The 144,179-nt window shown below is 45.2% G+C and overlaps 1 protein-coding gene and 1 long non-coding RNA gene across 3 annotated transcripts; one reads left to right on the top strand and one right to left on the bottom strand.

Annotated features, from left to right (window-relative positions):
- Positions 1-63,712: 63,712 nt before the first annotated feature.
- Positions 63,713-99,896, bottom strand: C2CD4C (C2 calcium dependent domain containing 4C). Of its 2 annotated transcripts, none has more exons than XM_058163553.1 (2): positions 99,730-99,896; positions 63,713-66,418 (listed from the first exon to the last, which is right to left on the bottom strand). In XM_058163553.1, exons 1-2 carry the CDS (start codon positions 99,819-99,821, stop codon positions 65,068-65,070), a joined length of 1,443 nt encoding a protein of 480 aa, XP_058019536.1. In that variant the 5' UTR covers positions 99,822-99,896; the 3' UTR covers positions 63,713-65,067. The 2 variants fall into 2 exon arrangements, with proteins under 2 accessions (XP_058019536.1, XP_058019537.1); XM_058163554.1 differs by having other exon boundaries at positions 99,704-99,819.
- Positions 99,897-99,959: 63 nt separating this feature from the next.
- On the top strand, positions 99,960-127,340 carry LOC131188339 (uncharacterized). The gene is made up of 3 exons (XR_009152768.1): positions 99,960-100,064; positions 117,869-118,021; positions 126,784-127,340. It is a non-coding gene; the product is annotated as an uncharacterized LOC131188339 (long non-coding RNA).
- The last annotated feature ends 16,839 nt before the right edge of the window (positions 127,341-144,179 follow it).

Raw genomic sequence — 144,179 nt, 5'->3', positions numbered from 1 at the left:
TCTATTGCCAACAGCTGCAGACTGGAGTGACCCTCGCTTCAGAAGAATTGATAGGCGGCGGCGACAGAAGGAAGGGAGGGGCAGGCCTGGATAAGTGCTGAGTCATGGAGCCACACCCCATGGCCTATATAAAGGATCTGCTTTCTGGCATTCTCTGAGTCAGGCAAAGTCTAACATATCTTGCTGAAGTCACTTTCTGGTCTCCTGCCTGCCTTGAGAACTTTGCTAGGACTTTGGCAGAGCTGCAGAGGCACGCCTGATTCGGATTTCCCTGACCCGGCCGTCAGCGGAGGAGTGGGACACGACAATTTTCCTAGGAGAGGGGTCGGTGCTAACTTCCTACAGATCCAGAGGTGAAATGCTCCCGGTTCGGACGGGATTGCCTGATCCAGTAGCAATGGCGGTGGGCGGTTCAGTGAACCAGTAGCAAAAATCTCTTCAATGAACCAGTAGCCTATGCCCAGCTGAGCCGCATGATCATCAGAGGTTTTTTTTTTTTTTTACTTTTAAAAGCATTGTTTCTTCGGCTGAAAAAAATTCTTTTAAAAGTGGAAAAAAAAAACCTCTGATGGTCACGCGGCTCAGCCGGGATTGTTGGAACCCTTTAAAAGCATTTTTTTCTACAACCTCTTCAGCCGAAGAGGTTGTAGAAAAAAATGCTTTTAAAAGGCTCCTCTGGCGATCCCAGCTGAGTTGCCTGAAGTCGGCCGAAGAGGTTGTAGAAAAAATGCTTTTAAAATTAAAAAAAAAAAAAGTTGGCCACGCCCACCCAGTCACATTACCCACCCACCCCAAGCCACGCCCACAGAACCAGTAGTAACAAATTTTACATTTCACCCCTGTACAGGTCCCTTCGGAGTCATTTGCTCTGGGCTCAGCTGCCTCTTATCTGACCATTGTTACCTCATCTGCAGCTCTTCTCCCAGCGGCGAAACTCACTTAACAACAGCCTCGCTTAGCAACAGCAATTTTGGGCTCAGTTGGGATCGTAAGTGAACGACAACCTGTATAAACCTGACTTGGCTGGCTGGAAGCCAGCAGTGAAAGTCACAAGTCACAATTGGTGCGGCATCGGCAAGTGTCGTGTCCCACTCCTCCGCTGACGGCCGGGTCAGGGAAATCCGAATCAGGCGTGCCTCTGCAGCTCTGCCAAAATCCTAGCAAAGTCCTCAAGGCAGGCAGGAGACCAGAAAGTGACTTCAGCAAGATATGTTTAGACTTTGCCTGACTCAGAGAATGCCAGAAAGCAGATCCTTTATATAGGCCATGGGGTGTGGCTCCATGACTCAGCACTTATCCAGGCCTGCCCCTCCCTTCCTTCTGTTGCCTCCGCCTATCAATTCTCCTGAAGCGAGGGTCACTCCAGTCGGCAGCTGTTGGTAATTGACCTCCCTCAGGCTCACATGCTGTGGGGGAGGGGGAGGGGTCTAGTTGCTCCGTTTGCCTGGGCATGGAGCCAGAGCTGGGGGCTGGAGGTACTTCTTCCTCCTCAGCCTGTCTGGGCATGGAGCCAGGGCTGGGGCCGGGAGGCATGCTAGGACATTCCTCAGCGTTCGGAAGCAGATAAGAAGGCCCCGGCTGCGGGAAAAGCGGACGAGGCACAACAGCAAGGTTGTAATTGTCAGTCTGTTGCCAAGTGCCTGAATTGTGTTCACGCAAGTGTGGGGACACCGCAGGGGCTGTGACTTTCAGGTTAGCCGTGAGTCTCCGTTGTTGTAATTTTGAATTGTCACTGAGTGGTCATTAACCAAGGACTACCTGTACACACATGAACAGAGTTGCAAATATTTGGCTAACAATAAATGTGAAACTCTCGTGAAAGCTTATTATAGGCCCCCTGGACAGGAAGAAGATAACAGTGTGGTGCAGGGGGGAAATGCTATTGGTTCAGGCCAGTTCGGCCGAACCGGTAGCAAGAAATGCTACCGGTTCGCCAAACCGGTAGTAAAAAAAAGTTCCAAAGATCAGCTGAGCGACACGCGATCATCAGAACATTTTTTTTTTTTACTTTTTAAAGCATTTTTAACTACCGATTCCAGAGAACCGGTAATAAAAAATGCTTTTAAAAAGTTTTTAAAAAGGTTCCCAAACTTGTGGGCCACAGATAATTCCCCCCCCGTCAACTTACCTTCCCAAGCCTTCTTTTGGCACGTACTGCACATGTGCTTGTGCACAGCACATGTTTGGTGAGCATTGGGTATGCGTGCAACAGCGTGCCCTTGGTGCACAGCATGCATATGTACAGCCAGCGAACCGGTAGCAAAGCGGTTCAGATTTTACCGCTGGTGTGGTCTTTCTGCATCAGTCCCCAAAGGTGCTTTTTCAAAAGGCAACTGGACTTCCTCGTTGTTCTTTGAAGATATTTCGCTTCTCATCCAAGAAGCTTCTCCAGTTCTCACTGAAGGATGGAGAATGGAAGGACTTATATTCCTTGCAGTCATCTGGTCGTTAGCGCTCTTTCTGAGAGTCGTTGAGGCCAGTTGGAGGTTTTTTTCTGTGCCCTCAGGGTCACCTGTATAGTATGAACTTCTAAGTCAGTGGTTCTCAACCTGTGGGTCGCGACCCCGTTGGGGGTCGAATGACAATTTGCCAGGGGTCGCCTAAGACCATCGGAAATATGGGAAGTATACTTGCGAGTTGACTCCACAAGCCAGCTGCAGGCTCTTCAAATCGCTAGCCGAATTCGGCTTCAGGCGCAATGAATTATTTATTTATTTTATTTATTTATTTATTTAAATTTTTATACCGCCCTTCTCCCGAAGGACTCAGGGCGGTGTACAGCCAAGGTTAAAACAAGTAAATATACAAAATTAAAATATCAATTAAAATACATATTCAATAATGGCCAAATTAAAACCGTCAAATTGACCCAGCCTAAAATACCCCATATAAAATTACTAAAAATTAAAAATTTAAAAAATTTAAAAATCAAGCCAGTCCTGCTTGGATAAATAAATAAGTTTTTAATTCACGGTGAAAGGTCCGAAGGTCAGATAGTTGGCGCAAACCGGGGGAAAGTTCGTTCCAGAGGGTAGGTGCTCCAACAGAGAAGGCCCTTCCCCTGGGGGCCACCAGCCGACATTGCTTGGCGGACGGCACCCTGAGAAGACCCTCTCTGTGATAGCGTACGAATTAAAAAAGAGAGAAATCTTTGCTCTGATGTCTCCCTCTCAAGCCAGCTGCAATCACTCCCAATCACTAGCCTAATCTGGCTTCAGGCGCCATAAACTTAATAGGGGAGGAGTCTCCGCTTTAATGCCTCCGTCCTCAAGGCAATCGCAAGCAGTTCAGATCGCTAGCCAAGACGGCTTCAGGCGCGATAAATTCAAAACGAAAATAATTTTACGGTTGGGGTCGCCACATAGTGGGGAATTGTATTAAAGGGGTCGCAGCACTATAAAGGTTGAGAACCACTGTTCTAAATGGCTTCAATGGCCCACAGAAAGAGCACTTGTATTTGCAAAGAACTGGAAAAATGAGGAATTGCCATTGCAAGATGAAATTATTAAGAAAATAATGGAATGTGCAAAAATGAGTAAACTGACATTTGAAATTAGAGAACAGGAAGAAAAGCAATATTATAAGACATGGGACTTATTTTATCAATGGTTAGAGGGGAAAATATGATGAAGATGATTGGAGTTTTTAATAAGGCAAGAACTATTGAATGACACAATGGTTTTAAAATGATGGAATAAGCAGGGTAATAAGATAAAATATTGTTCTAGAATGACTATTAAATTATAGAATTGTAGAACAAAATATTATAGCTGCTTCAAGGATTAATTGATTAAAATAGTTGATTATTAATTGGATGATAAAATGTATGATTAAATAAATCAATGATAACTAATTGTTGTTTGCAGAAAAGAATGGTAACCCACACACCGACACATTGTATTTGGTTGGAAGATGCTTTTATGTTTGTATGTCTTAAAAATAAAATAAAAACTTTTTCAAAAAAAGAAAAAAGAAAAAGAGCACTAACAACCAGATAACTTGCAAGGAATATAAACCCTTCCATCCCCCACCATTAAATCAGAACTGAAGAAGCTTTTGGGGTGAGAAGCTGCCCCTCAAAATAGCTCATCAAACAACCCTGTTTCCCCGAAAATAAGACAGCCCCTGATAATAAGCCCAATCGGGCTTTTGAGTGCACGCGCTAAAATAAGCCTCCCCCCCGAAAATAAGCCCTCCCCGAATATATTTAAACGCAGAGCTGGAAATCAGGTAAGACGGCGAGAGGAGCCTCATCTTGCTCCATGCGCCCCAAAATAATAAGACCTCCCTTAAAATAAGGCCAAGCGCTTATTTCAGGGTTAAAAAAAAAATAAGACAGGGTCTTATTTTCGGTGGGAAACGGTACTTGGAAGGAAGTATCGGGTTTGCACAAATTAACCAGTTTTGTAGGGCTGACTCCACAGCTGGCAATGAACCCCTGAATCCGGGGCTGGATTCAGTAGATATAAATGAATTTGGCTACTTGATGCTTCGGGGGGAGACATAACCAGATAAGAGCATTTTCCTTGCCTTCCAGAATGGCCTGAAATCAAATCCGAGTCGAAACCGTGAAAGGAGATCTGAAAAAGCAATTCATTTTTTTGGGTTAATACCACCTGCAGCCCCACCTGTATGATTAAATGTGGTGAGTCAACGGATATATAAATACGAATTTCTCTTCTGGCTTTGAAGGAAGCCAAATCTGTCTTCATTCTGTTTTCTGGGGGCTGAGCCAGCAACTACCGTAGCTTCTTTAAGCCAATATGAGGTAGAGATATGAATACCACCAGGTGCAGCTTTGGCAAATGCCCACAATCTAATTAGTCTTGCTCGTTAGCTCAAGTTTCTTTTCCTTTTCAGAAGCGGGAGTAGAGTGGAAGACATGTCTCATCTTCCTTGACGGTGAAGATTGGCGGAGAGAAACAGACAGGGGTGGGCCGCTAGGGGTTCGTCCGGGTTTGGGAGAACCTTAGCTAACATTGCGACCAATTCAGAGAACCTCCAAATTCCACTTGGCCCCACCCATCCCACTCCACCCCTCTGAGGAGTCTCCACGCGGCCTGTTTTGTATGCGAGGTAAGTGCAGGGCCCATGCGGAGGCTCAGGAAGGGGGAAAAGCAGGCCTCCTGGAAGTTTCTGGAAGGTCGAATACGGCCCATTTCCGGCCTCCAGAGGGCCTCCAGAGCCTGGGAGAGGCAGTTTTTGTACTCCCAGAGGCTCAAAGAAAGCCTTCGGAGTCTGGGGAAGGCGAAAACGAACCTTCCACTGTGGTGCAGGTTGACTAGGCCATGCCCACCATGGCCACGCCCACCAACAACCAGGCAGAGAACCCATGGCTGAAATTTTTGAAGCCCACCCCTGGAAACAGATGAAGGCAGAGGAACAGGTTACACCACCAGGGGCGTCAAACTTGATTTCATTGAGGGCCGCATCAGGGTTGTGTTTGACCAGAGGGATAGAATCAATAAACAGAGGGATAGAATCAAGATCACGTGAAGTGTTAGTGCCACTTTATAATGCCTTGGTAAGGCCACACTTGGAATATTGCATTCAGTTTTGGTCGCCACGATGTAAAAAAGATGTTGAGACTCTAGAAAGAGTGCAGAGAAGAGCAACAAATATGATTAGGGGACTGGAGGCTAAAACATATGAAGAACGGTTGCAGGAACTGGGTATGTCTAGTTTAATGAAAAGAAGGACTAGGGGAGACATGATAGCAGTGTTCCAATATCTCAGGGGTTGCCACAAAGAAGGAGTCGGGCTGTTCTCCAAAGCACCTGAGGGTAGAACAAGAAGCAATGGGTGGAAACTGATCAAAGAAAGAAGCAACTTAGAAATAAGGAGAAATTTCCTGACAGTTAGAACAATTAATCAGTGGAACGACTTGCCTGCAGAAGTTGTGAATGCTCCAACACTGGAAATTTTAAAGAAAATGTTGGATAACCATCTGACTGAGATGGTGTAGGGTTTCCTGCCTGGGCAGGGGGTTGGACTAGAAGGCCTCCAAGGTCCCTTCCAACTCTGTTGTTATATATATATACCTCGGGGGCTGAGGTGGGCATGGGCAAGGTGGGTGTGGCCAGCTTGACGTCACTCATGTCGGGGCCACCTGTAGTGGCCCAAGGGCTCTGCCAATGAAAAAGGGCTCCCAATCTCCGTGTTCAGCTGTAACAGCCTCTGCCCATGAAAACAGAGCTCAGGTGGGCTGCGTGTGTCACCCTGGGTTCCGTTTTCGGCCGCGACCTCCTCCCACAGCCTCTCTCAGCGAAAACGGAACTCCGTGTGGCCCCCCCCATGCTCCATTTTTGCTGGTAGAGGCACCATGGGCCAGTTCTTTGCTGTTTCCAGTGAGGCCCCACAGGCCAAATCTAAGCACCCTGCGGGCCGGATCCAACCCCTGGGCCTTGAGTTTGACACCCCTGGGTTACACAGTCAACCATTCATGGTTATTGTAGTAGGAACCTTGTTCCCTCTGTTGTTTATTTCGGAATGGGTAGTTCTGAATAGAGGTATCAGACAAGATGGTAAAATAAGGGGTATAAACATTAAGAAAGAAGTTTATAAATGGAGGACATTGACTAACGATTTGGTTATATTTTTACAGGACCAAAAAAAACAAAACCCACCAATATCAAATATTTGATGAGGGAATGGAATGAGTTTGGAGCCTTGGCAAGTTTCAAAATAAATAGAGAGAAAACAACAACAGTGATCAAGAATATGTCTTCTCAGGATAGTGATATGTTGAACAAAATGTCAGGTTTTAGAGTTGAGAAAAAGGTGAAATACTTAGGGGTTATATTGACAAATACAAATATAAAACTGTTTCAAAACAATTACGTTCCTCTTTTGGAGGGATATTAAACAGGACTTACAAAGATGCGATAAACTGCACTTATCATTATTGGGTAGAATCTCTGTAATCAAGATGAATATTTTACAGAGGATCACTTCGGCACTGATTAGGACAAAACCAGCTCTAGCTAATTCCCGAGCAAACCCACATAATTAAAGTATAGAATTCTCCCTTCCCCTATTAGTACAGGTCACATTGTCCAATTGAGTGTCATTGTATCGTTATGAGAAAAAGTATTTGGGTTTGGCAAAGATCTGCAGAAGTGTCCTTGGCTCTCACAGCTCATCTTCTTGATGTCTGGAGCCTGTACATAAACAATGAATACATTCGTGGTTGGAATTTAATAAAAAGGGGCCTACATCAGTGGCTGAAGTCTAGATCACTTTTGAAATTGAGAGTATGTTTTTATTTCATAGATTGCAATATTGTAGACTTAAATTCGCTGAGCTAATTAATATATATCATTGCAGTAGCTTTGCGCTACACTTTTATTATAGAGACTCAACACCCCAAATGTCTCGTACAATTTCCCCAAGTTCAATTGAAATGGAAATAATTTCTAAAAAAATAAGGAAAGTGCAAGCCCGAAGGATAACAGAGTTGGAAGGGACCTTGAAGGTCTTCTAGTCCAAACCTCCTGGCCCAAGCAGGAAACCCTATACCATTCAGGACAAATGGCTGTCCAATCACTTCTTAAAAACCTCCAATGTTGGAGCATTTAGAATAGAATAGAATAGAATTTTTTATTGGCCAAGTGTGATTGGACACACAAGGAAGTTGTCTTGGTGCCTATGCTCTCAATGTGCATAAAAGAAAAGATACGTTCATCAAGGTACAACATTTACAACACAATTGATGGTCAATATATCAATATAAATCATAAGGATTGCCAGCGACAAAGGTATAGTCATACAGTCATAAGTGGAAGGAGATTGGTGATGGGAACGATGAGAAGATTAATAGTAGTGCAGATTTAGTAAACAGTTTGACAGTGTTGAGGGAATTATTTGTTTAGCAGAGTGATGGTCTTCGGGAAAAAACTGTTCTTGTGTCTAGTTGTTCTGGTGTGCAGTGCTCTATAGTGTCGTTTTGAGGGTAGGAGTTGAAACAGTTTATGTCCTGGATGTGAGGGATCTGTAAATATTTTCACGGCCCTCTTCTTAATTCGTGCAGTATACAGGTCCTCAATGGAAGGTAGGTTGGAAGCAATTATTTTTTCTGCAGTTCTAATTATTCTCTGAAGTCTGTGTCTGTCTTGTTGGGTTGCAGAACCGAACCAGACAGTTATAGAGGTGCAAATGACAGACTCAATAATTCCTCTGTAGAACAACTTCTGGAGGCAAGTTGTTCCACTGATTAATTGTTCTCACTGTCAGGAAATTTCTCCTTAGTGCTAGGTTGCTTCTCTCCTTGATTAGTTTCCATCCGTTATTTAGGTGGGACAATGAGCTTGTCAATCAGAAAGGTTGGCAGTTCGGCGGTTCACATCCCTAGTACAGATCTCCCGCGTGAGCAGGGGTTGAACTAGATGAGCTCCAAGGTCCCTTCCAACTCGGTTACTGATAAATTCTTGTCCTGCCTTCAGGTGATTTGGAGAATAAGCCAAAACCACCCCCCTACTCTTCTTTGGGAGAGCCCTTCAAATATTGGAAAACTGTTATTGGATCATGTCCAGAGTCTGAACATATCTCGAAGTTCTGATGTTCGGGCGGAAAAACTTCATATAATGGTTGAAGAGGAGGAAGAAATGAAATCCTTGAGAACTGGAGACAAGGTTGTATCATGGGGGCGGGGACAACGACGGCAACACAGCGTAGTTTTGTGATCAGGATTGTGTATTTCAGAGATATCAACTAAGAGGGCACATTGCCACCTGGGATGCCTTCTTTGAAATGTGCAAAGATCCAAGCCACGTGCCACACACCTGCGTGCGCCAGCAGGCAATTAGAGTTCTATCAAACCCAGTGCACTTTTCGAAATATATTGCTTTATTGTTTTATACAGTCCCTTGTCCCTTCAATGCGGGCAACACAGACTCAAACAAGCAGCACAAATAGCCATTAAAGAAGGCAGCAAACAAGACAGCTCCGTTTTTTAAAGCTGAGTGAAAAATTGTCTTCTCCAAATCCTATTCGAGGTATTTGCAGGAGGAATTCAAAAAAATCAGGAAGGAAGGAAGGAAGGAAAGAAGGAAAAGAGGGAGGGGAAGGAGAGAAAGAAGGAAAGAAGGAATAGGAGGCAGGGAGGGAGAGGAAGGAACGAACGGAGAGGGAGGGAGGGGAAGGACAGAAGGAAGGAAGGAAATATAGGAGGGGGAAGAGGAAAGGAAGGAAGGATTAGGAGGGAGGGAAGGAAGGAAAAGAGGGAGGGGAGGGAGAGAAAGAATGAAGGAATGGGAGGAGGAGGAGGAGGAGGAGAGAAGGAAGGAACGAAGGGAGGAGGAAGGACAGAAGAAAGGAAGAAATAGGAGGAGGAGGAGGAAGGAAGGATTAGGAGGGAGGGAGGGAGAGAAGGAAGGAACGGAGGGGGAGGGAGGGAAGGACAGAAGAAAGGAAGGAATAGGAGGAGGAGGAGGAAAGAAAGGAAGGATTAGGAGGGAGGGAGGAGGAGAGAAGGAAGGGAGGAGGGAAGGGAGGAAGGAAGGAAGGAATAGGAGGAGGAGGAGGAAGGAAGGAAGGAAGGAAGGAAGGAAAAGAGGAGGAAGGAGAAAGAAGGAAAGAAGGAATAGGAGGCAGGAGGAGAGAAGGAAGGAAGGGAGAGGGAGGGGAAGGACAGAAGGAAGGAAGGAAGGAAGTATAGGAGGGGGAAGAGGAAAGGAAGGAAGGATTAGGAGGGAGGGAAGGAAGGAAAAGAGGGAGGGGAGGGAGAGAAAGAATGAAGGAATGGGAGGGAGGGAGGGAGGGAGAGAAGGAAGGAATGGAGGGGGAAGGGAGGGGAAGGAAGGAAGGAAGGAAGGAAGGAAGGAAGGAAGGAAGGAAGGAAGGAAGGAAGGAAGGAAGGAAGGAAATGGGAGGGAGGAATGACTCCAAAGAATAACAGCCAAACACAAATAATGTTTAACATTATTAGATCCACATCCGCATTAGATCCATATCCATGCCCTCAAATCTGAATAATTCAGTTTATCTGAACCTTCACTCATTTATTGATTCAGCAATCTAGATTGCAGAAAATATGACTTCTGTAACAGAATCATCAGTGCTTGGAACACATTACCTGACTCTGTGGTCTCTTCTCAAAATCCCAAAAACTTCAACCAAAAACTTTCCACTATTGACCTCACCCCATTCCTAAGAGGACTATAAGGGGCGTGCATAAGAGCACAAAAGTGCCTACCGTTCCTGTCCTATTGTTCCCTTTCATTATATCAAATTAATATAGTTGCTGCATACTTTTGCTTATATATACATTTATATGATGTGGTGTTGTTTTTGGTCAATGTTTGCGTATACTGTTGTGACAAAATAAAATAAAAAAAGTCACCCAGCCAGCTTTCATGCCACCAGGGGCCTCTGGTGGTTCAGACTGCTAAGACAGTCTGTTATTAACACAGCTGCTTGCAATTACTGCAAGTTCAAGTCCCACCAGGCCCAAGGTTGACTCAGCCTTCCATCCTTTATAAGGTAGGTAAAATGAGGACCCAGATTGTTGGGGGCAATAAGTTGACTTTGTATATAATATACAAATGGATGAAGACTATTGCTTAACATAGTGTAAGCCGCCCTGAGTCTTCGGAGAAGGGCAGGATATAAATGCAAATTTTAAAAAAATGGGACTAGAACTCACCTTCTCCTGATGATTGGCCCAAAGTCACCCAGCTGCAGCCTCCTGTTTTCTAGTCTGCCTTAACCAACTAGTTACTAAACTAAACCATTTAGTTTAGGTAATTCACAAACCTTTAATTTTAACTTTCCAGCTCTTCGGTCTTTTTTCTAATTTTAATATATAGTTTGTCCCCTCCCCTTTTTTTTGCCTTTGGGTTATGCAAGCAAAGCAACAAACCACAGTTTAATTTAATTTGCCATCTGTTTACATCGTCTGAGAGTTTAATATCCAGCTCTGTGGGTTTTTTTCCCCGCTTCAGTATTGCATTTCACGATGGTTTTCTTACACAATAGCATTGAAATGAATTTATATTTACATTTAAATGAAGCTAGAGCCCGTTAGGTCTAGTGGTGAAGGCACCAGGCTAGAAAGTGGGAGAAGATGAAGTACGAAAGCTGGCTGGGTGACTTTGGGCCAATCACCAGGAGACAGTGAGTTCTAGTTCTGCCTTAGGCATGGACGGCAGTTGGGTGACTTTGGGTCAATCACCAGGAGACAGTGAGTTCTAGTTCTACCTTAGGCATGGACGGCAGCTGGGTGACTTTAGACCAATCACCAGGAGACAGTGAGTTCTAGTTCTGCCTTAGGCATGGAAGGCAACTGGGTGACTTTGGACCAATCACCAGGAGACAGTGAGTTCTAGTCCCACTTTAGGCATGGAAGGCAGCTGGGTGACTTTGGACCAATCACCAGGAGACAGTGAGTTCTAGTTCTGCCTTAGGCATGGACGGCAGCTGGGTGACTTTGGGCCAATCACCAGGAGACAGTGAGTTCTAGTTCTGCCTTAGGCATGGATGGCTGCTGGGTGACTTTTGACCAATCATCAGGAGACAGGGAGTTCTAGTCCCACCTTAGGCATGGACGGCAGCTGGGTGACTTTGGGCCAATCACCAGGAGACAGTGAGTTCTAGTTCTGCCTTAGGCATGGACGGCAGCTGGGTGACTTTGGGCCAATCACCAGGAGACAGTGAGTTCTAGTTCTGCCTTAGGCATGGACGGCAGCTGGGTGACTTTGGGCCAATCACCAGGAGACAGTGAGTTCTAGTTCTGCCTTAGGCATGGACGGCAGCTGGGTGACTTTAGACCAATCACCAGGAGACAGTGAGTTCTAGTTCTGCCTTAGGCATGGAAGGCAACTGGGTGACTTTGGACCAATCACCAGGAGACAGTGAGTTCTAGTTCTGCCTTAGGCATGGATGGCAGCTGGGTGACTTTGGACCAATCACCAGGAGACAGGGAGTTCTAGTTCTGCCAGGCATGGATGGCAGCTGGGTGACTTTGGACCAATCACTAGGAGACAGGGAGTTCTGGTCCCACCTTAGGCATGGACAGCAGCTGGGTGACTTTGGACCAATCACCAGGAGACAGTGAGTTCTAGTTCTGCCTTAGGCATGGATGGCAGCTGGGTGACTTTGGACCAATCACTAGGAGACAGGGAGTTCTAGTCCCACCTTAGGCATGGACGGCAGCTGGGTGACTTTGGGCCAATCACCAGGAGACAGTGAGTTCTAGTTCTGCCTTAGGCATGGACGGCAGCTGGGTGACTTTGGGCCAATCACCAGGAGACAGTGAGTTCTAGTCCCCCTTAGGCATGAATGGCAGCTGGGTGACTTTGGACCAATCACTAGGAGACAGTGAGTTCTAGTTCTGCCTTAGGCATGAATGGCAGCTGGGTGACTTTGGACCAATCACTAGGAGACAGTGAGTTCTAGTTCTGCCTTAGGCATGGACGGCAGCTGGGTGACTTTGGACCAATCAGCAGGAGACAGTGAGTTCTAATCCCCCCTGCCTTGACTTATTTGTAAAAATAATAAAAGTGGGATACAAACAAAAGCAAATAAACAAATTGGGTGCTTCCACATCACTTTTAATCACTTGGAATTGACCGTTTCCCTCCCTTGCAAATCGACTCAATTTTTTTTAAAAAATGCATTCCTTTATGAATCAACAAATGAGATGAGGCTTTAACTGAGATAAACCGAATTGATCAATTCAGATTTGAGCACATAGATATGGATTTGAAGCTGTCAAGAATGATTTAAATCAGGAGTCTCCAACCTTGGCAACTTTTAATACTTGTGGAATTCAACTCCCAGAATTCCTCAGCCAGCAAAGCTCTTTCTCTTTCCTTCTCTTTCCCCTTCTCTTTCTCATCCCCCCTCTCCTTCTCTTCTTCTTCTCTTCTTCTCCTTCTCTTACTCCCTTCCTTCCCCTTTCCCTTCTATCCTCTTTCTCTTTCCCCTTCTTTCTCGTTCCCCTTCTCTTTCGCATTCCTCCTCTCCTTCTCCTTCCCCTTCTCCTTTTCCTCCTCCTCTTTCTTTCTCTTTCCTTCTTTCTCATTCCCCTCCTCTTTCTCATTCCCTCTCCTTCTCTTCTCCTTCTCCTATTCTTCTCCTTCTCTTACTCCCCTCCTTCCCTTTTCCTTTCTATCCTTCTCCTCCTTTCTCTTTCTTTCTCTTTCCCCTCCTCTTTCGCCTTCTCCTTCTCCTTCTCCTTCTCCCTCTCCTTCCCCTTCTTCTCTTCCCCTTCTTCTCTTCTCCTCCTTCTCTTATTCCCTTCCTTTCCCCTTCCCCTTCCATCCTCTTTCTCCTCCTCTTCCTCCTCCTTCCCTTCCTCCCTCTTTTCTTAATTTTCCTCTTCCTTTTCTTCCTTTTTGCCAAGCTCCAGTCCCCAAACGTGGGACATAAAATTTCACTGGAGGAGAAAATTGATGGCCTCTCTCTTGACTATTATGCAAGGTTTGAAATCTTGACACTTCCAGCCTCAGAAGTTACCCCGTCTCTTGCAGCCTCCCCTCTGCAAGACAGGGCCTCTCCTCTCTCCATTACAGCTGCACCTCAGTTCGCAATAAAAGTGTCACAACACAAAAGTGAAAGGGGTTATTAAAAATAACATCCTGTGGAGATGCATTAAGCATCAACTGTAGGCATGACAACAATAACTGCAGGGGGTCCTGGGTGTGTGTGTGTGTGGTGGGGGAGTCAGTGAAGTTATCACAGCTTCTTTTGAGAGTCTTCCTTATCTCTTGCCACTGTCTCCCCTCCCGAAATCTCAATGCCAATTTGCAACGATGAAAAATAAAAATAATAAATCTGCAGAATTGTAAGACGCCTGTTTCCATGTACTGTAAGGTAAAGGTAAAGGTTCCCCTCGCACGTATGTGCTAGTCGTTCCCGACTCTAGGGGGCGGTGCTCATCTCCGTTTCAAAGCCAAAGAGCCAGCGCTGTCCGAAGACGTCTCCGTGGTCATGTGGCCGGCATGACTCCACACCAAAGGCGCACGGAACGCTGTTACCTTCTTACCAAAAGGTGGTCCCTATTTTTTCTACTTGCATTTTTTACCTGCTTTCGAACTGCTAGGTTGGCAGAAGCTGGGACAAGTAACGGGAGCTCACCCGGTTACATGGCAGCACTAGGGATTTGAACCGCTGAACTGCCGACCTTTCGATCGACAAGCTCAGCGTCTTAGCCACTAAGCCACCGCGTAAGCTTAAGCTAATTTCCCATTTCATCATTGAATACAGGTAGCGGTCCTTGGTTTACGACCGCAATCGAGCCCAACATTTCTGTTGCCAAGTAAAACATTTGTTAAGTGAATGTTAAGCCTCCTTTTGCGAACTTTCTTGCCACGGTTGCTAAGTGAATCACTACAGTTCTTAAGTTAGCAACATGGTTGTTAAGCGAATCCGGCTTCCCCACTGACTTTGTGGTCAACTGCAACCATCGTAAATAGGAGTCATTTGCCAAGTGTCTGAATTTTGATCGTGTGACCCTGGGGATGCTGCAATGGTCGTAAGTGTGGGAAATGGTCATAAGTCACTTTTTTTCAGCGCTGTTGTAACTTTGAATGGTCACTAAACGAACTGTGGTAAGTCGTGGATTACCTGTATAGAATAACTGTCAGCCTCCGCTTTAATTTAGTGTATTTCTCCTACTAGATTATCTGACTATTTTATTACCTTGTTAAAAGTTTGCTCTACTGATTGTCTTACACACTTTATGGAGAAGGGGGGAGAGGTTTTCACTGTTCCCAGCGTCGGCTGACATTGTATGTGGGGGAGAGGGGAAATGCCATTTTCAAAACCAGAGGTTTGAATTGTGTTGGCGCGTGAATGTAACGGCAGCTGCTGATTCCACATTCCATTCGGAAGATTGACAGGGAGAATATCAAGTGAACCAACACGTGGCTGAGGAGAAAGAAGACATTGGACTATTATTGTATGACCTCTAGTAGGGGGAGGGTTCAGGAGAGAATATCACTCTGGGGATTTGATTTACTTCCAGTTCCAGCTTTGCTTCCACCGCATCCAGACTTGTATGATAAAGATTACCAAATTCTTCAACATGATGAAGTTGGGTTTTTATTTTCTCAAACACTGATCTGGGGCAGGCTGACAATAACAGAGTTGGAAGAGAACCTCAGAGGTGTTCTAGTCCAAACCAGTGTTGGGATTCAAGTAATTTAACAACCGGTTCTCTGCCCTAATGATTTCTTCCAACAACCAGTTTGCCAAACTGCTCAGAAAGTTAACAACCGGTTCTCCCGAAGTGGTGCGAACTGGCTGAATCCCACCACTGGTCCAAACCCCTCCTCAAGCTGGAAACCCTATGCTGTTTCAGCCAAATGGTTGTCCAATCTCTTCTTAGAAACCCCCACAACTTCTGGAGACAAACCATTCCACTGATTAATTGTTTTAACTGTCAGGAAAATTCTTCTTAGTTGCTTCTCTCCTTGATTTGTTTCCATCCGTTGCTTCTTGTCCTGCCTTCAGGTACTTTGAAGAATAGCTTGACTGCCTTTTCTCTGTGGCAGCCCCTGAGATATTGGAAAACTGCTATCATGTCTCCCCTAGTCCTTCTTTTCATTAAACTAGACATACCAAGTTCCTGCAACCGTTCTTCATATGTTTTAGCCTCCAGTCCCCTAATCATCTTGGTTGCTCTTCTCTGCACTCTTTCTAGAGTCTCAACATCTTTTTTACATCGTGGCGACCAAAACTGGATGCAATATTCCAAGTGTGGCCTTACCAAGGCATTATAAAGTGGTACTAACACTTCACGTGATCTTGATTCTATCCCTCTGTTTATGCAGCCCAGAACTGTGTTGGCTTTTTTGGCAGCTGCTGCACATGGCTGGCTCATATCTAAATGGTTGTCCACTAGGACTCCAAGATCCCTCTCACAGGTACTACTATTGAGCAAGGTACCACATATCCTATATCTGTGCAGGTGGTTTTCTTGCCTAAATGTAGAACCTTACTTTTTTCACCGTTGAATTTCATTCTGTTAGATAGCTCCCAATGATCAGGTCTGTCAAGATCCTTCTGTATCTTGAGCCTATTTCTGGTGTGTTGGTTATTCCTGCCAGCTTGGTGTCATCTGCAAATTTCATGAGTTCTCCATCTATCCCCTCGTCCAAGTCATTGATGAAGATGTTGAAGAGTACTGGGCCTAAAACAGAGCCTTGGGGTACTCCACTGCATACTTCCCTCCATGTGGATGTAGTTCCGTTGAGGACTACACGCTGAGTGCGGTTGGTCAGCCAGTTACGAATCCATCTGGTGGTGGTGCTGTCTAACCCACATTTTTCTACTTTATCAAGTAGTAGGTTATGCTCTACTTTATCAAATGCCTTATTGAAGTCCAAGTAAATTGTATTGACAGCGTTCCTCTGGTGGTTTTCCACTGTGTGAATGTTCCTGCAACATAACAATTTCTGAGAAAGAAGAGTCAATCTTGAATGGGGTCAGTCTTGTAAAATGGAAGGGAAAATCTAATTTGGTTGGTGGAAAATTACAGAAAAGGGATGGATGGGGGTAGGCAGGGCATGGAAGCAGTGTTAAAAAAGGGGACATGACCATGATTTTTTTATTATTTGCATTTATATCCCGCCCTTCTCCGAAGACTCAGGGCGGCTTACACTACGTTAGCAATAGTCTTCATCCTATTTGTATATTTATATACAAAGTCAACTTATTGCCCCCAACAATCTGGGTCCTCATTTTAACTACCTTATAAAGGATGGAAGGCTGAGTCAACCTTGGGCCTGGTGGGACTTGAACCTGCAGTAATTGCAAGCAGCTGTGTTAATAACAGACTGTCTTAGCAGTCTGAGCCACAGAGGCTTAAAAGACTATCCCCTTTTTAGCTGTATGGTAGAGACATAAAAAGCGGTGCAGCTTCAGTCAGACCATCAGAACTGCCATTATTATTCATAGTTATTTATTAAATTTTTATCCCTTCTCTATTTATAAATAACTCAAGGTGACAAACATACAAATAGTTGAATTCATCCTCCAATTTTTACCCACAACAACCGTTTGAGGTGGGCTGGGCTGAGAGGAACTGGGCTAAAGTCACCCAGCTGGCTAAGAGGGACTAGAACTCACTGTCTCCTGGTGATTGGGCCAAAGCTACCTAGTCAGCTTTCAGGCCTACGGCAGGACTAGAACTCACTGTCTCCTAGTAATTGGTCCAAAGTCACCTGGTCAGCTTTCAGGCCTACGGCAGGACTAGAACTCACCATCTCCTGGTGATTGGCCCAAAGTCACCCAATCACTTTGGTTTCTAGCCCATCTTGGCTCAAAACCACCTAGTCCAGTGGTAGTCAACCTGGTCCCTACCGTCCACCAGTGGGCGTTCCAGCTTTCATGGTGGGCAGTAGGGGTTTTGTCCAATAACAGTAGCCGGCACACACACCCCCAACCCAATCCACGATGCGCGAGAGGTATGTGCAGACAGCGATACACGGCGCATTACTGTGGAACCGGTGGGCGGTTAGAAAATTTTACTACTAACTGAGATACAAAAGTGGGCGGTAGGCATAAAAAGGTTGACTACCCCTGACCTAGTCTGAAGACACCCAGTCAGCTTTCATGCCTAAGGCAGTTCTAGAACTCACCATCTCCTGGTGACTGAGTCAAAGTCACCCACCTGGTTTGCATCTCTAAGGCAGTTTTACAACTCACCATCTCCTGGTGATTTGCCCAGAGTTCACCCAGACTGCTTTCGTGGCTTAAGGCAGAACTGGAACTCCCAGTCTCCTGGTGATTGAACAGCCACCCCTGGTTTCTAGACAAGCCCCTTAAATATTTTGACTCTTCGGTCCCTCCTGGTGTAAGATCTGGGAAGTCTGGGCCGGTAGTGAGTTTCAAATTTTTTTACTACCGGTTCTGTGGGTGTGGCATGGCTTGGTGGGCGTGGCAGGGGAAAGATACTGCAAAGTCTCCATTCCCACTCAACTCCAGGGGAAGGATACTGTAAAATCTCCATTCCCACCCCACTCCAGGGGAAGGATACTGTAAAATCTCCATTCCTACCCCATTCCAGGGGAAGGATACTGTAAAATGTCCATTCCCATCCCATTCCAAGGGAAGGATACTGCAAAGTCTCCATTCCCACTCCACTCCAGGGGAAGGATACTGTAAAATCTCCATTTCCATCCCACTCCAGGGGAAGGATACTGTAAAATCTCCATTCCCACCCCACTTCAGGGGAAGGATACTGTAAAATCTCCATTCCCACCCCACTCCAGGAGAAGGATACTGCAAAATCCCCATTTCCTCTCCATCAGCTGGGAATTGGGAGGCAGAGAATGGGGGGGCGGGAACACAGAATATTTACTACCGGTTCTCCGAACGACTCAAAATTTCCTCTACCGGTTCTCCAGAACTGGTCACAACCTGCTGAAACCCACCTCTGGTCTGGGCTGAGTTAGAGAAATGTTTGGTGAAAATAACCTCCTTAAAAAAAGAGAGAAAGAAACAGACCGTAACATTGGAAAGAGAGCAGAAATGAGTAGCCTGCCCACTCAGAGCTAGCACAGAGTTTAAAAGGAAGATCCAGTTTCCTCCTGGCTGCAGTTCAGCCAAGGACTCTCAGGGAGGAAGACGGAGGAATCTAAATTAAGGGAGGGGAGGGGGAAGAGGTGAGCTTATTGATTGGTAAAGAGACCCGGTCTCATCATCCTTGCCCACAGTTTGCCGAAAAGCCTTTTGCAAAGGAGCCAGAGCTACAGGAACGTCGGTGATGAACAGATCGAAACCACGAAGGCTCTGTAGACGGTTTAACAAAGTGGAAGAGCGAGGATGCTCAGAAAGTGGGCAGACAAATTAGGGAGATCAATGGGCCGGTATCTCCGGTGACCTTTATCGTCCACCTGATGGACCTTCCTGCAATCCATCATTCTCCAAGGTTGGGGGGGGGAGGGTAGTGGGTGGGAAGGGACCCCCCACACACATCTTCCCTTGGCCTCATCTAGCACATCTCATGGCTGTGATGGATGGCAAGGATCAGACTGTGGTCCCCCAGCTCTAAAGACAGGGAGGGGGAGATTACTGCTCTTCGTGGGGAGGGGGAGGGAGGGAGGAATAGGAGTGAGGAAGAAACTGAGGAAGGAAGGGGAAAAAAGAAGGGAGGGAGAAGAAGGAATGTATAGGAGAGCGGAAAGGAGGGAGGGGGAGGTAAGGAAGGAAGGGAGAGATAAATAGAAGAGAGGGAAGGAAGGAGGGAGGGAGAGATAGAAATAGGAGGGAGGATGGAATAGGAAGGAGAGAGGGAGGGAGGAAGTAAAGAAAGAATAGGAGGGAGGGAGGGAGGGAGGATGGAATAGGAGGAAGGAAGGAAGGAAGGAAGGGAAGGAAGGAATGTATAGGAGAGTGGGAAGGAGGAGGAGGTGAAGGAGGGATAAATAGGAGGAGGGAGGATGGAAAGGAGGAGGTGAGGGAGGAGGGATAATTAGGAGGGAGGAGGGAGGAGGAAAATAGGAGGAGGGTGGGAGGATGGAACGGGAGGGAGAGAGGGAGGAGGTGAGGAGGCATAATTAGGAGGGAGGAGGGAGGAAAATAGGAGGAAGGGAGGATGGAATGGGAGGAGGAGGGAAAAATAAGAGGGAGGGAGGATGGAATGAGAGGGAGAGAGGGAGGGAGGGAGGGAAAATAGGAGGGAGGATGGAATGGGAGGGAGAGAAGGAGGAGGAAAATAAGAGGAGGAGGATGGAATGGGAGGAGAGAGGAGGAGGAGGAAAAGGAGGAGGAGGATGAAATGGGAGGAGAGAGGAGGAAAATAGGAGGAGAGAGGAGGATGGAATAGGAGGGAGAGGGAGGAAAATAGGAGGAGGGTGGGAGGATGGAACGGGAGGGAGAGAAGGAGGAGGTGAGGAGGAGGAGGAGGTGAGGAGGAGGATGGAATGGGAGGGAGGAGGAGGGAGGAGAAATAATAGGAGGGAGGGTGGGAGGATGGAACGGGAGGAGGAGAGGAGGAGGTGAGGAGGCATAATTAGGAGGGAGGGAGGAGGAGGAGGGAAAATAGGAGGAGGAGGATGGAATGGGAGGAGGAGGAGGAAAATAAGAGGAGGAGGATGGAATGGGAGGAGAGAGAGGAGGAGGAGGGAAAAGGAGGAGGAGGATGAAATGGGAGGAGAGGAGGAAAATAGGAGGAGAGGAGGATGGAATAGGAGGAGAGGGAGGAAAATAGGAGGAGGAGGGAGGAGGAAGGAAGGAAGGAAGGAGGGAGGGAGGGAGAAATAATAGGAGGGATGAGGAAGGGAGAGAGGAAGGAAAGAATAGGAGGGAGGGAGGGAAATAGGATGGAATGGGAGGGAGGGAGGGAGGGAGGAAAGGAAGGAAGGAAGGAAGGAAGGAAGGAAGGAAGGAAGGAAGGAAGGAAGGAAGGAAGGAAGGAAGGAAGGAAGGAAGGGGAAATTTTATCACAAGCAAGGGGAAAATCCACTCTGAATCTAATTGTACATTCTCCTGAGCCGCAGTTTCCTTGAAATTCACTTGTCAAATGAGCAGTAGTATCCAGCTGAGATTTAACCTTAAGTCATAAATCAGTCGACAAAGCCCACTAAGCCCAGCCCGAGGGAATTCGACTCTCTTGCGATGCGCAGTCAGCGTGGAAAGCTGAGCCGGCGGCTTTTGGAAACCTGCGAGCCTCCAGGGCTTCCTGAACGGCAACTGCCAGCAGCCCCAGCCACCACGCTCGGGAATGCTGGGAGTTGTAGTCAAAGGCTAGATCTGTCCATCACATTTTTAAAAAGAAATGGACCAGGTCCCAAGGGGATAGTGAGGAATATCTGGAGACTAGCTTAAAGCATTTGAGGATTTTTAGTTTGTGAGCTTTTTTTTTTGTTGCTTTTTTCCCTGCCTCTGAAATTCCATTTCAGAAAAAACTTTTTTCTGCCTCTGAAAGCCTCCGAAACAGAGCTTCAGAAAAAAAGCCTCTGAAAGCTCCATTTGGGGCTTTTTTTTCTGAAGCTCTGTTTGGGGGCTTCTTTTCTGAAGCTTCATTTCTGATGCTTTTTTCAGCCTCTGAAACCTGTCGTGTCCCACTCCCCACTCCGACGAAAGAGTCAAGGAAGTCCATAACAAACTTGGCAACGAAGCCTCTGCAGCTTGCCAAGTGCCTTCGAGGTTTATCAGGGCAGTCAGGAGTTCAAGTTGTGACTTCAGCGATAGGGTCCGATATTAGCAAACTAGAGAAGACTTTGCTTGACTCAAGGTTGAAATGCCAAAAGCAGGTACTTTATGTAGGCTGTGGGGTGTGGCTCCATGACTCAGCATTTATCCAGGCCTGCCCCACCCTTCCTTCTGCTGGCGTCGCCTCTCAGATTCTCCGGAAGCGAGGGTCCACCCACTGTGAATTGTCTTCAGCTGGATCTGCTGTCTGTGTCTGGGAAAGGGAGGGGTCAGAGGGAGTAGGGCCGGGTGATTCCATCACGTGGCTGGCTTCCTGCTCTGAAGGCTGAGCCAAAGGAACACACGCTGTATGAGTGAGGTTTATCGGGCTTCTCCTTTCATTCCTTGAATCCTCTCCGGGCATGGGGCCAGGGCCGAGGGCTGGAGTCATGACAGGCCGTTCATCTTCATTATCAGACTCGGAGTCTGATAAAAGGCCCGGTTGGAGATGGCAGGGGCCCGGCTGAGGAGAGGAGGGAAGATGAGTCACAACAAAACCTCTGTTTGAGAAGCTGCGTGAGCTACATTCAGAGTATAAGACGCATCCAGATTTTCACCCTCTTTTTGGGGAGAAAAAGGTGCGTCTGAAAAATACGGTAGTTGGCCAATCATCTGAATTTTGATCATGTGACCATAGGGTTGCTACAACGGTCATACAGTATGTGTGAAAACCAGTCATAAATCACTTTTTTCAGTGCCATTGTAACTTTGAACGGACACTAAACAAATGTTTTAAGTTGAGGATTACCTATATTACAATATATATGCAATATCAGTAGTGGGTTTCAATTAAGTTTGCTACCGGTTCGCTCGTGTGCGTTCACGCGCCCGCGTGCAATGCTTCTGCGCAGAAGCGCCTGGGTGGGTGGGCGGAGCCTCCAGCCACTGCCGCTACTGGTTCGCCCGACCTGGGGAGAACCGGTAGCAACCCACCACTGTGCAATATATAGATGCACAATAAACTTCTTTTGGGCTTCCTGTTGCCTTGAATTGAGAAGAAATTGAACAAGGAATGAGTAGTTTAAATCAGGGGTCTCCAACCCTGGCAACTTTAAGACTTGTGGACTTCAACTCCCAGAGTCCTCAGCCAGCAAAGCTGGCTGAGGAACTCTGGGAGTTGAAGTCCACAAGTCTTAAAGTTGCCAAGGTTGGAGACCCCTGGTTTAAATGATCAAATTCTTTCTTCAACTAAAATTCTTGGCTGACTGAACACACACACACCACACACACACACACACACACACAAAACCCTGTGAGACTGCTAACTTTACCAGCTACAGCAGGGATGTTGTGACTCCAGCCCCCGAACCTGGCCCCATGTCCAAAAGTGACTCCGAGAGTGAGGGGGAAGGGCCAGTAAGGCTTACCTTGGGAGCACCGATTCCTTTGGCTCGGCTCCAGGAGCCAGAAGCAGACTAGTCTGAGGACGTAATGAGGCCATCATCCCCTGATTCCTCCCTTCCCCAGGCGACGCCTTCAGATCCAGCTGATAATAATAATAAACAAGCTTGGCTTGACCCACGATTCAGAAGATTAGAGAGGCGGCATCATCAAAAGGATTCTCTGCCTCCCAAGGAATTTTGCACTAACCTTCCCCTGGAGTGGGGTGGGAATGGAGATTTTACAGTATCCTTCCCCTGCCATGCCCACCAAGCCACACCCACAGAACTGGTAGTAAAAAATTTTTTGAATCCCACCACTGGGCAAGATTCTGACTCTGTAAACCGCTTAGTGGGGGGCTGTAAAGTACTGTAAAGTGGTATATAAATCTAAGCGCTATTGCTATTGCTATTGACACCCATGCGCTACAGTAATGATCCCAACCTTTGCAGCTTGGTGAGCTGGGTGGGGAGTGGGGGAGAGGGGAACAGGGTCATGTGAGAGGCAGGTTGGCATGCATGTGCGTGTATCACTCAACTTGCATGAGCGACGGGCTGGAGCTGGCCTGCCACTTGTGCAATTAAAGCTGTGTGTGTGCCAGTGTTGTGACCGAGGCCCAAGCGGTGATTACTAAACACAATTCAGTCCTCAACAAACTTATTTTATTAAAACAGCTGAGAATTAATTCACTCTCAGCTTTGTCCAAAACAGAATTCTTAATACGGCCTTATCATCAACCTTTGATGTCTTTGGCAACCTGCCAAAGGCTTTTCTTGGCAAAAAAACCCACAAAGTTCAAGAGACGCTGACAAGAAGCACGGAAATCAATGTTGCTTTCCTACAAAGAACCCAATGGCTCCTTGCTGCTCTTTTAAGCCTTATGGGAGGGGGCAATCATCTCCTGGCCTTACTCCTGAGTTGTCCCTTTTACTTTAGCTGCTCTTGCCTTCTGGCAGCTCTTCTCGTGCGTGCACTAGGAACAGGCTCTTCCTGTTGCTCTGCCTCTCTGCTGTCTGCCTCTGGAGGCTCCGGAGTCCGCGCATCACTCCCAGATGGCCCTGGCCCCATATCTGCCTCCAAAGCAAAACCCTCCTCCAGGCCTTCCCCTGACTCCAGGACTGGCCCATGGTCCTCCCCAGCCTCCTCACTGTCCGACTCTGCTGCTAGCTCTTCGGGCTGCTGGTGGACCACAACAGCCAGCCCGTCTCTCGTGCAGCCCGGTTCCGAATAGGCCACGACCAGGTAGTGGGCCACAGCCCAGGGATGGGGAATCCCTGAGCTACAGTATTTTATCAACCTTTGTTGTGCCTTGCTCACCCCCTCGCCGCAGCCGGGCCTTTCTCATCTCCTGCCAGACACTGCTAGTACAGAAGAATGTCCTGGCATGCCTCCAGCCCCCAGTCCTGGCACCATGCCTGGACAGTCCGAGCAGAACGGGTGGCCTGACATGCCTCCAGCCCCCAGTCCTGGCACTGTGCCCGGGCGGACGGAGCAACTAAAGCCCTCCCCCACAGCATGTGAACCTGAGGAATATGAAGCCAGTCATGAGCTGGAATTACCAACAGCTGGGCTGGAATTACCAACAGCTGGAGGCTGGAGAGATCCACGCTTCTGGAGAATGGAGAGGCGACGTCAGCAAAAGGAAGGGAGGGGCAGGCCTGAATAAGTGCTGAGTCATGGAGCCACACCCCATGGCCTATATAAAGGATCTGCTTTCTGGCATTCTCTGAGTCAGGCAAAGTCTAATCTGGATTGCTGAAGTCACACCTTGGATTCCTGCCTGCCCTGAGGACTCTGATAGGACTTTGGCAGAGCTGCAGAGGCATGCTTGATATGGACTTCCCCGACCCGGCCGTCAGAGGAGGAGTGGGACACGACAACCTTACTGGTGCTTCGTGCTCTGACAGCCAAATAATTATAAAGCTATAGAATAGATTATATAATTTTTTCCAGTTCCTCCATCACCTCTCTTCTTCTTGAGCTTCAAGAGCTGCTCCTTTGTATAAAATGAATTTCCCGTTGCAATTCTGTCAAAATACACCAAGGATTTCTAGAGACTGGATTCACTTGAAAGAACAACTTGTCCCAAATAGAAGGTGGTCCCCAAAGGAAGATACGAACACTCTCTCTCTCTCTCTCTCTCTCTCTCTCACACACACACACACACACACACACAAACATGAAACCTGCGTATTGCAGCTTATCAGTGACATTTGTCAACACCCACTGAAGTCAAGTCTGGAGATATTTTTTTCCTCCCAACAATTATGTGAAGTGATCATGGCAGGGAATTAATGGCTCTTGATTAGAATTACCGCCTTTAAGATAAGGACCCATTTGTAAAATCCACAAATCTTCTGCCATGTTTCCCCCCAAATAAGACCTAAACGAAAAATAAGCCCTAGCAAGCTTTTTCAGGATGCTCTTGGTATAATTGCCTAATATAAGCCCTCCCCCAAAAATAAGCCCCAGTTAAGATCGTCAGCCAGACAGACACATTTAGTGCTGTATTTCCCCAGAAATAAGATTTAACCAGAAAAGAAGCCCTCACATGTCTTTTGGAGCAAAAATTAATATAAGGTCCACATGCCACCAGTCCGTCTTGCTATGTGACTAGCCCGTTTCCATTTCAATTCTTTTACTCTCTTGATGGCTGCATATACTTTCGTTTGTTACTAGAGAGGAGGGGATGAAAAGGCACAAAGGGGAGGGGACGAAAGGGGAGGAAAAGGAAGGGAGGAGAGGAGATGAGAGGAGGGGAGGGGAGTGAAGAGAGGGGGAGGGGAAGGAGGGGGAGGGGAGGAAAGGGGATGTGAGGGAGAGGGGAGGAGACCTCTCATTGCCACCATAACTGTGAAATCCTGATTATTACACCCAGCCATAGATGCTAGGTTATTATAGGATTATCTCTCCAGTTGATGATGATTTCGTATTATAGTCTTGGTTCTAATGCCCATTTTTTAGATATAATTGCAATGTATGGTTTTGCTTTACAATTGGAACTTTTGACTGGCTGGCTTGGAATTCCAAATTGTGTATTGCTGTCCGTCCCTCATTGCTGGCTGATTGGAGCAGGCTGAAATTTATTTTTTTATTTTTTTATTTATGTAAATAAACTATACAGCCGTCCAATTCAAACATTGTGATTCTAGCGAGCGTGGGTTAAATCGGAACGAAAGAGACGGTTTCAACTGAAATCCAAAGCATGAACAAGCCATCAAGAAATCGCAACCATATCCCTCTCCAGATGAGCTATGGGTCCTAATGAAGAAGAGAGCCACGTTCATCTATGCTGGAAAAAACTCTGAAGAAATCTTAGTAGAACCTTTTTCCAACCTGGAAATTTAATTAAAAAGTACAGGCTTTTGGGAGTTTAATAAAATTCGTTAATCTAAAAAGGTGCTACCAGATCAAACCTTGATTTTTTGGTCTTTTAAGTGACCAACCGCACTCAACGTGTAGTCCTCAATGGAACTACATCCACATGGAGGGAAGTATGCAGTGGAGTACCCCAAGGCTCTGTTTTAGGCCCAGTACTTTTCAACATCTTCATCAATGACTTGGACGAGGGGATAGATGGGGAACTCATCAAATTTGCAGATGACACCAAGCTGGCAGGAATAGCCAACACTCCAGAAGATAGGCTCAAGATACAGAAAGATCTTGACAGACTTGAACATTGGGCGCTATCTAACAAAATGAAATTCAACAGTGAAAAAAGTAAGGTTCTACATTTAGGCCAAAAAAACAAAATGCACCAGTACCGTATATGTGGTACCTTGCTCAATACTAACCTGTGAGAGGGATCTTGGAGTCCTAGTGGATAACCATTTAGATATGAGCCAGCAGTGTGCAGCAGCTGTTAAAAAAGCCAACACAGTTCTGGGCTGCATAAACAGAGGGATAGAATCAAGATCACGTGAAGTGTTAGTACCACTTTATAATGCCTTGGTAAGGCCACACTTGGAATATTGCATCCAGTTTTGGTCACGATGTAAAAAGATGTTGAGACACTAGAAAGAGTGCAGAGAAGAGCAACAAAGATGATTAGGGACTGAAGGCTAAAACACATGAAGAACGGTTGCAGGAACTGGGTATGTCTAGTTTAATGAAAAGAAGGACTAGGGGAGACATGATAGCTGTGTTCCAATATCTCAGGGGTTGCCACAAAGAAGAGGGAGTCGGGCTGTTCTCCAAAGCACCTGAGAACAAGAAGCAATGGGTGGAAACTAATCAAGGAGAGAAGCAACTTAGAACTAAGAAGAAATTTCCTGACAGTTAGAATAATTAATAAGTGGAACGACTTGCCTTCAGAAGTTGTAAATGCTCCAACACTGGAAATTTTTAAGAAAATGTTGGATAACCATCTGACTGAGATGGTGTAGGGTTTCCTGCCTGGGCAGGGGGTTGGACTAGAAGGCCTCCAAGGTCCCTTCCAACTCTGTTGTTATGTTATGTTATGTTATGTTATGTTATGTTATGTTATGTTATGTTATGTTATGTTATGTTATGTTATGTTATGTTATGTTATGTTATGTTATGTTATGTTATGTTAAGTACTGATAGTCTAGAACAGGGGTCAGCAACCTGCGGCTCTGGAGCCGCATGTGGCTCTTTCACCCCTCTGCTACGGCTCCCTGCCGTCGGTCGGCTCCACAATTGATAGGGCTTTCGGTTAGGACAGGTAGAGGAAAAAGGACGCCGAGCTAGGAGGAGACTCTATGGTGGTGGTGGTGGTGAAACTGTACTTCTGGTCAGCAGAGGAAAAAAGGACGCCGCACTAGGAGGAGACTCTATGGTTGGGGGAACCAGACTTCCAGTTTGTAGAAGAAAAGGGATGCTGCGCTAGGAGGAGACTCTATGATAGTAGTGGTGAAACTGTGCTTCCGGTCAGAGGAAAAAAGGATGTCGCACTAGGAGGAGACTCTATGGTTGGGGAACCAGACTTCCGGTTGGCAGAAGAAAAGGGATGCTGCGCTTAGAGGAGACTCTATGGTGGTGGTAGTGGTGGTGGTGGTGAAACTGCACTTCCGGTTAGCAGAGGAAAAAAGGACACCGCACTAGGAGGAGACTCTATGGTTGGGGAACCAGACTTCCGGTCGGCTCCAGAATTGAACGTGGGGCTTCCGGTTAGGACCTTTATGGCTCTTTGAGTGCTTAAGGTTGCCGACACCTGGTGTAGGAGATGACCAGGCTGAACTGGATGGTGGGGTCAAACGTGTTATCAGTCTCGAGTCCCTTCACACCAGTGGTATAATCCTACTGGTTTGCACCTGTTCAGGCGAACCGATAGTGATAAATCTAAAAAAAAAGCTACCGGTTGATTCAAACCGGTATTTCCAACAATCAGCTGGTAATCCTGCTTTCTAGCTAATCTAAACAGCATGGCACAGCTGTTCCACCCCCTCGCTGGTCTACTTACTTTGGTAAGTGTCCTTTCTCTGCACAAAGTGCGTGTTTGGTGCACATTGTGCATGCACATGCACAGCGCGTTTGGCGCTCACCACGCATGCGCGGGCAACAAACCGGTGGCAAGCCGCAGAGGATTTCAACATTGCTTCGCGTCCACAAGAGATCAAAATCCAGCCCACGTTGAATTCCATTGACTGTCAAACCTGACTTGACTGCATAGTTGCCTGTACTTGCTTTTTCACTCACAGCTTTGCCAAACAATGACAGGAGGAAGGTTGCAAATTCCTAAGGATGGAGGGAAGCTGTGGAATGTAAGTGAGCCGTCTGTTGCCGGAAAAACATTATCCCACAAGGGCAAGTGATGAAGAATGTTTTGACCGAGGCAAACAGCTTTTCCCACAGCAAAAGAACTGAACTTGGTGAACTATGAACTGTGGGTGGCCAGGAGGGGGAAAGGAGAGTGGATTTTCCCTGGAAAATCCCAGAACTGGCTTTGCTTCTGCCGTGCCTAGGTGGCTTTTTCAATAAAGCGACACTCTTGGTTAATTTAAAGAATCCGGGGTTTCTTTTGCTGAATGTACGAAATGGGACAGTTGACTTTGACTCTTATCTACCATCAATTTGCTTTTACCATTAGTAGCTCAGATTCTTGTAGAGAGCTTAAGCTTGCAATAAATCCTTATATTCGTTTGAACTGGGTTTCCTGATTCCCACGCTTCACAAGTAATCCTTGACTTACAACAGAATTACAATTGTTAAGTTGTTCCGGTCATCAAGCGGGTCATCCCATGAGCGCCCCCGACCACATTTGAGCCCAAAATTCCTGTTGCTAAGCAAGACAGTTGTTGGCTTGAACCTGCAGTAATTGCAGGCTGCTGTGTTCTAATAACAGGCTTCTTACCAGCCTGAGCTACCACGGCCCATTTGTTACGTTAGTAACACGGGTGTTAAGTGAATCTGTCTCCCCCATACGGCAACCATCATAAATATAAACCAGTTGCCAAGTGTTTGGATTTCGATCACTTGACCATGGGGATGCTACAACGTTCATGTGAAAAATGGTCATAAGTCACTTTTTTCGTTCATGAACTTTCATGCATGAACTTTGTAACTTTGAATTTTCATGAAGCAAATGGTTGTAAGTCAAGGACGTCCTGTATTAAGGTAATTACCTCCAGCTCCAGTCCCATATTATTTCCAAATAGGTACAATAGGGCAGTTGACTAAGTAGACCAGCCTTTCTCATCCTCAACAACTTTAAGATGTGTGGACTTCAATTCCCAGAATTCCCTAGCCAGCACACTGACTGAGGAACTTTGACCAGCTGAGACCTCATTGGCTGCTTCGGTTAGCTGACCATTACAGGTCCACTGTCCAGCCAATGGCAGGCAGGGGCTAGAAACGGTGACCATAGAGCAGTGGTCTCCAACCTTGGCAACTTTAAGCCTGGAGGACTTCAACTCCCAGAATTCTTTGAAATTTGAAATTTGAAAAGAAAGCTTTGCTGGCCTGGGAATTCTGGGAGTTGAAGTCCTCCAGGCTTAAAGTTGCCAAGGTTGGAGACCCCTGCCATAGAGGAGACACGGTACACTGGCTGGCTGGGGAATTCTGGGAGTTGAAGTCCATGCATCTTAAAATTGCCGGAGTTTAAAAACACTGGTCCAAACTGTTTGGTCCAGTATATTATTTTCAAGACCAGCTGAGACCTCATTGGCTGCTTGGGTCAGCTGACCATTACAGGTCCACTATCCAACCAATGACAGGCAGGGGCTAGAAATGGTGACCCTAGAAGAGACACACCACCCTGGCTGGCTGGGGAATTCTGGGAGTTGAAGTCCATGCATCTTAAACTTCCCCATTTGAAAAGCACCGAGCTTCTTCCTCAGTTTTTCTTCCTCAGTTTTTTCTTCCTCAGTTTTTTCCTCTTAAAGCCACTGTGGTCACAGCGAAGGGCTGAGGCGTCAGCCGTTTTTGACATGTCTCTGTTAATTCTCTTTCAAAGCAGCTTTTGAGTTGTTGTTTTTAAAATCTGGGATGTTCAATGGAATTAAAAGGAAGAAAATGCCTGAAGAAAGCAAAAACTCTAATTCTTCCTCCCCGCCATCCCTCCTCCTCCTGCCCAGGCCATTTTTTCCCCCTCTCCTATTATCGGCTTTTTCCTGGATCCCCAAGGAGAAGCAATAAATAAAGTGGGGTTTTTTTCTTTCTTTGCCTGAGGGTTTGATAAATCTCCTTTCTGTTTGGAGTTTTCAGAACCTCTTTGAAAAGGTTGGATGGGAAATGCTGAAAAATCAGCAGCCCTCAAGCCATTGCTCAAAGAGACGGGAGGTTTCTCTCTCTCTCTCTCCCTCTTTTTTTTTTTACGGTAATTTGAAAGCAATATCTCAGCCAGAAAAACATTTTTTTTAAAAAAAAAATTCTCATTATATCAGGCTGTAGCAAAAGGGCATCACAATAAAACTGAAGCCGGAAGTCGTGGGGGGTAGTGGGTGGGGAACCAGACTCTGTTTTTAGGAAGAGAAAGTCATGAAGCTAGATCTCAAGGTGAGGATTCATTGCACGACAACATGCTTAGCTCTGATGGAATAATAGAGCTGGAAGGGACCTCCGAGGTCTTCTAGTCCAACCCCCTTGCCCAAGCAGGAGACCCTACACCCGTGATGGTGAATGTGCGCCAATAACCAGAAGACCAGGTGACCGGCACACATATGCACGCCAGAAACTGGAAGCTCAGTTGCTACTCTTCTGGTTTCTGGTGCTCCCTGGCGTGCGCACATGCGCTCCCGTTACAGTATTTGGTGCCGAAAAAGTTTGCCCAACATTTGGTATAGCATCTCCTGCTTGAGTAGGGGGTTGGACCAAGAGACCTGCAAGGCTTCTTCCAACTCTGTTGTTATGTTATAGCTGTGATGGCGAACCTATGGAACTCGTCCCACAGCTGTCACGCAGAGCCCTCTCTGCAGGCACACGAGCGGTGGTGGGATTCAGCCAGTTCGCCCCACTTCGGGAGAACCGGTTGTTAACTTTCTGAGCAGTTTATTTACTTACTTACTTACTTACTTATTTATTATTTTAATTTATATACCGCCCTTCTCCCGAAGGACTCAGGGCGGTTTACAGCCAGGTAAAACAAAGAATACAAAAAATTAAAAACATTTTTAAAAAACTAATTCAATTTGGCTAAGAGACTAAAATGTTTAATTAAAAAAACAACAACCATTAAAACTATATTAAGCCAGCCCTGCGCGATGAAATAAAAATGTCTTCAACTCGCGTCAGACGATCCGGAGGTCAGGAAGTTGACGTATCCCTGGAGGCAGCTCGTTCCAGAGGGCAGGAGCCCCCACAGAGAAGGCCCTCCCCCTGGGGGTCGCCAGTCGACATTGTCTGACCGACGGCACCCTGAGGAGACCCTCCCTATGGGAGCGCACAGGTCGATGGGAGGTAATCGGGTAGCAGCAGGCGGTCCCATAAATAACCCGGTCCTATGCCATGGAGCGCTTTAAAGTTTGGCACACTGGTTGCTGGAAGAAATCATTAGGGCAGAGAACCGGTTGTTAAATTATTTGAACCCCAACACTGGACGCGAGCCATCGCCCAGCTCAGCTCCACCACGCATGCGTGCGCACCTCCCGCTGGCCAGCAGACTTTTGGGATGCACAGGGGGCGGGGTGGGTGTGGGAGACACACGTGCATGTGCACGGGGGTCGTGCATGCATGTGTGGGGTGGGGGTCACATGTGGATGCACAGGGGGTGGGGGAGCATGGGGGGGATGTGCAACCCGTTTTTGAGCCCAGGAGGCTGCAAGGAGGCCTGCTAGGTCCAAAACAGGAGACAGAGCGCAGTGAGGTGCAGCATGCCCCACTCCGCAGCCCGTTTTTGGGCCCAGGAAGCTGCAGGGAGGCCTGCAAAACAGGAGGCAGGGTCACGCACGCATGCGCAGGGGGCGGGGGAGCATGGCAGAATCGTGCATGCATGCACAGGAGGTGTGGGGAGCGTGAGGGGGTCGTGCGCACATATGTAGGGGGACCCACATTGTATTATGGGTACCAGCTCATGCACATGCGTTTTCAGCACACGACGAGAAAGGGGTTAGCCATCACTGTGTTATAGCGATAGAGCGCCCATAATGTCAGGAGGTTGTTAAGTTAGTAACACGGTTGTTGAGTGAATCTGGCCTCCCCATTGACTTTGCTTGTCAGAAGGTTGCAAAAAGGGATCAGGTGACCCCCCCCCTCCCCCGGGGACACTGCAACTGTCATAAATATGAGTCAGTTTGCCGAACAGTCTGAATTTTGATTATGTGACCATGGGGGATGCTGCCACAGTCGTAAGTGTGAAAAAATGGTCATTAGTCGCTTTTTTTTCCAGCACCGCGGTAGCTTCAGTGTTGTAACTTCAGATGGTCACTGAATGAGTTACTGTAAGTCAAGGACTACCTGTAATCCTTGCTTCACACTCCTCATTCCAGATTTAGCAACGCGGTCATAAAGCAGAAAATCACTGCGACTGTGCTAACTTACAGCAGCAGCTTTTGGCAATGCTGGTTGCGGTCATTAAGGAAATCACTTCAGGTCAGTAAGTGAGACATCCCACGGCCACGGCTCCCGACTTCCTGGCAGCTTCCCTGTTGATTTTGCTTGTCAGAAGCCAGCAAGAAAATCCGTAAATGGTACACAGGAGGTGATAATTGTTGTAAGTAAAAGCTGGTTGATAAGTGCCCGAATTGTGATCATATGACTACAGTGAGCAAGCCTGCAATGGCTGCATTTTTGAGAATCAGTTATAGAATAGAATAGAATTTATTGGCCAAGTGTGATTGGACACACAAGGAATTTGTCTTGGTGCATATGCTCTCAGTGTACATAAAAGAAAAGATATGTTCATCAAGGTACAACATTTACAACACAATTGATGGTCAATATATCAATGTAAATCATAAGGATTGCCAGCAACAAGTTATAGTCATACAGTCATAAGTGGAAAGAGATTGGTGATGGGAACTATGAAACGATTAATAGTAGTGCAGATTCAGTAAATAGTCTGACAGTGTTGAGGGAATTATTTGTTTAGCAGAGTGATGGCCTTCGGGAAAAAACTGTTCTTGTGTCTAGTTGTTCTGGTGTGCAGTGCTCTATAGCGTTTTGAGGGTAGGAGTTGAAACAGTTTATGTCCAGGATGAGGATCTGCAAATATTTTCACGGCCCTCTTCTTGATTCGTGCAGTATACAGGTCCTCAATGGAAGGCAAGTTGGTAGCAATTATTTTTTCTGCAGTTCTAATTATCCTCTGAAGTCTGTGTCTTTCTTGTTGGGTTGCAGAACCGAACCAGACAGTTATAGAGGTTCAAATGACAGACTCAATAATTCCTCTGTAGAATTGGATCAGCAGCTCCTTGGGCAGTTTGAGCTTACTGAGTTGTAAATCTCCTTTTACCGCACCTTTGTTACTTCAGACACTGAATGAGCAGTCGGTCAGTGAGGACTACCAGTAGTTAGTTTAGAGTTGAACATGAAAGTAATTAATCTATTAATTTGCTAGTCATTGAATAGAATGAATGAATTGGAAGGGACCTTGGAGGTCGTCTAGTCTAGTCCCCTGCTCAAGCAGGAGTATCTATTTCAGATAAGTGACTGTCTAGACTCGTTGTCAGGGTTCCAAGTAACATCCCCTGACAATTGTGTTGAAGGGAACATATATACTAAAATACTAGAATTGTTTCCTGCAACATATATACTGATGTCTTTGTATACGTGCATTTCCTTTCTCATGAAGAACATACTTACTGCTGTAAAAGTACATCCTTCCTGCATTAACCTGCATTAAGATCTAAAAACCTCTATAAAATGCCACTCTGTTTCCCACAAGAAATTGTCTCTCAACTAGCAGAAGCAATCTACACACCTTTGTAGTGCTGATAGGGGACCAAGTGGCTATTTAGAAAGACAAAAAGAAGGAAAAGATAACACTACAGAGGTATGCAAATTTAGATTATATCAATGACCTTTACTATGGGATACACAAACCAGATTCCAGGATATGCAGATGCCAGTTGATGGTTTATGACATCCCTAAAAATACTTCAAAGACCTCCTTTTGGGTATAAGAGGACATTGCTTTCTCTCATAACTTTTGTAGTTCCTTCCTTGCATGTATGCACCATCTATATGTTTGGAACGACTAACCATTTTGAGCCTGATCAGGATTAAAATGCTATTTTACTCAAGCCTCTGTTTAAGTCTCTTGATTGGCAGTTATGAGCTTAGACATATTAATAAATGAACCTTACAGTGTTAAAAACATCCAGTGATGGAGCGCTCACGATTTCTGGAGACAAGCTCTAGAATTGAGCTCCTTTAAATAGGATATAATCAAATTTGCATTTATGATGATGTTAATAGGTGCTACCTTTCTCAGTAGAATAGAATAGGTGGTATCTGGCTCAACAGCAATAACTATGAGAGGGATCTTGGAGTCCTAGTGGACAATCACTTGAATGCAAGCCAGCAGTGTGTAGCAGCTGCCAAAAAAGCCAACACAGTTCTAGGCTGCATCCACAGAGGGATAGAATGAAGATCACGTGAAGTGTTAACACCACTTTATAAGGCCTTGGTAAGGCCACACTTGGAATATTGCATCCAGTTTTGGTCGCCACGATGTAAAAAAGATGTTGAGACTCTAGAAAGAGTGCAGAGAAGAGCAACAAAGATGATGAGGGGACTGGAGACTAAAACATATGAAGATCGGTTGCAGGAACGTGTGAGATTGGCAAAGGGAGGGCGGGGCGGCATGCAGGAGGCGGCCTTTGACAGTCAAAGCAAATATGTAGAATAGAAATTCATTTTTTTTCCTACCTGGTTCTGTGGGTGTGGCTTAGTGGGGGGGGGTCATGTGACTGAGTGGATGTGGGCGTGAGTGACATCAAGTTGGCTATGCCCACTCAGTCACATGACACCGCCCCCCCACCTAGCCATGGCCACAGAACCGGTAGGAAAAAAAATTTGAATCCCACCACTGGGTGACATGATAGCAGTCTTCCAATATTTGATGGGCTGCCACAAAGAAGGCAGGACAAGAAGCAGTGGATGGAAATTAATAAAGGAGAGAACCAACCTACAACTAAGGAGGAATTTGCTGACAGATAGAACAATTAACCAGTGGAACAACTCCCCTGCAGAAGTTGTGAATGCTCCAACACTGGAAGTTTTTAAGAAGAGATTGGATAACCATTTGTCTGAAGTGGTCTAAGGCGAAAAAAGTAAGGTTCTACATTTAGGCCAAAAAAACAAAATGCACAGGTACCGGATATGTGGTTCCTTGCTCAATAGTAGTAACTGTGAGAGGGATCTTGGAATCCTAGTGGACAACCATTTAGATATGAGCCAGCAGTGTGCAGCAGCTGCCAAAAAAGCCAACACAATTCTGGGCTGCATAAACAGAGGGATAGAACCAAGATCACGCGAAGTGTTAATACCACTTTATAATGCCTTGGTAAGGCCACACTTGGAATATTGCATCCAGTTTTGGTCGCCACGATGTAAAAAGGATGTTGAGACTCTAGAAAGAGTGCAGAGAAGAGCAACAAAGATGATTAGGGGACTGGAGGCTAAAACATATGAAGAACGGTTGCAGGAACTGGGTATGTCTAGTTTAATAAAAAGAAGGATTAGGGGAGACATGATAGCAGCCTTCCAATATTTCAGGGGTTGCCACAAAGAAGAGGGAGTCAAACTATTCTCCAAAGCACCTGAGGGTAGAACAAGAAGCAATGGGTGGAAACTGATCAAGGAGAGAAGCAATCTAGAATTAAAGAGAAATTTCCTGACAGTTAGAACAATTAATCAGTGGAACAACTTGCCTGCAGAAGTTGTGAATGCTCCAACACTGGAAATTTTTAAGAAAATGTTGGATAGCCATTTGTCTGAAATGGTGTAGGGTTTCCTGCCTGGGCAGGGGGTTGGGCTAGAAGATCTCCAAGGTCCCTTCCAACTCTGATATTATTATTATTATTATTATTATTATTATTATTATTATTATTATTATTATTATTATTATTATTATTATTATTATTATTATTATTATGGTTTCCTGCCTGACAGAGGTTGGACTAGAAGACCTCTAAGGTCTTGTCCAACTCTGTTCTTCCCCTCTCCTAGAAAAGCAAAGCTGCTTGGCAGAAAATTCTCCTTAAACCAGGACTTTCCCCAACCCCTGGTCTGCAGTTCACTACCAATCCACAACTTGTTCAAAACTGGGTCACGGGGGATAGAGACAAGTGGGTGTGCGTGTGAAGCTCCACTCGGTGAGCAGAGCGCACTTGTGCTCGCATGCAAAGCTCCACTCACGCACAAGGGGCTTCATGTGCAAGTGCAATTCCCCAACACTCCCACAAATAAAGCTGTGCGCAGGTGCACTTGTCACTCATATGGCCCCCTTCCCCCCCACCCCACCACCTGCATTGGGCCGGGCCACCAAACTGGAAAACTTTGGGACTGATGCCTTAAACGGAGTGCATATTTTTCTGGTTTTATTGCATTTCTTTTCCATCCTCAAAACCCAGAGCGAAGTACTGCAGTTTGGCACGTTCTGATTTATTGCTCTTCTCTAGGGATTCCATCCAATCTTCCCTCTTACCTGTTTCTCCGATTTTCCCCACTCGACGGTCAGAAGGGATAGAAACTTCTCCTCCGTGTTTGTATACAAGTCACTGCGGCGAGAGTATTGAATGCAAAAAGTTGGAAAAGCAATGAAATATCTGCAGGGGAATGTTGGATGATAAAAATGAAATGACTGTTGTGGCCCGCCAGCGACGATGGTGGAAGACTCAGACAGTGAGGAGATTGGGGGGGAACATGGGCCAGACCTGGAGTCTGAAGAAGGCTCTGACAAGGGCTCTGCATCTGAGGCAGAGATGGGGCCAGGGCCATCTGATGGTTGTCAGCTGCCATCGGGGTCGGACATCAGTGGGGCAGAAGAACAGCTGGAGCCCATTCCCAGTGTGCGCATGGGCAGAGCTGCCAGGAGAAGGGAACAGCTAAGGAACAAGGGTCGACTCAGGAGTAAAGCCACAGGTGGTCGGTGAATGGCCCCTCCCATAGGGAATAAAGAGCGAAAGGAGTGGGGAGTTTGCAGGAGACAATGAGTTTGCTGAATTGGTTCGTGACTCTTAGAGACTCCTTGCCAAGTTTTGAAGATATCGGCCTGGCAGCTCTCCAAGCCAGAGAAGGTCTGTGACTGTAAATTCTCCCTTGAAAGACTTTGCTGGATGTGAATGAGAAGAATTCACGGTAACATAATAAAAAGGGTTTTTTGTCGGGACAAGGAGTCTGATTCATGCTCTGGGGGAGCCTAGGTCAGAACAGTGATTTTTGCAGAAATCATGAAGCTGACCGGTACAAGTACAATTGAGCCTAACGTTTTCATTGCTGAAACATTTGTTAAGTGAGTTTTGCCCCATTGTATGGGGCAAACCACTTTCTTGCCACAGTGGTTAAGTGAATCACAGCAGTTGTTAATTAGTGACATGATTAGGGGCCTCTGGTGGCTCAGACTGCTAAGACAGTCTGTTATTAACACAGCTGCTTGCAATTACTGCAGGTTCAAGTCCCACCAGGCCCAAGGTTGACTCAGCCTTCCATCCTTCCATTCCATAGGGAAAATGAGGACCCAGATTGTTGGGGGGCAATTAAAAGTTGACTTTGTATATAATATACAAATGGATGAAGACTATTGCTTAACATAGTGTAAGCCGCCCTGAGTCTTCGGAGAAGGGCGGGATATAAATGCAAATAAAATAAAATTTAAAAAAAGTGAACCTGGCTTCCCATTGCTGGTCAGAAGGTTGCAAAACAGGATCGCATGACCGCGGGACACTGCAACCATCATAAATACGAGCCAGTTGCCAAGTGTTCAAATTTGTATCACATGACCATAGAGCTGTGCAGCCGTCGTGAGTGTGAAAAACAGTCCTCGATGATTTTTTTCCAGTGCCGCCGTAACTACAAGCAGTCACTAAATGAACTATTGTAAGCGGAGGACTTACCTGTACCTAAACAGGGAGCACACTCCACACTGCCCTGCACGGATGATGTTACCTAGCTGGGTCTTGAAACGTCCGCAAGAAAAAAACCCAGTTCAGAGAGCACTAAGGACCCCCACAGTTCAACCCTGAGCTCCAAATATTCTCTTCTATCGGTAAAGACTTTTTTTGAAAGACTAAAAAACCTGTATGAATTTTTTAATTACAGGGAGGAAAAGATTGGCGTGTTGATTTGGCGATTAAATAGAATAGAATTTTTTATTGGCCAAATGTGACAAGGAATTTGTCTTAGTGCATGTGCTCTCAGTGTACATAAAAGAAAAGATACCTTCATCAAGGTACAACATTTACAACACAAATGATGGTCAGTATATCAATATAAATCATAAGGATTGCCAGCAACAAAGTTACAGTCATACAGTCATAAGTGGGAAGAGATTGGTGATGGGAACTATGAGAAGATTAATAGTAGTGCAGATTTAGTAAATAGTCTGACAGTGTTGAGGGAATTATTTGTTTAGCAGAGTGATGGCCTTCAGGGAAAAACTGTTCTTGTGTCTATTACTATTCTATTACTCAATAGAAAAAAAAGGGGTGAAATGCTCCCGGTTCAGACCGTATCAGCTGATCTGGTAGCAATGGCAGCAGGTGGTTCAGAGAACCAGTAGCAAAAATCCCTGCCCCCCACCCCATACCCAGCTGAGCCACGTGATCAACAGAGGTTTGTTTGTTTTTTTTCTTTTGAATGCATTTTTTGAAAGGTAAAAAAACTGAAGCCTGTTAGGCAAAAAATGGGGGGGGGTAGGAGGATCGTTTGAGAGAGAGAGAGAGAGAGAGAGGGAGGGGGAGGGAGGGAGGGAGGGAGGAAGGAAGGAAGGAAGGAAAGAAAGAAAGAAAGAAAGAAAGAAAGAAAGAAAGAAAGAAAAAGAAAAAGAAAGAAGGAAGGAAGGAAGGAAGGAAGGAAAGAAAGAAAGAAAGAAAAAAGGAAGGAAGGAAGGAAGGAAGGAAAGAAAGAAAGAAAAAGAAAGAAGGAAGGAAGGAAGGAAGGAAGGAAGGAGGAGGGAGGGAGGGAGGGAGGGAGGAAAAAGGAGAGGAAGGAAGGACTACAAAGGACTAGATGCAGCTTCAGAGGATAATCCAGGGCTGGAAGGGACCTGAAGGTCATGTAGTCCAACCCTGCTTCAGCAGGACATTGTTAGTGAGTTTCTGTTTTTTGATCCCCTAGTCACATAGCCACGCCCACCCAGTCACATGACCCCACGCCCACCAAGCCACGCCCACAGAACCAGTAGGAAAGAAATTTCGATTTCACCTGTGGGTGGAAGGCAAAACTATATGTTTGCTATTTTTTATTTGCTTCTTGTTTCTCTTTTTCTAACTTTTCTATCTTTCTGGTTTGCCTGTTTTGCACTGTTTGTTTGTTTGTTTGTTTACATTTATACCCCGCCCTTCTCCGAAGACTCAGGGCGGCTTACAATGTAAGCTGAAAAATGCATGTAGATATAGACTATTAAAACTTGCAACTCAGACTAATCTGAGCACAACCAAGCCCCCACTCAAACAGTACACACCCCCAGCCAATCAGAGCACAAAAAAACCCCCATCCAATCAGAGCACAGCCAAGCTCCCACCCAATCAGTTCAAACCCCCACTAGCAGTTAAAAAGGAAGAAACAGCTACAATCACACATTGCTCACAGAAGCACGAAGCTGAAGCCTGAAGATGACGAATGAGACTTTGTCGAAACGTCGCCAAGACACTTCCAATTTTACGCGGGAGAAAATCCGAATAACCAAAGACCTACAGACTATTAAAACTCTCATGTCTGTCCGGGGTCGGATTATCATATGTGGTGGACATGTGTGGAAGCAAAAAGATATTGGGCAAAAATGTGTATGTGGCTGGAGAAGATGACGCAACAACATACTGATTTAAAACCGGAATTGGTCCTTTGGGGGATTTTCCCAGGAATTTATAGTAAAGAAACTGTATATTTGATTATTCATGTAATAATCGCAGCTAGAATTATATTTGCACAAAACTGGAAAAGTGAAGAGATCCCTATAGATGAAAAAGTGATTAAGAAAATATTGGAATGTGCAGAAATGAACAGATTAACACTTGCAATTCAAGAAAAGGAAGAATCAGATTATTATAATATATGGGAGTTATTTTATCAATGGTTAGAGAATAAATATGAAAACAATCTAGTGTAAAAATAGATAACAACCCTGCAACCCAACAAGAAAGACACAGACTTCAGAGGATAATTAGAACTGCAGAAAAAATAATTGCTAGCAACCTGCCTTCCATTGAGGACCTGTATACTGCACAAGTCAAAAAGAGGGCCGTGAAAATATTTACCGACCCCTCGCATCCTGGACATAAACTGTTTCAACTCCTACCCTCAAAACGACGCTATAGAGCATTGCACACCAGCACAACTAGACACAAGAACAGTTTTTCCCCGAAGGCCATCACTCTGCTAAACAAATAATTCCCTCAACACTGTCAGACTATTTACTGAATCTGCACTACTATTAATCGTTTCATAGTTCCCATCACCAATCTCTTTCCACTTATGACTGTATGACTATAACTTGTTGCTGGCAATCCTTATGATTTATATTGATATATTGATATATTGACCATCAATTGTGTTGTAAATGTTGTACCTTGATGAACGTATCTTTTCTTTTATGTACACTGAGAGCATATGCACCAAGACAAATTCCTTGTGTGTCCAATCACACTTGGCCAATAAAAATTCTATTCTTCTATTCTATTCTATCACCCATCTCTTCCCACTTATGAGTGTATGACTATAACTTTATTGCTTATGTCCTTACGATTTATATTGATATTGTTTCCTGATTGCTTATTTGTAGCCTATGACTATCATTAAGTGTTGTACCTTATGATTCTTGATGAAGGTATCTTTTTTTTTTTTATGTACACTGAGAGCATATGCACCAAGACAAATTCCTTATGTGTCCTATCGCACTTGGCCAATAAAAAATCTATTCTATTCTATTCTATTCTATTCTATTCTATTCTATTCTATTCTATTCTATTCTATTCTATTCTATTCTGTATCAATATAAGAATGAATGTAAGAAATGAAAATGAAGCTATTATGGGCTCAGGCTGTTAGAAGCCTGTTATTAGAACACAGCAGCCTGCAATTACTGCAGGTTCAAGCCTGGCCCGAGGTTGACTTAGCCTTCCATCCTTTATAAGGTAGGTAAAATGAGGACCCAGATTGTTGGGGGGCAATAAGTTGACTTTGTAAATATACAAATAGAATGAGACTATTGCCTTATACACTGTAAGCTGCCCTGAGTCTTCGGAGAAGGGCGGGATATAAATGTAAATAATAATAATAAAAAAAATATGGTGGTAAGCTTAATTGTTAAGACACAAAAAAATTTATACCCAGATGACACACAGTTTAATGAAAGGTGGAATGTTTGTATTAAAAGAAATTTTAAAGAAATAATAATAATAATAATAAATAATAATAAATAATAATAATAATAATAATAATAATAATAATAATAATAATAATAATAATAATAATAATAATAATAATAATAATAATAATAATAATAATAATAATAATAATAATAATAATAATAATAATAATAATAATAACCTCTCGTGTCTGTAACCTTTAGCTGGGTGAAATGGTGCTTTGCAGAGTAATATTTTTTTTCATCCAAGGTGCCTCAAATGGGCTGATTTACGGAACGCATCTGAAATCCTGGATCTATGATTCCTCTGGAACTGAAATTTGGTGAGTTTTATAAAGCATTTTAGGACACAGAAATGGTCATAAAGCATTTTACAGCATAATACAACATGTCCTAAAACGTTTCCTGTGCTCAACTTCTGACGTTCTGACAGGCTACTTTCAAGGCAGATGTCTTTCTGAATACAAGCAGTCCTCGACTTACGACCACCATGGAGTCCAACATTTCTGTTGCTAAGCGAGACCGTTGTTAAGTGAATTTTCTCACACTTTGCAACCTTTCTGGCCACAGTTGTGAATCGCTACCGTTGTCAAGCAACAGTCTTCATCGTGAAAAATGGTCACGTAACCCGTCCTTTCTTCAGTGCCATTGTAACATTGAACAGTCACTAAACGAACAGTTGTAAGTTGGGGGCTACCTGTATTTCCCCGAATTTTTAAGAACTTTTTAAGCAGATTGTTAGAAGCTCTGCCATTGTTGAAGATATTGAAGAAATACTGTTGTGACCCAGGCCCAAGTAGGTAGTAATAAACTGGGTCCGTGGACAAACAAACTTTATTTGAGCAGCTGGGAATTACTTCATTCCCAGCATCGTTCAACTCATAAAACAAATGCCTCCCAACACAAATTCCTCAGTTATCTCACAAACCTTAGTCCAATTAGGCAAACTGCCAAAGGCCCTTCCTGGCAAACGTCCAGAAGCCACAAAAACGAAGATGTATACGAAGCAGAAGATGAAGCTACAAAGTTGTTTTCCGGCAAAGCCCAAATGCCGTTGCTGGTCCTTTAAGCCTTATGGGAGTGGCCAATCATCTCTTGGCCCTACTCCCGAGTTGTCCTCTCTGCTTGAGCTACTCTTGCTTTCTGACAATTCTTCTCACGCGTGCATTAGGAACAGGGTCCTCCTGTTCCTTTGCCTCACTACTATCAGTCTCTGGAGGCTCTGGAGTCTGCACCTCACTTCCCGACGGCCCTGGACCCACCTCAGCTTCATCGCTGTCCGACTCCATTGCCAGCTCCGTAGGCTGCTGGCGGACCACAACAAATACCTGAGGCATGGTTATTTTCCTGGTGTGTGTGGGGGGGAATATCCATCTGGTTCAGTTGCAACCTGGGAGAAAGACACTGCAAACATGCAAGCTGATTGGAAAGATGGTTTATTGAACCAGAATGTGATAAGCCGGGGTGTGGCATGAAAGCAACATAGCCAGAGAAAAGGTCTAACTCCCCTTTATCGCTCCAGCTTCACCCCCAAACATCCTCACCAGTAAATGGGTTTCACTTACCTTTGCTACCGCTTCGGAAACGTGAGCATGCACACGATGCTTCTGTGCATGCGCAGAGTGTTTTTGATGATGCCAGGTGGGTGGGCGGAGCCTCTGTCCGCTGCTACCAGTTCACTCAAACCGGGTTGAACTGGTAGAAACCCACCATTGATCCCCACGTTTACTTCAAGTCCTGGAGCAAAGCTCTCACACGCACCTTCTGCAGCCTCTGACTGCGAGTAGTCCAGTAAGCCAGGTTAGCCAAACAGTAACCAGGGCCAGCAGTCCAGTAAGTCAGGTTAGCCAAGCAGTAACCAGAGCAAGGAGTTCGGCGAAGCAGGCAAACTGGGCAAGCCCCACAAAGACAGAGCACAGTAATCTCCAGGCGTTGGCAAGTACACACGAGACATCACAGATTCAACAAATGCCCCTCCCACCGGCACCTCCTTACGTCTCAGTCCCCAGGTGTGCCTTGTGAAGAGAGGTGGGGCACTATCGTCCCTCGTAGCTGGCTCAGTCTGTATTGATCTCACCTTCTCTTTTCTCTCCGTGCTTTAGGATCAGGAAGGGGTGGTCCTTGCTCTCTTCTCCTGAGCTCTGTCTCTCCTGCTCCTCCCTTTCTACAAGCCTTTCTAATCCTGACAAACTCTGCCCGGACTGGCTCTGCCCTTCCCCAGTTTCCTCCAAAGTCAACGGAGCCGCCCTCTTGATCTCGGTCGGCTCTTGTTCCAACTCATCTTCCCCCGCAGATTCAGACTCTGACATCTGTTTGTGGTTCTGGGCAGCTGACAAAACGGAGTTGAGAATGGGAGGGCGGGCGGTTTATACCTTCTTTGAGCTTTGCGCTTGAGCTTCCTGTTCCTGTGCAAGAGGTGGTATTCTATTGGTTTTTGCCAGATTCCGGTTCAGTTCCAAGCTGGGAGAAAGACACTGGAAAAATGGAGGCTGATTGGAAAGATGGTTTAATGAAGAAGCAGAACCACATGGATATTTCTTCTATAAACATGTGTTTATAGGTTAGTCTGTTCTACTCTACTAACTAGATTAATCTGGTCAGGTTTAACTTCTTTCCATTTCTGATCTACCAACCTGCCTTCCATTGAGGACCTGTATACTGCACGAATCTAGAAGGGGGCCGTGAAAATATTTACAGATCCCTCACATCCAGGACATAAACTGTTTCAACTCCTACCCTCAAAACGACGCTATAGAGCACTGCACAGCAGAACTAGACACAAGAACAGTTTTTTCCCAAAGGCCATCACTCTGCTAAACAAATAATTCCCTCAACACTGTCAAACTATTTACTAAATCTGCACTACTATTAATCTTCTCATCGTTCCCATCACCAATCTCTTTCCACTTATGACTGTATGACTGTAACTTTGTTGCTGGCAATCCTTATGATTTATATTGATATATTGACCATCAATTGTGTTGTAAATGTTGTACCTTGATGAACGTATCTTTTCTTTTATGTACACTGAGAGCATATGCACCAAAGACAAATTCCTTGTGTGTCCAATCACTCTTGGCCAATAAAAAATTCTATTCTATTCTATTCTATTCTATTCTATTCTATTCTATTCTATTCTATTCTATTCTATTCTATAACCGTTTGAGGAATGTCCCAACTTTGAAGCAGAGTGCAACCTCCTCCTACCCAACTACGTCCCCTCTGCGCAATTTGCAGACATATTTCCCCAATTTAATTCAGCCCTCTTTCATTTCCCCTGAGATAAAATCCATTTGTTTTGCAAAAAAAAAAAAGTTTCCTTTTCTTTTTTTTTTTAATTTGAAACCACACGTCAAAGCATTAGGAGGCCTAGAGATTTGGTCTGAAGAATTGGTTTGGTCTATTAAAAATGCAAAAGTTGGAAAGCGGGGATTAAAATGCAAATTGAGCCAATTTCTCTCCAATTAACCTTCCCCTCGCCATTAAACAGGTTCGTCTCACCCCCGCAGACTCTAGACAGTTGGCTCTTTAGTTATTTATGAATATACTTCTCGTATTTTCCAAATCTTGAGATTTTTCTGGTCATATTATTTTTTTCAACGGAATGGATATCGTCATTTCCACTGCCTGCTGTTAGCATTCTTTTGCTATAGCGAATGGAGCCGCCTTTCACATTTATGAGTTTTTGTTCTTAACTTTTTGCTTTGTAATTTCATCCAGGCAAAGGTAGACGAGAAATGTCATTAGCTGACTTGACCGCTAATGAAAAAGTGCCGATAATAAAATGAGTGACTAAATTTAGGTTTCCATTTTCCGTGGCATTTAATTCATAATGAGATGGCTAGGAGAGCTCAAAATCCCTGCAGGAAAATTTAAATCGCTGGATTGGAAGGAGCGTTTTTAGCCCTGCCACAGCAAAGACATGGGACGCTAACATGGGGCTCTCGGGATGGTTGAGACTACAAGTCCCAGAATACAACTCCCAGAATGCCAATGCCAGCCACCTACCATATTTTTCGGCGTATAAGATGCACCTTAGTTTTTGGGGAAGAAAATAAGAAAAAAGGTGATTGGAGGGTAGATCGGCCTCCCGGAATTTTAGCAACAGGTTTGTTGGTTGTGAGCTCTGTGCCTTGCTTTTTTTTTTTTTTTTGGCTTTTTTTTCCTGCCTCTGAAACTTATGAAACTCTGTTTCAGAAAAAAAAACTATTTTTTCTGCCTCTGAAAACCTCCGAAACAGAGCTTCAGAAAAAAAGCCTCTGAAGCTCTGTTTCTGAGGCTTTTTTTTCTGAAGCTCTGTTTGGGGGATTTTTTTCCTGAAGCTCTGTTTGGGGGCTTTTTTTCCTGAAGCTCTGTTTTCCTCTGTCTTCAGGAAAAAAAGCCCCCAAACAGAGCTTCAGGAAAAAACCTGAAGCTCTGTTTGGGGGCTTTTTTTCTGAAGCTTTGTTTGGAGGCTTTTTTCTGAAGCTCCGTTTGGGGGCTTTTTTTCCTGAAGCTCTGTTTGGGGGCTTTTTTCCTGAAGCTTTGTTTGGGGGCTTTTTTTTCTGAAGCTCTGTTTGGAGGCTTTTTCCCTGAAGCTTTGTTTTTGATGCTTTTTTCAGCCCTTTGAAACCTTCATTTGAGAAGCTGGGTGGGGCTACATTCAGAGTATAAAACACACCCATATTTTCATTGTCTTTTTTGGGGGGAAAGGTGTGTCTTATATTCCAAAAAATACTGTATTTGAAAGAGAGCAGGTATATCAGATTTGTTAGAAGACTTCTCTATCATTTAGGAGGAGGAAAAGGAAGGGGAAGAGGAAGGGGAAGGGGAAGGGAGGAGGAGGAGGAAGAAGAAGAAGAAGAAGAAGAAGAAGAAGAAGAAGAAGAAGAAGAAGAAGAAGAAGAAGAAGAAGAGGAGGAGGAGGAGGAGGAGGAGGAGGAGGAGGAGGAGGAGGAGGAGGAGGAGGAGGAGGAGGAGGAGGAGGAGGAGGAGGAGGAGGAGGAGGAGGAGAAAAAGAAAAAGAGGAGAAAGAAGAAGAAGAATAGAAAGAAGAGGAAGGGAGGGAAGGAAGAGGAGGATGGAAAACAAATATAGGCAACAATATACACGTAGTCCTCAAATTACAACACACCCATCACAGTCGTAACTCACAACGGTGGTCAAGTGGGTCAGTCACCAAATATTTTTTTGTAGTGGCTATTAAAGCCACAGTCATTAAGTGAACCCATGGACCAGTTTTGCTAAAAAAAAAGGAATAAATGCCAGTCATAACTGCCCTCCTGGTAGGTCCACCGGGACTTTGAATGGTTGCTAAGAGACCACTTGTCAGTCGGGGACTACCTGTAATTTACACCCATGTTCCTCAGTTTGGCCACTTTAAGATGGGTGGACTTCAACTCCCAGAATTCCCCGGCCAGCATGATTGTGTCGTTTAGAACAGGAGTCTCCAACCTTGGCAACTTTAAGCCTGGCGGACTTCAACTCCCAGAAAGCCCCAGCCAGCAAAGCTGGCTGGGGCATTCTGGGAGTTGAAGTCCTCCAGGCTTAAAGTGACCAAGGTTGGAGACCCCTGATTTAGAAAGAGCCTGAGCCAGGATATGCTACCAGAGGGAAGCTGTGCTGAAGCTGCTACTCTGAGATAATTCGTAAACGGCGTCCATGAATGACTGGCATTGCTGAGCCAAATGGCACCGATAAACCAAAATAATGCTGAAAAGCCTCCGCGGGGTTTTTTGGCACTCAGCTGATATGGGAAGGGGGGAGGGGGCTGCCTTCACACAACTCGTTCATCTGGTGGAAAAGGAAGGAAAGCCGGATGCTGATCCCTCTCAGCCCCTTTTATGAGTTGATAGACATCTTCCTTCCTTCCTTCCTTCCTTCCTTCCTTCCTTCTTTTTTTCCTTCCTTCCTTCCTTCCTTCTCTTTCCTTCTGTCTTTCTTTCCTTTTTCTTTCTTTCTTCCTTTTTTCTTTCTCTTTCTTTTGCCTTTCTTCCTTCTTTCCTTCCTTTTTCTTTCTTTCTTTCCTTCCTTCTTCCTTCCCTCCCTCTCTCCTTTTCTTTCTTTTTTTCTTTCTTACTGTTTTTTTATCCTTCCTTCCCTTTCCTTCCTTCCTTTTCTTTCCTTCTTTTTCTTTCCTTCTTTTTTCTTTCTTTTTCTTTCTCCTTCCTTTCTTTCTTTCTTTCCTTCCTTCCTTTCTTTTTTCCTCCCTTTCCTTTTTCTTTCTTTCTTTCTGTCCTTCCTTCCTTCCTCCTTTCTTCCCTCCCTCCCTCCCTTTCTCTTTTTCTTTCTTTCCTTCTTCCTTCCTTTTCTTTCTTTTGTTCCTTCCTTCTTCCTTCCTCCCTCTCTCCTTTTCTTTCTTTCTTTCTTTCTTTCTTTATCCTTCCTTCCTTCTCTTTCCTCCTTCCTCCTTTTCTTTCCTTCTCTTTCTTTCTTTCTTTCTTTCATTATTTTCTTTCTCCTTCCTTCCTTTTCTTTCTTTCCTTCCTTCCTTTTCTTTTTCCTCCTTCCTTTTCTTTCTTTCTTTCTGTCCTTCCTTCCTTCCTCCTTTCATCCCTCCTCCTCCCTTTCTCTTTCTTTCTTTCCTTCTTCCTTCCTTTTTCTTTCTTTTGTTCCTTCCTTCTTCCTTCCCTCCCTCTCTCCTTTTCTTTCTTTCTTTCTTTCTTTCTTTATCCTTCCTTCCTTCTCTTTCCTTCCTTCCCTCCTTTTCTTTCCTTCTCTTTCTTTCTTTCTTTCTTTCATTATTTTCTTTCTCCTTCCTTTTCTTTCTTTCCTTCCTTCCTTCCTTCTTCCTTCCTTTTCTTTCTTCCTCCCTTTCCTTTTCTTTCCTTCCTTCCTTTCTCCTTCCTTTTCTTTTCCTTTCTTTCCGTCCTTCCTTCCTTCCTTCCTTCCTTCCTTCCTCCTTCCTTCCCTCCCTCCCTCCCTTTCCCTCCCTTTCTCTTTTTCTTTCTTCCCTTCTTTCCTTCCTTTCTTCTTTTCTTCCTTCCTCCTTCCCTCCCTCTCTCCTTTATTCCTTCCTTCCTTCCTTTCCTTCCTTTTGTCTTTTTCTTTTGTCTTTTCTTTTCTTCCTTCCCTCCCCTCCCTCCACATTAACTCCTCAATCAGACTTCTAGGCTATGAAATTCTCTGTTTAAGGAGCAACTGGCTTTGTGTCTCCTCAGGAAGTAGCGAGGAGTGGCGGTATAATGCAGTGGTTAGCCTATCAAAAGCTATTCCCCAGTCATCAAACCTACTGATTGGATTCACGTAACATGACAACCTGGGCTAAAAGTGCGGTTTGCCTCTTTGTGTTTCATCCTGGAGGCGTGGGGGGTGGGGGATGATGCAAGAGATCAGATCAAGGTAGGGATCTTCCTTAGGGTGAGAGCCAGCAAGCAAAACCTCATAGAGCAGGGGTCTCCAACCTTGGTGCCTTTAAGACTTGTGGACTTCAACTCTAAACTTTGCAACAGTAAAGCTTGTGGACTTCACCGCTGACTGAGGAATTCTGGGAGTTGAAGTCCACAAGCTGTGAAGCTTGCCAAATTTGGACGACCACCTGTGCAATATTTCAGGCTTAAAAGAATATGCTAGAATCCATTATTCCCTCTGGGTGGAAAAAAAAAATATCTAGGCTGCCAAAATGCCCATTTGCAGTCAAATATGAAGCGTGTGTTATAAATATTCTGGCGAGTTCATCCGGTGCTTTGTGTTCCGTTCCCCTGTTGATCAAATTGTCACAAAAGGAATGAGATTTCTCCCCGCTTTGTCATGCCTGCTTGGCATCCAAATCGCCTCTTGTCTGAATGTTAACCATCCACGGGCTTCGTTCCTTTTATTTTCAAGCGGTACCCTCCAAAGGACCTTTGGAACTCCAGGAGACATGACTCATCTGCCGTGATCCACATGCAACCGCATTATCGGTTGGAGGGAAAAGCTACACCGCGAGGTGAACCACAATCAGAAGGACTGGATCTTTTTCCAATCCCTCGGCTCAATGTGTCTGTGTCGCCTCTAAAGTTTTTAAGCATCATTGCACACAAAGGGAACGGAAGCTAGTTAATTAAATTAATCAAAGGTTAATCAAATCAGATCTGGTATTCAGCCAGTTTGGACCAATTCGCCTGAACTGGTAGCAGAAATCGCGGGTGAGCCTGCTCCCTCCCCCCGCTCTATGCCATCCTATTTAGGGATGTTTATGAGGTCGAGTAGGGACGCGGTGGCTTAGTGGGTAAGACGCTGACCTTGTCGATTAAAAGGTCGTCAGTTCAGCGGTTCGAATCCCTAGTGCCGCGTCATGGGATGAGCTCCCGTTACTTGTCCCAGCTTCTGCCAACCTAGTAGTTCGAAAGCAAGTAAAAAATGCAAGTAGAAAAATAGGGACCACCTTTGGTGGGAAGGGAACAGCGTTCCGTGCGCCTTTGGCGTTGAGTCATGCTGGCCACATGACCACGGAGACGTCTTCGGACAGCGCTGGCTCTTCGGCTTTGAAACGGAGATGAGCACCGCCCCCTAGAGTCGGGAACGACTAGCACATATGTGCGAGGGGAACCCTTACCTTTACCTTTATGAGGTCGAGTGCATGTGCATGTATGGATGGGGCATGTGCAAGCAAAACTAGAGAGAGTGCGCGCACGCTCATATTTCTGAAGGGAAGGGAAGTGAATACTACTCCTGAATCAAATGTCACCTTTCCTATTACAGGTAGTCCTTGATTTACAAGCAAAACTGGGACCAGAACTTCTGTCGCTACGGAATTGTTCCGTGAGTCGTGCCCAATTCCGTGATCTTTTGGCCGTGGTCACTAAGCGAACTACCATGGCCATGAATCAAATCTGACTTCCCCCATTAATTTTGCTGGTCGGAAGCCACCTGCAAATAAATGTCATCACTGAGGCCAAAATTTCTATTCGTCAGCCAGACAGTTGTTAAGTGAGTTTCCCCTCACCTTATGGCCTTCCTTGACACAGTTATTAAGTGAATCACCACAGTTGTTAAATGTCAGAAGGAAATTTCCTGGGTTCGTTTCCCAGCTGGGAAGCTGTCACCAATGCTGGAGAAGAAATAGACATGGAAGCCAGCTGCCAGAAAAGGCATCCTTTAATTCAGGAAGGCAAGAAAAGTTCATAGAAAACAATCAATTCATTAAGTGAATCACTGCAGTTGTCAAATGTCGGAAGAAAATTTCCTGCGTTCGTTTCCCAGCTGGGAAGCCATCACCAATGCTGGAGAAGAAATAGACATGGAAGCCAGCTGCCAGAAAAGGCATCCTTTAATTCAGGAAGGCAAGAAAAGTTCATAGAAAACGATCAATTCGCTTAATGAGTTCTACAAGAAGAAAGTTATAAAATCGGGTCAGTCAGGTGGGAGAGCTGATTTATGACTGTCACAACTTACAACAGTGATCGGCAGATTCCATTTCAGTCATAAGTTGAGGACTACCTGTATTCCTCTGTGATATGCCTCGGCCCTGTTTTCCTTCGAGCAACGGTGTTCTGTCTCTTCCAGCAACTAATACAGCAGTTGGAATATTTATGAATATTTCGTGAAGTCACCTCCCCCACAGCTTTGAAGAGATTTCTGCTGATTAGCAATTATCTGTTAATCTTGGCAAATTTTAAGACTTATGGACTTCAATTCCCAGAATTCCCCAGCCAGCACAGCACAGCTGGCTGGCTGGGGAATTCTGGGAAAAGTTCCACAGGTCTTGACAATATTTATTTATTTATTTTATTTTATTTTATTTATTTATTTTGTCACACAGTATATATAAGCATAAGCATGAAATAACTATACAATATATAAGCATATATATAAACATGAGTTCTATATAAGCATAGAACCAAAGTCCGTATAGTCAAAGCTATGGTTTTCCCAGTTGCAATGTATGGCTGTGAAGGTTGGACCATAAGAAAGGCTGAGCGCCAAAGAATGGAGGCCTTTGAACTCTGGTGCTGGAGAAGACTCCTGCGAGTCCCTTGGACTGCAAGGCCATCCAACTGGTCAGTCCTAGAGGAGATCAACCCTGACTGCTCTTTAGAAGGCCAGATCCTGAAGAGGAAACTCAAATACTTTGGCCACCTAATGAGAAGGAAGGACTCCCTGGAGAAGAGCCTAATGCTGGGAAAGATGGAGGGCAAAAGAAGAATGGGACGACAGAGAACGAGGTGGCTGGATGGAGTCAGTGAAGCAGTAGGCATGAGTTTAAATGGACTCCAGAGGATGGGAGAGGACAGGAAGGCCTGGAGGAATGTTGTCCATGGGGTCGCAATGGGTCGGACACGACTTCGCAACTAACAACAACAAGCATGAGTATGTAATAACTATATTAATTGGATATAATGAAAGGAAACAATAGGACAGGAACGGTAGGCACGTTTTGTGCTCTTATGCACGCCCCTTACAGACCTCTTAGGAATGGGGTGAGGTCAATAATAGGCAGTTTTTGGTTGAAGCTTTTGGGATTTTGGGAAGAGACCACAGAGTCAGGTAGTGTATTCCAAGTATTAACGACTCTGTTACTGAAATCATATTTTCTGCAATCAAGATTGGAGTGGTTCACATTAAGCTTAAATCTATTGTGTGCTCGTGTATTGTTGCAACTGAAGCTGAAGTAGTCTTCGACAGGAAGGGCATTGTAATAGATGATTCTATGAGTTAAGCTCAGGTCATATCCATCTTGCAAAGTTCTGAGTTTTGCATTCTTTGAAGCCAACTTCTCTGCTTCTTGTTTTGTGCCTTTCACCACCTCAGAGCTGTCAATCTGCCATGTATTTATCCTGCCCCGACACAGCTAAGCTGACAAGAGGTGCGTGTGTTTGTGCATTGGGTGGAAAGGAGAGAAACGAGGCCGCTATCCATTAATTGGGAGCCATATTCCCACCAGCCAATCCCTCACGGAAGCCCAAATTGACAGACGTCCATTACCATTTGTCTTGTATTGCTGTGTTGTGCAAATAAGCTGGAAAAAGAAAAGTTCTGCCTGTTAGTGATTTTTTTTAGGAGTTCTTTGGCATGTGTGTGTGTGTGTTCATTCCCTTTTCACAAAAATATCAATCAGTCAAAATAAGAGCTGGAAGGGACCTTGGATCAGGGGTGAAATCCAGCAGGTTCTGACAGGTTCTGGAGAACCGGTAGCGGAAATTTTGAGTAGTTCGGAGAACCGGCAAATACCACCTCTGGCTGGCCCCAGAGTGGGGTGGGAATGGAGATTTTGCAGTATCGTTTCCCCAGGAGTGGGGAGGGAATGGGGATTTTGCAGTATCCTTCCCCCAGGAGTGGGGAGGGAATGGGGATTTTGCAGTATCCTTCCCCCAGGAATAGGGTGGGAATGGAGATTTTGCAATATCCTTCCCCCAGGAGTAGGGAGGGAATGGGGAGTTTGCAATATCCTTCCCCCAGGAGTGGGGAGGGAATGGCGATTTTGCAGTATCCTTCTCCCAGAAGTGGGGAGGGAATGGCGATTTTGCAGTATCCTTCTCCCAGAAGTAGGGTGGGAATGAAGATTTTGCAGTATCCTTCCCCCAGGAGTGGGGAGGGAATGGAAATTTTGCAATATCCTTCCCCCAGGAGTAGGGAGGGAATGGGGATTTTGCAGTATCCTTCCCCCAGGAGTGGGGAGGGAATGACGATTTTGCAGTATCCTTTCCTCAGGAGTGGGGAGGGAATGGGGAGTTTGCAATATCCTTCCCCCTGGAGTGGGGTGGGAATGGGGAGTTTGCAATATCCTTCTCCCAGGAGTGGGGAGGGAATGGGGATTTTGCAGTATCCTTTCCCCAGGAGTGGGGAGGGAATGGGGATTTTGCAGTATCCTTCCCCCAGGAGTGGGGAGGGAATGGGGATTTTGCAGTATCCTCCTCCCAGAAGCAGGGTGGGAATGGGGATTTTGCAGTATCCTTCCCCCAGGGGTGGGGAGAGAATGGGGATTTTGCAGTATCCTTCTCCCAGGAGTGGGGAGGGAATGGGGATTTTGCAGTATCCTTTCCCCAGGAGTGGGGAGGGAATGGGGATTTTGCAGTATCCTTCCCCCAGGAGTGGGGAGGGAATGGGGATTTTGCAGTATCCTTCTCCCAGAAGCAGGGTGGGAATGGGGATTTTGCAGTATCCTTCCCCCAGGAGTGGGGAGGGAATGGAGATTTTGCAATATCCTTCTCCCAGGAGTGGGGAGGGAATGGGGATTTTGCAGTATCCTTCCCCCAGGAGTGGGGAGGGAATGGAGATTTTGCAATATCCTTCTCCCAGGAGTGGGGAGGGAATGGGGAGTTTGCAGTATCCTTCCCCCAGGGGTGGGGAGAGAATGGGGATTTTGCAGTATCCTTCCCCTGCCACGCCCACCAAGCCACACCACGCCCACCAAGCCACACCCACAGAACCGGTAGTAAAAAAGAAATTGAATTTCACCCCTGCCTTGGAGGTCTTCTAGTCCAGCCCCCCTGCTCAAGCAGGAGACCCTATACCATTTCAGACAAGCGACTTGTCCAGTCTCTTTTTAAAACTCTCCAATGATGAAGCATCCCACAACTTCTGAAGGCAAGCAGTTGCGCTGGTTAATTGTCCTCACTGTTAATTCCTGGTTGCTTCTCTCCTTGGTTAGTTTCCATCCATTTTTCCTTGTTTAGCCTTCTGGTGCTTTGGAAAATAAATCGAACCCTTCTTCTCTGTGGCAGCCCCTCAAATACTGGAAGACTGCTATCATGTCCATCCCCTTAGTCCTTCTTTTGTCTAGACTGGCCATTACCCAAATCCTGCAACTGTTCTTCACATGTTTTAGTCTCCAGGTCTTTAATCATCTTAGTTGTTCTTCTCTGCACTTTTTCCAAAGTCTCCCACATCTGTTTTGTAATGAGGTGACCAAAACTGGAATGCAGTATTCTGAAGTGTGGCTTTACTAAGGCTTTATAAAGCGGTACTAATACATCACGTGATTTTGATTCTATGCCTCTGTTTATACAACCAAGGATGGTATTACCGTATTTTTCAGGGTATAAGACGCACCTTTTTCCCCCCCTAAAAGGGGGTGAAAATTTTGCTGCGTCTTATACACCAAATGTAGACCTTCCCACCCACTGGCCCCCACCCTTGGGGCTCTGCTTCCCAGCAATTTACCTCCTTGCAGCAAGCAACAGCCCATTTCAGCTTCAGCACAAGCTGATTGTCCCCGACTCTCAGCTGTTTCAGGCTGCAGGGATTGCCATTGGCTATTGCTGTGCAGGCCTCTGCTACTTGCTGCAAGGAGGTAAATTGCTGGGAGCAGATTTTTTTTTCCTTGTGCTAATCAAGCTATGCTGAAAACGAAAATGAAAGTAAAGCAGGCTGTTTGCTGCAAGGAGGCAAAATTGCTGGGAGGCAGAGGCAGATTTCTTTTTTCTTGTTTTCCTCACCAGAAAAGGTAGGTGCATCTTATACTCCGAAAAATACGGTAGCTTTTTGGGTTGCTGTCGGCTCATGTATAAGTGATTGTCCACTAAGACTCCAAGGTCCCTCTAACAGTTATTGTTTTTTTGAACCCGGTTTCGCCTAATCTGTACTTGTACCTTTGGGTTTTCCGGCCGAAGTGTAAAACCTTGTTTTTCTCCACATTAGTTTTCATTTTGTTGGATAGGACCCATGGCTCCAAGTTACGGTGAACAGTTCATTGTGAATAAAGGCGAATGTACGTGTCCCAGGATAAATGTTGTAGGATCATAATCTGGCTCAGTCACTGGGACCAGACGTTTTGTCTTCAGAGCTTTTGGACTCATGCTGGAGGCAACGTCTCTCTAACAGAGTGTGTGCTGTTCTCTGTGTGGTATTTATATGTTGCTTGTTGTTTGTGGCTTTTTAGATGTTGATTGGGGTGTGATGATGGCCGGCTATTAAGTCATTGGCTGCCCTTTGCTTGTGCTGCCCAACCCCTGCACGAATCAAGAAGAGGGCCGTGAAAATATTTGCAGATCCCTCGCATCCTGGACATAAACTGTTTCAACTCCTACCCTCAAAACGACGCTATAGAGCACTGCACACCAGAACAACTAGACACAAGAACAGTTTTTTCCCGAAGGCCATCACTCTGCTAAACCAATAATTCCCTCCACACTGTCAGACTATTTACTGAATCTGCACTACTATTAATCGTTTCATAGTTCCCATCACCAATCTCTTTCCACTTATGACTGTATGACTAGAACTTGTTGCTGGCAATCCTTATGATTTATATTGATATATTGACCATCAATTGTGTTGTAAATGTTGTACCTTGATGAAGGTATCTTTTCTTTTATGTACACTGAGAGCATATGCACCAAGACAAATTCCTTGTGTGTCCAATCATACTTGGCCAATAAAAATTCTATTCTATTCTATTCTATTCTATTCTATTCTATTCTATTCTATTCTATTCTATTCTATTCTATTCTATGTACCAGATAGGCTGGTGATAAATCATCTGACGAGGAGACCTAAACTCATTGGTAGCCTCGCATTGCAATGAACAAGGATTCAATTTTGCAGCTACTAAGATTGTTGGACGAGCAGGTACAAAAACAGCCGGGGAAGTGATTGGGAAAGGGGCCCCTTGTCAGTCAACAGGAATGCCAATTTGCCACCAGCTTATCAAGTATTTAGAAGGCAAAGCAAACAACAGCCACCCGGCTTAATAGACAGGCATCAACACACCCCAGTCAACATCTAAAAAGCCACACACAAAGCAGCACAGACGTTCCTTGAGGATGGGTCCCAGCATGAGTCCAAAACCTCGGAAGACAAAACCTCAGGTCCTGGAGACCGACCCAGATGGGATCCTACAATGTTCAATGTCAGCAGGGGTGTCAAAACTCGATTTCATTGAGGGCCACATCAGGGTCAGTGGTGGGATTCAGCCGGTTCTCTCCGGGTCGCGCGAACTGGTAGCGGCCGCTGCGGGAGGCTCCACCCACCCACCCGCCCGCCCGGATATAATACACGGCTACTGCCCATGCGCAGAAGGCCCTGTGCATGTGCAGAGGTGGCGTACGCGCAAGCGCGCTCGCTCACAATTTGTGAACTGGTAAGGGAAGGGAAGAAAATCCCACCTCTGATCAGGGTTACGTGTCAGGCATTGGAAAGGGGTACTGTATCTTTAATTATGGGCCAGCTGCTATGGCTGCCATAGGTGCGAGGGGGAGGAGACTAATCCAGAAATGAAACTGATGGATTCAAAAACCTAAGAAGCGGGCTGATAACCCTCGCAGCCGACGGTTGTGCATAGCAGAGAGATGACATCATCTGAAGTTGGCCTCCACGTGACACTTGAGGGAGAAGTAGATTGGACCCAACTGTCTGACCTTTGGAGGGAGGTGGGATTTATGTGGGGGACATGTATGTGTAAGACACGCCTATTATTCAGAACTTGCTTTACTTCGTTGCATTCAGTTCATTCTTAGTAAAAGATACTTTTCTCTATAAACAATGGAGTTGGGGTTTTTTCTTTCTTAAGTTTTGAAAGGAAGCACGTCTGACATTACACTTGACCTCGGGGGGCTGGAGTGGGTGTGGCCAGCTCAATGTCACTCATGTCAGGGGTGCCTGTGTTGGCCCGAGCTCTCTGCCAGAGAAAATGGGGTCCCAAACTCCGTTTTCGGCTGCGACAGCCTCCTACAACCCTCTGTTGTGTCTCGTCCAATCTCACCTCAGCCGGGGTCTTCTTATCTGCTTCCGAACACGGAGGAATGTTCTAGTATGCCTCCCGGCCCCAGCCCTGGCTCCATGTCCAGACAGGCTGAAGAGGAAGAAATACCTCCAGCCCCCAGCTCTGGCTCCATGCCCAGGCAAACGGAGCAACTAGATCCCTCCCCCTCCTCCACAGCGCGTGAGCCTGAGGGAGGTCAATTACCAACAGCTGCCGACTGGAGTGACACTCGCGTCAGAAGACTTGATAGGCGGAGGCAACAGAAGGAAGGGAGGGGCAGGCCTGGATAAGTGCTGAGTCATGGAGCCACACCCCATGGCCTATATAAAGGATCTGCTTTCTGGCATTCTCTGAGTCAGGCAAAGTCTAAACATATCTTGCTGAAGTCACTTTCTGGTCTCCTGCCTGCCCTGAGGACTTTGCTAGGACCTTGGCAGAGCTGCAGAGGCACACCTGATTCGGATTTCCCTGACCCGGCCGTCAGCGGAGGAGTGGGACACGACACCCTCTACCAGCGAAAATGGAACTCCGTGCGGCCCTCCAAAGCTCCATTTTCTATGGCACAGGTACCACGGGCCAGTCCTTCGCTGTTCCCAGGGTGGCCCCACAGGCCAGATCTAAACAACCCCCCCGGGCCGAATCCGGCCCCCAGGCTTTGAGTTCAACACCCCTGAGTTACAGCTTGGCGTGCACACAGACACATTCACGCAAATACAGACACACACGCACCAATAAGAGAAACAGAGAAAGAAGAAAAAGGAGAAACAGCTTCATATAGCAAGAAACTTGATTCCAAAACTGTCAGCATCCAGATTACACAGGATCAAAATACAGCAATAAGTCGTATCTGGTAATATAGATAAATCAGATATAGAGACACCTGGGATCGATGAGAAAGGCTGCTTGCTGACAGAGCAACGGTACAAAACTGCATCGGCTTCTACTTCAGTCGCCGACTGAAAATCATGCAGAAAAATAGAAATCGCGAGATAAATAATTGACCGATACTTATTTGGGTAGATATCGTAAACAAAACAAGCAAATAAATAATACAGCTTGCTCCCCCTTTTGGAAAACAAGGTCTCCCGTTCCTGGCATCCGTACCAATTTATAATCCCGGAGTCTGAGCGAACACAAAATGACATTTGAAAAACAAGGATCTGTGTTAACAAGATTAAAAGGAAAAAAAGAAGAAGGAAGGAAAGAGGATTAACTCAGATTTTGGCTGCTTTTGAGGTTCGAGGCAGGGGGAAAAATGCAGAGATTTTGATCTCCAGTTCAAACCCCCCCCCCCTTTCTGGCCTCTTCAGCCACAAAAGATACTAAAGCTTGCAAAAAAAGGATTTATCTTAGGAGAAAGGGAGAAGAGGAGGATACCCAGTAGAGAGAATCCTGGAGTTACAACCACAACAGAGCCCCAAATTTCCAATGCTAAACAAGACAGTCATTAACCGAGTTTCGTCCCGTTTTACGACCTTTCTTGCCACAGTTCTTAAATGAATCATTGCCGTTGTTAAGTTAGTAACTGTGGTGGCCCATCAGCAGCCTACACAGCTGGCAACGGAGTCGGAGAGTGATGAGGCTGAGGTAGGGCCAAGGCTATCGGGGAGGGAGGTGCAGACTGCAGAGCCTCCAGAGGCTGATAGTAGTGAGGCAGAGGAACAGGAGGAGCCTGTTCCTAATGCACGCATGAGAAGAGCTGCCAGAAGGCAAGAGCAGCTCAAGCAAAGAGGACGACTCGGGAGTAGGGCTAAGAGATGATTGGCCCCTCCCATAAGGCTTCAAACAGACCAGCAGTGGTATTTGGCCTTTGCCAGGAAACAACGTTGTAGCTGCGTCCTCTGCTTCGTCTATGTCTTTGTTTTTGTGGCTTCTGGACGTTTGCCAGGAAGGGCCTTTGGCAGTTTGCCTAATTGGACTAAGGTTTGTGAGATAACTGAGGAATTTGTGTTGGGAGGCCTTTGTTTTACTTTGAGTTGAACGACGTTCGAATGAAGTTTGTTTTTCCACGGACTAAGTTTATTTCTACCTACTTGGGCTTGGGTCACAACAGTAACAAGGTGGTTAAAGCAGTGGTGGGATTCAAGTAATTTAACAAGCGGTTCTCTGCCCTAATGATTTCTTCCAACAAACAGTTAGCCAAACTGCTCAGGAAGTTAACAACCGGTTCGCCCGAAGCGGTGCGAACTGGCTGAATCCCACCACTGTGGTTAAGTGAATCTGGTTTCTCCATTGACTTTGCTCGTCTTGATGGTCGCAAATGGGGATCACTTGACCCCGGGGATGCTGCGACCGTTGTAAGTACGAGTCAGTTCCCAAACAGCCGAATTTTGATCATGTGACCGTGGGGATGCCGCGACGGTTGTTAAGGGTGGAAAACGTTCATAAGTCACTATTTCCAGCACCATTGTTAACTTTGGACGGCCCCTAAATGAATGGTTGTAAAGTTGAGGGCTGCCTGTATTCATGCAAAGAAAAAAGTTAGAAATCACCGACTATTTTTTCTTTGCTATTTGTTCATTGGTTTCATTTATTTATTTCATTTCTATGCCGTTAAGTGAATCTGTGAATTCCCCGTTGATTTTGCTTGTCAGAAGGTCGCAAAACGGGATCGCGTGACTTCCGGGACACTGCAACCGTCATAATTACGAGTCAGTTGCCAAACTTCTGAATTTTGATCATGTGACCGTGGGGTGGTTAAGTGTGAAAAAACGACGGTAAGTCACTTTTTCCAGTGCCGTTGTAACTTTGAAGAGTCACTAAATGAACTGTTGTAAGTCGAGGACTACTTGTATATATCTTTAGGGCATCCTGGTTTGGGTAAGCATATATAATTTCCATATGGGACGTGGTGGCTCAGAGGCTAAGACGCTGAGCTTGTCGATTGAAAGGTCGGCAGTTCAGCGGTTCGAATCCCGAGTGCTGTGGAATGGGGTGAGCTCCCGTTACTTGTCTCAGCTTCTGCCAACCTAGCAGTTCGAAAGCAGGTAAAAAATGCAAGTAGAAAAATAGGGACCACCTTTGGTGGGAAGGTAACAGCGTTCCGTGCGCCTTTGGCATTGAGTCATGCCGGACACATGACTACGGAGACATCTTCGGACAGCACTGGCTCTTCAGCTTTGAAACGGAGATGAGCACCGCCCCCTAGAGTCGGGAACGAGTAGCACATATGTGCGAGGGGAACCTTCACCTTTAACTTTTTATATTACTTCCACTAACCTAATCTTCGTAATCTCTGCACATAGAGAAATACTGTCCTTTCACCTAGTAGTAAAACATACAATGCTAAGTTTTGCCTATCATGCTTTGCTCATCACGCCCGAAATAAAGGCGCAAAAAGGGAGGTTACAGGTGTTCCTCGAGTTACAACCATTCATTTAGTGACCATTTGAAGTTACGACGGCACTGAAAAAAAATGACTTACCACCATTTTTCACACTTACAACCCAGAGGTGGGTTTCAGCAGGTTCTGACCAGTTCTGGAGAACCGGTAGCGGAAATTATGAGTCGTTCGGAGAACTGGTAGTGAAAATTCTGACTGGCCCCGCCCCGATCTATTCTCTGCCTCCCGAGTCCCAGCTGATTGGGAGGGAATGGAGATTTTACAGTATCCTTTCCCTGCCACACCCACGAAGCCACGCCCACGAAGCCATGCCACACCCACAAAGCCACGCCCACAGAACCGGTAGTAAAAAAAATTTGAAACCCACCCCTGCTACAACTGTCGCAGCATCCCTACGGTCATGTGATCAAAATTCAAGACATTTGGCAACGGGCTCATATTTATGATGGTTGCAGCGTCCCAGGGTCATGTGATCCCCTTCTGCGGCCTTCTGACAAGCAAGATCAAGCGGGAAGCCAGATTGACTTAACAACCAGGTTACTAACTTAAGGACTGCAGTGATTCAGTTAACAATTGTGGCAAGAAAGGCCGTAAATATGGGGGTAAAACCCACTTAACAACTGTCTTGCTAGACCTCATAGAGTTGGGACTCAATTGTGGTCGTAAGTCAAGGACCAGCTGTGATTTACAGATGGCGTAAAACTGAGAACTGGATTAAAAAGTGAATTTGAAGATCCCGGTTATTAATAAATATAGGATACAGGAATTTCTCCGCAGCACGTGAAAACCATTGCCTTAAAATGGGTATTGATCAGGAGTGAAATGCTCCCGGTTCAGACCGGATCGCCTGATCCGGTAGCGATGGTGATGGGTGGTTCGGAGAACCAGTAGCAAAGATCCCTGCCCCCACTATGCCCAGCTGAGCCACGCGATCATCAGAGGGTTGTTTGTTTGTTTGTTTTTTGTACTTTTAAAAGCATTTTTTCTTTGGCTGAAAAAATGCTTTTAAAAGTAAAAAAAAAAGCCTCTGATGATCGCGCGCGGCTCAGCTGGGATCGTCAGAACCTTTTAAAAGCATTTTTTCTACAACCTCTTCGGCTGAAGAGGCTGTAAAAAATGTTTTTAAAAAGTTCTGGCGATCAGACAACTCACCTAGGATCATCAAAACCCTTTAAAAGCATTTTTCTACAACCTCTTTGGCCGAAGAGGTTGTAGAAAAAAATGCTTTTAAAAGGCTCCTCTGGCAATCCCAGCTGAGTTGCCTGATCGTCAGAAGCTTTTTTTTTTCTTTTAAAGGCAGAAAAAAATGCTTTTAAAAGAAAAGAAAAGCCTCTGACGATCAGGCAACTCAGCTGGGATTGTCAGAACCCTTTAAAAGTATTTTTTCTACAACCCCTTCAGCCGAAAAAACGCTTTTAAAAATAAAAAATAAAAAGTTGGCCATGCGCACCCAGTCACATTACCACCCGCCCAGCATGCCACGCCCACAGAACCGGTAGTAACAAATTTTACATTTCACCCCTGGTATCGATCACAATGTAGGTTCGTTACGTACAGTCCTCAGGTTATGACAACGTGGCTGGGATTTCCATCCCTAAGTGATGCTGTCATAAAATGCAATGTCGTGTGACTGCCTTGCTTCGCGACAGCAATTCCAGCCCTCCCTGTTCCTGCAATTAAGCAAGGATCGCAGGTTGTTAAGGGAGGACCTGGTAACTTTCTGCCGGCTTCCAACCAGCAAAGTCAATAGGGGAAGCCTGCGGGAAGTCATAAAGTTCCCAGTGAATTGTAAGCACACTTGCAGGCAGATAAGTAGCTGTTCTGTCCCCCTCGCCTCAGTCTGAGCGATGACTTAATTAGCCGGCAACTATCAGCTCTGCCAGCAAACTAGCGAGCATCTGCCAAGTGTCTCTGTTATCTCTCTTGCCAATGAGTCAACCAGGAACAAACAATACTTCAGCTCTAGTTAAGCAGTTGATTTGCTTGCCACGAAGTGGTATAGCAGCCCTTGCTGCTTTTATATCCTGTGGGGTGTGGCTCCATGACTCAGCATTTCCTAGGCCTGCCCCACCCCTGCTTCTGTTGTTCCCGCCTCTCCTGCCTACGAAACCTGGGGTCCAGCCAGGCCTGATTGCCATCAGCCGGGGACTGGAGACGTGGCCTGGGGGGGGGGAAGAGTCAGGGGACGGAGGCCTCTTTATCTCGTCCACCTGGCCTGCTTCTGGCTCCTGGAGCTGAGCCAGGGAAGCCGGTGCTCCAGAGGTAAGTCCTGATGGCCCTTCCCCCTCACTTTCCGAGTCACTTTCTGGCAGGGGGCCCGGCTCAGGGGGTGCAGACACAACAGTAACTGTTGCTGGGCGTGCCAGGTTGGCACGGCACAACCACAGAATCAGTGGTTGCTGCCTGGTGCATGAGGGTGTAATCATGGCAGGGCCAGAGGTGGCTCCTTCCAGGTGTGTCAAGGTGCACAGAATGCAGTCGTAACTTCAAATATGTCACTGAACAAGTGGTCGTTAACTGAGGACTACCCGTATTTCAGATTATGATCCCAATGGATCTTTTCTTTAGATCAGGGATGTCCAAACTTGGCCCCTTGAAGAGTGGCGGACTTCAACTCCCAGAATTCCCCAGCCAGCAACTTGCTCCTATTTATAGCTCATGCTGGCTGGGGAATTCTGGGAGTTGAAGTCCGCCACTCTTCAAGGGGCCAAGCCTTAGATCCTATGTTTGCTCATTGGTTCCTTGACTGTGCCCCTAAGGTTCTGCAAGAACAGCACCTACCTACCTACCTACCTACCTACTTATCTACCTAAGTGGGTGTTTGCAATGAAGGGACATTCTTGGTTTTGTTTTTGAGCCTTAGGAAAACTGAGCTCCAAAAAAAAGAACGTTAATATTAGAAAGGAACCACAGCATGAAGAAAAAATTGACCTGTAGAAGGCCTGGAGTTGGATTCTTCAGCGCTTCCAAATTCCAACTTGAATGTCCCCGAAAAACAAACTGCAGAGCGGTATTTTTCAAACTTAACCAATATAAGATTGCGGACTTTAACTCCCAGGAATTCCTCAGCCCTCATGGGGTTGGCTGAGGAATTCTAAGAGTTGAAGTCCAGCCATTTTTAAAGCATGCTGGCTGGGGAATTCTGGGAGTTGAAGTCCAGCCATTTTTAAAGCATGCTGGCTGGGGAATTCTGGGAGTTGAAGTCCAGCCATTTTTAAAGCATGCTGGCTGGGGAATTCTGGGAATTGAAATCCAGCCATTTTTAAAGCATGCTGGCTGGGGAATTCTGGGAGTTGAAGTCCGGCCATTTTTAAAGCATGCTGGCTGGGGAATTCTGGGAGCTGAAGTCCAGCCATTTTTAAAGAATGCTGGCTGGGGAATTCTGGGAATCGAAGCATCTTCAAGCTGTCAAGTTTGAAAAACACTTTGGTAGAGACTAACACTGATTCTTGCCCACTCTTGTTTGAATGGAGGGTTAGGTGTCTCAATCAGGACCCATCAGAGTTTTATCTTGAGATGGGTTCAAGCCATCTGAAGTGCAGACTCCAAATTCTTAAGGCTGGGAGTGATCGGAGCCTCCGAAGACTCCAAAAAAGCAGAACAGTGCAGGATAAGGCAATTCTGTGACTATCACCCAGCCCACTTTTAAAATTATCGTTATTTATTATTATCGAGGACAGTCTCTCAGGCCAGGATTATCAAAATATTAAAAAAATAACCACGCCCGCCCCCCCTCCATATTTTCCTCTTTCCCTTGTTATCTCTCTGTATGTTTTCCTTCATTTTGATCTACTGTCCAGAAAGTGCAACATCCATAAGTCCATTTATTTTATTTTATTTTGCCTCCGGGTTGAAAGTTCATATCGGACATCGCTCCAATTCCTGTAATTTCCCCTGAAGTCAAGCAGAGCAGGGAGGCAGGGTCTCTGTCCAATCCCCCAAATCTTGCAAAACCACCTTTTTGGGGACAGCTGCTGGATCATCAGCTGGGCTTCAGAGGCTCTTTTCGGCCCAGCTCATTCTCCTCGTCCATTTCCTTCAGAAAGCACGTGTCGACCGTAGCTCCCAAATCGGATATTGGAATTGGCACCGAATTTGGGAAGCGGGAAGAAGTTTCCTGGGTAGGCGAAGCAAGCGGTCACATCCCATTTTGCAGAAGCCAAGTTTTAGATCACCTTGGCACTTGCTCAACGACGCGACGGAATCAAATGCAACCAGCATGCATCTTAAGAGGGATACATTCTCAGATTCTCGGCATGCATTTGTGAGGAAGAGGTTCAAATACAGGGTGGAAACCTGGTTGATTCATGCAGCCAGCTCCTACGCTGAGGAAAGGAACCTCCCTGCTTCCCTTCACATTCCCAGGCCCTCTTCCGCCCTACCTCCCAACACGGTAACCGTGAAAGAAGACCGGATCGCAGTGACCAAGGGACACACCTTGGACCCGAGAGACAAAGAATATCCTGACCTTCTACGAAAATAAGGTCATGTGGCAAGGTACTGAGGTTTCATGCAAAAATGCTTGGAAGCCCCCTCCATGGACTTCAAACATGCAACACCCATTTTACGGAAACACTGACTGACCTTGGAGGAATCTGCGTCAGCAGATCTCCAACCCTTCCCAGGCAAGAAGCCAACTGGGATTAGCGGCAGGCCCACAGACACTGGAGAGGGGAGACTTTATAAAAAGGGGAGCAACGAAGTGAGGGGCAGTTCCTTCTCGCCCATCAGAGTGTCCCGTTTGAGACTGCTGCCTTTGTTGACCACTTTGACCTTGAGGGACATTTTCCTCATGTTGCTGAGGCCCAGCCCGTCGAAAAAGAAATCTTCGTTGAAGATGGGGTTGCGGCTGTTCTTGATGATCGTGCTCCGTTGCTTCTGCAGCTTGCCAGGGTTTAAATAGAGAGCCACGCAACAATTGATGCTCCGGACCTCACAGTGCTTGTCATAGAGGTCTTCAGCGGCCACGACGCGCACCCGCAGCCGGGCGTTGGACGGGTTGTACTGGACCACCAAGCGGATGCTGCCTCCTTTGCTAAAACTGAGCGTGTGTTCCTTGTGAAATCTATCTTGGGAGTCCGTGGGGGCGAGGGGCTGGGGTTGTACCCCGCCGGTGGCTCCCCCGGTTGGAGGGGTCGCACAGCGCATGCGGCGCTGGGAGCTGGGACTGGTGTCGGCCGAACTGTCGTCAGTGGACAGGGAACTGTTGCGAGCCACTGAATGTTTGAGTTTGATGACCTTGGATTGACTCTCCTGGCTGAAGATCTTGAGAAGGGACACCGACCGTGACAGCAGTGGGGAACCGAAGGGAGAGGACTCTGCAGAGGAACAGGTGTCGCTCTCCCCTCCACTGAAGTAGCGGTAGGGATTCATGAGGGACATACTGATGTCCGAGGGGTTCAGGTGGGCGCTCTCTCCATTGGTCTTGCTCCCTCCTGAGGTGGACTTCCGTTGAGAACTGGGCGAGGAGGACTGGGATGGGCACAGGCTGGTGTGCTCGCTGTGGAAAAGAGATTCCTTACGGCGCGTGTGAGGACTCTCCATCAGCGTCGCGAAGCCGTACGAGGTCTGTGCTTTAGGGACATACGGCAGTGACATGGCCGTCTGGGACTGTGGGTCTGCATTGGTACTGTAGTCCTCCTCAGACATCCATTCATCCGCGCTCTCGATCTGAATGATGTGTCGGCTGGCGGCTTTTAAAAGATTCTTGCTCTCCGAGACAGCCTTCACGGGCAAACGAGGGCTGCGCGGGGTTTTGCGGGCAGATAAATTCTGCTCAGAGGCCGAAGTGCCCAGATTGGGTTTGGTGTTCCCTTCCTCGGCCTCAGGAGGCACCGTCGGCAACTTGGGAGGAATGAAAAAATCCGGGATTTTATCTGGAGTCAGGACATTGCTGTACAAGGGTCCTTTGGACTGCTTATCTGCCGAGTCATTGCCACGAGAACCGCTATTGTCCACTGAGCCCCGGATTTTCTCTAAGAGCCACATTCTGAGTCTTTTTCTTCTACTGGAGACCGACAACTGCAAACGCCTGGAAGATAAAAGAAAAAAAATCAAAGTGAGTTTCCTACCATACCACTTGTACAGAATGGTCTTTTTAATTTGCAAATTAGCTACCGCCGAGCAGAGAAATAATCTCCTTTTTTTTTTCATTATAGAGTCCAATGGCGTAAAGAACATCGGTTTTTGAAATTTCTATCCGAGCGGAAGAAAAAATTTCAGGGGTGGGCCACAGCTTTTCCAAATGTACTTCTTCGTAAGTGTATCAGGCACCGGGGAAACCAGGAGATTCAGGCATTTCAAATGAGAATAAAGATTTATTGTAAGCTTAAGTTCTCTACAAAAATCTGACCTACTAAAGGTCAAGGGAAGTGCATGGGAATTAGGAAAGCATTTGATGTGGGCTGGACTTAGATCTCTTGGGGGCACACAGAGACTCATGACTGATGACACATTTGACTCCTCCTTCGGGCTCAGCCTGGTCATCTCATACATTGCAATAGCACTTAAGACTTATACACTGCTTCACAGTGCCTTACAACTCTCTCTAAGCGGTTTACAGAGTCAGCATCTTGTCCCCAACAATCTGGGTCCTCGGAAGGATGGAAGGCTGAGTCAGAATCGAACACCTGGCAGTGAGCAGAGTTTGCCTGCAATACTGCATTCTTACCACTGCGGCTGAAGAAAAAATGCTTTTAAAAGTAAAAAAAAAAAAACTTCTGATGGTCACGCGGCTCAGCTGGGCATGTGGGAGGGCAGGGATTTTTGTTACAGGTTCTCCAAACCACCCGCCACCATCGCTACGGCCAAAAAAAAAATGCTTTTAAAAGTAAAATAAAAAAAGGCTCTGATGATCGCGCAGCTCAGCAGGGATCGTCAGAGCCTTTTAAAATCATTTTTTTTACAACCTCTTCGGCCGAAGAGGTTGTAGAAAAAAATGCTTTTAAAATTAAAAAAAAAAAAAGTTGGCCACGCCCACCCAGTCAAATTACCCCATCACCACCAAGCCACGCCCACAGAACCAGTAGCATTTCACCACTGAGACAGGGGGTTGGATTAGATGAGGGATCAGCAACCTTAAACACTCAAAGAGCCATTTGGACCCATTTCCCACAGAAAAGAAAACACCGGGAGCCACAAAATGCTTCCCGTGCCTGACTATTTCCTGAGCGAGCGGCCACAAAACGAGCATATGTAGTTGAATTAAACGTTCTGTTTTCATCTGAAACTTCATGGTTGGCCTACTGGGGGTCGAAAAGCTCAATAAATCATATGCTGGCGGGTATCACACATTGGCAGTTGTAATACTTTTGAGCGACAGGGAGCCGCAGCAGAGGGACGAAAGAGCCACATGCGGCTCCAGAGCTGCAGGTTGCTGACTCCTGGACTAAATGACTTCCAAAGCACCCTCCGGCTCTGTGATTCGGTGTGAATTCCCAAAAGGCCGGTTGGCATTGGCTCTAAAGTTAAACCTCTCGTCCTTTTAACGAGGCCGGAGCCTCTGTCTGCGCATGATGTAAACCTCCCCAAATTACATAACAGAACATCTGATTCTAAGTGTTGAACACAGCCAAACTGGCATGCAAATGCTGAACGACTGGAGGCAAAACACTACTTGAAAAAAAAACAGCAGGCCTTTGGATGGCTCCACACAAAACTCCCAGGCACACGAGCGGAAACGGAGATGTTGCTCCTGCAATGTTTGGAAATAAATGGAGAATTTCTTTGGCAGGTTCACTCGGCACACACAACCTAGTCAGTTGGGCTAGGATGGAGCTAATTTTTTTCAAGTGCTTTTACATCTTCGGAAAATCGAGTTTGATTGTGGTTTAGAGTATTCGGCCAACCCCCTCCACCCCAAAATGGATTAATTCAGTTACTACCTTAAGATTTTATTTTTCGGAGTATAAGACGTACCTTTTTGCCCCCCAAAAGAGGGGGAAAATCTGGGTGCGTCTTATACTCTGAATGTAGCCCTGCACAGCTTCTCAAACAGAGGTTTCAGAGGCTGAAAGGAGCTTCAGAAAAGAAGCCCCCAAACAGAGCTTCAGAAAAGAAACCCCCAAACAGAGCTTCACAAAAAAGCCCCAAACAGAGCTTCAGAAAAGAAGCCTCCAAACAGAGCTTCAGAGGCTTTTTTTCTGAAGCTGTTTTGGAGGCTTTCAGAGGCAGAATTTTTTTTTCTGAAATGGAGTTTCAGAGGCAGAAAAAAAACAACAAGCAAGGCACAGAGCTCACAACCAAGGAACCTGTTGCTAAAATTGACCTCTGGGAACAGCTGATTGGGGGTATTCCGGACCAATCCACCTGCCAATCAGCTTTTTTCTTATTTTCCTCCCCAAAAACTAAGGTGCATCTTATACTCCGAAAAATATGGTATTTGTATATTGCCTTTATTATTTTTACAAATAAATTGAGGCAGTGAACGTTTTCAACATATTTTCCTCCTTCTAATTTTTCTCATAACAACCCTGTGGAGGTGAGTTGGGCTGAAAGTGACCGATCCAAAATCACTAAGCTGGCTTTCAGAGCTAAGATGGAACTAGAACTCTCAGTCTCCTGGTGATTGGCTCAAAGCCACCCAGCTGCCTTTCATTGCTAAGGTGGGATTAGAACTCCCAGTCTCCTGGTGATTGGCCCAAACTCACCCAGCTGGCTTTCATTGCTAAGGCGGGATTAGAACTCACAGTCTCCTGGTGATTGGCCCAAAGCCACCCAGCTGTCTTTCATGCCTAAAGCGGGACTAAAACTCACAATCTCCCACTTTGTAGCCAGGTGCCTCAACCAGTAGACCAGACTGGCTCTCTTACCCATCGTCATTGATTGACTCCTAGCGATCATATAGACCACACACAGCTGTCAAACTCACGTGGCGTCACGTTGGCGTCACGTGATGTTTTACGATGTTTCTTCCCTTCGTGGAGCGGTGGTGGGCGTGGCCTGTGCATGACGCATCCGGCCCGTGGGTCACCAGTTTGACACCCCAGATAGAGAGAGTGTCAACTCGTAAAGCATTCCTTGCCTGCTCTCGAGTTGCTATAGGCAGGAGGGGGGGAAACTGACAGAGCAACATGGCAGCAACCAGAAGCACATTCCATGCATACCTTTCTCAAGGCTGCATCCTAGGTTACCAGAGAGATGTGTTCTCTACAGCCGCAAAAGTGCTCCGTTGGAGAATGTGATTTATGAGGATGGGGGGGGGGGAGGGGGGAAACAGGGTTATAGTTGGGACGTAAATTACATGGGACAGAGCTGACTTCACTTGGGCATGTGCCGATATGTTGTTCCTAATAAATAACTGGATTTATTTTGAAACTTGGCTCGAGGCTCAAGAATTAATAAGGGCATCTGTCGGAACCCTGACAGATAGATTTTGTTCTGGATATTCTTCAGGTCTTCCAATGGTATACCTATTGCTACTGTAACTGGAATGGCATATCATGAGAATGACCTTGGGAGACGGGAGAAGAATCCCAGAATAGACAACAGTCTGATAAACAAAATCTCAATCCAAAGGAAGGCTAGGAAGGCCGAAAGCATCTGAGAAGGGACCACTCCCTGGTTTTCCCTGTATACTGCACGATCCAGAAAGAGGGCTGTGAAAATATCTACACTTCCTGGACTTCTTCCCTCAAGACGACCCTACAGGGCATTGCATGCCAAAACCATCAGATACAAAAAACAGTCCGTCTGTCGTGTCCCACTCCTCCTCTGACGGCCAGGTCTGGAAATTCTGTATCAAGCGTGGCCACGAAGCCTCTGCAGCTTTGCCAAAGTCCTGTCAGAGTTCTCAGGGCAGGCAGGAATCCAAGGTGTGACTTCAGCAACCAGATTAGACTTTGTCTGACTCAAGGAATGCCAGAAAGCAGATCCTTTATATAGGCCATGGGGTGTGGCTCCATGACTCAGCACTTATCCAGGCCTGCCCCTCCCTTCCTTCTGCTGACGTCGCCTCTCCATTCTCCGGAAGCGTGGAACTGTACACGTTTTGTCAGCTGCCGGCAATTCTAGCTTGTGACTGGCTTCATGCTCATCATGCTCACACGCTGTGTAGGGGAGGTTTATTTGCTCAGTCTGTCCGGGCATGGTGCCAGGACTGGGGGCTGGAGGCATGCCAGGCCATTCGTCTGCACTATCAGTCTCTGGCTGAGATAGCAGGAGATGGGAGGGGCCCGGCTGCGGAGAGGGGGGCGGGCAAGGCACAACACCGTCCCTCCCACATGCTAATACTCTGCTAAACAACTAATTCCCACAACACTTGTCTTATGCCCTGGGATGTCAAACCACCTTAGGAGGGACCGTATTACTATCATCCATCTCATCTTTCCTATTTGTTACCTCTTTCCTTAGCTTCTTATGACTCTCCCTTTGTTGTTTGTATCTTACGATTTATGTCGGTCGCTTTTATTTAGTATCCTATTATGATTTACGTTGATTGCATATTTAGTATCCTAGGACTGTCACTGTGTTGTATCTTATGATTGATAGGGATTGTGTTTTAGGATTATGATAATGACTTGTTGCTTGCATGTACACTGAGAGCTTATGCACTGAAGACGAATTCCTTGTATGGATTGACTATATTCAAAATAAATATCAGACTAAGAAATATTGAATAGCTTTTGAATGGAACAAAGTGTAATGGAAATTAAGGCTCTATGGAGGGATGAGTGTTTATGGACAGTTAGCATAAGTTTAGTTTATGATTGTTAGAAGTTTACTACATCCTGTATTTTGCTCTGGGAAGTCTCGGGGAGGGGAGAGGGGCGAGGGGGGGAGGGGGGAAGGAGGGGGCATATTTGTTAAAACCTTGTAAAACTTTTTCAATAAAAAAAAGACAAATTCCTTGTATGTCCAATCACACTTGGCCAATAAAGCTGTTGTGTCCTGTATTCTGTGTTCTGTTCTATTCTATTCTATTCTACTAATTTTACTCTGCTCTACCCTACTCTACTAATTTTACTCTGCTCTACTCTGCTTTGCTCTACTCTAATCTACTCTACTCTAATTCCACTCTACTCCATTCCACTCCACTCCATTCCATTCTGTTCTGTTCTGTTCTGTCCTATTCCATTCTGTTCCATATTTTCTATTCTATTCTATTCTATTCTATTCTATTCTATTCTATTCTATTCTATTCTATTCTATTCTATTCTATTCTTATTCTGTTCTACTCTACTCTATTCCATATTCCATTCTATTCCGTATTCTATATTCCACTCTATTCTACTCTACCCTTTCTTATTCTCTTATTCTTATTCTATTCTAATTCTGCCGCTGTTAACTTCAAGCGGTCACTAAGTGAATTGTTGCAAGTCGAGGATTATCTGTACTTTCAGACTGGCAAGATGCTGTTACCGCAGTCTTATAATAAAGGTTGTGAATGATATTGTCAGATCTGATTGTGAATCAGGGCGCTTAAGAAAAGTGGGAGAAAACATAGGATCCAACAAGAGATTCTTGCAGGGCTTCTCATGAAGACATCTACCAGCAACACTGCAAAAGAGTGAGAAGATCACCAAGATGTGGCCCAATCAAGTGCCTAGCCCATAACGTAGGCCAATGTCTGCCAACCTCAGCAACTGGAAGATATGTGGACTTCAATTCCCAGAATTCCCATGCTGGCTGAGGCATTCTGGGAGTTAAAAGGCCACACATCTTCAAGTTGTTGAAGTTGAGAAACACGGATCTACACAAACAATATTGGTGACAATAGTTGGGAACAGAACCACCCATGATGAAGGTATTGGAACGTGCCCTCCAAATCCTCATCAAAATAGCTTCTGAAGACAATTGGAAGACGAATGGAAGATCAGCTGTGATAGGGTGATGATCTCAAGGCCTTTAGATGTACAAAGGAATCAGAGACATGGGTCGCTAACCTGAACACAAAGAAGGTTCCAAGGAGGACAAAAGACTAAGAAAAGTGTAATTAAAAGACTTCAGAAAGCAACCAAGAAGATAATTTCAGAGAGAGAAAGTGTTAGAAGAAAGGGAGGGAGGTAGGCATGCAGGAAGAAAGGAAGGAAAGAAGGAAGGAAGCAGGAGGAAGGGGAAGTGGAGGAGGAGGAGGAGAGGAGGAAGGAAGGAAGGAAGGAAGGAAGGAAGGAAGGAAAGGGAGAGAGAGAGAGAGAGAAAGAAGTAAAGGGAGGGAAGAAGGAAGGAAGGAAGGAAGGAAGGAAGAGAAAGAGAAAGAAAGAAAGAAAGAAAGAAAAGAGGGAGGGAAAGGGAAAAAGAGGGAAGGAAGGAGGAAGGAAGGAAAAGGAGAAGGGAAGGAGGGAGGGAGGAAGGAAGGAAAGAATGAAGGAAAAGGAGGGAGGGAGGGAGGAAGAAAGGAAGGCAGCAAGGAAGGAAGGAAGGAGGAGGGAGAGGGGAAATGGGAGGGAGGGAGGAAGGGAGGAAGGAAAAGGAGGGAGGGAAGGAGGGAGGAAGGAAAAGGAGAAGGGAAGGAGGGAGGGAGGAAAGAAGGAAGGAAAAGGAGAAAGGAGGGGGAGAGAGAGAGAGAGAGAAAGGAAGGAGGAAAGGAGGGAGAGAGGAAGAAAAGGAGAAAGGAGAGATGGAGAGAGGGAGGAAGGAAGGAAATGACCAGTAGGAGAAATGTTTAAGAAGAATCCTCCCTGTTCGTCAAATTCTTCCCCCTTGCCTTAATTCCCAGAGTTTCTCAACCCTGACAGCTTTAAGACGTATGGACTCAGAATTCCTCAGCCAACCAAATGCTGGCTGGAGAATTCTGGGAGTCGAAATCTACACATCTTCAAGTTTTCGAAGGTGAGACCAACACTGCCGCAGCCTGTTGTACGAATCATCTCACGAAGCCATCACAGGGGCTAGCAACTGGTCTTGTGCGTAAACACGATCTTGTGGCAGTTGTTATTAAACAGCAAAATGCAAAAAAACCCAAAACAAAACACCACCCCAAAAATTAGAGTACCCACAGGGAAAAGAAAAAAATAATAAAAACAGAGTGATTGTACTGCACAGTTAAGAAGGAAAGTCTAGACTCGAGATATATTAGGGTGATATGACAAGAAAGAAAAAAAGCAAGGTAATTAAGTGAGGAAAAAGATCCATATATAGGCTATATATAGCAATGGAAAATTAAGACAAACTTGTCATTAAATCTAGATACATAGAAACACGCTGCTTCATTATCTCAGTTTTGGAAAACAGAGACACTTCAGAAATAATTAAGAGACTCATATCTTGGATTCATTTCTTGTATCCACGTGGGTAAGTTTTATTCCAGTTATGTAAAATTATCCTCTTGGCCGAGTCCCAGGCTTAAGTGTAGCCAAACTCTTCATGAGATGGCAAATGCCGTGTATTAGGAGCATAGTCCTAGATCACCTTAGGGCCCTTAATTATGTCTTCCCCGGTTTGTTTGTTTTTAATTGATGTATATAGAGATTTGAAAGCCAGAGAAGGCAAGAACTGGAAAAGACCAGATCATATGAGTCAAAGAATATTCAAATTTCTGATGCTTATAGAATAGAATAGAATAGAATAGAATAGAATAGAATAGAATAGAATAGAATAGAATAGAATAGAATTTTTTATTGGCCAAGTGTGATTGGACACACAAGGAATTTGTCTTGGTGCATACGCTCTCAGTGTACATAAAAGAAAAGATACCTTCATCAAGGTACAATACTTACAACACTTAATGATAGTCATAGGGTACAAATTTAACACTTAATGATAGTCATAGGCTACAATTAAGCAATCAGGAAACAATATCAGTATAAATCGTAAGGATACAAGCAACAAAGTTACAGTCATAAGTGGAAAGAGATTGGTGATGGGAACGATGAGAAGATTAATAGTATTGTAGATTTAGTAAATAGTTTGACAGTGTTGAGGGAATTATTTGTTTAGCAGAGTGATGGCCTTCGGGAAAAAACTGTCCTTGTGTCTAGTTGTTCTGGTGTGCAGTGCTCTATAGCGTCATTTTGAGGGTAGGAGTTGAAACAGTTTATGTCCAGGATGCGAGGGATCTGCAAATATTTTCACAACTTTCTTTTTGACTCCTGCAGTATACAGGTCCTCAATGGAAGGCAGGTTGGTAGCCATTGTTTTTTCTGCAGTTCTAATGATCCTCTGAAGTCTGCGTCTGTCTTGTTGGGTTGCAGAACCGAACCAGATAGTTATAGAGGGGCAGATAACAGGCTCAATCATTCCTCTGTAGAAACCTCCAAGCCCCTTTTTTAAACATGCTCTTAACAGAACAGAATAGCAGTCGGAAGGGACCTTGGAGGTCTTCTAGTCCAACCCCCTGCTCAAGCAGGAGACCCTATGCCATTCCAGACAAATGGCTGGAAAATCTCCAGTGATGGAGCTCCCACAACTTCTGAAGGCAAGCTGTTCCACTGATTAATTGTTCTACCTGTCAGGAAATGTCTCCTTAGTTCCAGCTTGCTTCTTTCCTTAATTAGCTTCCACCCATTGCTCCTTGTCCTGCCTTCTGGTGCTTTGGAGAACAGCCTGATCCTCTCTTCTTTGTAGTAGCCCCTGAGATATGGGAACATTGCTATCATGTCAGCCTGGTCCTTCTCTTCATTAAACCAGACCTACTCAATTCCTGCGGCTGTTCTTCGTATGTTTTCGCCTCCAGTCCCCTAATCATCTTTGTTGCTCTACTCCTTGCTCTTTTTGCAGTTTCAGCATCCTTTTTGTATCCTGGTGACCAAAACTGGATGCAGGAGTCCAAGCGTGCCTTTGTATTATCCGCATTCAGTCCCTGAAAGCCAGAGATTCCCATGTCGATCGGCACCGGTTCACAGCATGCCAGCAACCTGGCTGCGTAAACAAGTGAAGCCCCATCCATGGGATGCAGGCAGCATGCAAAATCAAACCCCTCCGGTCCACGGAAAAAAAACCCTTTCTCCCTGGATCTGGTCCCTGGTGCCCCAAATGGTGGGTGGGTGGGCGCTGTTCTAGGCTCTCTTGTTAATACGATACTTTTAAAAAGATGCTAAGACACACACAGCCCAAAAGAGTGCAGAGAAGAGCAACAAAGATGATTCATCATATAAAAGATTATATAGTGTATAAACATATATAAGAGTAAATATTAGGAGGAATAAGCATATATATATATATATATATAAGAAGGAGAAAAAAAACCAATAGGACAGGAACGGTAGGCACGTTTATGGTCCTCTTAGGAATGGGGTGAGGTCAATAGTAGAAAGTTTTTGGTTAAAGCTTTTGGGATTATGGGAAGAGACCACAGAGTCAGGTAAAGTATTCCAAGCATTGATGATTCTGTTACAGAAGTCATATTTTCTGCAATCTAGATTAAAGCGGTTAACATTAAGTTTAAATCTGTTGGTTGCTCTTGTATTATTGCAATTAAAGCTGAAGTAGTCTTTAACAGGAACGCTTCCAGAAACTGGATATTTGATGAACGCTTCCAGAAACTGGGTATGTCTAATCTGTAACTGGGAGAGGGATCTTGGCGTCCTAGTGGACAACCATTTAGATATGAGCCAGCTGTGTGCAGCACCTGCCAAAAAAGCCAACACAGTTCTAAGTTGCATCAACAGAGGGATAGAATCAAGATCACGTGAAGTGTTAATACCACTTTATAATGCCTTGGTAAGGCCACACTTGGAATACTGCATTCAGTTTTGGTCGCCATGATGTAAAAAAGATGTTGAGACTCTAGAAAGAGTGCAGAGAAGAGCAACAAAGATGATGAGGGGACTGGAGGCTAAAACATATGAAGAATGGTTGCAGGAACTGGGTATGTCTAGTTTAATGAAAAGAAGGACTAGGGGAGACAAGATAGCAGTGTTCCAATATCTCAAGGGTTGCCACAAAGAAGAGGGAGTCAAACTATTCTCCAAAGCACCTGAGGGTAGAACAAGAAGCAATGGGTGGAAACTAATCAAGGAACGAAACAACGTAGAACTAAGGAGAAATTTCCTGACAGAAAGGAGCCCAGGTGGGGAGGGGAGGAGTGGCTGGGAAGAGAGGGGCGAGTAGAGGCTGGCGAGGCGCCCCTTGACATGAGTGACATCGAATTGGCCATGCCCACCCGGTCACATGACCACCTAGCCACGCCCATCCACCCAGTCATTAGGCAGATCATATTAGTGGTTTGGGGGATTGTAAATTATGAATTTAGTGGCCCCCGAGGTCCGAAAGTTGGTGACCCCTGGACTAAAAGATCTCCAAGGTCCCTTCCGAATGATATTCTATAAATCAGGGGTCTCCAACCTTGGCAACTTTAAGACTTGTGGACTTCAACTCCCAGAGTTCTGGCTGAGGAATTCTGGGTGTTGAAGTCCACAAGTCTTAAAGTTGCTAAGGTTGGAGACCCCTGCTATAAATCACAGCCCATTGAGCTTAAAGGTAAAGGTAAAGGTTCCCCTCACACATATGTGCTAGTCGTTCCCGACTCTAGGGGGTGATGCTCATCTCTGTTTCAAAGCCAAAGAGCCAGCGCTGTCCGAAGATGTCTCCATGGTCATGTGGCCGACATGACTCCACGCCAAAGGCACACAGAACGCTGTTACCTTCCCACCAAAGGTGGTCCCTATTTTTTCTACTTGCATTTTTTACATGCTTTCGAACTGCTAGGTTGGCAGAAGCTGGGACAAACTCACCCCGTTACACGGCAGCACTCGGGATTCGAACCGCTGAACTGCCGACCTTTCGATCAACCAGCTCAGTGTCTTAGCCCCTGAGCCACCACGTCCCCTTTCATTGAGCTTAAATGCTCCATACTCAGCTGGAGCCAGAGAAAGTTCTTTGCCTTTGCCAAAACTTCTCCCTTACCTGTGACTAAGCCGTCTCTAACAAGCTTAGAGTGTTCCACACTCTAACAAGTGTGGAAGGAACAGATTCCTTCCATACTTTCACTTCCCTCCTTTCCACCTTCCTTATCTCTCGCAGAGGGGGCGGAAAATCGATGCTGCCCACAGAAGTTATTTGTCAAACGTACAGCCAGACGGACCTAAAGCAGCTGTGCCCATCCACCAACACCAGGTCAGAAGAGAAAATAAGATGTTTTGAAGTTGGGGTAGGGTAGGAGAATGGAATCCCTGGGGTGTGGGGCGCTAGGTAGGGTTGCATTCCAAAGGAGGTTTACCTGGCAGTGCACAAAAGTCTTTTAGGAACACCAGCACAATTAGTAAGGCCAAACCTGGAATATTGCATCCGATTTTGGTCACCACATTATTATTATTTTTTAAAAATGGTGTTGAGACTCTGGAAAGAGTGCGGAGAAGAGCAACAAAGCTGAACAGAATAGAATAACAGAGTGGGAAGGGACCTTGCAGGTCATCTTTGTGACAGGGGCTGCCACAAAGAAGAGCGAGTCAAACTATTCTCCAAAGCACCTGAGGGTAGAACAAGAAGCAATGGGTGGAAACTAATCAAGGAAAGAAGCAACTTAGAACTAAGGAGAAATTTCCTGACAGTGAGAACAATTAGTCAGTGGAACAACTTGCCTGCAGAAGTTATGAATGCCCCAACACTGGAAATTTTTAAGAAAATGTTGGATAGCCATTTGTCTGAAATGTTGTAGGGTTTCCTGCCTGGGCAGGGGGTTGGACTAGAAGACCTCCAAGGTCCCTTCCAACTCTGATAATATTATTATTATTATTATTATTATTATTATTATTATTATTATTATTATTATTATTATTATTATTATTTAATCCAATCCCCCTGCTCAAAGCAGGAAGATCCTACCCCATTTCTGACCGATGGTAGTCCATTCTCTCCTTGAAAGCTTCCAGTGATGAAGCTCCCACAACTTCCGAAGGCAACTTCGGTTCCATCGGTTGATTGTTCTCGGCGTCAGAAAATTCCTCCTTATTTCTAGGTTGAATCTTTCCTTGTTCTGTTTCCATCCATTATTCCTTCTCTGGCCTTCAGGTGCTTTGGAAAATAGCTTGACCCCCACCCCCTCCTGTCTGTGGCAGCCCCTCAAATCTTGGAAGACTGCTATCATGTCTCTCCTGGTCCTTCTCTTCACTAGACTAGCCATGCCCAGTTCCTGCAACCGTTCTTTGTATGTTTTAGCCTCCAGTCCCATAATCATCTTGATTAAAAACCTGGAGGTTAAAACATATGAAGAATGGTTGAAGGAATTGGGTCTGTTTAGTGTAGTGAAAAGAAGGACGAGGAGTGACATGATAGAAGTCATGTCCAATATTTGAAAGGCTGCCACAAAGAAGAGAGGCTCACTCAACCTATTTTCCAAAGCATCAGAAGATAAGAAACAATGACTAGAAACCAATCCAGGAGAGAAGCAATCTAGAAATAAAGAGAAATTTCCTGACAGTGAGAACAATTAACCAGTGGAACAACTTGCCTCCAGAAGTTGTGGTTGCTCCAACACAGGAGGGGGGGTGGGGTTAAGAAGCCATTGGACATCTACTTGTCTGAAATAGTACAGGGTCTCCTGCTTGAGCAGGCGGTTGGACTAGAAGACCTCCAAGGTCCCTTCCAACTCTGTTATTCTGTTACAATGCTATTGATTTTTTTCCCCTCCAGGAATGAGCCAGGTACATGCTTGGATTCCGCTTCCCCGCAGGTGTTGTGACTCGTCCTCCCTCCTCTCCTCAGCCGGGCCCCTCCCATCTCCAACCAGGCCTGTTATCAGACTCCGAGTCTGATAATGAAGATGAACGGCCTGTCATGTCTCCAGCCCCCGGGCCCTGGCCCCATGCCCGGAGAAGATTCCAGGAGTGAAAGGACAAGCCCAATAAAACTCACTCATACAGCGTGTGTTCCTTTGGCTCAGCCGTCAGAGCAAGAAGCCAGCCAGGTATTGGAATTGCTCGGGCCTACTCCTTCTGACCCCTTCCTTTCCCAGACAGCAGATCCAGCTGAAGGCAATTCAAAGTGGGAGGACCCTCGCTTCCAGAGATCTGAGAGGCGACACCAGCAGAAGGAAGGGTGGGGCAGGCCTGGATAAATGCTGAGTCATGGAGCCACACCCCACAGCCTATATAAAGGACCTGCTTTTGGCATTCCAACCTTGAGTCAAGCAAAGTCTTATCGAGTTTGCTGATACCGGACCCTATCGCTGAAGTCACAACTTGGACTCCTGCCTGCCCTGATAAACCTCGAAGGAACTTGGCAAGCTGCAGAGGCTTCGTTGCCAAGTTTGTTACGGACTTCCTTGACTCGTTCGTTGGAGTGGGGGGTGGGACACGACAGCAGGCTACTTTTTGCAAAGATTTGAGAAACTGCTGGTGATACCATCCAAATTGGAAGGACCCTGCTTCCTAGAACAGGGGTCTCCAACCTTGGCAACTTTAAGACTTGTGGACTTCAACTCCCAGAGTTCCTCAGCCAGCCAAGCTGGCTGAGGAACTCTGGGAGTTGAAGCCCACAAGTCTTAAAGTTGCCAAGGTTGGAGACCCCTGTCCTTGGACATGCCATTCAATGACATTTCAATGCAAATTTTCACAGGAATGCTGCTCCCCGAAATCTCAACCTTTCAAGTTTGCAGCCAGTCAGATGTTCCAGGTGAGGGATTGTTACTCTTCGGCCATGGAATTTTCTTCTCTAGCAGAAGACTGGTATTCATCGTCATGAGAGGTCGTATTCAGTCGGTTCGCACCAGTTCGGGGGAACTGGTAGCGGTGATGGTGGGCCTGCCCACCAGGGGTGAAATGTAAAATTTGATACTACTGGTTCTGTGGGCGTAGCTTGGGGATAATGTGACTGGATGGGCGTGGCCAACTTTTTTTTTTTACTTTTAAAAGCATTTTTTCTACAACCTCTTCAGCCGAAAAATGCTTTTAAAAGTCTCTGATGATTTATTTATTTTTATTTATTTTATTTACATTTATACCCCGCCCTTCTCCGAAGACTCAGGGCGGCTTACACTATGTTAAGCAATAGTTTTCATCCTATTTGTATATTATATACAAAGTCAACTTATTGCCCCCAACAATCTGGGTCCTCATTTTACCTACCTTATAAAGGATGGAAGGCTGAGTCAACCTTGGGCCTGGTGGGACTTGAACCTGCAATAATTGCAGGCAGCTGTTGTTAATAACAGACTGTTTAGCAGTCTGCGCCACTCAAGGACCCTTGATCAGGCAACTCAGCTAGGATTGCCAGAGGAGCCTTTTAAAAGCATTTTTTCTACAACCTCTTTGGCTGAAGAGGTTGTAAAAAAATGCTTTTAAAGGATTCTGACGATCCCAGCTGAGTTGCCTGATTGCCAGAACCCTTTAAAAGCATTTTTTTAACAGCCTCTTCAGCCGAAGAGGTTGTAGAAATAATGCCTTTAAAAGGCTCTGACGATCCCAGCTGAGCTGCGCGATCATCAGAGGCTTTGTTTTTTTAACTTGTAAAAGCATTTTTTTCGGCTGAAGAAAAAATGCTTTTAAAAGAAAAAAAACTGTTGATCGCGTAGCTCAGCTGGGCAGGGGCAGGGGCGGGGGGCGGGCAGGGATTTTTGCTACCAGTTCTCCGAACCACCCGCCACCATCACTACCGGATCGGGCGATCCGGTCCAAACCGGGAGCTTTTCACCCCTGCTGCCCACCTGCCCCAGCTCCAAGTCGTGTTATTTAGGCACATTTTTGAGGCCAGGTGCATGCGCGGAAGGTGTGTGAGCAGTGGTGGGATTCAAATAATTTAACAACTGGTTCTCTGCCCTAATGACCAGCTGGGTAGGCATGGCTCAGTGGTCATGTGACCGTGTGGGAATGCCCAACTCAACGTCACTCACATCGATGGGCGCTTCGCCTTAGCTGTTACAATGTAATAAGGGTTAACCAGAGAGGCAGTTTCTGTAAGCAGGGCAATAAAGATGAGGCTAGAAATACCACCAGAATGTTCCTTCCTGCCTTCCTTACAGGATTAGCCCTGTAAAGTGGAAAAATACAAAATAAGATGTCTTCCAACAACTGGTTCTCCGAACTGCTTAGAAAGTTTACAACCGGTTCTCCCGAATAGGTGCGAACTGGCTGAATCCCACCACTGTGTGTGAGCCTTCCCGTAAGGCATAATATAGTGAGTCCCAAGACAGCTGACAACGACAAGCTATAGCTTGTGTGTTGAGTACCGAACAAGGAAATAGCAGGATGTCTGTGGAGATTCTCAGTCATCCAGGTCATGGTTGTCCCAAAAGTGCTTTTTCATAAGGCACCTGGACTTTCTTTGTTTTTTCTTGAAGACATTTTGCTTCTCATCCAAGACGCTTCTTCAGTTCTGACTGAATGGTGGAGGATGGAAGGGTTTATATTCTTTGCAGTCATCTGGTCGTTAGTACTCTTTCTGAGAGTCACTGAGGCCACTTGGAGGTTTATCTGTGCCTTCAGGGTTACCTGAACACGCTGGCTGGGGAATTCTGGGAGTTGAAGTCCACAAGTCTTAAAGCTGCCAAGGTTGGAGACCCTGATATAACTTAACAGGCCACACAATAAGCCCACAAAAAAAAAAAAACCCTAATCTGCATTAAGACTTAACCAAACTCGTATAAAAGCAACCGCAAATCTTTAACTAACTGACATTACATGCACCTCACCAAAGTGAATGCTGACCTTCCTTTTTAAAAAGGGGGAAAAAAAAAAACAGGCTTGGATTTTACACTGAGCCCTGTTGACATGCAAGAATAAAAGCCCAGCCAAACAGAAGAAGAGAGCCAAGACTCTTATCAATATTCTTTTTTCCAGAGAATTTGATTAATGCAGAGCAGCGCCGGCACACATTAGTAAAAGTCGACCCGCACACACACACACCCCAAAGAGGAAACCTTAGTGTAATGATCATTCAGGTGGCCACATCTGGAATGGTTTTTTGGCAATGTCTGACCGCCGCACAAAGCCACTTAGGAGCAACAGCCAAACCTAGCATGAAATGAATTTTGATGTAAGGATGCAAAGATTTTCATACCCAGACTGGGTTTTCTGGAGGCTGGCGTATGCATTGCTAATCAGGAAGGCAAAAAAACAATGCGAAGGAACGAAAAAAAATGAGACCAGCTTTTGTAGAGAGAGAACGAGACAAGATGCCCAGCCAGAGGATAAGCTGCAGGTCATCCTCGACTTACGACCACAATCGAGCCCAAAATTTCCGTGGTTAGGGGAGACATTTCTTAAGTGAGTTTTGTCCCGTTTTACGACCTTCCTTGCCTCTGTTGTTAAGTGAATCCCTGCGGTGGATAAGTTAGTAACCCGGTCGCAAAAAGGGGATCGTGTGACCCTGAGATGCAGCGACGGTCATAAGTTTGAACCAGCTGCCAAACGCCTGAATTTTGATCACCTGATCATGGGGGGTGGGGGCTGCAGAGGTTGTAACTGTGAAAAATGGTCACAGGTCCATTTTTTTTCAGTGCCGTTGTAACTTTGAACGGTCGCTAAATGAAATGCTGTAAGTCGAGGACTGCCTGTGCTGTACAGATACTCCTCGATTTACAACCATTTGTTTAGGGGCTGTTCGAAGTTACAACAGCACTGTCAAAAAGTGAATTATAACCGTATACACCAACCTTGGTCCCTTTAAGACTTGTGGACTTCAACTCCCAGAGTCCCTCAGCCAGGAAATCAAAGCAAAGCTGGCTGAGGAACTCTGGGAGTTGAAGTCCACAAGTCTTAAAGGGACCAAGGTTGGAGACCCCTGGTATACACAACCGTTGCAACATCTCCACAGGCACGTCATCAAAATTTGGGTGATTGGCAGTTATTATTATTATTATTATTTATTAGATTTTTATACCGCCCTTCTACCGAAGGACTCAAGGCGGTGTACAGCCAAAATAAAAACAGTAACAAAATACAATTAAAATAAACAATTAAAAAACTTATTATAAAATTGGCCAAAATTTAAAACATATTAAAATTTAAAACCTATTAAAATACATCCAAAAATTTAAAATTTAAAATTTAAGCCAACCCCGCGCGAGTAAATAAATATGTCTTCAGCTCGCGGCGAAAGGTCCGAAGGTCAGGCAATTGACGCAAACCCGGGGGAAGTTCGTTCCAGAGAGTAGGAGCCCCCACAGAGAAGGCTCTTCCCTTGGGGGCTGCCAGCCAACATTGTCTGGCGGACGGCACCCTGAGAAGTCCCTCTCTGTGAGCGTACGGGTCAGTGGGAGGCGTAAGGTAACAGCAGGCGGTCCCGTAAGTACCCGGGCCCTAAGCCATGGAGCGCTTTAAAGGTAGTAACCAACACCTTAAAGTGCACCCGAAAGGCCATAGTTGACTTATATTTATGACAGCTGTGGTGTCCTGGATTCCCATAGGTTCCCATTTGTGACCTTCCCAGCAGGCTTCCGACAAGCAAAGTCAATGGGGGAAGCTGGATTTGCTTAAGGACTGCAGGACTCCCTTGAAAAATGTAGTGATTCACTTAACAACCATGGGGGTAAAAGGCTGTAAAATCAGGCAGGATTCACTTAACAAGCACCTGACCCAGACTGTTGTTGGTGGGGGGGCAATAGGCTGACTCTGTAAACTGCTTAGAGAGGGCTATAAAGCCCTGTGAAGTGGTTTATAAGTTCTAAGTTCTAAGGAGGGAGGGAGGGAGGGAGGAAAATGAGGAAGGGAGGGAGGAAATGAGGAAGGAAAGAATAGGAGGGAGGGAGGGAGGAACAGGAAAGAAGGGAGAGCAGGAAGGAAAGAATAGGAGGCAGGGAGGGAGGGAGGGAGGAAAGGAGGGAGGAACAGAAAGGAAGGGAGAGGAGGAAGGAAGGAAGAAAAGAATAGGAGGGAGGAAAGGTGGAAGGAAAGGAGGAGGGAGGAACAGGAAAGAAGGGAGAGCAGGAAGGAAGGAAGAAAAGAATAGGAGGGAGGGAGGAAGGAGGGAGGAGGGAGGAACAGGAGGGAAGGGAGAGGAGGAAGGAAGGAAGGAAAGAATAGGAGGGAGGGAGGGAGGGAGGGAGGGAGGAAAAGAGGGAGGGTGGAAGGAAGAGGGAGGGAGGGAGAAACAGGAGGGAAGGGAGAGGAAGAAGGAAGGAAGAAAAGAATAGGAGGGAGGGAGGGAGGAGGAGGGAGGAGGAGGGAGAATTGATAGAATAAGGAGGAGGGAGGGAGGGAGGAACAGGAGGGAAGGGAGAGGAGGAAGGAAGGAAGAAAAGAATAGGAGGGAGGGAGGGAGGAAAGGAGGGAGGGAAGAACAGAAGGGAAGGGAGAGGAGGAAGGAAGGAAAGAATAGGAGGGAGGGAGGGAGGGAAGAAGGGAGGAGGGAGGGAGGAAAGACCGTGGTGGCACAGTAGTGAGAATGCAGTATTGCAGGGTGACTCTGCCCACTGCCAGGAGTTCGATCCTGACCAACCCAAGGTTGACTTACGCTTCCATCCTTCCGAGGTGCGTAAAATGAGGACTCAGATTGTTGGGGGCAAGACGCTGACTCTGTAAACCACTTAGAGAGGAGCTGTAAAGCACTGTGAAGCCTTAGAGAAGTCTAAGTGCTATTGCTGTTGGTTAACAATACAAATTCTGGTCCCAATTGTAGTCGTAAATTGAGGACTACTTGCATTTCCCAACTCTAAAACACACAATGAATAACCCTTGTCACATCACAGACCTAAAGTAAGAGAGTAGATTTAGGAGGTTATTCCATTCATAGAGGAATTATGTGAGATCCAAGCAACCCAGTGCTACTTAAATTAATTTTATTAGGTCATTAGGGTCCTTGAGTGGCTCAGGCTGCAAAGACAGTCTGTTATTAACAGCAGCTGCTTGCAATTACTGCAGGTTCAAGCCCCACCAGGCCCAAGGTTGACTCAGCCTTCCATCCTTTATAAGGTAGGTAAAATGAGGACCCAGATTGTTGGGGGCAATAAGTTGACTTTGTATATAATATACAAAAAGGATGAAGACTATTGCTTAACATAGTGTAAGCCGCCCTGAGTCTTCGGAGAAGGGCGGGATATAAATGCAAATTTTAAAAAAAATGTGGTTGTGGAGCTAATATTCCCACCTCATTTCCAAGGCAGAGGCAAAATGCTAGGACAGCATTTCTCAACCTTGGCAACTTTAAGCTGTACAGGTCGTCCTTTTTTTTGTTTGTTTTATTTACATTTATATCCCGCCCTTCTCCGAAGACTCAGGGCGGCTTACAGTGTATAAGGCAATAGTCTCATTCTATTTGTATATTTACAAAGTCAACTTATTGCCCCCTCAACAATCTGGGTCCTCATTTTACCTACCTTATAAAGGATGGAAGGCTGAGTCAACCTTGAGCCGGGCTTGAACCTGCAGTAATTGCAGACTGCTGTGTTCTAATAACAGGCTTCTTGTCTTTGACTTACGACTTATGTCCTTGACTTACGACATTCATTTAGTGACCGTTTGAAGTTACAACAACACTCAAAAAGTGTGGCCATGTTTCACACTTATGACCATTGCATCATTCCCACGGTCATTACGATCAATATTCAAACCCTTGCCAACGGGTTCGTATTTATGACGGTCGCAGTGTCTCGGGTGGGTCACATGATCCCCCTTTCGCGACCTTCTGACAAGCAAAGTCAATGGGGAAGCAAGATTCACTTAACAACCATGGGACTAACTTAACAAATGTAGTGTATTTCTACACAACCCAGGAGCAAAATACAGCAAACAGAGGTTTGCCTTTCAAATAATGGTTCATCTACAAGGAATATATACATACACTAGTCCAGCTGTATTTTTTATTTATTTATTTTGTCACAACAATATAAGTAGGTATCGTACAAAAAGATTATATAGTATATAAACACATATATGAGTAAATATAAGGAGGTATAAGCATATATATAGGAAGAAGAAAAGAAAAAACAATAGGACAGGAACGGTAGGCACGTTTGTGCGCTGATGTATACTATCGCCCTGCCTATTTAATTTATATGCAGGGCGATAGTTCTCATATTCTATGTTCAGATTGTTGGGGGCAATAAGTTGACTTTGTATATAATATACAAATGGATGAAGACTATTGCTTGACATAGTGTAAGCCGTCCTGAGTCTTCGGAGAAGGGCAGATATAAATGCAAATAAAAAAAAATGTGGTTGTGGATATCTTATATGCAGGGCGATAATTCTCATATTCATGAGAAAGGCGGGGCTGGATGAATCAAAAGTTGGAATTAAGATTTGCCGGGAGAAATATCAACAACCTCAGATATGCAGATGATACCAGTCAAATGGCAGAAAGCGAAGAGGAACTAAAGAGCCTCTTGATGCGGGTGAAGGAGGAGAGTGCAAAAGTTGGCTTGAAACTCAACATTAAGAAAACTAAGATCATGGCATCCAGCCCTCTCAATTCCTGGCAGATAGATGGGGAAGAAATGGAGGTAGTGACAGATTTTATTTTCCTGGACTCCACGATCACCGCAGATGGGGACTGCAGCCAAGAAATTAAAAGCTGCTTGCTCCTGGGGAGGAAAGCCATGGCAAATCTAGACAGCGTACTAAAAAGCAGAGACGACATCACCCTACCAACAAAAGTGTGTATCGTCAAGGCTATGGTTTTCCCAGTTGCAATGGATGGCTGTGAAGGTTGGACCATAAGAAAGGCTGAGCGCCAAAGATTGGAGGCCTTTGAACTCTGGTGCTGGAGAAGACTCCTGCGAGTCCCTTGGACTGCAAGGCCATCCAACTGGTCAGTCCTAGAGGAGACCAACCCTGACTGCTCTTTAGAAGGCCAGATCCTGAAGAGGAAACTGAAATACTTTGGCCACCTAATGAGAAGGAAGGAATCCCTGGAGAAGAGCCGAATGCTGGGAAAGACTGAGGGCAAAAGAAGAAGGGGACGACAGGGAACGAGGTGGCTGGATGGAGTCACTGAAGCAGTCGGCGTGAGCTTAAATGGACTCCAGAGGATAGTAGAGGACAGGAAGGCCTGGAGGAACGTTGTCCATGGGGTCGCGATGGGTCGGACACGACTTCGCAACTAACAACAACAACTAGTCAGGCAATCTATCATCAACTACAGCAGGGAAGCACACACAGCGAGCCAGTATGCCTTCACAGGGCCTCTCTTATAAAACCATCTCTTAAAGTGGTAACAGTCCAATAACCCTGCTGACTCATTACTACCAGGGTACAGCAATACAGCATCATGGCAGCTCCTGGGTTGTCTAAAAATAGTCACACTGTGCGCACTCTGCCATAGTGATTCACTTAACAATAAGAAAGCTGGTAAAATGGAGCAAAATTCACTTATTTAGCAGCAGAAATTTTGAGCTCCATTGTGGTTATAAGTCAAAGACTTATTCCAGGCAGGGGGTGGGCTGCTGGGGGTTCGCAGGGGTTCGGGAGAACCTCTAGCTAAGATTCTGTGCAGTTTGGAAAACCCCCAAATCCCACTCCTGGCAGGTCCCACCCCTCCCCTCTCCTCCCCACACAGCCCGTTTTGGATGCAGGTAAGTGTAAGGCTTGTCGAGGTTATGGTTTTCCCAGTTGCAATGTATGGCTGTGAAGGTTGGACCATAAGAAAGGCTGAGCGCCAAAGAATTGAGGCCTTTGAACTCCGGCGCTGGAGAAGAACTCCAGAGGACTCCAGAGGATAGTAGAGGACAGGAAGGCCTGGAGGAACGTTGTCCATGGGGTCGTGATGGGTTGGACATGACTTCGCAACTAACAACAACAAAAAGTGCAGGGTGTGCACAGTGTCTCAGGGAGGGCAAAAATCAGGTTTACCAGAAGTTTGGGAAGGCTGGAAATAGGCTTGTTTCCAGCCTCCAGAGGGCCTCCAGAGCCTGGGGAGGCCTTTTTTTGTCCTCCCGGAGGCTCGAGGAAAGCCTCCGGAGCCCAGGGAGGGCAAAAACGCCTCCCCTTCCCACTGTGGTGCAGGAGGTTGACTAGGCCACACCCACCATGGCCATGCCCACCCAGCAACCAGGCAGAGAACTCTCGGCTAAAATATTTGAAGCCCCCCCCCTCCAATCCCAGCCATAGAGGAATTATTTGAGATCCAAACAATGGTCTCCAGTGGTCTCCCAGAAGGGGAGAAAATAGCCGCAAAAGAGTGGGGATTAGGGTGTCACTTCCAGATTGTTTAAATTTTCTTTTCGTTAGTTCATAAATGGTTAATACATTTTCTAGCCTTGCAAACAGCTGGAGAAACTCAAGACATAGCAGCCACATGATTGACTGATTAATGGACTGTTTGTGACAGATAGATGGAGTGTTAATTGCTCCAGGAGAGGGTAACTGGGGTCGGGTTGTTTGCACACTGCTAGTGCATACAATTAGCCTTTGGGACTGCGACACCTGTCGAAAGTTGCCGGATGCACCCAGTGTGTTCAAACAACTGGGTTCCGACCCAGCTCTCCAAACACGACAAACCCTCTGAAGTTAACTCGAAGATTCCTTTGTTAGGAGCGTCGGCAGCGTCGGCAAAAAGTTTCTCTCAACGCAGGCTAACAAGGCCATCCGGCTGGAAGATGAATGGTTGTCTGCCACATCTATTCATCTCCGCCCCCTGCCTTTTATCCCTAGAGCTAGGGTGGGGCTTCACTAGCAGCGGTGGCTCTTCCGTCCTGAGGACCGGCCTATAGATTTCCACTGTTCTCCTCTCCTCTGCCTTCTATGCATTTGCATGTCAGGCACTGGACCCAGCTGTTCCTCCTCATCCTTATCAGCCACCTCCAGGCCAGGGGGCTATTGATTCTCCATCTGACGGCTGACGGACGGCCCAGGCTCTGCCTCTGTCTCTGTCTCTCTCTCACTGCCACCTCCACTCCCTCTTCCCTTTTCCCCTTGAATCCCATGCCTCCTCCTCCTCCTCCTCTGATTCGGCCGCTGGAGGAGCTGGTGGCCAACAGGGAACAACAAATTGCCAGGGTCCTTCAAATAATTCCCAGAGTCCTATCAATAGAGTTTAAGCACAACCCAGAAGAGGAAACATGAGTGAATAGTACGAGTTCACAAATCTGTAGTAAAAATATTTGTGACTGGGTTTCTCACCCTCCTGCACTTGGATGTTAAAGTTGTATGTGCCCATTTATATATCTGCGCAATGCGGTTTGTTGAATCGGGGGGGGAAAAAAATACAGGTATTTCAACCACAAGTGAGCTCAAAATTTCTGTTGCCGAGCGACACGGTTGTTAAGTGAGCTTTGCCCCATTTTACCATCTTCCTTGGCACAGTTGTTAAGTGAATCATCTCCCGGTTGTTAAATGAGTAAAACAGGTGTTAAGTGAATCCGGCTTCCCCATCGACGCAGCTCGTCAGAAGGTCGCAAAAGGGGATCGCGTGACTCTTGGGACACGGCGACCGTCGTAAATACGAGTCAGTCGCCAAGCGTTTGAATTTTGATCGCACGACCGTGGGGATGCTGCAACAGTTGTCATTTTGAAAAACGGTCATAAGTCACTTTTTTCGGTGCCGTCGTAACTTCGAACTGTAGAGTGGAGGTAGATGATATCATATCCCTCCCCCCAGGGGTGGAATTTAACAGGTTCTGACAGGTTCTGGAGAACCGGTAGCAGAAATTTTGATTAGTTCAGAGAATCAGCAAATACCACCTCTGGCTGGCTCCAGAGTGGGGTGGGAATGGAGATTTTGCAGTATCCTTCCCCTGCCATGCCCACCTAGCCACGCCCACCAAGTCACACCACGCGCACCAAGCCACGCCCACAGAAGCGGTAGTAAAAAAAATTGGATTTCACCACTGCCTCCCCCTCTGTTGAGAAAGGGCTTGTTCTGTCCCCCCTCGCCTCTGTCCGAGCGATGGCTTAATTAGCCGGCACTATCAGCTCTGGCAGCAAAATAGCGAGTGTCTGCCAAATGTCTCTGTTATCTCTCTCGACACTGATGAGTCACCCAGGAACAAACAGTACTTCAGCTCTTAGTTAAGCAGTTGATTTGCCTGCTACGAAGAGGCACAGCAGCTCTTGCTGCCTTTATATCCTGTGGGGTGTGGCTCCATGACTCAGCACTTCCTAGGCCTGCCCCACCCCTGCTTCTGTTGTTCCCTCCTCTCCTGCCTACGAAACCTAGGGTCCAGCCAGGCCTGATTGCCATCAGCCGGGTCTGGAGGTGTGGCCTGGGGGGGGAAGAGTCAGGAGACGGAGGCCTCAGAGACCCCGGCCTGCCTCTGGCTCCTGGAGCTGAGCCAGGGAAGCCAGTGCTCCCGAGGTAAGTCTTGACGGTCCTTCCCCCTCACTTTCCAAATCACTTTCTGGCAGGAGGCCCGGCTTGGGGGGGCGGCGCAGACACAACAGGGCTATTCAGTTTTGACCTAGATGGCCTCTTCGACCTCTCTTTCAAACCAGCGGTCCTCTCTGTCCAAAATGTGGACTTTGCTGTCTTCAAAAGAGTAGCTTTTGTCTGATGAAATGAATGCAGATGAACTACTAAATCTACCCCTGATAAGCTTGTTCTCCTATGTTGCGCCATGCATTTATGAAGTGGCTGTTTTGTTTCCCCAATGTACAAATCTGCAGATGGCTCATGTCTGCTTAGACCTATCTTAAAAAAAAATCCTTTGGGGTGTTGTTGTTTTTCAAATGGCTTTCTCCCCACCACCACCAAGGGTGAATGTTATTAGATTTACGGGTAGCCCCCCCCCCAATCTTAGGATCGCAATCAGAATTTCCAGCGCAAAACTGAATCATCTATCGCAATGTCCTTCCTGTTAAAGACTACTTCAGCTTCAACGCAATAATACAAGAGCAAACAATAGATTCAAACTTAATGTCAACCGCTTCAAACTTGATTGCAGAAAATATGACTTCTGTAACAGAGTTGTTAACACTTGGAACACACTACCTGACTCTGTGGTCTCTTCTCAAAATCCCAAAAACTTCAACCAAAAACTGTCTACTATTGACCTCACCCCGTTCCTAAAAGGACTATAAGGGGCGTGCATAAGAGCACCAGCGTGCCTACCGTTCCTGTCCTATTGTTCCCTTTCATTATATCAAATTAATATAGTTGCTGCATACTTTTGCTTATATATACGTTTATATGATGTGTTGTTGTTTTATGTTGAAGTTTGCGTATACAGTTGTGACAAAATAAAAATAAAAAAAAATGAGGCAGTTGTTCAACGCCTCACCCCTGATTTTTATCACCTCTTCTGCCAAGGTCGTTAACCAAATCACCACAATCGTTAAATGAACCATGCTGTCATTAAGCAAACCCAGTTTCCACCAGTGACTTTGCTTGTGTCGGAAAGCTGGCTGGGAAAGTTTTGTTTTGTTTTGTTTACATTTATATCCCACCCTTCTCGGAAGACTCAGGGCGGCTTAGTGTGTAAGGCAATAGTCTCATTCTATTTGTATATTTACAAAGTCAACTTATTGCCCTCCCAACAATCTGGGTCCTCATTTTACCTACCTTATAAAGGATGAAAGGCTGAGTCAACCTTGGACCTGGTGGGACTAGAACCTGCAGTAATTGCAGGCAGCTGTGTTTTAATAACAGGCTTCTTACAGCCTGAGCCACACCGCGGCCCTTGGTTGCCAATGGCAATCACATGACCATCAGAAATACATGGTGGTTGCTAAGCGCCCAAATTCTGACGACAGGGGATGCTGCAACGGTCATAGATGTGAGGATCGGTTGAAAGTCACTTTTTTCTTCCCCCCAATGCCGTTATTAACTCCGGTCGCTAAATGAATGGTTGTAAGTCGAGGATTACCTGTATTTCAAAAGTAGGTCCCGGTGCCAAATTCTTGGCAAAAAACAGAAGTTGTTTATTTCCAGCTCACAACCCCGATCTGTCTGAACCTCCGAGACCCTTTAATTAAACCACGATGCATCATTAGAATGCTAATAAAATTAGATCGGTCAGGCTGCAAAGCAACCGAAGCAGTCTAACAACAGGGGCAGGAATTATAATGCGTTGCTAAATACCCCAAGGCTATTACGAAGATCTCTTCCAGATCTTTTTTGCTCTGCCTAACGCAGCTCTTTTAGCTCTGCCTTTTTTTTTTTTTTTTTGGCAGTTGGGTGGAGAAGGATGCCGTCCCCAAACCGAGCCAAGAAGAACATAGCTAAAAGCAGTGGTGAAATCCCAATTATTATTTTTTTACTACTATCGGTTCTGTGGGCGTGGCTTGGTGGCCGTGGCGTGGCTTGGTGGCCGTGGCATTCCCACTCCGTTCCAGGGGGAAGGATACTGCAAAATCCCCATTCCCATCCCACTCCTGGGGGAAGGATACTGCAAAATCTCCATTCTCCCCCACACAAGGGGGAAGGATACTGCAAAATCTCCATTCCCTCCTCACTCAAGGGGGAAGGATACTGCAAAATCCCCATTCCCATCCCACTCCTGGGGAAGGATACTGCAAAATCCCCATTCCCATCCCACTCCTGGGGAAGGATACTGCAAAATCTCCATTCTCCCCCACACAAGGGGGAGGGATGCTGCAAAATCTCCATTCCTACCCCACTCCTGGGGAAGGATACTGCAAAATCTCCATTCCTACCCCACTCCTGGGGGAAGGATACTGCAAAATCTCCATTCTCCCCCACACAAGGGGGAGGGATACTGCAAAATCTCCATTCCTACCCCACTCCTGGGGAAGGATACTGCAAAATCTCCATTCCTATCCCACTCCTGGGGAAGGATACTGCAAAATCTCCATTCCTACCCCACTCCTGGGGAAGGATACTGCAAAATCTCCATTCCCACCCCACTCCTGGGGAAGGATACTGCAAAATCTCCATTCCTACTCCACTCCTGGGGAAGGATACTACAAAATCCCAATTCCCCCCACACACACACTCCAGAGGGAAGTATATTGCAAAATCTCCATTCCCACCCCACTCTGGGGCCAGCCAGAGGTGGTATTTGCCAATTTTCCAAACTGCTCAAAATTTCCGCTACCAGTTTTCCAGAACTTGTCAGAACCTGCTGGATTTCATCCCTCGCTAAAAGACACTTTATGGGTTTCCTTCCTTTTTGCGTAAGATAATGTAATTTTTCTTAAAAAATAGGAAGCAGGAGAAGGATCTCCACCTTCAACCAAAGCACGGAAGGAGACTAACCAAGGAGAGAAGCAACCTAGAACCAAGGCAAAATTTCCTGATGGTTAGAACAATTAACTAGTGGAATGACTTGGCACCAGAGGTTGTGGGTGCTCCAACATTGGAGGTTTTTAAACTGTTTCAACTCCTACCCTCAAAACGACACTACAAAGCACTGCACGCCAGAACAACTAGACATTAGAACAGTTTCTTCCCAAACGCCATCACTCTGCTAAACAAATAATTCCCTCAACACCATTGACTAAATCTGCATTACTATTAATGACTACTTCAGCTTTAATCGCAATAATACAAGGGCAACCAATAGATTTAAACTTAATGTCAACCGCTTTAATCTAGATTGCAGAAAATATGACTTCTGTAACAGAATCATCAGTGCTTGGAATACTTTACCTGACTCTGTGGTCTCTTCCCATAATCCTAAAAGCTTTAACCAAAAACTTTCTACTATTGACCTCACCCCATTCCTAAGAGGACCATAAGGGGCGTGCATAAGAGCACAAACGTGCCTACCGTTCCTGTCCTATTGTTTTTCTTTTCTTCTTCCTATATATATATATGCTTATATCTCCTAACATTTACTCATATATATGTTTATATACTATATAATCTTTTTGTATGATGTTGTGACAAAATAAATAAATAAATAAATAAATAAATAATCTTCTCATCATTCCCATCACCCATCTCCTTCTAGTCATGACTGTATGACTGTAACTCTGTTGCTTGTATCCTTACAATTTATATTGATATTCAACGTTTCCTGATTGCTTATTTGTACCCTATGACTATCATTAGGGGTTGTACCTTAGAATTCTTGATGATCTTTTATGTACACTGAGAGCCTATGCACCAAGACAAATTCCTTGTGTGTCCAATCACACTTGGCCAATAAAAAATTCTGTTCTATTCTATTCTATTAAGTGACTGAACTTCCAGTTGTCTGAAAGAGCTCCAAGGTCCCTTTCAACTCTGATGTACATGACTATTAAAAAAAAAGAGTTTGAGACTCTAGAAAGAGTGCAGAGAAGAGCAACAAAGATGATTAGGGGACTGGAGACTAAAACATATGAAGAACGGTTGCAGGAACTGGGTATGTCTAGTTTAATAAAAAGAAGGACTAGGGGAGACATGATAGCCGTATTCCAATATCTCAGGGGTTGCCACAAAGAAGAGGGAGTCGGGCTGTTCTCCAAAGCACCTGAGGGTAGAACAAGAAGCAATGGGTGGAAACTGATCAAAGAAAGAAGCAACTTAGAACTAAGGAGAAATTTCCTGACAGTTAGAACAATTAATCAGTGGAACAACTTGCCTGCAGAAGTTGTGGGTGCTTCATCAGTGGACGATTTTAAGAAGAGATTGGACAGCCATTTGTCTTTGAATGGTACAGATAGTCCTCAACCAGAACTGAGCCTAAAATTTCTGTTGTTAAGCGAGACATGCGTTAAGTCCATTTCGCTTCGTTTTACGACTTTTCCTGCCACATCTGTGAAGTGGATCACTGTAGTTGTTAAGTGAATCCGACTTCCCCATCGACTTTTGCTTGTCAGACGGTCGCTAAAGGGGATCACATGACACACACACACACACCCCAGGGACACTGCAACGGTCATAAACAAACACAGGCCAGCTGCCAAGCACCTGAATTTCGATCAAGCTGCTGCAACAGTCGGAAGTATGAAAAACAATCATGTCAGGTTTTTTTCCCATGACATTGTAACTTCGAACTAGAACTGCAGAAAAAATAATTGCTACCAGCCTGCCTTCCATTGAGGACCTGTATACTGTACGAATCAAGAAGAGGGCCGTGAAAATATTTACAGATCCCTCGCATCCTGGACATAAACTGTTTCAACTCCTACCCTCAAAACGACGCTACAGAGCACTGCACACCAGAACAACTAGACACAAGAACAGTTTTTTCCCCAAAGGCCATCACTCCGCTAAACAAATAATTCCCTCAACACTGTCAGACTATTTACTGAATCTGCACTACTATTAATCTTCTCATAGTTCCCATCACCAATCTCTTTCCACTTATGACTGTATGACTATAACTTGTTGCTGGCAATCCTTATGATTTATATTGATATATTGATCATCAATTGTGTTGTAAGTGTTGTACCTTGATGAACGTATCTTTTCTTTTATGTACACTGAGAGCATATGCACCAAGACAAATTCCTTGTGTGTCCAATCACACCTGGCCAATAAAAAAAAAAAAAAAACAACGGTCCCTAAATGAACTGTTGTAAGGACAAGGACGATCCATAGAGGGTCTCCTGGTTAGGAAACTGGTTGGACTAGAAGACCTCTTCCAAGATCCCTTCCAACCAGGGGTGAAATGCTCCCGGTTCAGACCGGATCGTCCAATCTGGTAGCAATGGCAGCGGGTGGTTCGGAGAACCGGTAGGAAAAATCCCTGCCCTCCACCATGCCCAGCTGAGCCGCACAATCATCAGAGGGTTGTTGTTGTTTTTTTACTTTTAAAAGCATTTTTTCTTCGGCCGAAAAAATGCTTTTAAAAGTTAAAAAAAAAGCCTCTGATGATCGCGCGGTTCAGCTGGGATTGTCAGAACCCTTTAAAAGCATTTTTTCTACAACCTCTTCGGCCGAAGAGGTTGTAGAAAAAATGCTTTTAAAAGGCTCCTCTTACGATCCCAGCTGAGCCGCGCGATCGTCAGAGGTTTTTTTTTTCTTTTAAAGGCCAAAAAAAATGCTTTTAAAAGAAAAGAAAAGCCTCTGACAATCAGGCAACTCAGCTGGGATCATCAGAGGAGCCTTTTAAAAGCATTTTTTCTACAACCTCTTTGGCCTTTTAAAAATAAATTTTAAATAAAGTTGGCCATACCCAACCAGTCACATTACGCACCACCATCACCAAGCCACGCCCACAGAACCGGTAGTAACAAATTTTGCATTTCACCAGTGCTTCCAAGTCTTGTTATCCTGTTCTCGTTTTTTCCTTCCGGCTGAACCGAACCTCGCTCGGCTCTGCCCTTGCTGAAATCAAACCTGGCTCTCTATTTCTCTTGCCTTGCAAACAGTGAGCTCATCCTTGCTTTCAGGTACGGCTTTGAGTGACAGGAGAGGCAGCAATAACAAAAGTCAGAGCAAAAAATGGGGAAGGAAGCTTGAGGGAAGTAAGACGAAGGATTGTTTTTCGTTTTTTTTGAGTCTGGAGGAAAATTGAACCAGGAAAATGGCATGACTCAGACTAGTGTCAGCTTTCGGGGCCATTTATTTATTTGCTTATCGAAATGTCCATCCAACGTACTTATCTAAAAGAAGAGTCCTAACTGCAGGGTTTTCTGCTTGTAAAGCTGAGAACAGTTCTGAGATAATTCCCGGAGCTGGGCAGATAAATGGGTTGGGTAGACAAGAAATTGGGTTTCCTCTCTATCTTCCCATGTTACGAGAAGGGAGAGAATATGAAGGGACCAGAGATCTCCCTGGGATGTAGAACTTCTGACTCGCCTTTGACTTTATAATGCCTTTGATGAGACCATACTTGGAATATTGCGTCCAGTTTTGGCTGCCAAAATATAAAAGATGTTGAGATGCTCGAAAGAGTACAGACAAAAGTAACGAAGACGATTAGGGGGTCTGGAGATGAAAACATATGAAGAACGGTGGTGGGAATCGGGTATGTCTTAAGTTTAATGATAAGAAGGACCAGGGGTGACAAGATAACAGTCTTCCAGTAGTTGAGGGGCTGCCACAAAGAAGAAGGGGTCAATCTATTCTCCAAAGCACCTGAAGGCAGAAGAAGAAACAACAACGGCTGGAAACCAATCAAGGAGAGAAGCAACTAAGGAGAAATTTCCTAACTGTGAGAACAATTAATCAGGGGAACAACTTGCTCCAGAAATTGTGAATGCTCCAACACTGGAAGTTTTTAGGAAAAGATTGGACAACCATTTGTCTAAAGTGGTGCAGGGTTTCCTGCCTGGGCAGGGGGTTGGACTAGAAGACCTCCAAGGTCTCTTCCAACTCAGTTATTAGTATTAAAAAAATGGATGTCACCATCTTTAGTCAAACGTAACGGTGGTCTGGAAAAGACGGTGATTGATGGTAGCAAAAGACCTTCGCTCACATTTCTGATTTTTCCCTAATTTGGACTAGGTTAGATCTGACTCAGTCCAATCTTGCTGGGCAGAATAGAATAGAATAGAATAGAATAGAATAGAATAGAATAGAATAGAATAGAATAGAATAGAATAGAATAGAATAGAATAGAAAATATGGAATGGAATGGAATGGAATGGAATAGAATAGAATAGAATAGAAAATATGGAATGGAATAGAAATTTTTATTGGCCAAGTGTGATTGGACACACAAGGAATTTGTCTTGGTGCATAGGCTCTCAGTGTACATAAAAGAAAAGATACCTTCATCAAGAATCATAAGGAACAACACTTAATGATAGTCGTAGGGAACTATGACATAGGCAATCAGGAAACAATCAATATCAATATCAATCGTAAGATACAAGCAACAAAGTTATACATGGAAGGAGATGGGTGATGGGAACGATGAGAAGATTAATCGTAGTGCAGATTTAGTAATAGTTTGACAGTGTTGAGGGAATTATTTGTTAAGCAGAGTGATGGCGTTCGGGAAAAACGAAGAAAAACATATTCCCACGGAATGACCAAGGATGAACATTTTAGGCTCCGAGGAACGCTATGGAGGCCTTCAAATTCAAGAAGCAACGGATGGAAACTAAACAAGGAGAGAAGCCACGTAGCACTAAGGAGAAACTTCCTAACAGCAAGGACAACTAACCAGTGGAACAACTTGCCTCCAGAAGTTGCGAGTGCTCCATCACTGGAGGTTTTTAAGAAGAGATTGGACATCCATTTGTTGTCTCCTCCTTTTGAGCAGGGGTTGGACTAGAAGACCTCCAGGGTCCCTTCCAACCCTGATGCTGATGCTGAAATTTCTCTTGAACATAGCCAAACATATAATTCTAGGACTAAGGTGGTATCCATGCCGGAGGATCCAGGTTCAAACCTGGCTTCTCTAAGGAAGGCTTGTAAAAACCACCCTGAGAATAATTTAATAATTGATAGTTGTTGATGATTGATTGTTCTAGGTGAGCCAGGAAGAGCTCTCCTTTGACTGGAAGCAGCTTCAACTAAAACTGTTGATCAGGATAGAAGTATCTACTTCTATCCTGAGTTAAGGTTTGCAAGGAAGATCCTTCCTGCATCCCGGTAAAACCAAACCGTACCCAGCAGAGGGACCTTACCTGTTGCAAAGAAACCGACCGAGGGACAGCAAATTTTCTACCTGCGCACAACACCACCTCTTGCCTTTTTGGCAGTGGTCAAAATGACACAGCAGAAGTGTCTATCCTCCGAGGGTGGAGGGGCGGGTGTGAATTTCACTCAGACCAAATCAAAAATCGCAGTTTAAAAGTTAAATTAAAAAAAAAAAAAAAGCTGCCCAGCTTACAAATCTGAGTTTCTCATAAACCAGTTTATTCTCTAATCACTTTCCGTCTTAAATCAGGTCCTTTCCTTCCCCGCCTCCCCCCCACATCAACCATCGCCTATCTGGCTTAGAGCCCGCTCAAGCATAAACGCTCTCCCTGTGAGGTCTACTTTCGTTGTGGGTTCGAGAGCAGCCTCTAAAAAAACACGATTCAAAAAATATGATTATTTGCCTGCCTCTATCTCTCTCTCTCCCTTCTCCCTCTCCCTCCCTCTCTCCCCTCTCTCCTCCCTCCCTCTCTCTTCCCTCTCCCCCTCTCTCCCCCTCCCTCTCTCCCTCTCCCTGTATCTTTTCCAATATCTTCTCTCTGCTAGTATCTTTTTCTCCTCTCCTCCCTCCCCTCTTCCTCCCCCACCCCGGTCCCCAAAGGTAAAGGGTTGTTTTCTCTTGGATACCAACAACTGTAGCAACAACTCTGCTACTTAAAGAAGAAAAAAAAGAAAGAAACCCCAAAATAAAGCTAAGCAAAGAAGGGTAGTGGGTTCTAGTCTCTCTCTCTCTCTCTCTCTCTCTCTCTCTCTCTGCTCTCTGCGTATGCTCAAGAGCCCCCACCCCACCCGAGACTCACCCGCTGGGAACTTGTTGAAACAGGGCTGAGCAAGCCAACGTTTGCCCTTTTGGGCAAGGTTGAAAAAAATCGAGCCCGATGAACTTTTTAGCAACAATTTGATCCCGGGTTGCGATCGCTTCAAACCCTCTCGGAGAAAAAGGGTCTCCGGCGGGATGCGATCGACACACGTAGGGATAGATAAGAGAAGTAAATAAATAGAATTTTAACCTTGCAAAACCCGGGCTGGAGGAGAACAAGGATTGGTCCAAAGGATGCTAATAAATCCCCCCCCCCAACCATCAGCCTCCCTTCCCTTTTAAAGTACCAAAAAAAAAAAAAAACCAGCAACCCAAAACTGTACTTACGGCGAGCTCCAAACTCCGCTACACACCTGGGAAGTAACGCTTTCGCCGCCTTCTCCTGGGGTGGCCACGCGAACCGGCGACGTCGCCTTTTTATACCAGCCAGGTTAGCCCCGTTCATTCATCGCAGGCATCTGAAAGCACCAGCCCTCCGCAATGGTGCCGTAATCCTCCTAAGACAGGGACCCGCCGCTTTTTCTGGACGCCTGGCTGGCTGGCTGGCTTGCGCAACACACACACACACACAAACACACACACACACAAACAGGAACGCGCACAGGTCTGGCTTCGCTGCCCTGCAGGGAACGGATCGCGGCTGCTGGAGGGCTGCAACGGTGGATCCGGGCGAGCGGTGGTCTCTTGGGTGGGTTTTGTTCCCGTCTTCTCACGCACGCAAAGACAGAGTCGTCTCCCCGGGCTTGTGTGTGTGTGTGTGTGTGTGTCCTAGAATCTCTCTCTCTCTCTCTCTCTTTCTTTCTCTCTCTCTCCTACAATCTCTTCTCTCTCTCTCTCCCTCTCCTCTCTCTCTACAATCTCTCTCCTACAATCTCTCTCTCTCTCTCTCCTACAGTCTCTCTCTCTTTCTCTGTCTCTTTCTCTCCCTCTCTCCTACAATCTCTCTCTCCTACAATCGCCTTCTTTCTCCCTCCCTCTCTCTCTCTCTCCTACAGTCTCTCTCTCTCTCTCTCTCTCTCCTACAGTCTCTCTCTCTCTCTCTCTCTTTCTCTTCCTCTCTCCCTCTCTCCTACAATCTCTCTCTGTCTCTTACAATCGCCTTCTTTCTCCCTTTCTCTTTCTCTCTCTCTCTCCTACAATCTCTTTCTTTCTCTCTCCCTCTCCCTCTCTTCTTTCTTTCTCTCTCTCTCTCTCTCTCTCTGCTAGTCTCTCTCTCTCTTAATTTCTCTCTCTCTCTCTCTCCTTGTCTGTCTGATCACATCATAAGCCTTAAAAAAAGACGAGAGACGAAGAAAGATCTGTTTAATGAACTTGGTTAATCCTCTTCCTCCTCCTCTCCTTGTATGTATGTATGTATGTATGTATGTATGTATGTATGTATGTATGTATGTATGTATGTATGTATGTATATTTGTTTTCTTTCCGATCTTTCCCTAGAGAGCGTCAGTTTCCCAAATGCGTTTAGGTTGGGAGGGTGGAGGAGGGGGTTTCTTGTTTTGCTTTTTTTGTTTTTCAGATCCTTGCGTAACACTTGCTCCCTTCCTCCAGTTTGCTGGGCTCGGGCGGCTGGTGTAATTCATTTTAGATCTACTTCGTAGCTGTCTTGATTAGGCTGGAGGGTTTGATTTTGGTCTCCGCTGAGAGCCAAGCGCGAAAGTTGTTCTGATTATCCGGCAGGCAGGATGGAAACCCTGTTCGGGTACGGATTGGTAACCCCCTTCGCATTTATGGCTTTTCAATCAGAATTTCATTTTGAGGGAGCAGGTGGGAGCTCAAATGAGATGACCCTGTTTGCTATTCAGGTTGGTGGTAGCATGTAACATCTGCCTCTGAGCAGATGCAAAGAGCTTTCGCCCCACCACACCCCTTGTTTGAAAGCAATATTATTATTTTTTAAATGTTTTTTATTGTTTTAATGTGATACACAATCTGACAAACGCACAACATATAACATATAAATATTTCCTATTTCTAAACAGTGTTTCTTAGTGGTCTTCTTTCGCTTTTATACCCTTCCCCCCAAGTCACATTTGTCATTGTGTTTTCTTTCTTATCCCCTTTTCTTTATTTACATTAAATTATCTAATACTAATAGCTTTACTTTTCTAGATTCTTATATATTTATTATTTACATATTATACATTTCTAATACATTCTGTACATTCTAATTTCTCTCATTTATTTATTTATTTTCCTTTATTTCTAGCCTCAAGCCATTCATACCATTTATTCCAGATTATATAATAATCTGTCTCTTCTTTCTCTTTAATTTCTTTTGTTAATTTGTTCATTTCGGCACACTTTAAAACTTTCCCCCATCGCTTCTTTTTCTGTTGGTATCTTTTCCTGTTTCCAATTTTGTGCATATGTTATTCGTGCAGCTGTTATAATGTACAAAATCAGATATTATCAATGCATTTCATTCCTGGTTGGAAGGAATGTGGAGGAAGTGGCTTGGATTTATTTATTGCTTTACTAACGACAGTGAATATACTTAATAGTCCTTCCTCCTTGTGATTATCCCCACAGCAACAACCCTGTGAGGTGGGTTGGGCTAAGAGAAATTCAAAGGCTCAAAGTCACCCAGCCAAATTTATTGCCTAAAGTGGAACTAGAACTCAGCCAGCTTTTGTGTTGAAGGCGGGACTAGAACTCACCGTCTCCTGGTGATTGGCCTAAAGTCACTCAGCCAGCTTTCATGCTTAAGGTGGGACTAGAACTCTCCGTCTCCTAGTGATTGGCCCAAAGTCACCCAGCCAGCTTTTGTGCCGAAGGCAGGACTAGAACTCACCGTCTCCAGGTTTCTAGGCCTGCACCTAAACCACTACACCAAGCTGGCAACCGACTTAATCCATCTTAGATCCAACATTAGTTTAGCCGCCTCATGCATTTGGCCAAACAAGTTCGAGAAAACACCTGCCATTTAATGAAAACAGGTTTGATGTAACGGTTAAGACACCAGGCTTAGGTGGGGAGTTCTAATCTCACCCGAGGCCCAAAAACAGATGCAGGACTTTGGACCTATCCCTATTTCTGTAGCCTGGGAAGAAGAAGACGAGAGCAAACCATTTTTTCGAAATTTTACCCCAAAAGTTACAGGGCCTAGTCCTGGCACTTGCTGATTCGGAAGCAGAACACCCCAAAAAAGTCAGAAAAGAGGGGCGGGGGGTCTCTTAACATTCCTGATTTTCAGCAGCCCTGCACAGCTTAATTCTGCTAGGGGAGAAAAGCCAGCATTTTTAGAAATTGGCCAAACCAGTACCAAATCCCTCTTTTTTTTTTCACCCATTATGCTATGGCTTACCTCCGTGCCTTCTTTCCCGTCTGTCTCCATTCTATCCAAGATGATTCAGGGGGTCCCCTGGTTGCTACCCCTTCTCTCCCCCCGCCCCGCCCCGCCCCCGGCTTTCCAGCTGGCTATGGCATCACTACAGGTATTCCTCGATTTACAGCAATTTGTTTAACAACTCTTCAAAGAAGGAAGAAAGGGAGGGAGGGAGGGAGGGAGGAAAGAAGGAGAGAGAAAAGAAAGGGAGGGAGGGAAGAAAGAAATGAAGGGAGGGAGGGGGGGAGGGAGAAACACTGAAAGTTTTTAAGAAGATGTTGGATAACCATTTGTCTGAAGTGGTCTAGGGTTTCCTGCCTAAGCAGGGGGTTGGACTAGAAGGCCTCTAAGGTCCCTTCCTATTCTGTTATTCTGTCCTGTTCTGTTCTGCTCTGCTCTGTTCTAAAGGAAAGGAGGGATGGAAGGAAGGAAGGAAGCAAGGAGAGAGAAAAGAAAGGAAGGAAGGAATGAGAAGGGGAAGAAAGAAATGAAGGGAGGGAATGGGAAAGGAAGGAAGGGAAGGGAAGGGAAGGGAAGGGAAGGGAAGGGAAGGAAGGAAGGAAGGAAGGAAGGAAGGAAGGAAGGAAGGAAGGAGAGAGAAAAGAGAAGGGGGAGGGAGGGAAGGAGGAAGAGAGGGAAGAAAGAAATGGAAGAAGGGAAGGAGAAACACTGGAAATTTTTAAGAAGATGTTGAATAACTATTTGTCTGAAGTGGTGTAGGGTTTTCTTCCTAAGCAGAGGGTTGGACTAGAAGACCTCCAAAGTCCCTTCCAATTCTGTTATTCTCTTCTCTTCTATTCTAAAGGGAGAGATGAAAGGAAGGAAGGAAGGAAGGAAGGAAGGAAGGAAGGAAGGAAGGAAGGAGAAGGTGAAGAAAGAAATGAAGGGAGGTAGGGAGGAAGGAAGGAAGAAAAGAAGGAAAGGGAAGGAAGGAAGGGAGGAGGGAAGGGAGGAAGGAGAGAGAAAAGAGAGGGAGGGGGGAGGAAGAGAGGGAAGAAAGAAATGGAGGGAGGAAGGAGGGAAGGGAAGGAGAGAGAAAAGAAGGAAGGAAGGAAGAAGGAAGGAAGGAAGGAAGGAAGGAAGGAAGGAAGGAGAAGGAAGAAAGAAATGAAGGAGGTAGGGAGGAAGGAAGGAAGAAAAGAAGGAAGGAAGGAAGGAAGGAGGAGGAAGGAGGAAGGAGAGAAAGAGAGGGAGGGAGGAAGAGAGGAAGAAAGAAATGGAGGAGGGAGGGAGGAGGAAGGAGGAGGAAGGAGGAGGAAGGAAGAAAGAAATGAAGGAAGGAAGGAAGGAAGGAAAGGATGAAGGAAAGGAGGGAGGGAGTGGTCTCAAATGATTGTACATCAGATGCACTGAGACTCTTTTATTGTGATGTTTGATAAATTGTGGGAGCTTCTTAGAATTTTTAGGATTTATCTTTCAGAATTAGCTGCCTGATGCAGCCAGCTCGCAAGAGGCGTTGTATTTGGGTGGTGCAGCAGTTTCAGTAAAAAAAAAGTGGCTCTTTTGTGAGGCGTTTTATCAATGCGTAGCCGGGGGGGGGCGGAGTGGGGGGGGGGCTTTACGCTTGTTCAATCGCATTTCTGGAGTCAGTCGCTTCATACAAAGATGGATCTTCTCAGGATCGGGAGAATTCTTATTTTTCCATATCTCGATCAAACTTTAAACTGCCAGAAGGAAAGCGCCTTCATTTTTATTTCTATTTATTTTATTTATTTGTCAATCGTATATAAGATAACAGGTAAAAGTATAAACATAATTTGGATCCATGAAAAGAGTAAGTAAAAAGGAATATTAGGACAGGGACGGTAGGCATGCAGGTGCTCTTATCCATGCCCCTTACAGACCTCTTAAGAATGGGGTGAGGTCAACAGCAGACAGTTTAAGCTTAAAGTTTTGGGGAGTTTGGGGAAGAAACTACAGAGTCAGGTAGTGCATTCCAGGCATTGATCACTCTGTTGCTGAAGTCGTATTTTCTGCAATCAAGTGTGGAGCGATTTACCTTGAGCTTGTATCTATTATTTGCTCGTGTATTGTTGTGGTTGAAGCTGAAGTAGTCATTGACAGGTAGGACATTGTAGCTGATGATTTTATGTACTATGCTTAGGTCAGACTGAAGTCGGTATAGTTCTAAGTTGTCTAAGCCTAAAATTTGGAGTCTGGTGGCATAAGGTATTTTATTGCGAGCAGAGGAGTGGAGGACTCTTCTCTTAAAATATCTCTGGACTCTCTCAATTATATTTATGTCCGATATGCAGTGCGGGTTCCAGACAGATGAGCTGTATTCAAGGATTAATCTAGCAAAGGTTTTGTAGGCTCTAGTTAGTAGTACAATATTACCAGAGAAGAAGCTACGCAAGATTAGGTTCACAACTCTTAGTGCCTTTTTGGCAATGTTTAAACTTTTGGGTGGTTTAAACTTAAAGTTAATAGAATAGAATAGAATTTTTATTGGCCAAGTGTGATTGGACCCACAAGGAATTTGTCTTGGTTCATATGCTCTCAGTGTACATAAAAGAAAAGATACGTTCATCAAGGTACAACATTTACAACACAATTGATGGTCAATATATCAATATAAATCATAAGGATTGCCAGCAACAAGTTATAGTCATACAGTCATAAATGGAAAGAGATTGGTGATGGGAACTATGGGAAGATTAATAGTAGTGCAGATTCAGTAAATAGTTTGACAGTGTTGATGGAATTATTTGTTTAGCAGAGTGATGGCCTTCGGGAAAAAACTGTTCTTGTGTCTAGTTGTTCTGGTGTGCAGTGCTCTATAGCGTCGTTTTGAGGGTAGGAGTTGAAACAGTTTATGTCCAGGATGCGAGGGGTCTGTAAATATTTTCACGGCCCTCTTCTTGATTCGTGCAGTATACAGGTCCTCAATGGAAGGCAGGTTGGTAGCAATTATTTTTTCTGCAGTTCTAATTATCCTCTGAAGTCTGTGTCTTTCTTGTTGGGTTGCAGAACCGAACCAGACAGTTATAGAGGTGCAAATGACAGACTCAATAATTCCTCTGTAGAACTGAATCAGCAGCTCCTTGGGCAGTTTGAGCTTACTGAGTTCGTGCAGAAAGAACATTCTTTGTTGTCCTTTTTTGATGTTAGCTGTCCATTTTAGATCTTGCGATATGATAGAACCTAGAAATTTGAAGGTTTCTACTGTTGATACTGTGTTGTCAAGTATTGTGAGAGGAGGGACCAGGGGAGCCCTTCAGAAGTCCGGCAGCCCTGCAGCTCCTTCCCACTCTGTTACCAGTGAGCTGACCGAGAAAATGGGCCCTGGAACCAGCCACAACTTTGGAGACAAGTAGGGGAGCCTTGCAAAGATTCACTGGGTGAAGGAAAAAAACAACCCCATCCAGCAAGTTTCTGGAGAAGAAAAAAGAAAATTTTGTGTTGGTGGCAAACAAAGGAGTCTCTCCAAGGACAGGTGGTCCTCGTTTTATGACCACAATTGAGCCCCACACTTCCATTGCTAAGACAGGCGGTTGTTAAGTGAGCTTTGCCCCATTTTGCGACCTCGGTTGCCACCCTTGTTAAGGGAATCGCCGCAGCTGTTAACTTAGTAACACGGTTGTTAAGTGAATCGGGCTTCCTCGTTGGCTTTTTTCTTGTCAGAAGGTCGCTAAAGGGGATCACGTGACCCCGGGACACCTCAACCGTCAAAAAATATATAGCAGCGTTCCAATATCTGAGGGGCTGCCACAAAGAAGGCTTAAGAGAATAACTCTCCAAAGCAGCGGAAAGCAAGACAAGAAGCAACGGATGGGATGGAAACTAACCAAGGAGAGACACAACCTAGAAATAAAGGAGAAACTTCCTAACGGTGAGAACAATTATCCAGTGGAACTGCTTGCCTCCAGAAATTGTGGGTGCCTCCTCCATCGCTGGAGGTTTTCAAGAAGAGTGTTCTGTCTCCTTCCCCACTTTGGATTAACGAGCTGGCCTTCAGCCAGTGGATTCACGGCTCTTATCAGTCCTGGCAGAGAAATCGCAGCTGCCTGCCAAAGTTCAAACAAATGACTCACGTAGCAAGACTTTCAGCTCTTTTTGAAATGGTTCAGCTAAACTTTTGCTTCCCGTGGAGTGAGAGCAGTCCCAAAACTCCTTATATATCCTGTGGGGTTGGGCTTCTGCCCCACCCTTCCCTTTGATGATGCCGCCTCTCTAATCTTCTGAAGCATGGGTCAATCCAAGCTTGATTATTATTATTACCATCTGGGTCTGAAGGCGTAGCCTGGGGAAGGGAGGAATCAGAGGATGACGACCTCATTATGTCGTCCGACTGGTCTGGTTCTGGCTCCTGGAGCCGAGCCAAAGGAATTGGTGCTCCTGAGGTAAACCTTACCGGCCCTTCCGCCTCACCATCGGACTCACTTTTGGGCATGGGGCCAGGTTCGGGGGCTGGAGTCACAACTTCCAGTTTGGAAGTTTGGACAGCCACTTGCCTCAAATGGTCTCGTGTCTCCTGCTTGAACAGGGGTCCCCAACCTTGGCAACTTTTTTTTTTTATTGGAAAACTTTTTACAAAAAAAAGGTTTTTCAACCCCCCTTTCCCCCCTCCCCCCCTCTACCCCCTCCCCCTCTCTTCAAAACCCCTCCCCGACTTCCTGGAACAAACACAAGGTATAGTTAAAAATAAAACAAGCATATGCTAAAAATTTTCCCTCCTAACTCAGTTATACTCCTGCAATCTCATCAAATCCTAACCTCCCCCATAACAATCAGAAATAATACATCCTAATCATTCAAAGGCAGTCTGATATCTCTTAGTCTGATATCTATTTTGAATATAGTCAATCCATTTTTTCCATTCATTTAAGTACCTTTCTTGTGTATTGTCTTTCAAAAAGGCTGAGATTTTTGCCATCTCAGCCAAATTGGCAACTTTCAATATCCATTCTTCTATTGTAGGTAGTTCTTTTTTCTTCCAATACTGTCCTATCAGTAGTCTTGCCGCTGTTACTAAATTTAAAATCAATTTAGTCTCAATTACTGTACAATCCGTGATAATTCCCAGTAAAAAGAATTGCGGTAGGAACTTTATCTTCTTTTTCAAAACATTTTGTATAATCCACCAAATTCTTATCCAAAAAGTCTTAATGTTCTTGCAAGTCCACCAAATATGAAAATATGTAGCATCATCACAATTGCATCTCCAACATTTTGCTTGCATATCTGGATACATACACGATAGTTTCTTAGGATCTAAATGCCATCTATAAAACATTTTGTAAAAATTTTCCCTTAAGTTCTGTGCCTGCGTAAATTTAACATTTCTAACCCAAATTTTTCCCCAAGTTTCCAACAATATTGGCTCCTGAAAATTTTGTGCCCACTTTATCATACAGTCCTTTACCAAATCCCTTTCAGAATCTATTTCAAGTAACACATTATACAGTCTCTTTATATGCTCCTGAGACTGGTTTCTAATTTGCTTTACCAAATTTTCCTCATTCTGCACTATACCATACTCTGGTTTCTCTTCAGATTGTATAAATCTTTCGCCTTTTACCAACCTTGGCAACTTTAAACCTGGTGGACTTCAACTCCCAGAATTCCCCAGCCAGCTTTGAAGTCCTCCAGGCTTAAAGTTGCCAAGGTTGGAGACCCCTGGGCTAGAAGACCTCTAAAGGTCCCTTCCAGCTCTATTCTGATTGATTGATTAATAGATATTTTTGGGAAAAGGGAATGAACATGCACGCACATGCAGAAAGACTCCCTTAAAAAAGGGGGAGTCACGCACAGAATTCAACACACAGAATTCTTTTTCCAGCTTATTTGCACAACTTGGCAATGCCAGACAAATGGATGTCTGTCCATGGATGAATTGATTTATATTTTATTTGGGCTTCATTGAGGGATTGGCTGGTGAGAATATGGCTCCCAATTAACAATACCTGCCTCGTCGGACAACCATTGGTCTGAAATTGAATGGGGTTTCCTGCCCAAGGAGTGGGTTGGACTAGAAGACCTCCAAGGTCCCTTCCAATGCTTGGTATTTTGTTATTCTGTTCTGTTCTACCTGTCCGCGCCCGAATTTTGATCATACGACTATGGGGACGCTGCATTCTTGGTAAGTGTGAAAAATGGTCGTAAATACCGTTTTTCAGTCACTAAGCCGATGGTTGTGCGCGAAGGATTATCTGTATCTTCAGTGCGCACATAATGCGTCTGTCTGCACATTCTCTGTTCAAAGTTTACAGTTCATGAAGTATTTTTCTGGACCTGAACAAGATCCAGAGAGGGTGTGTGAATCTCAGTGACATCACACTACGGAATTCACTCACGCCATAGGCGTCAACCTGGACCTGTCTCGTTTTCACTCCAGAAAGCATTTTTTACACAATGCTTTGGCTCACGGCTCCGAGCCTCTGTGGCTGTGAACAAACACTGAGTTAGGCTTCGCCTGTGCTTACACAGATTAGCGTTTTTAGGGGTTGTGTTGTGTCACGCTTCCTTGTTGGCCAACGTTCAGAATCCAGCTGGATGATCTGGGGGATTAATGTATTTTCATTTCTGGGGAAGTGATTTCATGGTTTCACGGAGACGTGGCAGCTGAAGAAGTCATATATGACATCTAATGTGTGAGATTCGGGGGAAGAAAATGGTGGCGGAAGGTTAGGCCGCAGGCTTCGGAGCGCCTCAGTGTTATCTGGTTGGTTGTGGTGAGGAACAAGATGCTGGATTAATATCCGTCCCAGCCTGACCCTAGAGCAGGGGTCTCCAACCTTGAGAACTTTAGGCCTGGTGGACTTCAACTCCCAGAATTCATCAACCAGCAAAGCTCGCCCACTGGGGAATTGTGGGAGTTGAAGTCCACCAGGCTTAAAGTTGCCAAGGTTGGAGACTCCTGTCCTAGAGTGTACACAGTGTGCCTCTCTCCAACATATTACTAGGTATCACTAATTTGGATATTCCCCAGCAAAGCTGGCTAAGGAATCTGGGAGTTGAAGTCCTCCAGGCTTAAAGTTGCCAAGATTGGAGACCCCTACCTTAGAGGTGTTTTTGTAACAGATTTAACAGAGTTGGAAGGAACCTTGTAGGTCATCTAGGCCAACCCTCCGCCCAGACTGGAGACCCTGCACCAGAGATGATTGTGGTCATTTGATATGGATTGTGGTCATTTGATATGGAGTTTTCATATCAAATGACCTAAATGCCAAAGCCCACTGCAACTATATAGCAAAAAAGACTCTAAGAGTTGTAAACCTAATTTTACGCAGCTTCATTTCCAAAAATTCTACACTACTAACCAGAGCATACAAAACATTTGCCAGACCTATTCTTGAATACAGCTCATCCGTCTGGAACCCATATCACATCTCTGACATAAACACAATAGAACGAGTCCAGAAATATTTTACTAGAAGAGTTCTCCGCTCCTCCGAAAACAACAAAATACCTTATACCACCAGGCTTGAAATCCTGGGATTAGAAAACTTAGAACTCCGCTGACTCCGACAAGACCTATGTTTAACACACAGAATCATCTATTGCAATATTCTTCCTGTAAAAGACTACTTCAGCTTCAATTGCAATAATACAAGAGCAAACAATAGATTCAAACTTAATGTCAACCGCTTCAAACTTGATTGCAGAAAATATGACTTATGTAACAGAGTTGTTAATGCTTGGAACTCATTACCTGACACTATAGTCTCTACTCAAAATCCCAAAATCTTCAACCAAAAACTGTCTACTATGGACCTCACCCCATTCCTAAGAGGACTATAAGGGGCGTGCATAAGAGCACATAAGTGCCTACCGCTCCTGTCCTATTGTTCCCTTCATTATATCAAATTAACATAGTTGCTGCATACTTTTGCTTATATATATATTTTTCTTTTATGATGTGTTGCTGTTTTATGTCGATGTTTGTGTATACTGTTGTGACAAAATGAAATTAAAAAAAAAAGTTGGTTTTCTGCAGGTTCTGACCAGATCTGGAGGTAGCGGAAATTTTGAGTAGGTTGGAGAACCCGTAAATATCACCTCTGACTGGCCCCACCCCCCATCTATTCTCTGCCTCCCGAGTTACAGCTGATCGGGAGGGAATGGGGATTTTGCAGTATCCTTACCCTGACATGCCCACCAAGCCATGCCCACAGGACCAGTAGTAAAAAAATTTGAAACCCACCAGTGCCCTCCACCATTTCTGACAGATGGCAGTCCAGTCTCTTCTTGAAAGCCTCCAGTGATGAAGCTCCCACAACTTCTGAAGGCAACTTCTGTTCCATGGGTTGATTGTTTTCACTATCAGAAAATTTCTCCTTATTTCTAGGTTGAATCTCTCCTTGTTTTGTTTCCATCCATTATTCCTTCGCTGGCCTTCATCTGTTATTGTTTTTACAAATAACTCAAGGCAGTTAACATGGCCAAAAGTCATCCAGCTGGTTTCGTGGCTAAGGCCTAACTAGAATTCACCGTCTCCTGGTGGTTGGCCCAAAATCACTCATCTGGTTTTCATGTCTAAGGCAGGACTGGAACTCACCATCTCTTGGTGATTGGTCCAAAGTGACCCAGCTGGTTTTCATGACTAAGGCGGGACTAGAACTCCCAGTCTCCTGGTGATTGGTCCAAAATCACCCAACTGGTTTTCATGACTAAGGCGGGACTAGAACTCCCAGTCTACTGGTGATTGGATCAAAATCACCCAACTGGTTTTCATGTCTAAGGCAAGACTAGAACTCCCAGTCTCCTGGTAATTGGTCCAAAATCACTCAGCCAGCTTTCATGCCTAAGGCAGAACTAAAACTCACGGTCTCCTGCTTTCTAACCTAGAATCAGTGACTTTTAGCAACCACATAAAAACTTTCTCCTGTAAGTCCCCCGAACAAGAACAAAATGAACATTAGATTTCAAATGGCCCTTAAATTACAGTGCAGGTAGTGCTGACTTACAATCATTCGTTGTTCGTTGTAGAACAAACCCCACTCCCTCCTCATACTGATGATGTTACCTAGTTGGGTCATTAAATGTCTGCAAGAAAATAACCAAGCTCAAGAGAGTACCAAGCACCCATCATAATAAATAAAACACCGGCAGTATTTACAACAGTTACTTTAGTGGCTTTTACGACACCCCTGAAAAAAGTGACTTTACGACTGTCAGCCTCCACTCCAAATTTCGTATCTCTTTGTACTCCTTATATTCAGTTGTTAGATAGAATGGGATTGTATTTCTAATGTAAATAGCTATTGGATTCAAGTTAAGAAGAGAGGGGCCTTTAAGAGTGTCGGTCTGACATAATTAAGGTGGGAGGGGAGATTAATGTTTTGAATTCAACAGGAATGTTTGAGCGCGAATGCTAACGGACATTGCATTCCTGATTTATTTATTTATTTATTTATTTTATTTGATTTTTATACCGCCCTTCTCCCGAAGGACTCAGGGCGGTGTACAGGCATAATAAAAAACCGGCAATACAATATACAAATTTAAAATACGATTTAAAAAACTTATTTAAATTAGCCCAATGATTAAAATTTACCATACTAAAACCCCGTTTAAAATTAATAAATTTAAGATTAAAATCCCAATTTAAGCCAGCCCCGCGCGGATAAAAAGGTGAGTCTTGAGTTCGCGACGAAATGTCCGAAGGTCAGGTATTTGGCGTAAACCCGGGGGAAGCTCGTTCCAGAGTGTGGGAGCCCCCACAGAGAAGGCCCTTCCCCTGGGGGCCGCCAGCCGACATTGTTTGGCGGACGGCACCCTGAGAAGTCCCTCTCTGTGGGAGCGTACGGGTCGGTGGGAGGCGTATGGTAACAGCAGGCGGTCCCGTAAGTACCCAGGTCCTAAGCCATGGAGCGCTTTAAAGGTCATAACCAACACCTTAAAGTGCACCCGGAAGGCCACAGGCAGCCAGTGCAGTCTGCGCAGGAGCAGTGTTACATGGGAGCTACGTGTAGCTCCCTCTATCACCCGCGCAGCTGCATTCTGGACTAACTGAAGCCTCCGAGTGCACTTCAGGGGGAGCCCCATGTAGAGAGCATTACAGTAATCCAAGCGAGAGGTAACGAGCGCATGAGTGACTGTGCATAAGGCATCCCGATCAAGGAAGGGGCGCAACTGCCGAACCAGGCGAACCTGGTGGAAGGCCCTCCTGGAGACGGCCGTCAAATGGTCTTCAAACGACAGCCGATTTGATTGACAACCAGAGACCTGCGGAAGAAGATTACCACGGGACCCCAGGAAGGAGCTGGCATTGGACCAGACCTGATGACCTTTTGGGAACGAGGAGGGAGGAATAGGGTGATACAGATTGTCAGCCATATTTTGTCTCAGATCCAACTTAGCTCTGCTGCTAGCTCTGCTGCTATCCAGATGTAATTAGTAAAAGTACTTTTCTTTGTTTGCAAATGAAGTCAAGGTGTATTCTTTCCTAGTTATAATCAGAGGCAGCCTGACAACGACCATTTTTCACACTTACGACCGTTGCAACCTCCCCGTGGTCACGGGACCAACATTCAGACATTTGGCAATTGACTCGCATTTATGACGGTTGCAATACCCCGGGGTCATGTGCTCATCTTTTACGATCTTCTGACAAGCAGCGTCAACAGGGAAGCCACATTCCCTCAACAACCCTATTAATAACTTAACAACTGCAGCGATTCACTTGGCAACGGTGGCAAAATAGGTGTTCCGAACCCGGTCCCCAAACTCGACAAACCCTCTGTAGTTGAAGCAATGATTCCTTTATTAGGAGCGCCGGCAACCCCCGGCCAAATGTTTCTCTCTCACCACTGGCTATCTCCCGACTTATTTATTTATTTATTTTTATTTTTATTTTATTAAATTTTTATACCGCCCTTCTCCCGAAGGACTCAGCCGGAATAAAATACAGAATATATACAATTAAAAGAAACTATTACTAAACGGCCGGTAATTTAAAAGATTTAAAAATTTAAAATATTCCTAAAACCCCAATTTAAAATCAACTATTTATGCCAGTCCTGCTTGAATGAATAAATATGTTTTTAGCTCACGACGAAAGGTCCGAACCTTGACGTAAGCCAGGGGGGAGTTCGTTCCAGGGCGTCGGTGCTCCCACAGAGAAGGCCCTACTCCTGGGGGCCGCCAGCCGACATTGCTTGGCGGACGGCACCCTGAGGAGACCCTCTCTGTGAGAGCGTACGGGTCGGTGGGAGGCATAAGGTAACAGCAGGCGATCTCGTAAGTACCCGGGTCCTAAGCCATGGAGCGCTTTAAAGGTGGTAACCAGGATCTTGAAGCGCACCCGAAAGACTACAGGTAGCCAGTGCAGACTACGGAGCAGTGGTGTTACATGTCTGCCACATCTATTCATCTCCACCCCCTGCCTTTTATCTCCAGAGCTAGAGTGGGCCTTCGCTAGCAGCAGTGGCTCTTCCGTCCTGAGGACCGGCCTATAGATTTCCACTGCTCTCCTCTCCTCTGGCTTCTGCGCATCCGTGGGTCAGGCAATGGACCCAGCTGTTCCTCCTCTTCCTCATCAGCCACCTCCAGGCCTGGGGGCTGTTGACTCTCCATCTGAGGGCTGACAGATGGCCCAGGCTCCGCCTGTCTCTCTCTCTCTGACAGCTCCATTCTCTCTTCCCCCTCGGAGCTCTCAGGTTGCCAATGCTGACTCTGGCTCCCACGCCTCCTCCTCCTCCTCCTCCTCTGATTCAGCTGCTGGAAGGGCCGGCGGTCAATAGGCCACAACAAAAGGTCGTAAAATGGGGCGAAACTCACTTAACAAATATTTCACTCAGCAACATAAATTTTGGGCTTAATTGTGGTCGTAAGTCAAGGACTACCTGTATCCATTAAATGTCCCCCGCGTCTTACTTTTCTTGGAAGACTTTTTGCCCTTTTTCAATGTCTTGTAGGTTTTATAGTGTTTTTCTCATCTATCTCCTGTACGCCGCCAATCTAAGATACTCCTTGCAGCCAGAATTCAGCAAAGCAGTTGGTGTTTTTAATACACTCGGGTTTTTTGTTGTTGTTTTTTTATTTTTAGTTTAATTCACAGGGTCTTCTTGCCAAGATGGATCTGAGTGATGAAGACAGGTAATATTCTCAGTGTCACAATAAAAGTCAGAGAGAGATGAAAAAACAAAGTGAGAAGAAAGGCAACCACCGACAATAAATAAATACTTCTTCACGGGCTCAGCAAAACTCCCGTTCCTGAGAGAACATTCAGGGCTTAAGGCCTTTTGAAAGATGACAGGTAGTCAGTCAGAGTAGAGCTGAAAGCGGCCTTGGAGGTCTTCTAGCCCAACCCCCTTGCTCAAGCAGGAGACCCTATAGCCGTGATGGTGAACCTATGGCAAGCATGCCACAGGTGGCATGCGTAGCCATATCAGTGGGCACGCAAGCTCAGCTCCAGTGCACCAGCGGATTTTTGGGCCTTCTAGACCCACTAGAAGTAGGGAAATAAGCTGTTTCCTGCCTCTGGAGGGCCGGGGGAGGGGGGTTGTTGGGGAAGGCCCGTTTCTCTCTCTCAACTGGCTCCAGAGCCTCTCTATGAGTCTGGGGAGGGCGAAAATGGCCTTTCCCTCCCTCCCTCCCTCGGAGGCCCTCCAGAAGTTGGCAAACGGGCAGTTTCTGGCAGTGGTGAAATCCCAATTTTTTTTACTACTGGTTCTATGGGCGTGGCTCGGTGGGCATGGTGTGGCTTGGTGGGTGTGGCAGGGGAAGGTTACTGCAAAATCTCCATTCCCACCCCACTCCAGGGAAAGGATACTGCAGAATCTCCATTATTCCCACCCCACTCTGGGGCCAGCCAGAGGTGGCAATTGCCAGTTCTCCGAACTACTCAAAGTTTCCGGTTCTCCAGAACCTGTCAGAATCTGCTGGATTTCACCCCTGGTTTCTGGCCTCCGGAGGGCCTCTGGAGGGGTGGGAAAGGCCATTTTCGCCCTCCCCAGACTCATAGAGAGGCTCTGGAGCCAGGTGAGAGAGAAAAACGGGCCTACCGGGCCATCACATGCCAGGAGCAGGGGGGGGTTGTGCACACATGAGCAGGGGTGGGGCACATAGAATTATGAAAGTGGGCAAGCACGCACGACCCCTCCCCCACCTCCTGGCATGCAATGGCAAAAAGTTTAGCCATCACTGCCCTATAGTATAGGCCCTATACTATAGGGCCGTGATGGCAAATCTACGGCATGCGTGCCAGAGGGCCGCGGTGTGGCTCAGGCTGTAAGAAGCCTGTTATTAAACACAGCTGCTTGTAATTACTGCAGGTTCTAATCCCACCAGGCCCAAGGTTGACTCAGCCTTCCATCTTTTATAAGGTAGGTAAAATGAGGACCCAGATTGTTGGGGGGGCAATAAGTTGACTTTGTATATAATTATACAAATAGGATGAGACTATTGCCTTACATAATGTAAGCCGCCCTGAGTCTTCGGAGAAGGGTGGGATATAAATGTAAATAAATAAATAAATAAAAAAGAGGTGGCACACAGTGCCCTCTTTGGGCATGCAAGCCATCGCCCCAGTTCAGCTCCGCCGCGCATGCGTGCAGACCTCCCACCCGCCAGCTGGTCTTTGGGTTTCTGCCAAGCATGCGCTGGGGAGGGGTGCATGCACGGGGGGCGCAGGACACGTGCCAGGGGCCACGTGTGCATGCAGTGGGGGGCAGGGCATATGCGAGGGGCACGTGCATGCACAGGGGTGGGGTGGATGAAGGGGGCGCGCACGCATTGCATTTTGTGGGGTTGGCCATGGGCGTATGCACTCGGTCCAGAAAAGATTAGCCATCACTGCTATAGGGCCTATGTTGTGGCTCCCGCCCCCGAACCTGGCCCCATGCCCGAAAGTGCCTTGGAGCCGGGCCTGCTGCCAGAAAGCGACTCAGAGCCGGGCCTGCTGCCAGAAAGTGATTTGGACAGTGAGGGGGAAGGGCCGTCAGGACTTACCTCGGAAGCACCAGCCTCCCTGGATCAGCTCCAGGAGCCAGAAGCAGGCCAAGTGAAAGAGATAACGAGGCCTCCTCCTCCTGACTCTTCCCCCCCACCAGGCCACGCCTGCAGACCCAGCTGAGAGCAATCAGGCTTTGCTCAATCCCAGGTTTCGTAGGCAGGAGAGAAGGGAACGACAGAAGCAGGGGAGGGGCAGGCCTAGGAAGTGCTGAGTCATGGAGCCACACCCCACAGGATATAAAAGGCAGCAAGAGCTGGTGTGTCTCTTTGTATCAGGCAAATCCATGGATTGACTAGAGCTGAAGGTTGTGACTCACCAGTGTCTTGGCAGCTATCGTGGGCTCTTGGCAGATGCTGATTCTTTTGCTGCCAGAGCTGATAAGAGCCGGCTAATTAAGCCATCGTTCAGACGGAGGCGAGGAGGACACAATAGCCTAGCCCTATACCATTTCAGACAAGTGACTGTCCAGTCTCTTCTTAAAAATTTCCAGTGGTGAAGCACCCACAACTTCTGGAGGCAAAGCTGTTCCACTGATACATTGTTCTCACTGTTGAGAAATTTATCCTTATTTCTCGGTTGCTTCTTGTTTAGAGTTTGCAGCAATCCATCCAGCCCACAAGTAAATAATTTGGTGGTATTCATCTGCATAAGAAGCTTCTTTATATACAATACCCATGCAGCAAAAGCCATAACCAGAATTCAGGAGACAGAAACACACAGAAGCTATATAATACAGAAGCTATATTGCAAGGACAAACTAACTGTTGTGGTCCATCAGCAGCCTACGGAGCTGGCAACTGAGTCGGACAGCGATGAGGCTGAGGTGGGGTCCAGGGCCATCGGGAAGTGAGGTGCGGACTCCAGAGCCTCCAGGGACTGATAGTAGTGAGGCAGAGGAACAGGAGGAGCCTGTTCCTAATGCACGCATGAGAAGAGCTACCAGAAGGCAAGAGCAGCTCAAGCAAAGAGGACGACTCGGGAGTGGGGCCAAGAGATGATTGGCCCCTCCCATAAGGCTTAAAAGACCAGCAACGGCATTTGGGCTTTGCCGGAAAACAACATTGATAGCTTCATCTTCTTGCATTTGTTTTGTATCGGTGTCTTCTGAACATTTGCCAAGAAAGGCCTTTGGCAGTTTGCCTAATTGGACCAAGGTTAGTGATAGGACTGTGGAATTTGTGTTGGGAGGAATTTGCTTTAATTTAGTTGAACGACGCTGAGAATGAGTTAATTCTCAGCTGTTTGAATAAAGTTTGTTTGTTTTTAGACTGACTGCGTTTCCTACTACCTACTGGGGCCTGGGTCACAACAGGGCTTGCGTGCCAGAGGTTCGCCATACTAGACCTACAAGGTCCCTTCCAACTCTGTTAACCTGTATCTGTATCTACAGTACCTGTATCTGAGGAAATCTGTTTTCCAGGTAAGTTAATTCTCTGCAGGGCTTAAACTTTCAGCAAGCATGACCTGCTGTAACTGTGATTTTTTCTCCATCTCCAAATCGAGTATTAAGAATGTGATTGTTATCAACTATCGCTTCTAAGCTCCCTGAATGTCAATGCTGCTATTATCCCAAGAGGTCTTAAGGCATATTTGTTTCATATTTCTGCCTTTTTCCTGGATGGAGTATACTAGATAGCTACCGTGTTTCCCCGAAAAATAAAGAAAGTGTCTTATATTTTTTTTGAACCCCGAAATAAGCGCTTGGCCTTATTTTCAGGGAGGTCTTATTATTTTGGGGCGCGTGGAGCAAGACAGGGCTCCTCTTGCCATCTTACCTGATTTCCAGCTCTGTATTTAAATATTTTCGGGGGGGGCTTATTTTCGGGGAAACAGGGTATATAGGTAGCCTTCGATTTATGACCACAATTAAGCCAGGGGTGAAATCCGGTAGGTTTTGACAGGTTCTGGAGAACCGGTAGCAGAAATTTTGAGTAGTTCGGAGAACCAGCAAATACCACCTCTGGTTGGCCCCAGAGTGGAGTGGGAATGGAGATTTTGCAATATCCTTCCCCTGGAGTGGCGTGGGAATGGGGATTTTGCAGTATCCTTCCCCCGGAGTGGGGTGGGAATGGAGATTTTGTATTATCCTTCCCCTGCCACGCCCACCAAGCCACGCCACGCCCACCAAGCCACAGAACCAGTAGTGAAAAGATTTAGATTTCATCACTGAATTAAGCCCCAAATTTCTGTCGTTAAGCAAGACAGTTGTTCAGTGAGTATCACCCCATTTTACGACTTTTCTTACCAGGTTTGTTAAGTGAATCACTGCAGTTTTTCAATTAGTAACACGGCCGTTAAGTGAATCTGGCTTCCCCATTAACTTGGCTTGTCAGGAGATCGCAAAAGGGGATGAGTCTGAATTTTCATCACTTGACCCTGGGGATGCTGCAACGGTCATCAGTGCGAAAAACGGTCATAAGTCACATTTGTCAGTGCTGTCGTAACTTCAAACGGTCCCCCCTCTAAATTGTTGTAAGTCAAACAGTCACTAAGTACATTATCCTACGTCTGAATTGTTAAGTCGAGGACAGTTGTAAAACTGTTGTAAGTCGGGGACAATCTGTAATTAAAGCAGATAAAACAGTAAAACAGCCAATAAAACAAAAGTAATAAAAGAGTGTCGATCAGGAGTGAAATCCAGCTGGTTCTGACAGGTTCTGGAGAACCGGTAGCGGAAATTTTGAGTAGTTCGGAGAACCGGTAGCAGAAATTTTGAGTAGTTCGGAGAACCAGCAAATACCACCTCTGGCTAGCCCCAGAGTGGGGTCAGAATGGGGATTTTGCAGTATCCTTCCCCTGCCAAGGCCACCAAGCCACACCACACCCACCAAGCCACGCCCACAGAACCGGTAGTTAAAAAAAAATTGGATTTCACCACTGGTTTAGATTGTCTGTGACCCGGGGTTCTTTCCAAATTCATACCCGTGGGCCATCCTATCCAGTGGTGGGATTCAAATAATTTAACAACCGGTTCTCTGCCCTAATGACCAGCTAGGTAGGCGTGGCTCTGTGGTCATGTGACCGTGTGGGCGTGGCCAACTCAACATCACTCACGTCGATGGGTGCTTCACCTTAGCTGTTACAATGTAATAAGGGTTAACCAAGAGGCAGTTTCTGTAGGCAGGGCAATAAAGATTAGGCTAGAAACACCACCAGAATGTTTCCTTCCTGCCTTCCTTACAGGATTAGCCCTGTAAAGTGGGAAAAAACAAAAGGAGATTTCTTCCAACAACCGGTTCTCCAAACTGCTTAGAAAGAGTTAACAACCGGTTCCACCGAATAGGTGCGAACCGGTTGAATCCCACCACTGATCCTATCCACCAAAAATAAGAGTTTATAATTTGCACCTTGCCTCGGAGGTGGCCATGAACCGTCTTTTGTTCAGAATCTGAGTTTAAGGTTTCATTCCCTGGCCAGTTTATCTTTTGCAGCCCTGACTTCTGCCGGTTGCCGCTATATTTTCCGATTCCCACTTTGAAGCTGTTATCTGATTGTTACTAGAGGCAATAACACTTTAGCCCCCTTAACAGCATGATTCAGTCGTGCGCCTGATTAAACAAGATCCATTTCGTCCTGTGTTTTACACAGGATGTGTGTATGTATGTCTGCCGGGGGTGGAGATACTGCAACCATCAAAGCCCTGCGGGATCAGTTATTTTTGTTGTAGAGAGTTATCCGTTGGATCCAGAGGAAAAAAAAAACAGAAACAAAGGCACTGAACAGAGGCATCACTACTGAGCGATAAATCCAGCTGAGGATTCCGGATGGATCGGTTCTAATTCGGAAAGAAAAGTACATCACATATAATTCCGAAACCTGAAACGAGTTTCTTAGGAATCTTTCAGCAGTGAAATATGATTTTGATTGCTTATTTGGTATCCTATGACTATCGCTAAGTGCTGTATCTACTGATTCTTTTTTTTTTTTTTTTTTTTTTTTATCCAAAAAGTTTTTATTGGTCAAAAAAGGTTTATACAAATACATATCAGGTATGGTAAATTTTCATTTTTCTTATACAAGATAAGAATTTTACTCAAAATTTTAAACACATACAACAGCCATATGGCAAGCAGGTGATACGAAGTAGCTAAGTTTATCAATCTTACATACGCAATAAAGAAGGGTCAAGAATAATCAGAATATCATACAAAGGAGAATAAGGAAAACCAACACAATACCAAATATCATTGTCACTTCCTAGTTTTGGATCTCAGAACTCTGGGTTCAGCCTGACCCAACTCCAGGGCAACAGCGGCAGCCGCCTCCTCCCATGGTCTATAACCTCCCTTCTTCAACTCCTGGGTCATCTAATTCCAGGAGGGCTTTGTGTTCCTCCACGTAGGCCGCAGCCTCCATAATTGTACTAATTTTTTTCGTAATGCCCTCCCGGAAAATCATCAATCCCTCTGGCATCAGCCATCTGAAGCCTACTCCCTTCTGGTACAATTTGCTTGACAAAAAGTAATATTTCTTTCTCATTTCACGTACCTGTCTGGGAATCTGCCTCAGAATGGCTATCTCCCTGCCCCTATAAGTCAGTGCCCCACTCCTATGTTTTCTAAGAATTTCATCTCGTCTCTCTTCTCACAAATTTGACATGAACCTCTCTAGGAACTGCATGCGTGCGTGCATATTTTGAATTAACTCTATAAGCTCGATCCACATCCCAATTCATAAAGTCAACACCTCTCCCAAGAAATTCTCCCAACAGTTTAGTCACAACATCTCTCAAGTCTTCTTGGTCCACTTCTTCCAGATTTTGAAACCTAAGGAAATAAGACATTTTATCCATCTGTAGTCCAAGCACAGCATTGCCTGTCGTCTCCTCTCTTTTCTGCACTGCCCGCATCTCTCCTCAGACCTTCCACTTTCTGCTTGTTCTCTGCTGAGACTTGTTGAGTGTCCTTTAAATCCTTTTGGATAGTCACAATTTCTGCTCTTATTTCATCCAGTTTCTTGTCCATATTAGATAACTTTTCCAAAATTCTCTCCATTTCTCCAGCAGTTGGTCTCTGACCTTTGCCATTTAAAAATTTTTAAAATCCTCAGGCAAGCACAGTATCCTTGTAATTTCCTCCGGATCCACCAGGGGCACTCACAGGAGCAACGAGTCCAGAGTACAGTTAGTCAACCAGGAAGCCGAAGGAAGTGATGTCATCAAGATTCTCATAGTGAAGGCGGAAGCTGGGCGCCACCATTGTTCCCCAGAGGAGGGGCCTCAAACCCTCCCTCCTAAATTTCTCCATCACCTCTTCTCTCCAGAGCTCCACAAAACCGGTAATCTTGTTATTTTAAGTTCTCCTCTCTCCAAAGTGATTCGTGCTCCTTCCAGTCGCAGGAGAGAAACCCCCGCACTCCGGAGCACTCCACTCACATTTGCCGATATCTCCTTCCTTCTCCCTTCCTCAATTCTTCTCCGTTCCCTGTTCGCCACCAGGCTGCTGCAATTATAAATCCAAAGCCCCGGTGTCACCGGGCACAGCGGCCCAGGCGACGACCAAAATAATGGCCGCGGCCTGAGGCCTCCGAACCCCTCCGAGCCTAGGACGCGCCAGCATCGGTCCCCCCAGTCCTGTATGTCGGCTGGGAGACCCCTGGCGAGCCGTCCGTGCGGCAGGTGTCCTTTTCGGAACACCTGGCCCCTAAGGGCCTCGGAGGCGGCCGGATTCGGACACTGGAGGCAGGAGAGGCACCTCCAGATGTCCGTTGCCGCCGGATACCAGAAGTCGTCTCCTGTATCTACTGATTCTTGATGAATGTTTTTTTTTTAATGTACACTGAGAGCATATGCACCGAAGACAAATTCCTTGTGTGTCCAATCACACTTGGCCAATAAAAAAAATTATATTCTAGCCTAGCCTAGCCTAGCCTAGCCTAGCCTTCTCTTCTCCTCTCCTGTCCCCTCCCCTCCCCTCTCCTCTCCTCCCCTCTCCTCCCCTCTCCTTTTCCACTCCACTCCATTCCACTCCCCTATCCTATCCTATCCTATCCTATCCTATCCTATCCTATCTTTCTATTCTATTCTATTCTATTCTATTCTATTCTATTCTATTCTATTCTATTCTATTCTACTCTATTCTAGCCTAGCCTAGCCTAGCCTAGCCTAGCCTAGCCTAGCTTTCTCCTCTCCTCCTCTCCTCTCCTCCCTCCCTCTCCTCTCCTCTCTTCTTCCACTCTACACCACCCTCCACTCTACTCCTCCTCCCTCCCTCCCATTCTATTCTATTCTAGCCTAGCCTAGCCTAGCCTAGCCTAGCCTAGCCTAGCCTAGCCTAGCTTTCTCCTCCTCCTCCTCTCTCCTCCTCTCCTCTCCTCTCCCCTCTCTTCTCCTCTCCTCTCCTCTTCCACTCCACTCCACTCCACACCACTCCACTCCACTCCCTATTCTATTCTATTCTATTCTATTCTATTCTATTCTATTCTATTCTATTCTATTCTATTCTAGCCTAGCCTAGCCTAGCCTAGCCTAGCCTAGCCTAGCCTAGCCTAGCCTAGCCTAGCCTAGCCTAGCCTAGCCTAGCCTAGCCTAGCCTAGCTTTCTCCTCTCCTCTCCTCTCCTCTCCTCTTCCACTCCATTCCACTCCCCTATCCTATCCTATCCTATCCTATCCTATCCTATCCTATCTTTCTATTCTATTCTATTCTATTCTATTCTATTCTATTCTATTCTATTCTATTCTATTCTATTCTACTCTATTCTAGCCTAGCCTAGCCTAGCCTAGCCTAGCCTAGCTTTCTCCTCTCCTCTCCTCTCCTCTCCTCCCTCCCTCTCTCCTCTCTCCTCTCTTCTTCCACTCTACACCACCCTCCACTCCACTCTACTCCTCCCTCCCTCCCATTCTATTCTATTCTAGCCTAGCCTAGCCTAGCCTAGCCTAGCCTAGCCTAGCCTTCTCTTCTCCTCCTCTCCTCCCTCTCCTCCTCCTCTCTCTCCTCTCCCCTCTCCTCTCCCTCCACTCCACTCCACCCACACCACCCACCCACTCCCATTCTATTCTATTCTATTCTATTCTATTCTATTCTATTCTATTCTATTCTATTCTAGCCTAGCCTAGCCTAGCCTAGCCTAGCCTAGCCTAGCCTAGCCTAGCCTAGCCTAGCCTAGCCTAGCCTAGCCTAGCCTAGCTTTCTCCTCTCCTCTCCTCTCCTCTCCTCTTCCACTCCATTCCACTCCACTCCACTCCACTCCCCATTCTATTCTATTCTATTCTATTCTATTCTATTCTATTCTATTCTATTCTATTCTATTCTATTCTATTCTATATGCTTAGCCTCCCCCCCTCCCCCGCTGTTCAGACCCTCTCTGAAACCGAAATCCGCTTTCTGCTTTTGGTCCCTGCTTTGATGCTCGAGTCTTGGAGGCCCGCAGGAATTAAATTCTTTTTTGCATTTCTGTTCAGCCCTGAGAGGCTTTGCCTGTTTATTGTTTTATTGCATTAGAACGGTCTGCATTTCCATTTCACCTTGCCGTAGGGGGAAGGCAGGGGTGAAATGCTCCCAGTTCGGACCGGATCATGCGATTTGGTAGCAATGGGAGCAGGTAGTTCGGAGAACCGGTAGCAAAAATCCCTGCCCCCCGCCCCCGCACTGCCCATGCCTCGCTGTTCCTCTTCCCTGTCCCTGAAGCTCTCGGTGGTGATATAGCTGCAAACGGCCTTAACTGACTGCCGCGGCGCTTCAAAGGGCCGCACTACAGCTGATCAGTGCTGTAGGCGGCTAGTAGACCGGTGCCTCTATTTTTGAAGAAGGTAGACCGGCGCCTGCCAAAAAAAGGCACTTGGTAGACCGGGGCCTCTCAGTAAAAGGCAATTGGTAGACTTAAGCCTCTATTTTTAAAGTAGGTAGACCGGTGCCTCCCAAGTTTTGTATACTACTGTATATTATTTTTATTATTTATTATTATTGACCATGACCATTCAGTCACCTGACCACCAAGCCACACCCACCAATTAAGCTACGCCCACAGAACCGGTAGGGAAAATTATTAGATTTCACCCCGGAATAGAATAGAATAGAATAGAATAGAATTCTTTATTGGCCAAGTGTGGTTGGACACACAAGGAATTTGTCTTGGTGCATAGGCTCTCAGTGTACATAAAACAAAGGATACATTCGTCAAAATCATAAGGTACAACACTTAATGATGGTCATAGGGTACAAATAAGCAATCATATCAAATTGTTTTCCATGCTTATGATAGCTGCAGCATCCCCGTGGTCATGTGATCAAAATTAAGATGTTTGGCAAGTGACTCATGTATATGACGGTTGCAGCATCCTGGGATCATGCATAGGAGACAAATTCCTTATGTGTCAAATCACACTTGGCCAGTAAAGCTATTAGATTCTGTTCTGTTGTGTTCTGTTTGTTCTTTTGTCTGTTCTGTTCTGTTCTGTTCTGTTTTATTCTATTCCCTATCCTATCCTATCCTATCCTATCCTATTCTTTGTTCCTTGTTCCTTGTTCCTTGTTCATGCTATGCTATGCTATCAGAGGTGGCATTCAGCCAGTTTGTACCAGTTCAGGTGAACCGGTAGCGGAGATCGCTGGTGGCCTTGCCCCCCATCCGCCCCGGCTCTATGACGTCCTATTTAGGCACGTTTTCAAGGCCTGGTGCATGTGCAGAAGGCGCGCGAGCGAGCAAAGCGAATGTGCAGAAAGCCGGGTGCATGCACAGAAGGCACACGCATGTGCAAAGTGAGCATGCACTCGTGCGGCGAACTGGTGGTAAGAATATTGGAAACCCACCCTTGTATGCTATGCTATGCTATGCTATACTTTGCTATGCTATGCTATGCTATGCTATGCTATGCTATGCTACCCTTTGTTCCTTGTTCTGTCCTGTCCTGTCCTGTCCTGTCCTGTCCTGTCCTGTCCTATTCTTTTCTTTGTTCTATTCTATTGTGTTCTGTGCTGTGCTGTGCTGTGCTGTGCTGTGCTGTGCTGTGCTACTCTACTCTATTCTACTGTACTCTACTGTATTCTACTCTACTCTATTTTCTGTTCTATTCTATTTTCTATTCTATTCTATTGTGTTTTGTGCTGTTCTGCTCTGTCCTATTCTTTTCTTTGTTCCTTGTTCCTTGTTCCTTGTTCTGTTCTGTTCTCCTCTCCTCTCCTCTCCTCTATTTTCTGTTCTATTCTATTTTCTATTCTATTCTATTGTGTTCTGTCCTGTCCTGTCCTGTCCTGTCCTATTCTTTTCTTTGTTCCTTGTTCTGTTCTGTTCTGTTTTGTTCTACTCTACTTTACTCTACTCTATTTTCTGTTCTATTCTATTTTCTATTCTATTCTATTCTATTGTGTTCTGTGCCGTGCCGTGCCGTGCCGTGCCTTGCCGTGCTGAATATTTTCTATTCTATTCTATTGTGTTCTGTGCCGTGCCGCACCAGGCCAGGCCAGGCCATGCTAAGCCAAGCCATTCCTATTTCTATTTCTATTCTTTATGATCACCTTTTGTGGCTTTTAGATAAGCAGTCAATGGGGAAAGCCATGTTACTAACTTAACAACTGCAGTCGTTCACTTGACCACTGTAGCAAGAAAGAAAAAAAACACATAAAACGGGGCAAAAGCGAAACTCATTTAAAAACCGTTTCACTTAGCCACAGACATTTTGGGCTGAACGGTGATCGTATGTCGAGGACTGCCTGCGCTTGGGGGTTAAGTCAGCATTGCTCTGAAGGATGCTTCAGAGGAAGCGAGGGCCATAGTTCGCAAACGGAGTTTCAAGATCTCTCTCGGACAAAGATAAGGACCCTCTAAGGACAAGATAACGGAGCTGAAGGGCTCTGCAGAAGGGATTAAGTGCTTTAATATCATGGAGGAGAAAACAGGAAAAGGGTTACAGGGAGAAGAGGGGGTGAGTGAAAGAGAGAGAGAGAGAGAGAGAGATATCTTAACAATTGGAGGAGATGGGAAAAGATAGAATAGAATAGAGCTGGAAGGGACCTTGGAGATCTTCTAGTCCAGCCCCCTGCTCAAGCAGGAGAATCTATAAAATCTCAGACAAGTGACTGTCCAGTTTCTTCCTAAAAACATCCAGTGACGGAGCCCTCACGATTCCTCGTGGCAAGCTGTTCCACTGGTTCATTGTCCATTCACAGTGAGGATGTTTCTCCTTAACTCCAGATTGCTTCCTTCTTTGATCAGTTTCCAACCGTTGTTTCTTGTCCTGCCCTCAGGTGCTTTGGAGAATAATTTGATCCCCTCTTCTTTGTGGCAGCCCCTCCAATACTGGAATACTGCTGTCATGTCACCCCTAATTCTTCTTTTCTTTAATCTGCAACCTTAAACACTCCCAAGAGCCTTTTGGACCGGTTTCCCACGGAAAAGAAAACACCGAGAGCCACAAAACCTGGGTGGGCGTGGCCAACTCGATGTCACTCACTTCTACTAGTCACATGACCCACCCACCCACCCAGCCGGTCATTAAAAAATATTGGAAACCATAACAGCCGCAAGACTTTTGATTGCTCAGTATTGGAAGAAAGAAGAATTACCTACAATTGAAGAATGGACACGCAAAGTATCAAATCTGGCAGAGATGGCAAAAATCTCCGCTTACTTGAAAGACTATACACTAGAAAAATATATTTTAGAATGGAAAATGTGGATTGATTATATTCAAAATAAGTATCAGATAAAAAAATATCGAATAGCATATGAGTAAATTTAGGAAATATTTTGTATTAGATATATTTTTGAAGGAGAGGGGAATTGAGAGTGTGACTAAGTGTGGTGTGACTAGAGATTATAATTTAGGAATTATTTTAGATTATGATTGTTAGTTTTGATACCCTGCATTTTGTTCTGGGAAGTCGGGGTGGGGGTGGGGGTAAGGGGAGGGAATTGGGGGTTTTGGTAGAGATGGAGTGATGGTTAATGTACAGGGATTATTGAAGATGTATAAATATAATTAATGTAGGGTCGGGTCTGCCCAGTTACCATTTTAGAACGGTGGGGAGGGAGAAAAGAGAGAGTAGGAGGTAGGAAAGAGAAGAGGAAGGAAGAGGGGTAGAAGAGGGAGAAGGAAGGTGTAGGGTGGAGGGAGGAGAGGATGTAGATAAGAGAAGGAGAGGAAGGTCTGGAAAGTAGAAGAAGGTAGAAGAGGGAAGAGTGTTAAAAAGGGGGGTGGTGACTGGGCAAGCCCGACTAATTGTATATAACTGTACATTGGATGAATTATTTGATATGATTGTAAAAATAAAACTTTTTATAAAAAAAAAATAAATATTGGAAACCACAAATCCCTTTTGACATTTCTCTCCCTCTCCCCCCCCCCATCTCTCTGTCTGCCTTGGCCGCTTCTCCATCCCCCCGCCGTCGTCCTTACCTTCTCAGGCCAGGTGAAGAGTGACTGGGAGGGAAGGGCGAGGGGCGGGGCCAGCCAATGGTGGGATCACCCAACAGGGAGCCATAGCAAGGGCCCAGAGAGCCACATGCAGCTCTGGAGCCGCAGGTTGCTGACACCCGGACTAGCCAAACCCAAAATCTGCAGCCGCTCTTCATATGGTTTCGTCTCCCAGCCTTTGATCCTCTTTGTTGCTCTTGTCTGAACTTTTTCCAAAGTCTCAACGTTGTTTTTGTTTTGTTTTGTTTTGTTTTTTGTAGTATGGTGACCAAAACTGGTTGCAGTATTCCAGGCGTGGTCTTATTACAGCTTTATAAAGGGGTACTAATACTTCGCGTGATCTTGATTCTACGCCTCTGTTTATACAACCGAGGATTGTATTAGCCCTTTTTTTGGGCGGCTGCTGCTGCACACTGCTGGCTCATATTCAAATGATCATCCACTATGTCGTGTCCCACTCCTCCGCTGACGACCGGGTCAGGGAAATCCGAATCAGGTGTGCCTCTGCAGCTCTGCCAAAGTCCTAGCAAAGTTCTCAAGGCAGGCAGGAGACCAGAAAGTGACTTCAGCAAGATATGTTAGACTTTGCCTGACTCAGAGAATGCCAGAAAGCAGATCCTTTATATAGGCCATGGGGTGTGGCTCCATGACTCAGCACTTATCCAGGCCTGCCCCTCCCTTCCTTCTGTTGCCTCCGTCTATCAAGTCTTCTGACGCGAGGATCACTCCAGTCTGCAGCTGTTGGTAATTGACTTTCCTCAGGCTCACATGCTGTGGGAGAGGGGGAGGGGTCTAGTTGCTCCGTTTGCCTGGGCATGGAGCCAGAGCTGGGGGCTGGAGATACTTCTTCCTCCTAAGCCTGTCTGGGCATGGAGCCAGAGCTGGGGCCGGGAGGCATACTAGGACATTCCTCAGCGTTCAAAAGCAGATAAGAAGGCCCCAGCTGCGGTGAAAGCGGACGAGACACAACACACTAGGACTCCAAGGTCCCTCTCACACGGTTACTGTTTTTGAGCCCAGTCTCGCCTAACCTGTACTTGTACCTTTGGTTTTTCCTGCCTAAATGCAAAGGTTTGCTTTTCTCCACATTAAAATTCATGTTGTTGGATAGGGCCCATGGTTCAAGTCTGTCAAGATCCTCCTGTATCTTGAGCCTATCTTCTGGAGTGTCGGCTATTCCTGCCAGTTTAGTGTCATCTGCAAATTTGATGAGTTCCCCTTCTATTCCCTCATCTAAGTCATTTATAAAGGTAAAGGTTCCACTCGCACATATGTGCTAGTCGTTCCTGACTCTAGGGGGTGGTGCTCATCTCCATTGCAAAGCCGAAGAGCCAGCCCTGTATTTGTTCCTAGGCCACAGTTCAGAAGTTTTCCGTCTCCTTTCAGTTTCCCTCTCAAGCCAATTTTCCCAGGAGGTTCTGGTGGTCTCCTATCCCATGTTCAGCCAAGTATCCCGGCTCTGTCTCCCCAACACCACACTATTAACCAGAGCATATAAAACATTTGCTAGACCAATTCTAGAATACAGCTCGCCTGTTTGGAACCCTCACCACATCTCTGACATCAATACAATTGAACGTGTCCAGAAATATTTTACAAGAAGAGTTCTCCATTCCTCTGAAAACAATAGAATACCCTATCCCATCAGACTTGAAATCCTAGGCTTAGAAAACTTGGAACTCCGTCGCCTTCGACATGACCTAAGTTTAACTCATAGAATCATCTATTGTAATGTCCTTCCGGTTAAAGACTATTTCAGCTTTAATTGCAATAATACTAGAGCAACTAATAGATTTAAACTTAATGTCAACCGCTTTAATCTAGATTGCAGAAAATATGACTTCTGTAACAGAATCATCAGTGCTTGGAATACTTTACCTGACTGTGGTCTCTTCCCATAATCCTAAAAGCTTTAACCAAAAACTTTCTACTATTGACCTCACCCCATTCCTTAGAGGACCATAAGGAGCGTGCAAAAGCGCACAAACATGCCTACCGTTCCTGTCCTATTGTTTTTCTTTTCTTCTTCCTATATATATATATGCTTATACCTCCTAACATTTACTCATATATATGTTTATATACTATATAATCTTTTTGTATGATGTTGTGACAAAATAAATAAATAAAATAAATAAATAAATAAGTTTTCCGTCTCCTTTCAGTTTCCCTCTCAAGCCAATTTTCCCAGGAGGTTCTGATGGTCTCCTATCCCATGTTCAGCCAAGTATCCCGGCTCTGTCTCCCCAATATATCTGCTACCTTATGTTTTACTCAGCAAATGCCATTTTTTCTTGTTTTGTGATTACGAAGAAATAGCAGTGCTCTCTCTCTCACTTTTTCAATTTCCCTTTTTTTCTCTCTTTCCCTGATTTTCCCTCTCCCTCTCTCCTTTCTCACACTTTCTCTCTCATTCTTTCAATTTCTCTCTTTCTTTTTTTCTCTTTCTCTCCCTGATTTCTCTCTCCCCCCTCTCCCTCTCTCTCTCTCTCTCTTTCTCTCTCACTCCTTCTCTATTTTTTCACTCTCTCTTTCCCACTCTCTCTTTCTCTCACTCTTTCAATTTCTCTCTCCCTTTCTGGTTTCTTTTTTTGTCTCTTTCTTTCTCCCTCTGTTTTTGTCTCTCTCTCTCTCTCTTTTTTTATTATTGTTTTTTATTTATAACACAACACAACGTAACAAACACAAAACATGTAACATACATTCCCTTTTTACAACTGTTTCATAGCGGTGATCTCCTAATAGTTACATTTTCTCCCATTTCCCTTTATGAAATTTGTATCCTGCTTGTCCCATTATCTCTTATTACTCTATGGTTCCTATCACTCATAATATTAAATTTATACATTTTATACACAGACGTCTTGCACTTATTGTTTCTCCCTTTTCATCGCTGTTCGTTTTTTCTAGTCTCCAGCCACTTGTACCATTTAGAATAGAATAGAATAGAATAGAATAGAATAGAATTTTATTAGCCAAGTGTGATTGGACACACAAGGAAGTTGTCTTGGTGCATATGCTCTCAGTGTACATAAAAGAAAAGATACGTTCATCAAGGTACAACATTTACAACACAATTGATGATCAATATATCAATATAAATCATAAGGATTGCCAGCAACAAGTTATAGTCATACAGTCATAAGTGGAAAGAGATTGGCGATGGGATTTATCCCATATTATGTAATATTCTGTATCTTCCTTATCTTTAATTCCCTTTGTTAATTTCTCTCTCTCTCTCTCTCTCTCTCTCTCTCTCTCAATATTTCTCTCTCTGTCCCTCTCTCTCCTTTCATGGGAACGTGTCAATGCCAAGAAATAAAGATCTATCCGACAACGCTTAAAGTTGTGCCTGATATCAGCAACACCCATCGCCAGCTGGTGAGAAGGACATTTAGAAAATGCTGGGGTGGCGAAGAACACCAGTTGCATAACCGTGAGCTTTTCTCTGAACTTTTCTCAACAACTGTGAGCTGTGACACCTTCTCCACTCATTCTGTCCCACACCTGCACCTTCCATCTGTTCTGTTGCAAAATGCGTAGAGATTTCCATGTGCAGAAACAGGTGGTTCTGTTTTTACTTCTACCACCGGACCTCGGAGGAAAACACAGGGGGGGGGGTTTCTGTTGCCCCCAGAGTCAAACCCCGTGATGTAGGCACATTTTTTTTTAAAAAATAGAATAGAATAGAATAGAATAGAATAGAATAGAATAGAATAGAATAGAATTTTTTATTGGCCAAGTGTGATTGGACACACAAGGAATTTGTCTTGGTGCATATGCTCTCAGTGTACATAAAAGAAAAGATACGTTCATCAAGGTACAACATTTACAACACAATTGATGGTCAATATATCAATATAAATCATAAGGATTGCCAGCAACAAGTTATAGTCATACAGTCATAAGTGGAAAGAGATTGGCGATGGGATTTATCCCATATTATGTAATATTCTGTATCTTCCTTTTCTTTAATTCCCTTTGTTAATTTCTCTCTCTCTCTCTCTCTCAATCTTTCTCTCTCTGTCCTCTCTCTCTCTCTCTCTCTCTTCTCTCTCACTCCTTCTCTATTTTTTCACTCTCTTTCTCTCTCTCTTTCTCTCACTCTTTCAATTTCTCTCTCCCTTTCTGGTTTGTTTGTTTTTTGTCTCTTTCTTTCTCCCTCTGTTTTTGTCTCTCTCTCTCTCTTTTTTATTATTGTTGTTTTTTATTTATAACACAACACAACGTAACAAACACAAAACATGTAACATACATTCCCTTTTTACAACTGTTTCATAGCGGTGATCTCCTAATAGTTACATTTTCTCCCATTTCCCTTTATGAAATTTGTATCCTGCTTGTCCCATTATCTCTTATTACTCTATGGTTCCTATCACTCATAATATTAAATTTATACATTTTATACACAGACGTCTTGCACTTATTGTTTCTCCCTTTTCATCGCTGTTCGTTTTTTCTAGTCTCCAGCCACTTGTACCATTTAGAATAGAATAGAATAGAATAGAATAGAATAGAATTTTTTATTGGCCAAGTGTGATTGGACACACAAGGAATTTGTCTTGGTGCATATGCTCTCAGTGTACATAAAAGAAAAGATACGTTCATCAAGGTACAACATTTACAACACAATTGATGGTCAATATATCAATATAAATCATAAGGATTGCCAGCAACAAGTTATAGTCATACAGTCATAAGTGGAAAGAGATTGGCGATGGGATTTATCCCATATTATGTAATATTCTGTATCTTCCTTTTCTTTAATTCCCTTTGTTAATTTCTCTCTCTCTCTCTCTCTCTCTCTCAATCTTTCTCTCTCTGTCCCTCTCTCTCCTTTCATGGGAATGTGTCAATGCCAAGAAATAAAGATCTATCCGACAACGCTTGAAGTTGTGCCTGATATCAGCAACACCCATCGCCAGCTGGTGAGAAGGACATTTAGAAAATGCTGGGGTGGCGAAGAACACCAGTTGCATAACCGTGAGCTTTTCTCTGAACTTTTCTCAACAACTGTGAGCTGTGACACCTTCTCCACTCATTCTGTCCCACACCTGCACCTTCCATCTGTTCTGTTGCAAAATGCGTAGAGATTTCCATGTGCAGAAACAGGTGGTTCTGTTTTTACTTCTACCACCGGACCTCGGAGGAAAACACAGGGGGGGGGTTTCTGTTGCCCCCAGAGTCAAACCCCGTGATGTAGGCACATTTTTTTTTTAAAAATAGAATAGAATAGAATAGAATAGAATAGAATAGAATAGAATAGAATAGAATAGAATAGAATAGAATAGAATAGAACAGAATTTTTTATTGGCCAAGTGTGATTGGACACACAAGGAATTTGTCTTGGTGCATATGCTCTCAGTGTACATAAAAGAAAAGATACCTTCATCAAGGTACAACATTTACAACACAATTGATGGTCAATAAATCAATATAAATCATAAGGATTGCCAGCAACAAAGTTACAGTCATACAGTCATAAGTAGAAAGAGATGGGTGATGGGAACGATGAGAAGATTAATAGTAGTGCAGATTTAGTAAATAGTTTGGCAGTGTTGAGGGAATTATTTGTTTAGCAGAGTGATGGCCTTCGGGAAAAAACTGTTCTTGTGTCTAGTTGTTCTGGTGTGCAGTGCTCTATAGCGTCGTTTTGAGGGTAGGAGTTGAAACAGTTTATGTCCTGGATGTGAGGGATCTGTAAATATTTTCACGGCCCTCTTCTTGATTCGTGCAGTATACAGGTCCTCAATGGAAGGCAGGTTGGTAGCAATTATTTTTTCTGCAGTTCTAATTATCCTCTGAAGTCTGTGTCTTGTTGGGTTGCAGAACCGAACCAGACAGTTATAGAGGTGCAAATGACAGACTCAATAATTCCTCTGTAGAACTGAATCAGCAGCTCCTTGGGCAGTTTGAGCTTACTGAGTTGGCGCAGAAAGAACATTCTTTGTTGTCCTTTTTTGATGATGTTTTTGATGTTAGCTGTCCATTTTAGATCTTGCAATATGATAGAACCTAGAAATTTAAAGGTTTCTACTGTTGATACTGTGTTGTCTAGTATTGTGAGAGATGGAAGTATGGGAGGGTTTCTCCTAAAGTCTACCACCATTTCTACGGTTTTGAGTGTGTTCAGTTACAGATTGTTTTGGTTGCACCACAAGGCTAGTCGTTCACATCTTTGTTCACAATTTGGCGCAACGACTGATTTAACCGATGTTCTGGATGTTCCACAATACAAGTAGTCCTCGACTTATGACCATTTTTATTTCGCGAACGTTCAAAGTTGTGGCAGTCCTGAAAAAAGGAACTTGGCAACGGTCCCAGCTTCCAGACGGTCGCACGCTCGCGATCCAGACAGTCGACAATGAGCTTGCATTTAGGATCGTTGCAATTTCTAGTTTTTAATTTCCTATGTAACCTTTCTTATGTCAACTCGCAAAGCATCCCTGGCTTGCAAGGGATGGCTTGCGAGGCAAGGGGGGATGGGAAGCCGACGAAGCAGCACGACAGCCAAATACAGAAGCACATCCAGACATATTTCTCTCAAGGCTGTCTCCCAGGGTTACCCACAGCAGCCAGAGGGGAGCGATCTCTACAACCCGCAAAATTGCTCCGTTGGTGAATGTGATTGATGACACACCCTGGGGGAAGCGGGGGAACAGGGTCATGATTGGGGCATAAATTACGTGGGGTCAGAGTTGGCTTCACTTGGAATATACTGTCTCCTAATAAATAACTGGATTTCTTTTGAAGCTTGGCTCCAGGCTCATGATTTAATTAGGGCATCCATCGAAACCCTGACATCTTAATTATAAGTATTTGATATTGTCCTTTTATCATGTTGGAAGTTGCCCAGACCTGCTTCACCAGTGTGACTAATAAATAAATAAACAACAAATAAATAAATGATAGTAATAAATAAATCAAAAAATATAACAAATAAATAAATGACAGTGGGACTAGATAAATGTGATAAATAAATAAATAATTTAGAATTGCCACCTCTGATCGGCAGCAGTTCTCCATCAGAAAAAAAAAACCACTTCTTCTTACGACCACGCCTCGACTTATGACCACAGTTTATTTATTTATTTATTATTTACATTTCTATACCGCCCTTCTCCGAAGACTCAGGGCGGTTTACAGTCAAGTTAAAAAGACATATACAAAAATTAAAACACAATATTTGAAATTTAAAAATCTGAAACCGTAAGGCCGAATATTAAAATAACAAGAAATAAAACCACTCAATTAAAAATTACTCTTAGGCCAACCCTGCTCGTTGAAACAAAAAAGTCTTGAGCTCGCGCTTAAAGGCCCGGAGGTCGGGAAGAAGGCGTAGCCCCAGAGGCAGTTCGTTCCATAGGGTAGGTGCCCCCACAGAGAAGGCTCTTCCCCTGGGGGCCGCCAGCCGACATTGTTTAGCTGACGGCACCCCGAGGAGACCCTCCCTGTGGGAGCGCACAGGTCGATGGGAGGCTATTGGCGGCAGTAGGCGGTCCCGTAAGTAACCTGGTCCTATGCCATGGACCTATGCCAGTTGAGCCCCAAATTTCTGTTGCTGAGGGAAACAGTTGTTAAGTGAGTTTCACCCTATTGTGCAACCTTTCTTGCCCCGGTTGTTAAGTGAATCACTGCAGTTGATAAGTTAGCAACCCAGTTGTTAAGCGAATCTGGCTTCCCCACTGACTCTGCTTGTCAGGAGGTCGCAAAAGGCGGATCCCGTGACCCAAGGGACCGTCATAAATACCAGCCAGTTGCCAAGCATTCAAATTCTGATCATTCCCTGGAGATGCTGCAACGGTTGTAAGTGTGAAAAACGGTCCTAAGTCAATTTTTTCCACTGCCGTCGTAACTCTCGATTGTCACCAAGTGAATGGTTATAAAATCAAGCACTACCTGATTCCCCGGTTGATTGATTGATTGATTTGCAGGACAAGAAATGGCAAGAACTCAGTCTTGGCTTGCAAACCATGGTCCGTTCTCGGCCTTCATCAGAGTAGGGAAGAACCTTTCTTCCAGAAGTGGGGCTGCTGCAGGGGATGGAAGACCGGTGTTTTTGAACCAAAGCTGAGTGTTCACATAACCTCATCTCCACCATGTTGAAACGTTCTCCAGGGTGGAGATGCAGCAAATGGCATTTCAGTGAAGCCCACCCACTCCAGCTCGGTTCAAAATCACGTGAAGTATTAGCTTAGTATTAGTGAAGTATTATAAAGCCTTAGTAAGGCCACGCCTGGATTCCTGCATCCAGTTTTGGTCCCCGTAGTACAAAAAAGATGTTGAGACTTTTGGAAAAAGTGCAAAGAAGAACAACTGAGAGGATTAAAGGCCTGGAGATATGAAGAAAGGTTGCAGGATTTGGGTTTGGCTAGTTTAATGAAAAGAAGGGCTAGGGGAGACATGATAGCCGTGTTCCAATATCTCAGGGGCTTCCCCAAAGAAGAGGGAGTCAAGCTATTCTCCAAAGCACCTGAGGGCAGGACAAGAAGCAATGGGTGGAAACGAATCAAGGAGAGAAACAACTTGGAACTAAGGAGAAATTTCCTGACAGTTAGAACAATGAATCAGTGGAACGACTTGCCTCCAGAAGTTGTGAATGCACCAACACTGGAAGTTTTTAAGAAGAGATTGGATAGCCATTTGTCTGAAATAGAGTAGGGTTTCCTGCCTGGGCAGGGGGTTGGACTAGAAGGCCTCCAAGGTCCCTTCCAGCTCTATTCTGATCGATGATCGATAGATTCTGGGCAGTTCAGAGAACCCCCAAATCCCACTTCCTAGCTGGCCCCTCCCACCCCACCGTGCCCCTCCCAGGAATCCCCATGCAGCCTGTTTTGGATGCAGGTAAGTGCAGGGCGCATACGGAGACTCGGGGAGGGCAAAAAACGGGCCTACTGAAAGCTCAGGAAGGCCGGAAACGGGCCCATTTCCAAAGGGCCTCCGGTGGATGGGGAGGTCATTTTCGCCTTGCCGGAGGCTTGAGGAAAGCCTCCAGAGATCGGGGAAGGCAAAAACGCCCCCCCACCATGGTGAGGATGTCTAGGCCACGCCCACCATGGTCACGCCCACCCAGCAACCGGGCAGAGGACCCCTTGCTAAAATTTTTGAAGCCCACCCCTGCTTTCTTCCCAGATCAGATGATGATAATATCGAATAGGTTTTTTAAGGGTTGTTTTTAGTTTTGGATTGTTGTTTTCTTTCTGTATTTTATTCCTGGCTGTACACCGCCCTGAGTCCTTCGGGAGAAGGGCGGTCTATAAATAAAAATATTCTATTCTATTCTATTCTATTCTATTCTATTCTATTCTATTCTATAATTATTATTATTATTATTATTATTATTATTATTATTATTATTATTATTATTATTATTATTATTATTATTATTATTATTATTATTATTATTATTTAATTTATATACCGCCCTTCTCCCGAAGGACTCAGGGCAGTTTACAGCCAGATAAAACCAACAATAAATAGATATAATACAATTAAAACCAATATTAAAAACCTATTAAATTTGGCCCATAATTAAAAGACATAAAAACCATAAAAACCCCATTAAAATTAATAATAATAGTGATAATTATAATAATTGTAATAATTATAATAATTATGCCAGAGGAACATTGGAGGATACGTATCTACTTCCAACCAATGGTGAAATGTAAAATTTGTTACTACCGGTTCTGTGGGCGTGGCTTGGTGGTGGTGGGGTAATGTGACTGGGTGGGTGTGCCCAACTTTTTTTTTTTTTTACTTTTAAAAGCATTTTTTCTACAACCTCTTCGGCTGAAGAGGTAGTACAAAAAATGCTTTTAAAAGGTTCTGATGATCCCAGCTGAGTTGCCTGATCGTCAGAACCTTTTAAAAGCATTTTTTTTACAACCTCTTCGGCCGAAGAGATTGTAGAAAAAATACTTTTAAAAGGTTCTGGCAATCCCAGCTGAGTTGCCTGATCGTCAGAGGCTTTTCTTTTCTTTTAAAAACATTTTTTTCGGCCGAAGAAAAAATGCTTTTAAAAGTTAAAAAAAAAAAAACAACCTCAGCTGGGCATGGGTGGCGGGGGCAGGGATTTTTGCTATCGGTTCTTCGAACCACCCGCCGCCATCGCTACCGGATCGGACAATCCTGTCTGAACTGGGAGCATTTCACCCCTGCTTCCAACTAATATATATACTCCCCAGACAAAACAGCTATTAACAGGCGCACAGAGAGAAGCTGCATTTGCACATCATTCAAAACAGTCGATATAGGTAGTCCTCGACTTACAACAGTTCAATTTAGTGACCGCTCTAAGTTACAGAGGCAATGGAAAAAATAACTTGTGAGTATTTTTCACATTTACGACCATTGTAGCATGCCACCTGTTGGTCACACGATCAAAATTCAGACGCTTGGCAACTGACTCACATTTATTTATTTTATTTTTTATTTATTTTATTTATTTTATTTTGTCATAACAATATATATAAGCATCACACAAAAGATTATATAGTATATAAACATATATATGAGGAAATATAAGGAGGTATAAGCATATATATATATTTGTTTTCTAAGGTTTTCGCGGGTGTTTGTATGTAGGTCTTTGGTTATTCGGGTTTTCTCCCAGGTAAAATTGGAAGTGTCTTGGCGACGTTTCGACGAAGTCTCATTCGTCATCTTCAGGCTTCAGCTTCGTGCTTCTGGGAGCAATGTGTGATTGCAGCTGTTTCTTCCTTTTTAACTGCTAGTGGGGGTTTGAACTGATTGGGTGGAGCTTGGCTGTGCTCTGATTGGATGGGGGTTTTTTTGTGCTCTGATTGGCTGGGGGTGTGTCCTGTTTGGGTGGGGGCTTGATTGTGCTCAGATTAGTCTGAGTTGCAGGGGGATTTGAGCTGGTGAGTTGCACTGCTGCTGTTTGGCTTCGTGTTCGTATATATATATAAGAAGAAAAAAAAGAAAAGAAAGAAAAACAATAGGACAGGAACGGTAGGCACGTTTGTGCGCTTATGCACGCCCCTTATGGTCCTCTTAGGAATGGGGTGAGGTCAATAGTAGAAAGTTTTTGGTTAAAGCTTTTAGGATTATGGGAAGAGACCACAGAGTCAAGTAAAGTGTTCCAAGCACTGATGATTCTGTTACAGAAGTCATATTTTCTGCAATCTAGATTAAAGCGGTTGACATTAAGTTTAATTCTATTGGTTGCTCTTGTATTATTGCGTGATCCCCTTTTGTGACCTTCTGTCAGGATTCACTTAACAGCCGTGTTACTAACCCAATCAACTCCCCGATTTGCTTAACAACTGCGGCAAGGAAGATCGTAAAATGGGACAAACTCACTTAACAACCGAAAATTTGAAGCTCAGCTGTGGTCGTAATTCAAGGAGCGCCTTCTCCACGGGGGGGAAAGTAGACGGGATTCTTTATCTTTTGCCTTTATCTTTATCCCTTTTGTCTCTCTCTCCTGTTCCTACCGTGCCCGCCATGTCTGGCAGGATCCAGCCGCTGAGGCTCTTTCAGAAGCAATACGGTAATTGTTGGTTTGGCAAAGGTAGATGCCAGAGTTTAAGAACCCAAGCAAATGTTTGCCTTTTCTTCCCAGGAGGGAGAAAAACAAATGACGGAAGAGGGCAAGTTTCTTTAGGACAAATACATGTCGTTGGAAGGTTTCCAGCGCTACCACAATTGTCGAGCCGTCAACCTTGCTCAGGGCTAGGCAAAGACGAAAGGAGAAGCAAAGTTTTCTGGGTGGGAGTTAAGCTGCTAAGCTCCTCCCCCTTCAGCCGGGAGCTCCGCCCCTTGGTTGGCACCCAACTATGAAAGTGAGATGCATCGTCTGGCTTATTTCCAAGCGATAAGGGGCATGCATAAGAGCACCGGTGTGCCTACCGTTCCTGTCCTAATGTTTGTTTGTTTATTTATTTATTATTTCAACTTTTATACCTGGGCCTCTGTGGCTCAGACTGTGGCTCAGACTGCTAAGGCAGTCTGTTATGAACAACAGCTGCCTGCAATTACTGCAGGTTCTAGTCCCACCAGGCCCCAAGGTTGACTCAGCCTTCCATCCTTTATAAGGTAGGTAAAATGAGGACCCAGATTGTTGGGGGCAATAAAAGTTGACTTTGTATATAAATATACAAATAGGATGAAGACTATTTCTAACATAGCGTAAGCCGCCCTGAGTCTTCGGAGAAGGGCGGGATATAAATGCAAATAAATGCAAATGCAAAAAATGCAAATACCGCCCTTCTCCCGAAGGACTCAGGGCGGTTTACAGCCAAGTAAAAAAACCACAATACAAAAGTTATTCATTTTGCGTGTTTATTTCATGCTTATACTTACATATATTGTTTAGTATGTGTTTGACAAAATAAATAAATAAATAAATAAATAAAATGTCAGTTCCTTAGCTCTACACTTACACACCACAAGGGCCTGGCGGGCATTTGTGCATTAATCGGCAATCTTAAAAACAACAGATCAGTATTTAACAGATGAATAGAGTTGGAAGGGACCTTGGAGGCCATCTAGTCCAACTCCCCATCCAAGCAGGAGACCTACACCATTTCTGACAAATGGCAGTCCAGTCTCTTCTTGAAAGTCTCCAGTGATGGAGCTCCCACAACTTCTGAAGGCAACTTCTGTTCCATGGGTTGATTGTTCTCACTGTCAGAAAAATTTATTTATTTATTTATTTGTCACAACAGTATATATAATACTGTATATATAATATATATAATATATTATATATTATATAATACAGTATATATAATACCTTGATGAACGTATCTTTTCTTTTATGTACACTGAGAGCATATGCACCAAGACAAATTCCTTGTGTGTCCAATCACACTTGGCCAATAAAAAATTCTATTCTATTCTATTCTATAAGCATAAGCATGAAATGACTATACGATATATAAGCATATAATTAGAACTGCAGAAAAAATAATTGCTACCAACTTGCCTTCCATTGAGGACCTGTATACTGCACGAATCAAGAAGAGGGCCGTGAAAATATTTGCAGATCACTCGCATCCTGGACATAAACTGTTTCAACTCCTACCCTCAAAACGACGCTATAGAGCACTGCACACCAGAACAACTAGACACAAGAACAGTTTTTTCCCGAAGGCCATCACTCTGCTAAACAAATAATTCCCTCAACACTGTCAGACTATTTACTGAATCTGCAATACTATTAATCGTTTCATAGTTCCCATCGCCAATCTCTTTCCACTTATGACTGTATGACTATAACTTGTTGCTGGCAATCCTTATGATTTATATTGATATATTGACCATCAATTGTGTTGTAAATGTTGTACCTTGATGAAGGTATCTTTTCTTTTATGTACACTGAGAGCATATGCACCAAGACAAATTCCTTGTGTGTCCAATCACACTTGGCCAATAAAAAATTCTATTCTATTCTATTCTATATAACCATAAGTATGTAATAACTATATGAAATTGGATACAATCAAGGGGAACATTAGGACAGGAACGGTAGGCACTTTGGTGCTCTTCTGCACGCCCCTTACAGACCTCTTAGGAATGGGGTAACACAAAGTCAAGGTCTTTTTGAAAGGTAGCTATATTGTTGGTAGTGTTAAATAGTTTAACATCATCAGCGAAGAGAACACAATTGCTTATAATATGGTCACAGAGATCATTAATGTATAATATGAAGAGTGTCGGTCCAAGAACACTGCCTTGGGGAACGCCACTTTTGACAGGAACAGGATTTGATAGAGCATTGCCAATTTTGACCACTTCTTGTCTGTTTGACAGGAAGGCCGTTATCCAATTGTGGAGGGGTCCGGAGATGCCATAGGATTTTAGTTTTAGGAGAAGTTTGTCATGTACCACAGAGCTTTACAGAAGTCTATGTAAACTGCATCTATTGCTTTGCCCTGATCAAGATTTGTAGTCCATATGTTTTTGCAGTGGAGAAATTGTAAATTACAGGATAAAATTTTTCTGAAACCAAATTGTTTATTAGAGAGTAGGTTGGTTGTTTCTAAGTGGAGGATAATGGATTGGTTGATGATTGATTCCATTACTTTGCAGGTGACGCAGCATAAAGAGATTGGTCTGTAATTTTCAACTAGGCTGGGGTCTCCTTTTTTGAAGACAGGGATGACCGTGGCTAGTGACCAAAGTTTGGGAAGGGAGCTGGTCGTGAAAGCTTTTTCAAAGATTATGCTTAGGGGTTCTGCTAAGTTAATGGAAAGCTTTTTTAAGAAGTATGCATTCTCCTTAAATGTATATATTCTCCTTATTTCTTGGTTGAATCTCTCCTGGATCAGTTTCCATCCATTATTCCTTCTCTGGCCTTCAGGTGCTTTGGAAAATAGGTTGACTCTTCCTCTCTGTGGCAGCTCCTCAGGAATTGGAAGACTGCTATCATGTCTCCCTTGGTCCTTCTCTTCACTAGACTAGCCAAGTCCAGGTCCAGTTCCTGCAACCGTTCATCGTATGTTTTAGCCTCCAGTCCCCTAATCATCCTGGTTGGTGGTCTTTGCACTCTTTCTAGAGTCTCAACCAGTGGTGGGTTGCGGCGGCAGAGGGAGGCCCTAGAATCGTGTCACCCCCTTTTGCGACTTTCTGACAAAGCCAATGGGGAAGCCAGATTCAACTTACAATGGTGTGGCTAATTTAACAATTGCAGCGATTCACTTAACAACCACGGCAAGAAAGTTCATAAAACGGGGCAAAAACTTACTTAACAGCTGCCTTGCTTAGCGACAGATGTTTTGGGCTCAACTGTGGTCATAAGTCAAGGATTGTAAGAAGATGGAGGGGATGGCAAAGCGGGTTAGACTGCAATTGTTCAGTTGGGTCATTTTAAGATACTTCAAGCCTATTTTAAAGTTCCACAATTATTTTGATTAATAAAGTCTGAGGAGACCTTGTGGAAAGAAGAGGGAGTCAAGCTATTCTCCAAAGCACCTGAAGGCAGGACAAGAAGCAATGGGTGGAAACTAATCAAGGAGAGAAGCAACCTAGATTTAAGGAGAAATTTCCTGACAGTGAGAACAATTAATCAGTGGAACAACTTGCCTGCAGAAGTTGCGGGTGCTCCAACATTGGAAATTTTTAAGAAAATGTTGGATAACCATTTGTCTGAAATGGTGTACAGTTTCCTGCCTTGGCAAGGGGTTGGACTAGAAGACCTCCAAGGTCCCTTCCAATTCTGTTATTATATTATGTTATGTTATGATTTGACTCCGCTAATTGTTGCTGACTCTAGAGGGCACTGCTCACCTCCATTTCAGGGCTATTGAGTCTTGGCATTTCCCCAGTCATGTGGCCAACATGACATCATGGAGCGCTGTGACCTTCCCACCGAAGTAGTACCTGTTTATCTACTCGCATGTTCATCAGGGGTGAAATTCACTTACCTTCCCTACTGGTTTGCAAATGCGCGCGCGCCAGCTTCGCTCACCCACGCCATCATCCACGCATGCGGAAAGCCTTCTGCACTTGCGCAGAGGCTGAAAATCATCGCCAAAAAGGGACGTCAGGATGTCCGCGCAGGTGGGCAGGGCTTCACGCAGTTGGCCCTACCGTATCGCGCGATCCGGATAGAATCCGGCTGAATTTCACCCCTGATTCTCATGCTTTCGAACTGCTCTATTGGCAGGGAGCTGGGGAGAGGACAGGAGCTCACCTGTCACAGTGGTGCTTGGGTCTCGAACCTGGGCTGCTGGCTTTCTGTTCTGACCCAGCTCCCCAAACACGACAAACCCTCTGTAGTTGAAGCAATGATTCCTTTATTAGGCGCACCGGCAACCCCAGCAAAAAGTTTCTCTCTCACCACAGGCTAAGAAGTCTGTTCGACCAGGAGATAAATAGTTGTCTGCCACATCTATTCAGCTCCGCCCCCCCCCCACCTTTTATCACCAAAGCTAGGGTGGGGCCTAGCTAGCATTGGTGGCTCTTCCGTCCCAAGGACCAGCCCATAGATTTCCACTGCTCTCCTCTCCTCTGCCTTCTGCGCATCCACACATCAGGCACTGGACCCAGATGTTCCTCCTCTTCCTCAACCACCACTTCCAGACCTCGGGGTTGTTGACTCTCCATCTGAGGGCTGACGGGCGGCCCAGACTCCGCCTCTCTCTCTCTCTCTCTCTCTGCCAGCTCCATTCCCTCTTTGCCCTCTGAGCTCTCAGGTTGCCTTGATGCTGACCCTGGCTCCCACGCCGCCTCCTCCTCCTCCTCCTCCTCCTCCTCCTC

Source organism: Ahaetulla prasina, chromosome 1, assembly GCF_028640845.1.
Source record: "Ahaetulla prasina isolate Xishuangbanna chromosome 1, ASM2864084v1, whole genome shotgun sequence".
NCBI classification, from domain to species: domain Eukaryota; kingdom Metazoa; phylum Chordata; class Lepidosauria; order Squamata; family Colubridae; genus Ahaetulla; species Ahaetulla prasina.
The sequence above is the reverse complement of the archived record's forward strand: the minus strand, read 5'-3'. Positions and strand labels throughout refer to the sequence as shown.

Excerpts from the sequence above, each read along its gene's own strand:
- C2CD4C (XM_058163553.1), bottom strand. The coding sequence starts at position 99,821 with ATGAACGGGGCTAACCTGGCTGGTATAAAAAGGCGACGTCGCCGGTTC. Across the intron at positions 66,419-99,729 it reads GCGAAAGCGTTACTTCCCAG|GCGTTTGCAGTTGTCGGTCT; the intron begins GTGTGTAGCGGA and ends TTTATCTTCCAG.